The sequence below is a fragment of the Macaca nemestrina genome, chromosome 12, assembly GCF_043159975.1.
Source record: "Macaca nemestrina isolate mMacNem1 chromosome 12, mMacNem.hap1, whole genome shotgun sequence".
In the NCBI taxonomy this organism is placed as follows: Eukaryota; Metazoa; Chordata; class Mammalia; order Primates; family Cercopithecidae; genus Macaca; species Macaca nemestrina.
Window position 1 is genome coordinate 30,917,272 of NC_092136.1, and position 127,589 is coordinate 31,044,860.

General features: G+C 43.3%; 2 protein-coding genes across 5 annotated transcripts; one reads left to right on the plus strand and one right to left on the minus strand.

The window, feature by feature from the left end:
- Nucleotides 1-24,747: 24,747 nt before the first annotated feature.
- Nucleotides 24,748-72,146, plus strand: LOC105471547 (E74 like ETS transcription factor 5). 4 transcript variants are annotated; one of them, XM_071074888.1, is made up of 7 exons: nt 24,748-24,925; nt 44,909-45,033; nt 57,015-57,248; nt 60,687-60,737; nt 67,991-68,059; nt 69,521-69,716; nt 70,176-72,146. In XM_071074888.1, exons 1-7 carry the CDS (start codon nt 24,870-24,872, stop codon nt 70,270-70,272), a joined length of 828 nt encoding a protein of 275 aa, XP_070930989.1. In that variant the 5' UTR covers nt 24,748-24,869; the 3' UTR covers nt 70,273-72,146. The 4 variants fall into 4 exon arrangements, with proteins under 4 accessions (XP_070930989.1, XP_070930990.1, XP_011722364.1 ...); XM_011724062.2 differs by lacking the exon at nt 24,748-24,925 and adding an exon at nt 36,802-36,912; XM_011724061.3 differs by lacking the exon at nt 24,748-24,925 and adding an exon at nt 38,822-39,082.
- A 6,282-nt stretch (nt 72,147-78,428) lies between these two features.
- On the minus strand, nt 78,429-113,941 carry LOC105471546 (catalase). The gene is made up of 13 exons (XM_011724060.3): nt 113,785-113,941; nt 103,498-103,669; nt 101,748-101,858; nt 100,648-100,778; nt 99,634-99,738; nt 98,916-99,041; nt 95,857-96,048; nt 95,260-95,412; nt 90,722-90,860; nt 87,854-87,984; nt 82,127-82,234; nt 79,450-79,533; nt 78,429-79,122 (listed from the first exon to the last, which is right to left on the minus strand). The coding sequence occupies exons 1-13, from the start codon at nt 113,848-113,850 to the stop codon at nt 79,057-79,059; spliced, it is 1,584 nt and encodes a 527-aa protein (XP_011722362.2). The 5' UTR covers nt 113,851-113,941; the 3' UTR covers nt 78,429-79,056.
- Between the last annotated feature and the right edge of the window lie 13,648 nt (nt 113,942-127,589).

Genomic DNA, 127,589 nt, shown 5'->3' on the forward strand with positions numbered 1-127,589 from the left:
GCTCTTCCCAGAGAGCCTGGCTGTGTTTTTAGCTTCCCCCAGCATGCCTCCCCTCACCAGGACTCACTCTTCACACATGAGAACTCAGGTGGAAAAAGTCACCAGTTAAAATGAACTCATTGCAAGTGCCACATTATCTCACCCTCCAATCTTGCTTGGATGACTTCTTACCTTCAGATTGGGGTTGTTTTTGACGCAAAACGAGTCAAACTCAGGCACAGGATCAGCTATCTGTCAGGAGGGGCAAGTAACGGAGGGTGGACCACGCAGAAGTACACACACATTCACACATGACAGAGCTGTTCCTGTCATGCTCAGAGAGAAAGACAAGTGACTTATTTATACTCTGCCCCAGACAAACTGTGCAGGATCCCCCTGGTTCCAGATTTGAGAGTTCACAGGGCACACAGTTTGGGCAGGGAGCAAATGGAAAGTAGAGGAGCCGCTGCCCTCACCCAAATGACCCGAGTGCTCCCCCACTCATGTGACACTTTGGACTTCAGAATGAAGAGAGACAAGGGCAAAAAAAACATGGGAAGCCACAAGGGATAGTGGCTAGGAGCTTTGGTGTCAGACAGACCTGGGCTCAAATCCTAGCTTGGCTTACTTCTTTACTTGTGCCTTCTTACTGTGTGCTTTGGAGCAAGTTAATCTCCCACCTTAACTTTGTTCAAATGTAAAAATACGGTAGCCAAGGTCAGAGACACACAAGGGATCTCCCGCCATCCAAGACAGGATGCGGATCTGACTCCCAGATCCAAAGTTGGGGAAACAAAGGTGGCCTGAAGCTGAGAGTGTGGCATGAGAACAAGGCAAGAAAGCACAAGAGACCCACCTCTGGCAAGGGAGCCCCCCCTCCTTAAAGGAGGCAGGGAATTCTGTCTTGGGTTCTCAGCGGGCAGGGGTATGTGGCAGGCCTGAGAGCTCAGCTGAGGGAGCAGGTTGGAGCCAAGTTAAATGGAGACCAAAGTCCATGGGCATCTACGGGCAGGAAATAGTCAGACACCTTGCTCTCCAGCTCGCTCTGAAACTCACACACCAGGAACCTGTTCCCTCAAAATTAAGAGGAAGGAGAGCCATTCCCCAGGGAGCACTCCCTCATCAAACACCTGGCAGCTGCCAATAGCAAACCAGGTCAAGAGGCATGAGGGCCACAATATCTGCTTCCGGCAAGTTCCACCAAGTGATTTCTGGGTTTCACCACATGGCTAAAATCCTGGCTCAGCCAGACACAGTGACTTCTGCATATAATCCCAGCACTTTGGGAGGCCGAGGCAGGAGGATCGCTTGATTCCAAGAGTTCAAGACCAGCCTAGGCAACGTACCAAGACCTCCGTCTCTACAAAAGAATCCAAAAAATTATCTGACTGTGGTGGTGCATGTCTGTAGTCTCAGCTACTCAGAAGGCTTAGGTGGGAGGATCTCTCGAACTGGGAAGGTAAAGGTTACAGGGAGCCGAGATCACACCAGTGCACTCCTGGGAGACAGAGAGAGACACTGTCTCAAAAAAAAAAAAAAAAACCCAGCTGCTTTGTGACTAGCTGTGTAATATTAAACAAGTTGGTCAACTGATCTGTGCCACAGTTTCCCATCTACAAAAATGGGGAGAGTAACTATTCTAACGATATAGGAGCACTGTAAGAATTAAATGAGATAATATCTGTCAAGTTCTTGCAACAGTGTCCAGAACATATTGAGCACTTGGAACATAGTGTTCAAACAATGTTACTCATAATTATGGTTATTAGTATTAGTATTAGTGCCATTCTCCTCCCAATCTGACTACCAAGGAAATAGCCTAGGAAACCACCCTTTCTGATTATTGTGGGAACTTGGGAGTGGGGATGACATTCATAAGGAAGTTAAAAAGTCAACTGAAACATGTAGATGACTTTGTTCTTTGGGGTCAACAAGACATACAGAGCAAAGACCAGGCCAAAGGGGAGATGCCTCCAAGGCCAGAGAGATTTTGGTCCAAAGTCTGGTTTTGACCTTGCTCCGTGACACTGGGCATGTTGCTTACATTCTCTGAACTTCCAAATCCTCATTTCCAACATAGGGATAAAAATCCACAACACCTTCCTTGAAGGTTTATTCCTATGGATTAAATAATGTACACAAAACAGGCATGGAATGGTGCTTAAATTGCACCCAACAAAAATTAGTTTCTTTCTCCCTGTTCCCAGTATGAAACTCCTCAGCTTCTAGCTTAAACATCATGGTTCTGAGCACAGTCTCCAAAGTAATAAGAAAAATCTTACCTCTCATGCCATCTTTTCTTTCCTCCCATCTGAATTCCAAACAATGTCTCATAAAATGCAATAGCTAACATCATACTGACCTCTTGCTGTGGGGAAGCCCAAGACCAGCTCCTTCAATGACTGTGTAGCATTGAACATGTTACTTGGCTTCTCTGGGCTTCAGTGTCCTCATTTATAAACTGGGGATAACAATCTATAACGTTGAATTTGCTGATTTAATCCTATGGATTAAATTGCATATTGTGTATACAAGAGCCTTAGCTTAGCACTTGGCCCATAATGGGTGCCCCACCTTTTGTATATATCAAGTCATTTAATCCTCACAGTAATCCTATGTCCTCAATGTTTCGTTCTGAAACAAATGCTCAGAGAAGTTCCTCCACTGACCCAACATCACACAGGGACCTCCGGCACCCTTCTCAGCTTAAACAGGGGCTCCCTGTTTCTCCAGGTGTTGGCGCCCATGGTTCATTTTCAGAACTGAGAGCATGCCAGTTTCACAAGGAGATTGCTGGCAGGCCCCACAGTCTCTGTTACTAGAAACTGAATTGTCAGTGAAAGAGGCCCATTGTGCTGCCTCTGAAAGAAGAATACCCCATTTAGAGAAAGAATTCAACTAGCTTTTCACAGAGAAAGAAGACAGCCTCGGTGAAAAGAGAGAACAATGCAGATCATTCACCAGGTTTTTACTTAACATCCAAGCCCAGTGACCAACCAGGTTAAGGGCCACATAGCACCCAGCAAGCTGAGGCCACACTAGTGTGCAGGAAGATGGGAATGTGGGCTAAGAAGTCAGGGTACAGAGGTTCCAGGCCCAATACCTTCTCTGTCCACCTTGGCCGACTTAACTCCTGGACCCTCATGAATAAAATGAGGAGAGTGAACAGGTTCCAGGTTCTACCATTTGGGTTCAGTAGAAACACTTTAGCTCACCAGATTGTCTACACAGTACTCAGCTGGTTCTCAAATGTGACTGCACATTGAAGTCACCTGGAGAGTTTTTAAACTACTGATGCTTGAGGTGTCTGCCCAGTGACCCTGATTTCATGGTATGGGGCACAGCCTGGGCATTGGGAACTTTTTTAAGCTTCTAAGGTGATTTTAAGGTGCAGCCAAGGTTGAAAACCATTGAGCCCAGGGAAAAGAACTGCCTTTTTATCCACAGCTACAACCAGAGCTAAGTGCAGGGCTTGGTATACAAATACCTGTGGAATGATGGGGTCCTCGGGCTGCTCCAAGACATTTGGGAGAAGCTGTCCAGCTCCAGCCTCAATGATGGCAGCTCTGTGGGAGGTTTTTTGTTTGTTTGTTTCTGTTCTGATTTTTGTTGGTTTTTTTTGAGACAGAGTCTCACTCCATCACCCAGGCTGAAGTGCAATGGCGGGATCTCAACTCACTCCAACTTCTGCCTCCCAGGTTCAAGTGGTTCTCTTGCCTCAGCCTCCCAAGTGGCTGGGATTACAGGCACCTGCCACCACTCCTGGCTAATTTTTTGTATTTTTAGTAGAGATAGGGTTTCACTATGCTGGCTGGTGTGGTCTTGAACTCTTGACCTCAGGTAATCTACCGCCTTAGCCTCCCAAAGTGTTAGGATTACAGGTGTGAGCCACCATGCCTGGCGGTGGCAGCTCTATGTTTATCAATCATCTATTGGGATTTGTGGCAGTTCTATGTTTATCAATCATCTGTTGGGATTTAGCACAAAGTTTCAGGTTTTTTTAATAATAAAGAGCTGTCTCCTTTAAACCTTTTTTTTAAACTGGTGAACCACAAAATCTCTGAGATTCTTTCCATCTCCAAAACACACTGTTCCCAAGACCACAAATCCCTTCTTACTCTTTGAGAGCAATATTGTTTTTCAGATCAATTATCAGGGTGGGCAAGGCCTGGTGGAGTCCCGTTTGACCACTGCTCTGCATCCCCCTTACCCAAACCAAGAGCTTTGTCACATTGCCCCTCCCTCGTCTCTCCCACTGACCCCTTCCTGGGCCTGCCCCTCTGTGGTCTGTGTTCCCCCATGTTCCACTCTTCTCCCTCTTCTTCTGTCACTTGGTACTCGTTCCCTGAGTGAACTCAAGCATTCCTGAAGTTTCAACTCTCATCTATAAGCTCCTGACTTCCAAATCAGTATATCTAGCTCCCTTTCTTCTGAGGTCCAGACTCAGCCATCCAACTGTCTACCGGGTATGTCCCCCTCAATTTCCCTTTAGGCACCTCAAATCCAACCTGTCCCAGAGATGAACTCATTCCTTTGCCCCACCCAAACCTGCTCCTCCTCCTGCCTTCCCTGTCTTGATGAGCAGCATCTCATCTACCCAACTGCCCAAACCAGGAACCTCCAGAATCATTTTCAACCTCTCCCTCTCTTTGTCTCATACCCCACCCTATGAGTTTTATCTTTAAAACAGCCACTGACTCCATCCATCTCTCCCCTTTCTGATTTATTCTCCACAGCACTATCAGAGCACCTTTCAAGAATGCAGATTTAAAGATGTCACTGGGGCCGGACTCACACCTGTAATCCCAGCACTTTGTGCAGCCAAGACTGGTTGACCGCTTGAGGTTAGGAGTTCGAGACCAGCCTGCCTAACGTGGTGAAATCCCGTCTCTACTAAAAATACAAAAATTAGCTGGGCATGGTGGCACACATCTGTAATCCCTGCTACTCGGGAGGCTGAGGCAGGAGAATCACTTGAACCTGGGAGGTGGAGATTGCAGTGAGCCGAGATTGTGCCACTGCACTCCAGCCTAGGCAACAAAATAAATAAATAAATAATAAAGGTGTTACTGGGAAGAAAGTTCTGGTTCCTTAGCCAGGCAAACAAGAGAGATAGATCGTACCCAGCACGACACAGGCACTGCGCTATTTGTTCTTCATCACCTCCCTCCCACCCTTACATTCTGACCCCAGTGGCTGACCTGGGGACCATCTGCCATTTAGTACACATCTCCTGTGTGCTAGCTCCTGACAGTGCCTGGACATACAATCTTTCACTCTCCTTGCCTTGATCTTCCAACTAAAATGCACTGCCCCTCTCCATGTGGCAAATAACCTACCTATTTTCCTTTTTAAAAAATTTTGGGCAAAATAAGGTTTATTTTTATTTGTTATTTGTTCTCTCACTTTGATGATCTTTTAATTTTGAGGAATTGCAAAATGAAGTACAAAACAAATAATAACATAAAAAATTCGTATTTACCACCCAGGATTTTTTTTAGATTTTCATTTTAGTTTCAGGAGTACATGCGCAGGTTTGTTACATGGATAAATGGCGAGCTGCAGGGGTTTGACGTACAGATTGTTTCATCACTCAGGTAATAAGCACAGTAATCAATAGGTAGTTTTTTGACCTTCTCCCATCCCCCATCCTCAAGTAGATCTCTGTGTCTTTTGTTCTCTTCCTTGTGTCTATGTGTACTCAATGTTTAATGCCCACTTATAAGTGAGAACGTGCAGTATTTGGTTTTCCATTCCTGTGCTAGTTTGTTTAGGATAATGGTCTTCAGCTCCATCCATGTTGCTGCAAAGACCAGAATCTCGTTCTTTTTTATGGCTGTGTACCTGCCTATTTTTCAAAGCTCAGATAGCATCAGTTTTCAGAGCTTTGTCTTCCCCCTACAGGGCATGCTTGATCAAGGAGCTTCTTAAATAATAAACAGCAAACATTTAACATAGCATTTATTATATCTTAGGCACTTTTCTAAGCACCTGACGTATTTTATTTAACTAATTTAATTCTAACAACCCAGTGAGACAGGTACTATTATTATCCCCATTTTACAAATGAGGAAACTGAAGTACAGAGATGTGAAGCCCACGGGCTGGGACTCAAACTCCCTTGCATGATGCTCTTAACCACTGCCTACTAAGAACATCTATCCAATATGCATATTACCTGTCATAACAAAACTGTTACCATGTTTTTCAGATGAGGACTATTTCCTTCAAACAAAATCTTCCTCTGACACTCCACCAGTTGCACAGAAAACAGGGGGCTAATCATGGTAGACAGAGAGAACACGACTCCCCGCCACCCGCCACCCCCCAGCACCATCTACAAGAGAATGCTAAGGAAACCCCAGGGCTCCAAAGAGGAGAACGTGAGAAGCAATGTCCTAAGATATCTTCTATTTGCCATTCTGCTGCTTATTGGCAAGATGGCCTTCATACCCAAACGTAGTGATGAGACTGCAGAATCTCCCCCATCCAGCAACACAGTTTCTGTGTTAAAATGTCAAAGCATCTTAATGATTAAAGAGCCCTGTGTCATTTCCAAATGGCTGTGGCTTCTTCCATGAAAAACCCAATAGGTTTCAACGCTTTTGCTTTTTCTTAAGCAGAGTATGCAAAGTATAATTTAACCTTCTTGTAACTCGGGACATTCCATTGAATATCAATTGTTGGGCCATGCAGGAATGTCCTATGCCACCTAAATTTGCTCCCCATACGTGAAACAAGCCCATACTTGAGCACTCAATTGTGCGTTTTGTAATTTTGCTGTTCTTATCACTATCAGAGGGCCAGGTGTCATTTCTGCTTTCAGTATTCTTACCTCTAACAGCTTCTTCCCCACCTCTTCTAACCTGTTCTTTCTAATCAGCTATGAATTTAAAAAAAAAAAAAAAAAACTTGTTAAAATTGTGCCTAAGGTAAGAATAGGACAGAGAAGCTTTTATCTTAGTAAAATAAATGTCCCATTTAGAACAATGACTTGCGACTTCTCTATTGAGGCATTAGGAGGTCTTTTCCCATCTTCTTCATTTATTTAACATTTACTAAGCACTTGCTATGCCACAAAAAAAAAAAAAAAAAAAAAAAAAACTGGACTGGCTGCTGAGAACAAGAAGATAGATAAAATATAGTCCCTGCCTTCAAGGATTGCATTTAGAATGAGAGACAAGTAAGTAGAAATAATGATGCCACCATGGTATAAGCCCTGTGACAATATATCTACAGAGCACAAAAAAAAAAAAGCATTTAACTCTGCTGTGGAGAGAAGCAGCAGTCAGGGAAGGCTTCCTGAAGGAGGTGGTGTGTGGTCAGGAAAGGCTTCTCAGAGGAGGTGGCATGTGAGCCAATTCCTGAGACATCCATTGACAGGAAGTCTCTCTGTCCCACCACCACCAAAGACAAAGAAGACAGACTGCTGAAAGGACACGCCAGGCAAATGCGAAAACAAGGAGGCATAACATAGCTCAATGAGTCTGGGAACCCCAAAGAGTTCAGGGAAACTGAAGTATGTGTGTGCTTGTGGGAAAGGATGGGAATGGCAGCTGAATCTAAGAAGAAAACTAAGTTAGCAAATCGCTCATCTGTTTTTTAAATCCTTGAAGGAAAAATAATGCAAATTTCCCAGAGCAAATTAATAATTAACTTTATCACACCCATCTGTATTTCATGATCCAAATCAACTTGCTGTACGGGAGAAAAGAAATCACTAGCAGTGAGCAATTCCCATCTGCCGGGCATGCTGCTGTAAGTGCTTTACATGGATCATCTCGTTTAATTAACCCAACGACCTGGGAATTCATATTACATCTATAAATGAGGAAACTGAGGCAAGGAGAGGTTAAGTAACTTTCCTGAGGGCCCAGAGAAGGAAGGCAGCAATCTAACAACAGAGACAGGGACCTTAGCATTTTGGTTTCCTTGGAGTTGAAGTAGGTGAGCTGATAGGTTCCAGGTCTAAGGGTGTGAAGAAAGAAAGGAGGTGAGAGGAGGAGAGAGAGAATAGAGAGAGAAAGAGAAACAGCATGAGTGAGAGTCAGTGAAATAGAGAGAGAAGTGCAGGAGTGAATGTAAAGGAGGAAAGAAGAGACATTGCCATAGTTTCCCATGGGAGAGCCCCTAAGCTAAGGCCTAGGGCTGGAGACCCCACCGCCCAGTAGACCCTTTGGCAAACACCAAAGGAGAGGGGACCAAGCCCCAGATTCCCATATGTAGAGCCCAAAGGTGCCAACCATGTAAGTGAGGGAGGAGCTGACCAGCAGCCAGAGCGGTGGGCATAAGGCTGAAACAAGAATGAGCCTTCCACCTCCATGACCCAGAGACAGTCAAAGGAGATGGGACTCGAGAACTCCTGGCTGGATGAGCTCTAAAGAGCAGTCAGCGCAGATCCATCATTCTATAGAAGATGAAACTGAGAGAAGCTATGAGATTTGCCCACAGACACCCAACACTAACATGTGCTTTTTTCTCTGTCTGCCTGAAATTACTCAACTGGTAAGAGAAGAAGCAGAATGAAACTCTAGAGCTCCTGATCTCCTGCCATCTGAATGTTTGTCACTAGCCCTTCCTTCCCACAGGAGCAATTGCTCAGCCAAGTTCTGGAGACTGAAGTTTAGGATGCTCACAGGGAGAACTACTCTTCCAAAGATCACGGCTTCAAGGGCAGGAGCAGAGAGGGTAGAAGGCTTTGTGAGTGTGTCAAACCTCGGTTGAGCTCATGAGGAACAGGCATTTGTGGATTATTCCCATGAAGTACCGGATAAATCCCAATTCTTTCTCAAGCTTTTCTTGAATAATCTGGACTCCCATTGACTGAGCAAGGGGAAGGGAATTCTAGAAAAATAAGTGGTGAAAGCCTAGAAACCAGAAGAGAACCCTTTCTAAGGAAATTTCACCAGGGTGTCCTGAAAACATTACTGCACTCTGCAAAATGGTCTTCTAATATTCAGAAGCATGTTCTAGGATTGCCTTGCTAGCTGCTAAAATTTTGTTAACAAATACATGCCATCTCTCACTGTGCCCTGCTTCCCTGACTTCTATCCCTGGAACCCCCTGGACTCTCCCACAAGCCAGCAGGTAAAGGTTGCCTGTTCCGTCAGGGGGCTCCCAGAATCTCCAGGATACGTTCTGATTGGTCCATGCTTGTGTGAGTACTATTTGTCAAATATTTTGAATATCACCTCTGCTTACAAAAAACTCTGCAGTTCAGTTTGAGTAAGTTATGTGACATTAGTGCTATAATTACTATATGTATACTTTTTCCACCAACCCGGTACAAATTATCTATTGAGAATCTACAAGGCTCAAGCCCTGTCCTCAAGCACCAAAAACAACAGGGAATAAAATCTGACATGGATCTGTGCAGGGTTTGTGGAACTTCCCCTCTGGTGGGGTAAGTTCTAGGCTGGACCCCACACCATTGCCAAACAAGGAAACCTACTAGAGACATACAATATTAGCTAGTGATTCTCAACTGGGGCTGGTACAGTCCCTCTCCAGGGCTTCTAGAAAAGGGGGAGGCATTTTCAGCTGTTGTAATAACTAGAGGGTGCTACCGGCTTTCACTGGAAATGCAAAAGACAGTCTCACAAAAAGAAAAGTTGTCCTTCCCAAAATGCTAATAGCACTCAGGTTTACTAGAGAAAAAATTAGAATCAATCAACATTAAACTGCTATTCAACAAAATGTTCTGCATGTTGAACCACCACCTGCCAGAGTTTTTAGGATGCTCGCCATTCAAAAATTGGGCAGAATCTACAGGGCAAAAAGTTCTAAGAATCAAAGGGGCAAAAAGAACTTAATGAGGAAAAGTTCTATTTACAGAATCCTACTTTACAGTTAGACCAAGTGTTGCATATAACCAATGCTTCTCCACCTGGAGTCAGGCAAAAGGTGCTATATTCTGAACAAAATACCTACAAATCCAAAAATATATGTGTGTTTACTGAACACTCTGCTACTACCAACCAAAGACTGTGGATCATGAATACTGAATTTCAGCCCAGTACATAAAGTGTTAAGTTCCTGGCTTGTTCTTGGTGTGTGTGTGTGTGTGTGTGTGTGTGTGCACGTGCTAAGTGCAGTGTACCTCCTAATCCTTGTGGTTTCTTTTCTTACCAGCCAGAAAGTATTGTCTGAACCCATATACCTCTCTCTTAAGCTTCCTTTACAGTCGCTCTGTTTAAGAAATAGCAGAAACAGAAGTATTATTTTCACCTTTAGCATTCCCCTAAAGTGAACCAAAGGATCTCTTGTCCACAGGGCTGGGAGCTAGCAAAGTACATTCTAGTGAAGAAATAAACAGTCTAGAATGCTAATCCATCAGGCAGCCAAAACTATAGACTATTTTCCCAGCATTAATCCTGATTCCCACATCAGGACTATGAAAGCTGCAGTAGCCTCTATATAGTAGACAGGCAATGAATATGTGTTGAGTGAATGAATAAAATGATGAAACAACATACACTGGGTCAAGGTGAGGTCTGGATGCTGCCTCAAGCCACCTAGAAGTCAATTCCTAAAACTCTGCCCTATCTCCTACTAAATATTCAATAGATTTTTATTGATTTATAATAGCAACCACAGCTAACTGTTACTAAGTTTTTCTTACATGCCAAGCGCTGTACTAATTCTCTATCATTATTTTTAATCTTCACAGCAATATTAAGCAGTAGGGTTCATTGTTATCCCTGCTGTACAGATAAGAAAAATGAGGAGGTAATGAGGAGTTAACCTACATGCCCAAGATCCTATGGCTAGAAAGTGATGGAACAGGTTTTCAATCCTGATTGCTCGTCTCTAGAATTTAGCCACTCTGCCCTCTGGGAAGGGAGAAAGGGGAGTTACTGCCTTCCAATTAGCTGAAGCCCATAGGATTTCAACATGCCTCATTCCATGGTTTTTACAGGCTATCCCAGAGAAATGGGAGTTGAAGAAGTTAATTCTGAAGCCTGAAGCATCACTACCATATACTTGAGGAGCACGGTGGCAGGCAGTGTGCCCAAAACTCATTAAGAACCAAAAGATGGATAAAGAGCTCCAGAAACCCCACGGCTATAAGAACTAAACAGGCCTGAGAGGGAGTAGGATCAGGGATGGATTCCCTGAGATGGTAGCATCTGACAGCCCTGGAAGATAATGGGATTTGGGGAGTGAGGGGAGCCATGTGGAGGAGAACATTCCAGACAGAGGGAACAGCATGTTGAAATCCCCAGCCTCCAACATACTACTTCCTGGCTATTAGGTTGGTGCAAAAGTAATTGCAATTTTTGCCATTGTAAAACAAAGGAGCGGGAAGAACCATCTCGAAGGAAGAATTTCACTCTTCTGCCTTCTCATTCCTGCTGTTAAGAGCCAGGGGCCAGACCTCAACCTACTAAGAGTAATCGTCACAAGCCCAGCACCCAATCTCTGGAGGAACTTTTATGAAGGCATTTAAAGGGTGACAGGAGAGAGCCTGGGACCGGCCACCATGATGAGAAGTTTAGCTCAAGCCGGGAACCCTAGGGTCAAGAGTGGGTATGCACAGGCACTCAGGTCAGAAGAGGCTACACCTCTGCCCTTTTGAATTTAGGAAATTATACTGTAGAAGCTTATACATCTCCCCGGAGGTTCAGCTTTCACGGGATCCTTTAATTGCTTCAAACTAGCAGTGAGTTCCAGTTTATCTATTCATGCGTATTCTAGAATTTCTCACCCAACAACTCCCTGAGTCCCCAGGCAAACCTGGGGCTCTGTTTAAGATGAGTCACTCGAGATCTCCAAGGTGTTCCTCTGGGTTGAGCCAGTCCTGTCCCTAGCAGGGGATGCTGGGAACAGGTGTAAGGTGTTTATCCTCCAGACGGGGCAGCCAGAGAAACTGCAGAGGTCACAGAGGGAAGAGGGTGGAAATAATTGATGAGGGCTCCTGGATCATCAAAAGGCTGGCATTTTGGATGTGCTCATTAATAGTAATTGGCAGACGAGGCTCCTCAAGGATATTCTTAGGGAAGGAGGATTAACAAGATCCTTGTTTCTTTATAGCACAGAACAGTTTCAAAGACTAGGTTTGTAAACTCTGTGCTGCCAAGAATATTGTCCATTCTATTGGTCATGACTCTTCTAATACAGGTAAGAGACCCAACTCAAGCTAGCTTTAAGAAAATAAGAAGAAAGAAAGAAAGAAAGAAAGAAAGAAAGAAAGAAAGAAAGAAAGAAAGAAAGAAAGAAAGAAAGAAAGAAAGAAAGAAAGAAAGAAAGAGAAAGAGAGAGAGAAAGAAAGACAGAAAGAACGAAAGAAAGAAAGAAAGAAAGAAAGAAAGAAAGAAAGAAAGAAAGAAAGAAAGAAAGAAAGAAAGAAAGAAAGAAAAAGAGAAAGAGAAAGAGAAAGAAAGAAAGAAGGAAAGAAAGAAAGGAAGGAAGACTCATCCAAGTGAAAATTCTAAGGTGACTTCAGGCATGGCTGGGTCAAGGATCTCAAACAATCAACAAGATTTGGTCTTTCTGTGTGTCAGCTCTGCTTTCCTGTGTGGGTGTCACTCTTGAGCATCCTCCTACCACATTTTACATTCCCAGCAGCTCCAGGCTTTCACCTTCCCTGCTTCAAATCCAAGAGAAAGAGAAATTATTTTAAATAGCTCCAAGAAAGATCCCAAGATCAAGTCTCTGCACAGGCTGGTGGCTGAGTTCCAAAGCAAACATCTCTAAAAAGCTATAAAATGTCACTTCCACTGTAGTCATGGTCTCATTCAGACTCGGGGGAGGTGAGGGAGGTAAACCCCAGCTTTCAATGGTTGGCATGTCAAAGAAGAGTACATGGGGAAAGACATATTGCTGCAGCCATCTTTGAAAAATACAATCTGTCCCAGCACTTTGGGAGACCGAGGTGGGCGGATCATGAGCTCAAGAGATGGAGACCATCCTGGCCAACATGGTGAAACCCCATCTCTACTAAAAATACAAAAATTAGCTGGCGTGGTGGCATGTCTCTGTAGTCCCAGCTACTCAGGAGGCTGGGGTAGGAGAATTGCTTGAACCCGGGAGGCAGACACTGCAGTGAGCCGAGATCACACCACTGCACTCCAGCCTGGCTACAGAGCAAGACTCCATCTCCAAAAAAAGAAAAGAAAAGAAAAGAAAGAGAAAAATACAATCTGCCAGCGACTAGTGTGCACATTCCACTTTAAGAAGCCCTGCACTACAATAATGTTGGGCTCATTGTTTATTTGACACTCTGCTTTCCAAATTTCCTAATATGTACAACCAAAGAAACATAGTGGAGATTATTTATATTGCAAATTCCCCCTCTGTGTACACATAGTAAGTAGGGAAACAGGATATTTTTTAAAGTAATCTCCATTTTTCACTTATCTGTTCACTCAGTAAATATTTGTAGAGTGTCACTTACATGGACAAGGCACAGTCCCAGGTGCTAGGATAGAGTGATAAACAAGATGACATGGTCCCTGGTCTTGTGAAGCTCCAGTCCAGCAGGAAAGACAGTTTTTGTAGGGTAATTGCAGCTATAATGATTGTAATGACAAAGGAAATGAATATACCATGGAACCTGAAACAGGGAGGATTCACCTTGTCTTGGGGTTCAAGGAGGACCTGAAAGATGAATGGGAGTTACTGGTCAGCTATCACCTTCTTTTTTTTTTTTTTTTTTTTTTTTTTTTTGAGACGGAGTCTCGCTATCTCCCAGGCTGGAGTGCAGTGGCGCAATCTCGGCTCACTGCAAGCTCCACCTCCCGGGTTCACGCCATTCTCCCGCCTCAGCCTCCCAAGCAACTGGGACTACAGAATCCCGCCAACAAGCCTGGCTAATTTTTTGTATTTTTAGTAGAGACGGGGTTTCACCATGTTGGCTGGGATGGTCTGGATCTCCGGACCTCGTGATCCACCCGCCCCAGCCTCCCAAAGTGCTGGGATTACAGGGGTGAGCCACCGCGCCCGGCCAACTGTCACCTTCTTATTAAAATTCTCACAACTGGCCCCCACCTACCCACATACCCCATCCCCCTTCCTGGCTTTAGCTTTCTCTATATCTCTTTTTTTTTTTTTCATCTAACATAGCATATAGTTCATGCATTTATTTTTCTTTATTGTCTTTCTAACCCTACCAGGATATAAGCTCCATGAGGGTGGAAATTTGTCTCTGTCACTGTGGTATCCCCAGTACCTATGCAAGTGCCCAGCACATAAAAAGCACTCAATTAATATTTTTTAGGTGGACGCAGAGGGTTCCTGGAAGGGGGACTATCATGTGCACAGGATTTGAGAGACAAGAGTGTGGAACTAAAAGGAGAAGTCCAGCAAAGCCAGAATGTTGAAGGAGACAGAAAATAGAGTCCACTCCAAATAATCCAATCATGTATTCGCCAACTACTTATTGGATGTCTACTATGTGCCAGGCACTGTTCTGGGCATACATTTTGAGTGTTCAAAAAAAGGGCAGAATTCATCACTAGGTTTCAATCAATAAATAGATTTTATATGAACATGTAGTCAAAACCAATTTGCAAAGGCACTGTCACAGTGAATTCTGTAAGCTTAATACATCCCTGCTATGGACTGAATTGTGTTCCCCAAAACTCAAATATTGAAACCCTGACTTCCAGCGTGATGGTATTTGGAGATGGGACTTGAGGTAACTAGATTTAGATGAGGTCATGAAGGTGGGGCCCTCATGATGGGATTAGTGCCCTTATAAGTAGAGACCAGAAAACTCTCTCTCTCTCTCTCTCTCTCTCTCTCTCTCAATCTCCCTCTCAATCTCTCACCCTCTCTCCATTCATCCATCTCCACATCTCCATCACTCTCCTTCTCTCAGATTTACTTCTCTTTGCACATTAGCCTCCTTCCCTCATCTGATGATAGCTTCCTCCAGGTAGTCAGGGAAAATGTCCCTGAGAATCACCAAGTTTATTGTCCTCCCTGTTTCTTCTCCCAGAGGAAGAGAAACCCTCCTTTTCTCAGGACCTCTATCTGTCCCTAGTGAGAACTCGGGTTGGCCTGGGTGGGGCATATGCTCCCTTCTGGGCCCATCATGAGACCCAGGAAATTGGAGAACTCTCATTGGCCAGCCTGGGGAGGGCCAAGAAGTGATTGGAAGTGGCTTTGATAAGGGAAAAATGAGTGTCTGTTGCCAGAAGAAGAGAAAAGGAATACCGGCCAGGTAAAAATTACTGAGATCCCCTGCATCACCCAGTAGCTACTTGCCTCTGGGCCTATGTCCTCTCTGGGACCAAGATGGCATTGCAAATGACAGTGTGATGAAGCCCTCCTCTGCATCCGCCCAATCCTGACACCCTACCCAGCCTTCATGCCTCAATCCAAATGCAAACACTTCTGTGAGGCCTTGCCTGATTCCCTAAGATCAAAAGTAGTCATCCTGTCCCCACTGTCAAGGACATACAGGGGCCAATGATGGTGCTGGACTCTTACATCATCTCCCAGATCCTCACATCTCCAGGAAATAAGTATGGTTATTGCCCCCTGCATTTGATGGCTAAGGCTGCCATAACGAAGACCCATAAAAACTAGGTAGCTTAAACAGCAGTCATTTATTCTCTTGCTGTTCTGGAGGCAAGAAGTCCAAAGTCAAGGTGTCAGTCCGGCTGGTTCCTCCTGAAGGCTGTGAGGGAAAGTCTGTTCCAGGCCACTCCCCAAGCCCTAGGCCTTCCTTGGCTTGGAGATGACCACCTTCTCCCTGTGTCTTCACTTCGTCTTCTCTCTGTCTCTGTTTCCAAATTTCCCCTTTTTTAAGGACAACACTGATATTGGATTAGAACTCACCTTAAGGACTCCACCTTAACTTGATCATCTGCAAAGACCCTGTTTCACATTCACAGGTACTGACGGTTAGAACTTCAACATCTTTTGGGAGGCATGTGACTCAATCTACTAAGCCCCCCTTTTTTTCTCCACATGAGGAAACTGAGTAAGGGGATTTAGGTAATCTTCCAGGGCCACAAAGCCAGTAGGCACCCTAGATGCTAAGGCCTGGGGGTCTTAACAACTTCACTATGTCTCTGTTCGTGTTTTTCTCCAGAAATTTCACCTCTCTTCAGGACACTCAACAGACTCAACAGGACACTGTTTACAGGATTCGTGTATAATTTTGCTTCACCCGTCTAGACTGTAAATCTCTTTAAAAACAGGGGTTGAACCCATTGTTTATTTTCTTTCTTTTTTTTCTTTTTTTGAAATGGAGTCTCACTGACTCTGTCACCCAGGCTAGAGTGCAGTGGTGGGATCTCAACTCACTGCAACCTCCACCTCCCGGGTTCAAGGGATTCTCCTGCCTCCGCCACCTGTGTAGCTAGAGTTACAGGCGTGAACCTCCATGCCTGGCTAATTTTGTATTTGTATATAGAGACAGGGTTTCACCATGTTGGCCAGGCTGGTCTCAAACTCCTGACCTCAAACAATCCACCTGCCTCGGCCTCCCAAAGTGCTGGGATTACAGGCATGAGCCACTGCTCCTGGCCTGAACCTATTATTTCTGTTTCTCCAGCCCACCCAGCAGGGGCCCAATCAATAGCTCTCAGACGAATAGAGGTGAACACCAAGATCAGAGGAAAAGCTGACTGGTGTTCTTCCTGGATCATTTCATTTTTGACCCAGAGAAGGCTCATCTTGAAGCGTTAATAAAGAAGCTTTTATTTGTCCCTCTGGCTTATTCATTCTCTCGACAACTATTTAATGATTCCTTCCTATGAGTCGAGCATACTGCTAGGCATTGAGATAAATCAGGCAGAACCTACACCCTCTTAGAACTTACAACCTGGTAAACAAGACAGATGAGTCAATAGATCCTTGTAATGCAATGTCTCAGGGAGCACTTATTTCTCAAGTAAAGATTGTTTTGGAGTCAGGAGTCCTCAGAAAATCAATGAAGGCAGGACTTGCCTTCTAAGGCAAGGACTTGAATGACTTCTAAGAAGTTGAAGAAGAGACCCTATAAGCCAGAGACCATCTTAAAACATCAAACTATAGGTCAGGCATGATGGTTCACAACTGTAATCTCAGCACTTTGGGTATCCAAGTGGGGGACGCCATTTGAGCCCAAGAGTTTGAGACCTGCCTGGACATCATGGCAAGACTCCATCTCTACAAAATATAAAAATAAATTAGCTAGTCTTGGTGGTGCCTGTCTGTGGTTCCAGCTACTTGGGAGGCTGGGGTGGGAGGATTGCTTGAGCTCTGGAGGTTGAGGCTGCAGTGAGCGGTAATCACACAACTGCACTCCAGCCTAGGCAATAGAGTGAGACTCCACATCCCAAAAAAAACATCAAACTATAATACAAGAGAATTCCAGCAAATAATCTCCCTGCTCCTGGTATGGCAGAGAGCCAGACTGAAAAGAGTATGCTTGAGACACTATCTTGAAGCTTGGTCTTAGCCAGCAAATCATAGAAAAACCTCACATGGGTTTCAAATCCAGGCAAGCCTCGGTTCAGATACAGACTCTACTACTCATTAACTATGTGCAGTTAGGGAAATCTCCTAATCTTTATTTAAGTCTTAGTTTCTTCATCTGTAAAATGGGATAATAATAACAAATTGACCCAGTGGATTGGGTGAAACAAATACACAAAGCACATCCTGTAGTAGAAAAGGACATTTATAAATGTCATGAAAGCAGATTTTGGACATAGCAGACCTGGGTTTGAATTCCAGCTCTGCTCAATGCCACCTTGGGAAGCTACTAGACCTCACTAAAGCTCAGTTCCCCCCTCATAAAGTAGGGAAAATAATGATCTGCCTCATGGAGTTGTTATGAGATTCATTGAATAAATATATAAAACACTTAGCACATAAAGGTGAGTCATTGCTCTGTTTTTCCTGTCTACATGGCCATGTGGCTCTTGCTATTATCTCATGTTTTTTTCCCATCTTCTGGTCTGGGATTCCTAGATGAGCTCTGACCATTTCCTTTTTTCTTTTTTAATTGTGATAAAACATATATAATGCACAATTTTCCATGTTAACCCTTCTTAGGTATGCACTTCAGCAACATGGCGTATATTCACAATGCTGTGCAACCATCACCACCACCCCTCTCTAGAACATTTTAATCATCCCAAACTGACACTGTGTATCTATTAAACAACACCAACACCCCCTGCCATCACATTCCTCCTCCACTGTCCCACACCAGCAACGACCATTCTATTCTCTATTTCGACTCTTCTCAGCATCTCATATAGGTGTAATCATACAGTATTTGCTTTTTGTGGCTGCCTTTTTCACTTAGCGTAATGTCTTCAAGGTTCATGCATGTTGTAGCATGTGTCCAAATTTTGTTTGCCGACCATTTCTTTTCAAGTTCAAGTCCATTTGTTGTTCCCTCCTCCAACTCAGGCCACCCCTCTGCCAACTGGAAATATGGAGGCATAATAACACACAAGACAGTATCTGTGTGCAAACAAAACACAAACTGTCTTTTTCCTGACTACAAAAGTAATGCATATTCTTTCCTATGGAGCATTTGATGACAGTTCTAAATTCCTCTGAAGGCCACATCATCATCACCCATGGCCCCTTGGACGACAAATGTGTTTCTTGCAGGGAATGGCTTTGTTAGTTTTTCTTCCCATAGGGTGGGGCAGGGCTGAAGCAACAGGCAGCTTCTAACCAATGTTTATTCCAAGCAACACCATCGCATATCCACAAATCTACATTCACTGCATCACCTATCTTTCTCTGGATCCAAAGCTGAAAACACCCTATTGCTCTGCTCCTTTGGGACATAAATATTTCCTTGATCCTATTAATTTTTTAAAATAGATATTGTTGTGGGGTTTGAAACCCTTCTGTCATGCTAATGAGCTTGGCCTTGCCTGCCCACCACCTCCACCCCAACCCCAGAGACTCATCCATCACTGTTCACTGGCTGGGTTTGGGAGGCTCACCGGCTGGGCTTTGGGAGGTTCACCCTGTACTCCTACCCCACCCTGCCCCCAGGAGCTATCATGGAAAAGATGGTGCAGTGTTGCTTGTAATAGTGGAAAGTCGAAGCAACCTAAACATCTAACACTAAGAAATTTGTTAAATAAATGGAAGCACACTGATACAACAGAATAGCCTGGAAGCTGTTACAATTAGGGTGAAGAGCAAAAAGGCATGGAAAGGTATTCAGAATAATCCCATTGTGCGTGTGTGAATGTGAGTGTGCATGTGTGTGAACCTTCACTATATGAAGCAGAATTACTGTGACTTTTCTTGTCTTCTTTGGCCTTGTCTGCATTTTTTGTGTTAGATTCCCAGGGTTTCCATAACAAATTATCACAAATTTAGTGGCTTACAAAAACAGAAATTTATTTTCTCACAGTTCTGGAGGCCAGAAGTCCCAAAACAAGATATCAACATGGCCATGATCCCTCCAAAGTCTCTAGCTGGGAGCCCCTTCCTTGCCTCTTCCGTTTCTGGTGGCTGCCAGCATTCCTTGGCTTGTGTCCACATACTCCAATCTCTACCTCCACATCATATGGCTTCTCCTCACCTTCTCTTCTTCCAAGGGTCTGTCTCTAAACTCCCTCTGCCTCACTCTTATAAAGATACATGTGACTGCGTTTAGGACCCACCCATATCATCCAGGATAAATTCTTTTTCTCAAGATCCTGAATTTAAACACATCTTACTTACTCCTGACCACATAATGTAATATTCATAGGTTCCAGGGGATTAGGACATGGACAGATCTTTTGAGGATCCATCTTTCAGCCCAATTCACCTTATAATCAACAAAAAGAAACTTCATGTTTTCCTTTTAAGGACTCACTAGTTCCCACATGATTTTAGCTGGAATCCCCACTGCCTGGCTCATGATAGACACAAAGTAAATATTTGTTGAAAGAATGAATAAACTGCCCAGAGTAGGCACTGTGTTCAGGGTGAGAAATTATAAGTGGCTTCTTTCCTGTTTAATTGTTCTTTGTTATTTTTTATTACTACTGTTTTCAGATGCCAAAAAAGATACTTTCTTCTCCTTTTAAAGCTAGGAAGCTAACACTTTCCTAGAGTCCAATATTATAGCACAGGAGGGGGTTTCAGTTTTATTGGTCTGTCTCCATCCAAAGAGGGTAAATACATGAAGAATTCTCACTCTCGGTGCCCTCCTGCCCAGTTTCATTTCTGCAGCCACTTCACAGCAACGTGAAGCCAGATACTGATGTTTTAAGACAGGATCTCTTGTCATTTTGCTCTTCTCCCTTCTGGCACTGGGAACATTGCTGAGCACCAGAGCCAGGGGCTGAGCATCTGAGAGTGAGATTTATTACCTAGTCTCCCACCTGAGAACCCCTTCTACGCTACATACCCCTTAATCCCATTTAAGCAAATAGCACTGAATCTCTACAGGGTCTAGTTTAAGAATGATGAATTGACGCAACTGTGCTCCGCCTGCCACATACACACATGCACACGCACACGCACATTGCGAACTGGTTGTGACAATCTTTACACACAGCAACAAGAGCCTTCTAAACACAGCTCCTTGGGCATCCATGGCCATTGGTCCAATTTGACATGTGAGATAAAAGCCATTTGCCGTTCCTCATCTAGCCTTGGTGAAGAATATCTCTTCATTATTAACAAACAGAAATGGATTGGGCTCCTAATGCTTGTAGGGTTTTGCAACCCAGATGTGGATTCAGGGAATGGGATTCATGGAATGTACAAAAAAAAGAGACACAAGACAAGCCAGGTGGCCTGAGCTAAGAGCCAAAAATGTGATGCACTCAATGTTTTGGAGTAATTGAGATGTCGGTGGAGACCATGAGGGCTCCAGGAAAGCTGCTGGGAACGTTAGACTAAAGAAGACCATGGGGCTGTGTGGGAATAAGACTTAGATGAGTGGAGGGGAGTGACAGGTGCACCAAAGTCTCAGAAATCACCACTAAAGTACTTATCCATGTAACCAAACACCACCTGTTCCCCAAAACCCTATTGAAATACAAAAATAAAAATAAAATAAAATGGGCCAGGCATTGTGGCTCACACCTGTAATCCCAGCACTTTGGGAGGCTGAGGCGAGTGGATCACCTGAGGTCAGGAGTTCAAGACCAGCCTGGCCAACATACTGAAACCCCATGTCTACTAAAAATACAAAAAATTAGCTGAGCATGGTGGCAGGCACCTTTATCCCAGCTACTCGCGAGGCTAAGGCAGGAGAATCACTTGAACCCAGGAGGCAGAGGTTGCAGTGAGCCAAGATCGTGCCATTGCACTCCAGCCTGGGCAACAAGAGTGAAACCCCATCTCAAAATAAATAAATAATAGAATAAAATAAGATGAGTGGAGGAAAATGGAGAGAAGAATTCAGACCTCAAGGAGAGTGTGACCTAAAGCTCAGAAACAGACAGGAATGCATGGGGTGTCTTCTAGGAATAGACAGCAAATCAATTTAGCTAACACCAAGGTCATTCAGGCTCCTGCCCAAAGGTCACCTCTTCAGAGAAAGCTTCCCCAACAAGTCCAGCTAAAACAGAGACTTTGCTTTTCTTCCTGGTCATCTAGACTATGAGCTCCACCAAGACAGAGACCTTGTCTATTGCATTCCCCACAGTGCTCCCAGCACCTGGGCCATCTTCTGCTCAGAAGATACTCATTGAATGCGTGAAGGGACCAAGGACTCTTGCAGGGGCACTTGCAGGAGCTCAGGATGGAGAAATATGTGGGCTCAACTGCTACTGCCTTTGAATATCAAACTAAGGACTTTGGCCAACTGAAGAGTATTCCCATCCAGCTCCATGGGATGTACTAGGTCAAAAAGAGGAATGTCATCTTAAGGACATTTTGGGAACACTGGGCTAAACAAAGTTTAACAAATTTTTTTTCCATAGTTCTTTCATACACATTTACCATATCATTGTGGATATCCAAGTGTGCCCAAGTATTAATCCATAGCACCTTTTTTTTTTTTTTTTTTTTTTTTGAGACCAAGTCTCACTCTGTCATCCAGTGTGAAGGGCAGTGGCATGATCTCAGCTCACTGCAACCTCTGCTCCTGGATTTTCAAAGGATTTTAGTGCCTCAGCCTCCCAAGTAGCTGGGAATACAGGCACACACCACCACGCCAAGCTAATTTTTGTGTTTTTAGTAGAGACAGGGTTTCCTCACATTGCCAAGGCTGGTCTCGAACTCCTGGGTTCAGGCAATCCACTCCCCTCAGACTCCCAAAGTGCTGGGATTATAGGAGTAAGCCACCATACCCAGTCCCTTTTCCCTTTTTTTTTTTTTTTTTTTTTTTTAATATGTCAGTCTGGATTTAGTGCTTCCCTGATAACACTCTGGGAAAGAGAGTTGCAGAAAATGGGAAGTTTTAAAAATGCCGGAGTGGGAGGTTTATGCATACACAGTGATATGTTAGGATTAACCTGACAGTGTAGATTGGCAAAGGGGAGGGGCTTGAAACAGGGAGCTCAGTTTGGGGAATATAATGGGAGTCATTCCCTCAATTAGTAAGCTGCAAACATGATGTGCCAGGTACTGTTCTAGACAATGAGGATAGTGTAAAAACCAAAACAAAGTCCACTCCACCCGGACAGGGCAAAAACATGTTCTAGTTTGCCTAGGACAGTCCCAATTTCTGTTTGTTGGCCCTACATAACTATTAAATAGTGCCGTGTTTATTCTCAAAAGTGTTTTGGGGAAGTTAATAAACCGTCACCCAACTCGTAGAGCTTACCTTCTATAGAAGAGATCATGAAGCTAGCCCAGCTGGTGCCTCTGTGTAAATTAGACAGAGGGTCTTCCTCTGGGCAGACATAGCTCACAGCTGTGCAGTTGGACAAGTAGATATGCCCCTTGTGCAAAGTGAATCAAGCGAATTCCTTTTTATGGAATGCTCAGCCTGGAAGGCAGAGCTCAGTGTGCACTTCTGCCTCCGTTCCCTTATCAGGTGCATGGGATTTGCAATCCAGGTGTGGATTCAGGAATGAAACAGAAAGACACAAGGCAATAACTGACCTATCCCTATATGTAGTGAACAGCCTACATGGCAACTAGTTGATGTCCAGAAGACGATCAATAAGCAAATAAATATATAAGCAAATACAATGTCAAATAGTGGAATGTACCGTGAAGAAAACGAAAGTGAAATTGGGGCACTGAGAACGATGAAGGCAGTCATCCAATGTGCGCAATTCCAAAAAGCACCCATTGCATTGTGGTCTATGGAAATGGTACCCTTGGGGTTGAGCAACATGGCCACCCTGACAGGAGGTGCTATTTTAGAGAGGGTGGTGAGGAAAGGCCTCTCTGTGGAGGTGGTAGATAATTTGACACTGACTGTAAGAAAAGAGGGATAAATATGAAAGAAACATCACAGTCAATGTGACACGGTGGCTGGTTTCCTGCAAGGGCTTGGGGAATGAGTGTTCAAGAGGACCTCAAGCATCATGCCTGAGAAACTAGGGAAATGAAGGCGCTGCTCAGATCTGCCCAACATACCGAGCCTGCCACAAGTGGGTGGTGCAGGGAACACGCTGGCTGGTGAAACAGGCACAGTCCCTTCTCTTGGGGAGTGGACTATCTCAATGAGGATTTCCCAATGTGCGTCTGGTAGAACACTAGCTGGGTGGTATGCTAATGGGTGTTACAAGAAAGAGTTGCCTAAATAAGTTTGGAAAATGCTGGGCTAAGCAAAATTAAACAGGTTTCTTTACTGAAAGGCTTCTTAGAGCTTTTAATAAGCTGATACGCTTTGTGAACCCGAGGTTGAGAATATAGAGGTCAGCATCTCCTAACTTAGCTGTCCAAGGAAATTTTTCTTTTCAAGGCATTTCAGGATGCTCATGTTCCCAGGGAGGGATACTGGGCTCTAGACAAATGTCAGGTGGGCCAGAATAAAAAATAGAGTCAGGAGGCCAGGTGCAGTGGCTCACGCCTGTAATCCCAGCACTTTGGGAGGCTGAGGCGGGTGGATCACGAGGTCAGGAGATCAAGACCATCCTGGTTAACACGGTGAAACCCCATCTCTACTAAAAATACAAAAAATTAGCCAGGTATGGTGGTGGGCACCTGTAGTCCCAGCTGCTCGGGAGGCTGAGGCAGGAGAATGGCGTGAACCTGAGAGGCGGAGCTTGCAGTGAGTGGAGATCACACCACTGCACTCCAGCCTGGGTGACAGAGCGAGACTCTGTCTCAAAAAAATAAAAAATAAAATAGAGTCAGGGAAGGGATATGGGGGAGACGCAGCCAGCAGAGAGAAGGGAGCCACCTCAGTGCCTTCTGCACAGACCCAAGGAGGGCAGGGGTTGGATCCCACAGTTTCATGGGACAGAGGTGCCTGTGGCTGTCCCCGCAGGCCTGGCTTCACCCAAGCTCCAGTGGTAACTTCTGAGTCAGCCCCGCTCAGGGCCAAGTTTAGCCTCTGACTGACTGGCTAAAGTGGTTGTCTGACCTCCCTGGGCCTCCACTTGCCCTTCTATAAAATGGGGATACAAATATTGCCCTCCCTCTCCCGAGTGGCACGAGGCTCTGATAATTACTATTTGGCAGGGTGCTGAGGTGCTGACAAGCCCTGTCTGACACATTTCTTTCTGGCTCCTCCAGACGCTGCACACCTTCCCTGCGCTGGAGACCACGGACCCACCAGCGGCACGCGGAGACTTCAGCCACTCACCGCAGAGCAAGAGTCTCTTTCTGGCTGTCTCCCTCCGTGGTAGCTCATGACAAAACGAAGGACTTGCCTAATCTTCTGCTGACCCCTGGGCATTGTGGAGGTGGAAGAGCCACCTGTCAGCTGCCACTCCAGGACTCTGCTGCGCCTGGGAGGCTGCTCAGGGTCAGGACACTCAGGGGTGGCATCCCCTGCCTGGAGGCAGCCATGCGGTGTCCTTCTCACTGAGGAGGAGGGGCCGATCCAGCCGGGGCCCTCGCAGGGCTGGGTGATGACAACATTGGAGGACCCGAGTCCAGCCCAGCCTGGTGGGACGAATGAGCTGAGGTGGGTGCTGTGTGGATCTGAGTGTGCAGGGAGACGAAAGGGTACCTGGGGGGAGAGGAAATGCCGGGGTCCAGCGGGCAAAGCTGCCCTTGCCCCAGCCCATCTGCCAGGGAGGAAAAAGAGATGGCTGCCCTAGCAAATGCCAAGGAAACTAAGGCCCTTTTCCTTACACTTAGCCTGCAAGTCAGCCCCCAACGCCCTCCTAAGGGGTGAGACAACCCTCCCTAGGAAGCAGGACCATCCTTCATAGCTACTTTGTCCTATTTAGTCTGCCTGTGAGATGCATTTTTACTTTTACCCAATTTCATCCAGATAGAGAAAGTCGGGGCCGGGCGCGGTGGCTCAAGCCTGTAATCCCAGCACTTTGGGAGGCCGAGACGGGCGGATCAGGAGGTCAGGAGATCAAGACCATCCTGGATAACACGGTGAAACCCCGTCTCTACTAAAAAATACAAAAAACTAGCCGGGCGAGGTGGCGGGCGCCTGTAGTCCCAGCTACTCGGGAGGCTGAGGCAGGAGAATGGCGGGAACCCGGGAGGCGGAGCTTGCAGTGAGCTGAGATCCGGCCACTGCACTCCAGCCTGGGCGACAGAGCGAGACTCTGTCTCAAAAAAAAAAAAAAAAGAGAAAGTCGGGAGTCACAAAGCTGTGCACAGCACACTGGAGCTTGGGCTGGAGTCTCTTGGAGACAGCTCTGCATGTGGCTAACATACAACCTGGCCCCAGGTAGAAGAATGGAAACGGATGTCAGATCTCCTTGCATGATTTTGAGGTGCCAGTGTGCCCACCTGCAGAATGGGGACCAGAATGTGAGCTCTTCAGCTGGCTGGAATCAGAACTCATTCCTGTGTCTTGGGCATTTTACTGAGATCCAGTCATTCATATTGATGCATACCTTGCTTGTTTGTACAGACACGCCTTCTGCTCAGCCCAAAAACATCCCCTTAGATAGTGGGCTTTTGTTTGCATCCTTGGCTAAATTCAGCTGCTGTAAAAAGCGTAAGATAGAGCTGAGACCCACGAGGACGCCGATTCAAGTCTCCAGGCCCTTGGTATTGAATGCCAGTTTAAAACCAAGATTTCTTAATTCCCAAAAAATGGGAAGTAGGGTCGGGGCGGGGGACGGCAGATAGGGGAGGGGCTAGATTAGGGGCCTGTCTAGCTGAGTTTCCAGCCCCCCTGCCTTCTTTAAAAGCAGTCGCTGTCTTTAGCCCTAGCATGTTACCGAGTGACTTGTCAATGTCAGGGTAGCCATGCAAAGAATCTCCGGCATGTCATTAACCTCGTTCCAACATGTAATTAGCCTGAAAAGCCTCCTTGCTGCCTCCATTCAGCATTACATCATAAAGAATAAGATATTTTACTATTTGCAGCACACGGTGAAGACTTTAAAGAGTTAATTATGGCTCACTGGAGCTCGTCCCCAAGAGCCCAAGACCCAGAAATTAAACTGATTATTTTCAAGTGTCAATCTTCAAGACAGCATTCCGGGCAACCTCCTCTATGGAATCTGAGGTTGACACTGGTTTGCAAGGTGACCCACCAGGATACGCAAGGGTGGGTTGGAGGAGGTTATTTGATTTCAGCCTTCCTCCTGTATTTGGCCATGTATTTTCAGAGATCGCATCATCTGTACAGGCTTGGAGAGAAAACAAAAGCAAGGAGAGCTGGAATTCTACTTACCTTCTTGGTTCCGTGGGGTGAATCCACCTAAAGCCATTTGTAATCTCTGAGCTGGAGAGACCAGCAATGTGGCCAGAGTTCAAAGGGAGTTCAGCCGTAATCTGTATGTTACAATCTGAGCCGATCTAACCATGCAGGCTCTGAGGACATTATTATCAGTCAAGTGTAATTATAGATAAAATAGTTTTATTAATCAGCTTCCTAAGGGGACTGTGTTTATCTGATGGCTGTGTGTATAATGTTTGCATGGGAGAAGGGGGAGGGGTCTGTGCTGTGTGTGGTTGATCTGTACGATGGAGAGGACAAGTTGTCTGTGGGGAGAGTGTGGTGGACATAGGGGTATGTCTAGGTACTAGGTGAGCTCTATACATGAGGGATGGGAGTGTGTGTGGTAGCACTGACAGCATGCACACATGCATGTGTGTGTCTGTTTGCCCAGGTTTATTCAGCTGGACTTGAAATTGTGCCTGTTTTATCCACTATACCTCGGATTTGTCATCACCCTTTTCCCAAAAAAGAGGCTTTTCCATATCTGTACAATAATTAGCTAGAGTCTATAGAGTTCCTAGTTGCAAACTCCACCTGCAGGTGCCGTCCGTGGTGGCTGTCAGCCAGATTTTCAAATCTTATCTCCAGACCTATCGTGGTTTGTCTTAAACGTCCATCACCTTCAAAATGTGTGTCAGTTGCAAAGTATCTTGAACGGGTAGGGCTCCTCCTGAATATTGTTTTGTCTGGCCTGCAGTCAACTTCACTCAACACTGGGTAGGAGAAATGAACTTGCAAGGCCCAGAACTGCAGGTTTGATTTAAACTTGATCAGGCATCAGTGGGGACGTAGGTATCCAGTAACACTCCGAGGCTAGGTTCCCCCCCTACAGTGAAGCTGAAGGCCAAGAAACTGCCTAGAGACTGTAGAACAGGCACAGCCAGCCTGGTTGCCTCTGCCCTTCCTAGCAATCTACCTGAAGCATTAGTGCCTGGACCAGCCCTCTCCACATACAGCCTTTTTCTGCTGACTAACTATGCAACTTGCTGCTCACCCTGGCTGGAATACGTGACCCAGATTATTCCCCACTTCAAAGGGCCTTGTGCAAAATCTGCCCTCTGCCTTTAACTTGGCCCAAAATGACAGCTGAAGCCTGGAGTGGATACAGCCTGAAAACCAGAAACACCAAGTGTCTGCTTCCTTCCCGTAGAGGTAGATAGCATCCATTCTCCCTTGGGCACTGCAAAAAGGCCGACTCACCAAAGCCCCACTATTAGGACTTCTGATGTCACACCTGTTGGCCACTCTGCAGTGATTTGCTGGAATTCCTGGAGCTTCTTTGCTCCCAGAAGGGCACATTAGGGCCCAGGGGGGGAAAAACAGTTTAGGTAAGGAAATAAACATTTTATAAAACTACTGCTCCATTTAAGATAAAAGAGGACTGTTGGTCAAATATAGTGGCCTTCTCCTAACTCCCAGAGTTTGCAAACTTTTGATGGATTCCAGATAAACTGAAAATGAACAAATGGATGGATGAATATCTACCATGTGCCAGATACATATACCTTTATTATTTCAATTGATCTAGTGAGTAGTTAATATTATTTCCATTTTGCTAATTTAGAAATGGAGACATCACAGTAATAATCATTTATTGAGTATTTAATATATGCCAGACACTGGGCTAAGTGCTTCATATATTACGTATATTATGTTATCTCATTTAATTGTCACCAAAACTGTATGAAGTGACTATTTTCAGATGATGAAACCATGTCTCAAGGAGATAAGTAACTTGGCTACCACAGGATAGAAATGAGATTTGAACCCACATCAATTAGACTCAAATTCCAGTGTTCTTTCTGTTACTGGTTTTTCTTTAACTGCCTTCTTATATGGCTTATGTTCTTTGCAAAACCATGGATATCTTTTTAAATTATTGCATCACTCAAAAATATTCAGCCAAGTTCCACATCTCACTGGTTCTTTGGAACCAGAGAGCTATCACTGTTCACGCAACATGAAACAGAATCCTGCCCATCTCCCTTCACATGCTGAGAAAGAATTAAAACATAGTTTCATGAACAGGGATGTGGGTAAGAGTGATGTCCAGGACATTGAAGACACCTGTCTTCACTTTAATTCCAATTGCTTCACAATAATTTCCAAAATTTCCAATCCCAGACATTCACCTTAAGGATAGACAAGTTCTAAGGGGAGTCCACTTAGGCCTACAGGCTTGGGGTACAAGTGAGTCCACGTTGACAGGAACCTGTGGGTGAGTCTTGGCAGCTTCCCAATTTTGAGGCCTCTCCCTTCGGATTTGTCAGTACCAGAATCATTGGGTTTCTGTTGAGATATGATGTTAAACTCTGTAATAAAGTGACACATCAGAAAACTTCATAATAGTTTTGTAAAAGCATAATACCTAAATTCTTATACTGTTCTGTGTTTGCAACAGAGACTGTTTCTCTAAGCAAGTTCCCAAACAGAATCAAACTCGGGAAATTTCAGTGTGTAATTTGGACATGTAAAGTTTTTAATGGCAAATGAAACTGTGGAAGATGGCAAAAGATTGCAAAGACATGGTTAAAACAAAAAGCAAAACAACAACAACAACAAAAAAAAAAACAAGATTATTTCAGAGATGATGGAATTAAAAAATCAAGCAAATATCCATAAGACACAACAGTACTGGCCAGGCGCGGTGGCTCACACCTGTAATTCCAGCACTTTGGGAAGCTGAGAAGGGCAGACCACATGAGGCCAGGAATTAGAAGCCAGCCTGGGCAACATGGTGAAACCATGTCTCTACTAAAAATACAAAAATTAGCCAGGCGTGGTGGTGTGAGCCTATAATCCCAGCTATTCAGGAGGCTGAGGCATGATAATTGCTTGAACCCAGGAGGCAGAGGCTGCAGTGAGCCAAAATCACAACACTGTACTCCAGGCTGGGCGACTGAGTGAGACTCTGTCAAAAAGGCAAGGAAAGGCGAGGAAAGGCAAGGAAGGAAGGGAAGGGAAAGGAAGAGAAGGGAAGGGAAGGGAAGGGAAGGGAAGGGAAGGGGAAAGGAAGGAAAGTAAAGAAAAAGGAAAGAGAAAAAAAGAAAAGAGAGAGAGAAAGAAAGAAAGAAAGAAAGAAAGAAAGAAAGAAAGAAAGAAAGAAAGAAAGAAAGAAAGAAAGAAAGAAAGAAAGAAAGAGAGAAAGAAAGAAAAGAGAGAGGAAGGAAGGAATGAAGGAAGGAAGGAAAGAAGGATGGAAGGAAGGAAGGAAGGAAGGAAGGAAGGAAGGAAGGAAGGAAGGAAGGAAGGAAGGAAGGAAAGAAGGCAGGCAGGCAGGCAGGCAGGCAGACACAACAGTATGACTCCCAGAAAAATGGAGGAGTCATATTTCATTTTTATGGGCAAGAGTAAGAGCAGAATCAAAGCTGGTGACGAAGTCTCATTTTGCTGCCCCACACAAGTTTGTTCCCAAATAGCAGACAAAATCAGAGGCCTTTTCAATATTGGGGTCCCCATTAGCCATCAGAGGTCCCCTTGTTCATAGGTGCTGATATTCCAGACACATGATTCACAACTTACTCCGGACTGTCAATAGTGACACATGTAAGACTTCCTTCTCCCATGAGTAGGAATTAGCAGTCATGGGCTGTCCATGCCTATTTTCTCCTTCCATGCACGGCCAGGTTTCCTCTTGATTGAAAGAGCCCCCGAGACACTGCAGAACACAGTGGCCAATGGGCCTGAGCTTTGAGTTAGGTTATCCTAGGTTTGAATCCCAGCTCTGCTACTTAGGTGTGTGACCTTGGGCACATTACTAAAGCTCTTTGAGCCTGTTTTCTCTTCTGTAAAATGGGTATAATAACAGCTCCTATTCCTACAGCTATGGAGCTTGGCACATAATAAGCATCAATTTCTAGCAGGTCGTCCCAATCCTTCATCACCCAACTCAAATACCAAATCCTACAGAAAATTTTTTTCCGGCTGCTCCAGCACTATTAGCTCCTCTTCTCTGAAGTCCTACAGCCCCTAACTCAAAATTTAGCTTGAAGTTAATTAATGCTTCTAAATATTTCTTCTTGAATTCTCTGTTAGGTTATCTCTATTCCTTGAAGGCCACAGCTAGGTCTTACTCTTTTTCACATCCTTCTTATTGATATTAAATACTGCCCTATTGGGTTTTTTATTGTTATATTTATCAAATTCACATTTTAACATTTCTGAAATCAAGACAAGCTTGATTATCTATCTGCATATTTAACATAGCATTTCCTCTAAGACAATTGTTTAAATCAATGACGTATCTTATAACCAACAACATCTTAGCATTAAGACTTGGTTGACTGATGCGGCTGATCTGCCTGGATCCAGCATCCCTTCTCACCTCCAATGCTCCATCTTCACATCCTTCCACCCCCATCTTTTGGCCAAGGACATGCCTATGGGTGACAATCGGCAGGAGTGAGGTGTTTAGCCTAGAGCTATGGAAGCTAATGTGTGTGGTCACACACATTATCAAACTGCATGTGTGATCATTCACACTGGACAGGTGAGGAAACAGGTTCAGAAAGTTACGTTCTCTCAGCAAGTCCAGTGTTTGCTTGCCTGCAGAAAGAGTAAGTGTTTAATAATTGTATGATTGATAATCTATTGATAACCTTCATTAGCATGGTTCTCAGATTCATCAAGCTAATTAACCTGATGAGGAGGGACTGCCCCATTCACTACCCAAGATTCCAATGGCAGCACCATTAGCCCAGTCCACCCTCTAACAACAGTATAGGCTGGCCACAGGAGTCATCCATTCCTCAGACTACCATCCCAAACAACTCTCTCAGAGCTGCCACTTCCTATGTGTGGTAGGAAAACATCTAAAGAAAATCCTGTCTTCAGGAGTCCTTCCTATGAGAAGGATCCCCTTGGCTGTGCCTCTCAGATCTGTGCCTTTCTAGAGGCATTATGGCTTCAGATTCACTGGGCTCACCCAAAATATAGAAACCTCTAATAGGTTGACTTCCAGTGTCTTTACTGGAGGAAGAAAGACCAGCAATGCAGTCATGCAGTTGCATCAACTATTTCACAAACATATCATAATTAAACCTATAACTATAGAATCGTATTTTTATTACAGATTTTAATGAAATCAAATTCTGTCATTTTCTATTACAATATTCCCCATTGACTTTGCCATTGTTTAACCTCCAGGGTGCCTTCAGTACTGGAAATAACAGAGACTTTTACTGTCCTGAGGCTCATAGCCAAGGAAGGGTTATTGAGGGAGCCATCTAACTGTTGCTCTCAATTGAATCGTGGCTTCTGGTGAGGAGGATGGTAGCATGAACAGCTAAAGAGTGAGCTGGATGTAGGAGGATGAGGGGAAAACACCCAAAGAGGAAACAAAGCAAAGAAAGAAATCTGACCAATCAATCAACCAATTGACAATCAACCAATGAAAATTGCTTAAGCACCTACTTCTGCACGAGTCTATGCAAGGCATTTTGGGGGACAAATATTTACAACTCTTGTCCTTGCTTTCAAGGATCCGACCAGCAATTTGGGATGTCTAAGAAAATTGGTATCTCTTCAACCTAGATTGTGCCTCCTGGAGAGGTACCAAATGGTAGAGTAATGGTAAAGCTTGTGGAGTCTGGTGCATAGGTTCCATATATGGTGTATTGGTGTATCCTGCAGAGGCTCCAGTCCTGCTTTGTGTTCCACATGCTATGTGATATTGGGCAAGTTACTTCAACTCTCTATCCCTGTTTCCTCATCAGTAAATTTTAGGTGATAATAATGGTACCTACCTCCGAGGAATGATATAAAGATTAAATGACTTAATACCTGTAGCATGCCTAGACAGTTCTTGGCATCCAGTAAATGCTCAGCAAATGGTAGCTATTATGACTATTCATTGTGGAAGAGGAAGGGCAACATTATCCTACTTATTATGGTAATGCCCAAAGATTGGGACTCTCAACCAATATCTGTGTCTCTCTCTATAGCCCATTACAATAACTGCCGTTTATTGAAACTTACCATGCACCAAGAATCATAGTAGGTACTTCACTGGTGAGGAAATTGTGACCCTGAAAAGCTGATAGCTCATCTAATGTCTCCCAGATGGCAGGTGCTAGGAGTTTGTTGTCATATACACCCACTGACAGAAATCTTTTTGTTCTTAAATATTTGAGCCAATATAGCATAGAAAATTGCATTTTCTCCAACAGACTCTTTTCTAAAAATAGTAAGTGAGAATCATAGTGACAGGGGTCTAATCCAAAGCCAGTGCGTTTCACCATCACACTATAAATCTCTCCTTATAATGGCATTATCTATGAATTTACCTAAACTTGTTTTTCTAACTCATTTTTGTTTTCAGCCTGTGCTGCCTCTTGGGTCGGTAGTGAAGATGGCAGGTTGAGGGGAAAAATAAATGACAAAGAAATGTTGACCTTGATTAAAGAGCAGGTTCTAGGAAAAGCAGCTGAGATGTGAAGCCTGTTATATGTAGTGAAAAGAATAGGATGGGAGCCTCCAGCCTCTGTCAGATGGCATGCCCTTTAAGACACGTGATTTTACGATCCATGTAAGTATTGAGTGCATTCTTGATCCCAAGAACCATACTAGGCACCAGATTCAGTGAGGTACCAGAATTTCCACCGTATACTAACAGACAGATTGTGCCAGCAATAACCAGGAATCCTAGAAATCTTGAGCCAATAGAGAGGGATGGACCACCTTTTAGGCCGGTGTGAGTCCAGAGCTAAAGAAGAGAGGCCAACTTAAGCTGCTGTTTCCACAGCTTGCCTTTAACATTGGTCAGGCCTGAGTTCAACACAGATTTGGCCACTGACCAACTGGGTGAGCCCCAGCAATCATGGCACCTCTGTTTCTCTGTCTTAAAAAAGAAAGTAGTGATAGCTACCTTCCACGATAATTGTGAAAAATAACCAAGGAAATACAGGTGAGTCATCCTAGCACAATACTTGGTACATCATAGATGCTCTTTAGGTGTGATTCTCTCCTCCCTATTCCCAAAGAACTGCCCCAGGAGCACCCAGAAACTGGTTAGCACAGCAGTTAAGAGGATGGGCTCCAGAGGCAGGCAGCCTAGACTAAAATACTTGCTCTACCACTTAGCTGTGTAACCATGAACCTCTCTACTTAACCTCTCTGTGCCTCAGTTTCCTCATCTGTAAATTAGAGATGATCAGTAACTTCCTTGTCAAAAATGTATGAAAATTTAATGTAAAGAATGTAACAGGTTAAAATGTAGATAAGCCACACTTAGTTAGGGCTCCCTCTACTCCCCAAGTTTTCACTCATTTAATTCACACCCTAAAAGAAATGTAATCCTTTTTCCCCATTTTACAGATGAGGCAACTGGGATGCAGAGATGTTCAACAGGCTTCCCAGACCCACCCAGACAGCAAATGGCAGATCAGAGAGTCAAACTTAGGAAGTCTCCTTCCAGAATCTGTTTTCTTAGCCACTATGTTACAATTATAAGCCCAATTAGTGTTACTTAATATTGCTGTATGGCCAGGACACCAGAAGCAGGATAGGCTGGGAGTTCTAAAATGTCTCATTCCTTCTTCTGCCCCCCTCCCCACACCCTAGTCCTTTTTTACCTTCCTCTTCCATCCCCAATCCCCATTCTTGTTGTCATTCAACACTCATAATGCAGTTCTTAGATGCTTCGTGTTCAATATCATCCAAGATCTCCACTCCAATCAAATTTAAGTTTAAAGTGATAGTTAAACTTAATTAGAGTCAAATTCCTCTTTTATTTTGGGTTTATCTTAATCATCCCTTTTATCCACTGGTCCAGAAGCCTGTAATTTCACACACAGGCACCCAGAAATGCTATATTATACATTTGGGACCATGAGACAGAGTTCATGGTCTTATACATCCATTGTCAGAAGACTTTTACACTCAAATAATTGAGTCAGTTGGGCAGCCACAGCCCCTGGGGAAAAAAAATTGAGCCAAGAGAGTACAGAAAAAAAATACATAATTTCTCCAAAAGACTCTTTACTTTTTTTATTTTTATTTTTTTATTTTTTATTTTTTTGAGATGGAGTCTCATTCTGTTGCCCGGGTTGGAGTGCAATGGCACGATCTTGGCTCACTGCAACCTCCGCCTCCCGGGTTCAAGCGATTCTGCTGCCTCAGCCTCCTGAGTAGCTGGGATTACAGGCATGCACCACCACACCTGGCTAATTGTTGCATTTTTAGTAGAGATGGGGTTTCACCATGTTGGCCAGGCTGGTCTCAAACTCCTGACCTCATGATCTGCCCACCTTGGCCTCCCAAAGTGCTAGGATTACATGCATAAACCACTGCACCCAGCCCAAAAGACTCTTTTCTAAAAAAAGTATCAGAATAACATATTTTCCCTAAAAACCTCTCCACTGAGAAGAATGTATATGTTCAGAAAGAAACATTGGTAACATTTCAGAAACCAGTGACAAGATAGGCCAGTGCCCAACCATGGAAAACATAGTGTGTAGGACTATCACAGTCCACTGTCCCCTGGGAACCAAAGAGGAAGAGAAGTACAGAATTTTAAAGCGTAAAAGAAGCCCAAAGACCATGTAATCCAGTTACTTGCAAATCCTTTCTAAGGGCAGATTCTTTTGTTCAAATGAAATCTTACCCAGAAGATTTATATAAAAGCTGAGATGCTCGTATTGAGTCAGGAAGGAACAGGGTGGTCTACAGCCTAACCCACTCTACTCCACTCCCATCCTCTCACCCACAAAAGTCATTGTAAGGGCTCCGGGGAACCCCCAGGGTTCCTCAAGTCGCAGTTTGAAAAAATCACTATTTTAATCCCACTTCCTCCTTTTGCCACTGGGGGAAAATGAAGACCAGAGAAGTTCAGGTTATCCAGCCAAGATAGGGGCCTAGGCAGTCACCTATCTTTCTTCAACAATTTTTCCATGATGACACCCCGTAGCCTCTCATGAACTGCCTTTTGTTTCTGCAGACTCTATGTGTATTTGTATTTGTGTGTCTGTACCCATGCCCGGTGATCCCAGGAAAACCTAACAAACCAGTCCCTGCTTTCGCCTTAAAACTTGGAGTCTGCCATTTGAATACAACATCGCAGCTGCCCAAGATGGCTAGAAGCAGAATGCAAAAAGGCACAGCATTATAAATACCTGTCTCATAGATGACCTGGGACACTGCCTCACAGCCTAAATTAGGCAGTTTCTGTTGTCACCGAGAAGTACTAAAAAGCAGTCAGTTCTCAGCGAGACACCTGAGAGCTGGCATCCTCAACAGGCCCCCTGGCCTATTAGCTTTGGACACCTGACTGGGCCACTAAGCCTCTTCATTTCTCTGTCTGTGAAACAGAGGAGGGGAAAGGGAGGAAGCCGCTGCACGGCTCATTACATCCAAGTGTTAGAAGTTTAATAAGTTAATGTGTCTGATGCCCTGATGGGGCTTAGGGAGAAAAAGTAGAAGAAAAGGCCCTAAAGTAGTTCTCCAAGCTGCCTATTCCCTTCACCTGGTTGGAAGGTGTAGGTTGGAAGAAATAGCAAGGGGGAGTCCTGGTGAACGTGCCCTATCAAGGAAAATGCTGCAGTCATCATAGCTAACGGAGGGCTTGCCTGGCCTCCTCTGAATCTCATAGTAGCCATGAGGAGAGGCCCCATCACTTACATTAGACTCATGAAGCCCAGGGATGTTAGCTACATTTTTCTAGGTAGCACAGCTAGGAAATGATGGACACAGAATTTGAATCCAAAGGCAACTAGCTACAAAACCTAAGGTCTTAACACCGGCCCTATAATGCTCTTCCTTCTCACCACATGGGAAAAACGGAGAAAGACATGATCTTACAAAAGCACTGCGCTCAGGCAGCCTGGGAGAGAGGCAGTGTAGACCGGCACCAGGGTGGAAACTGCGTTTCCCCTCCAGCTTGCACAGAGGAAAATTCCTCAGCAAACGCACGATCCCGCACAGCTCCCAGGGACAAGAATTTTCTGCTTGTTTACTGAGTCCCCTAGGCTGGGAGTGGGGGGTTGCAGGGCAGGGGTGAGTTGGCACAAAAGCAGGATAAAGGTAAACTTTCTGCATATGAGAACCATTTCCCCCCCTTCCAAGGAGCCGTGTCACACTGTATGTCACCGTCATCAAAGGGGCTGTGCATAAACCTGAAAAACCAAACGGACCTGTCTGTAGGTGTCACTTATATCACAAGGCTACAGGTGCTTTATTTCCACTGTACGCTGGTGCTGGGAGCGCCTGCCTTCTCTTGCCTTGAAAACCTCTTCTTTGGACCTAGCCACCGCTGCCCTCACGTAAGCGCCTTTTCTTTGCTTTTTTGGATGAATCGTAAGGGGTGTCAGGTCTCAGAGGCTCGGCCTGGGGCCTGGGTCTGCTCGTCCATCTGCAGCTCCAGGGCCGGCACCTGCGCTGGGTGCAGTCCCAGGGCCTCCCGGGAGCTGTTTGACACAGATGTGATGGCTTGCCTGAGAGAGACCTGTTTGCCTCCGCAGGCCGTGCGGCCACCCACCCTCCTCACAGCCCCCACTCCCTCAGGATCTCTTAGCTGAACCAAGGGGAATTAAGAGAACGTGCCCAGGCACTCAGTTCTGTATCCACCCTAAAGCTTCTTTAGGAAGGGAAGCTGGATTTTACACAGAAAAATATTCAGCTTCAAGGAAAGCCCCCACCTACCCTTCTCCCCTGACTGAATTCCTTTCCCCACCGGCCTGCCCACGGTCCCCCACCCCTCGATACAGGGAACTGCCTTATTATAGTATGGGGCATTTTCAGGAATTTGTACAAAATAGTTTTAAAAGAAACCCATTTGCCCTCTGACATCTCCCCAGAAGAGAATGCTTCCAGAAAAGCAATGGTTAGGGTTTTTCCACTGTGTTCTCAGGCCTTGTCAGACTCTGCAGTGTGTGGGATTTCTGTGGGGGTGCCCCCTGCTGACAGCCGCAGGTAGCACAAGCTCTCGCCTCAGGCTGAAGCCGGGCCCGCGTGTGGATGGATGAGTCTTTTGTACGCCCGAAAGTGTGTCAGACATCATTAGGTGCAATCGCTTCATGTTACAGATGAGGAAACTGAGGCCAGAAAGGCTAGATGACTTAGGGAGGCAGCTCTGTGTTTCAGTCTAGTTCAGAGACCCAGGGAAAGGGGTGGTTTGCCCGTCCAAGTGAACGCTTGATTCTTTTGTCTTCGTGTTCTCTGTGACACTGTTTTTGATCATCTAAGGTATTCTCGGGCCAGAGTTTTCAGTTTGGTCGTTCTCCTTTTTCAGAAGTCACCAGAGTGGCAAATTTTTACATACATTGTTGATGGCTGATTTTTCCCTCTAAAACAGGATTGAATATATGTGTTATGCCCCCATCCTTTGCATATATTGGATTGCATGATTTAAAAAAAAAAAAAAAAAAAATCCCTATTTTAAAGATGAAGAAACCGGAGGTCAAAGAGGGGCATGAATATTTATATACTACATCTATATGAAAAAAAAAAAAAGCTTAAGAATTTCAGCAGGCTGGGTAGTAAATGTGCCCCACGTTCGCGGCAGCAGAGGTAGGATTTAACCCCTGATGTATTTAATCCAAAACTGATAAGCTTTGCATCGAAGCCCACAGCAAACTACATGGCATACCTTTTTGGATCTTCACTGCACCTTCAGAAAAACAGCTATAAACAGAAAAACAACTATAAACAAACAAACATGCAAACTCCCTATGCAAGCTAAAGAAAGATGAGAAATCACTTAACAACAAGAGGTCAGCAAATTGGTTCTCATAGCTGCTGGGGTTCCTCCCAGAAGAACAAACACTCAAGCACCCAACCCTCAAGCTTTCTTTAGCAGTAAGTGTTGAAATACTCCACTGGGTTCTCCTCAATGGGCCCCTTCTTAGGGAGGTCCAAGGGCTGGGAAATCGACCCTCTCTTGCTCACAAGGCTTAGGACAGAGTGGATATTTGGGTGTCACTGAGGCTTTGGGGAAGGAAAACCAATTTTCTTCCCGATGAGACCACTCAGAGGGTGGGATTGAGGAAGCCCTTTCTTGGCCTCTTTTTTTCTATATTTTGCACCCTATGGCCTTTTTCTGCCCAGTGACGATTTGGCCCGTAAACTGCCAATGTGTAGACGCTTAATTGGGTCAATTTTTCGTCACATGCCCAGAGTGAAGTTGATGATCACCACCAGAGTCAGGAAGGAATTTTCCTCCTCTGGCAAACTGGCCAAGGCTGAGTGGTTTGCTCCTTCCCCTCTCTCTGGGAGGCTGAGCAGGGGTGCCAGGTTGTTCAGGCCATGGCGCCACACCTGTTATTGCTGCCTCTGATTTGTGTAACACTGAGAAGCCCACAGGCCTGTGCCTCCGACTGGGTGGACGCTCTCTGTGTGCATTTGGTGTGTGAGCCGGCTCTGAGAAGGGTTCAGAAGCCACTGGAGGCATCCGGGGACCTCAGCTTCCATGCCATCGCTGCCTCACTCCCACAGGTACCTGCAGCCCACTTTCTCACGTGTGAAGTGAGCCCACCTGATTCCTCCACCTTGTGTTAATCATTCCTGAGCCTTTCCTACTTACTAGGCAGCTAGCACGATGACTACATTTGGGGAAAACTGATTCCAACTTCCAATGATCTATTGGTGGGCAGTGAGTGAGGATCCAGAGTGTGTAGGGTACCCAGCTAGCCTGGGCAAAGAATGTCCAGCTGTCCTGAGGTATCTACATCCTACTGGGGTAGAAGGCAGTGGGCACAGGAGAAAAGGGAGAAGAGGAAATCAGGGGGTTTTTTCAGCACTAAAAGTTCAGTCTGTGTGTGTAGCGGTTGGATTTTCCTCCAATTTGGTGGACTTGCTCGACCAAAAAAATCCCAATATAATCAATGTGTATGCATTTGTGTGTGCATGCCCAGGTTTGGATGTGTTGGCTCAATCAGATGGATGTCTGCAGAAAGTCACAGAGTTAGGGCAGACCTTGGGGGCCGTCTTATCTGTGTTCTTATTTAGTAGTTGAAGAACTGAGATTTGGAGAGGGGCAAGAGGCAAAATCATAACTCCAGGCCCAGGGCTTCTTCCATGAGGAGCCAGCTAGTCCCTCACAAAATGAAAAGTGTGTCCAGAACAGCAGGCCCAGAGACCTCCCAGGAGATCGCTGTCCGTCCTGACGCTGACACTAGGTTGATCTATCACAGCGCTTCTCCACCTTTTTTCTTTATCACTTCTCCTAAGGACCCTTTTTAGGTCATTTTTTTCTTAATCATCTCCCCACCAGAAATGTGAATATCAGAGATACACTATACATCTACTGTAGACCTTTGGAGTGTGAAAAAACACTGTAATTAATATCTCAGTTTTTTGACCCCCAAGAACCCATTTTTGTCCCCTAAAGAGAGGGCCAATATCACCCCCCTTGAGCAGGCCTGGCCTAACCTCAGACCTGTGTTCGCATATCCCTGGGCCTCAGTGTTACTGCTAAGAGGCTCCGACCACCTGCCTTTTCCCACCCATCCTGCTCTACCTCCATTAAGAGCTAAAATGTTCAATGATTGCAAAGACCTTAGAGGGCCTAGAGAAGAGAGGCTGCTGAATACAAAGCAGCCATTATTCCTGAACTCTCACACCTACTGCATGCTGGCTAAGTAACCAAGGTCTTTTGTGGAGAGCCCAGAGTTAATAACACCTGCTCCTACTGTAATAGGAAAAAAAACAAACAAACAAACAAAAAGACACCTTTTTCTACTTTTATGAGAGATATTTTTCCAAAAGCAAGAAATAATTACAGAAGAAAAATAGCATGTTTTACATCTGAGAAGGCCCTTAACAAAAACTTAATGGATATAATTTGCCTTAGAAGGAATTACCAAAGGGAATCAGATACAGCATTGTGTAACACAGAGCACTAGACAGATTACAGATCAAGTGAGTGGGCCGGTGTAAAGAGGAGAAAGAATAACAATATTAAAGGAGGTAAAAATCCTATTGATCAAAGAATATTTCTAGTTTTTATATAATTCCATTCAATTTACCAAATGACCTTTTTTTTTTTTTTAACACCAAATGACTTTTGAGAGCAATTAGTCAGGCATAGATGAGGAAGACCGCATTTCCATTGTCACATTTTGTATTTGGTGGATTCTTTATTCGACATTGAAGACCTAGGGACTATTTTCTATTTTCTTCCATACGGAATTCAGCTCTCCTTTCTCCCAGCCCAGTGAAGGTCATATCACAGGCCTGCCATCCTCTTCTTTAGTTTTCTGAGCCTTCTGGCCCAGAAGAAAAGGGATATATTTGTCTTCAGCCCCTCACTTAAAGGAAATTTTCTGAAGTCCAGTCCAGAAAGCAGAAGTGGCTTTCAGCTCCTGGGGCCCTTCCCTTCCTCATAACCTCTCACCCCATCCTTCAGCATCCTACCCCCTCCCTGCCCCCCACATTCAGCATATAAAACCAGCCAATCCGTGGGAAAATCACAGCCCAAACCCATGCAGGCTTGACATCTGTTTGATTGGGCTCCCAGGAGGAGATCCATGCCCACGATAATCTGCAGAGCACATTAACCCTCTCCAGGCATCAGAGAAGAGACTTCCCAGCAGGGTCTGGAAACTCCCAGGTGATGGCCCAGAAAAGGTGCCTAACTGTCAGAATTCAAACTCGGTTATATATTTACATCTGGAGAGGAGTTCTCATGCACATGTTGTTGTTGTTGTTGTTGTTGTTGTTGTTGTTATTTTGAGACAGAGTCTTGCTCTGTCACCCAGGCTGGAGTGCAGTGGCACGATCTCAGCTCACTGCAACCTCTGCCTCCCAGGTGCGAGTAATTCACATGCCTCAGCCTCCTGAGAAACTGGGATTACAGGTGTGCACCACCATGCCCAGCTAATTGTTGTATTTTTAGTGGAGATAGGGTTTCGCCATGTTGGCCAGGCTGGTCTCGAACCCCTGACCTCAAGTGAACCACCCACCTTGGCCTTCCAAAGTGCTGGGATTACAGGCATGAACCATTGCACCTGGCCTCTCATGCACATTTGATGATGATGATGATGATGATGATGATGTTGATTGGAGATTTTCAAGCATCTGTAAAGAATTGACGTTTGGTTTCAGAATCACACAGTCCTGCCCCTCTTAGTATTGAGGTTTGATTTGCTATATAAGTGTGCCTTGGGCTCAACTGTGTTTTCAGAAAGAGAAGCAGATGGGCTGAGAGTCAGAAAACTAAGGACCTCCCTGCCACTTAACTCTGGCATCCATTAGCTATGTGACCTTGAGCTAGTTACACAAATTCCCTGAGTCTCAGCTTCCTCAACTGTAAAATGGTGGAGGTGAGGAGGGAAATTGGACTCAGTATTTTCCAACATGTGGTACTCGTGGTACTCGCATAAACTGGCAATATGCCAGATGAATCTGGTTAGGGGTTGCAAACTTTTTCTTGAAGGGCCAGGTATTTTAGGATTAGCAAGCCAAAAGGCAAAATAAAGGATATGATGTAAATATTTATATAACCACTTAAAATGTAACCACTTAAAAATGTGAATTTTTTTTATTTTTTATTTTTTTTGTGAGACGTAGTCTTGCTCTGTCGCTCAGGCTGGAGTGTAGTGGCACAATCTCAGCTCACTACAACCTCTGCCTCCTGGGTTCAAGCGATTCTCCTGTCTCACTCTCCTGAGTAGCTGGGATTGCAGGCATGTGCCACCACGCCCAGCTAATGTTTGTATTTTTAGTAGAGACGGGGTTTCACCATGTTGGCAAGACTGGTCTTGAACTCCTGACCTCAGGTGATCCACCCGCCTCAGCCTCCCAAAGTGCCAGGATTACAGTCGTAAACCACTGTGCCCAGCAGTAAAATTATTTTTAACTGCAGACTTTACAAAAATAGGTGAGGGACTGCATTTTGCCTGTAGGATGTAGTTTGCTAACCCCTGATTTAGGTGGCGCATGCACCATTTTTATTCAAATGCTTAAATATTTATTTTTATGTATGTTTTAAAAATCCGGACTTCCAATTTATAGTGCTGATATAAAGTTTTCTTTTTAATTACCATATTTATGTTAAAACAAAAAGGGAGTTGATGATTTTTTTAAGTATTTTAAGTAAATAATAGTGCTTATAGTATATGGATTGAGTGAAATTTATGACAGTCGTAGGCAAATGACTGAAGTTTAGGAAACACTGGACTAGATAAAGAATTCGTTCCTGCCAATCTTAAAATTCCATGTGTTTAATATCGCAAGACACTTACCAGTGGTGTGATTTTGAGCTGCTATGTTCCCTTCGCGAAATGAGGAAAGAACTACTCTATCTCAACATTATTTCGAGAATCAGAAAAAAGAATTCGGGTGAGCAGATTCTTTTCATCTGTCAAACACAGATTATTATATTTTCGGAATTGTGGGGAGATGGGATTCAGCAGAGAGTGGCATGTGGGAATATGGGAAGCAGTGAAGTTGAGACTGGCACAGGCAAGAATGTGTTAAAGCGGGGGCCCCAGGCCTGTTCTTTTCTGCCTTCCTTCCAGCCTCAACCACACACCCTTCCCCAGAGCTCCCTGCCGCGGCCAATGTGGGTGGGGACTGGAGCACGGCAATTAGAATCATGGGCTTTTTAAACAGACACACCTGAGCCGCCACCCAGTCTCGCTGGCTTTGTATGTGTTATCCGGAATCGCAGAGCCTCCATCCCTCTTCTATGAAATGGAACTGCTTGCCAGTACCTATCTCAGAGTGGTTGTTCTGAGCAGACCAGGAATAATGAAGTTAAAGTGCTAAAGTACTTAGTATGAAGCCCAAAGTGCTTGTTGCAGTGAGCGCAGGTCCACACTCGTCTCCAAAACCTTGGGCCACACACGCTACAGAATTCTGAATTCTTCACAGATTAGGAAGGCGAGATAGTATATATATATAGTGGAGTACAGATTACCCCTCAGGTTTAGGGTTGCTCAAAACATTAATATTTCCGCACTGCATCATAAGAATATTCACTCAGTGCAATAAATAAAACTGATACCATAGTTATAAAACTGTATAACATATATATGTTGTATGTATGAGTATGTATATATAAAACAGTATATAAAACTATATAACATCAATTCAGGACTATTTTGTGCTGGAAAATAAGATTGCAGCAAACACACACACACACACACACACACACACACACTTCCTTTCAGTTTTCAGAGCTTTCAGATTTCAGAATTATGGATTAATCATACACAGTAATTCTTACCTTGTTTTTATTATTTTTTTTTTGGGGGGGGGCCAGTTTCTGTGGCTCACACCTGTAATCCCAGCACTTTGGGAGGCCAAGAAGGGGAGATCACTTGAGGTCAGGAGTTCGAGACCAGCCTGGCCAACATGGTGAAACTCCATCTCTACTAAAAATACAAAAATTAGCTGGGCGTGGTGGCAGGCACCTGTGATCCCAGCTACTTGGGAGGCTGAGGTGGGAGGATCGCTTGAACCTGGGAGGCAGAGGTTGCAGTGAGCTGAGATCACACCACTGCACTCAGCCTGGGCGACAGAGTGGGGTTCCATCCTAAAAAAAAAGTCAATTTTATTTTATTTTTATCATTTCAACTTTTAGTTTAGATTCAGGGGGTATGTGTGCAGGTTTGTTACCTATGCGTATTGCATAATGCTGAGGTTTCAGGCGCTATTGATCTCATCACCCAGGTACCAAGGGTAGTAGCCAGTAGTTAATTTTTCAGCCTTGGCCCCCTTCCCTGCCTCCTCCCTCTGGTAGTCCCCAGTGTCTGTTGTTCCCATCTTTATGTCCAGGACTACTCAACATTTAGTGCCCCCTTCTAAGTGAGAATATGAGGTATACGGTTTTCTGTTCCTGACTTAATTTGCTTAGGATAATGGCCTCCAGCTGCATCCGTATTGCTGCACAGGGCATGATCTTGTTCTTTTTTATGGCTGCATCTTACCCTGTTTCTAGAAGCATATTATTGAACATCATAAGTCAGAGTTCAGGGGTCAGATGTGAGCAAACAGGAAACATAAATAAAGAGGCAGTATTGCATATTCAGAGCCTCCATGCTCAAGTCCCCTCTTTGCCACTTCCCAGTTATATCACTTGGGCAATTGTCTCAACCCTTTTGCCTCAGTTTTCTCATCTAAAATGGGAATAGACAGGATGTGGCAAGGATGGAACAATGTCACTTGTAGGTGACATTAGGGGGTGCCTGCTCCTAGTGAGTGACATGTTTGTTATCATTTTTAAAAACCAAGTATCGCCCTGCTAGGGGCTCCTGCACAGTGTAGCTTTAGGAGTCCCTCACCCCAGCCTCCTCACGACCTCTCCCGCTGTTGCAGGGTGATGTTGGACTCGGTGACACACAGCACCTTCCTGCCGAATGCATCCTTCTGCGATCCCTTGATGTCGTGGACTGATCTGTTCAGCAATGAAGAGTACTACCCTGCCTTTGAGCATCAGACAGGTACGTACGTTTGAAGGAGCCCATCTGAGCGCAGCCAGGATGGGCTAGGGCAGGAGGTGGTGCTGGCCTCAGGTGGAAGACAAGGCTGTGCTGGGGCCTAGGAACACCAGAGTTCAGGGCAGAGGGCTGGAGGGCTCCTGGATGGAAGGAAGGGCAACCTCTTGCAGATAAAAGGTGCTGGAACCCTCACCCCCAAACTCCCTAGTCCTGTGGCCTTGCGGCCGTGCACGACTCAGCTAACCTCTCTGAGCCTCATTTTGCTACCAAGTAAAACATACGTCTCTTAGAGTTATTATGATATTTAAACAATGTAGTAGAAAGAAAGCCCTTAGCCCAGGACCTGGTATACTGTGGTTGCTTGATCATGGTGATTTTAGCCAACATTTACCAAACACAAGCTGTGTACCAAACCTTGTGCCAAGCGCCATCTCATCCTTGCCAAAACCCGATGAGATGAACAATTATTATCCCCGTCTTATAAATGAAGAAACTGAGATATAGAGAGGCTAAGTGACTTGCCCTGGGCCTCACAGTTAAGCTCCATGCAAGTTGACCCATCTTATAGTTGATATCACACTGTGGTTATTGATATTAATATATCATTATTCTCTGAGCTTCTATTTCTTTTTCCCTAAACCAGGGGTGATGAGAGCTACTGTAAGGACTAAGGGAGCCAAAGGGTGTAAATATGTAGCCTGGCACAAAACAAGTGCTCAGTAAATATGAGCCCCTCGCTGTTCCCCAGGCCCCCCTCCCCACCCTTCCTCCTCTCTGTCAGCTGGGATTTCTCTACCTGAGAAGGCAGCATGGGACCTTGAGAAAATCCCATGCCGGAGGGAGGCCAGCCGAGCTTTGCCCCACGAAACCCTCTGAGGGCCTCTGTCACTGAGGTGCTTGGGTGACCACACATCACAGCACACCTGGCTGACTGCTGGCACACAGGAGCACGCACTGCTTGGCGGTCCTGCAAGTGCCAAAGAAGCTGTCAGTCCTCACTGAGTGTTAACCCCATGTAGGAGTCCAGACTCAGTATCCGGAGGCAGGCAGTGTGCAAGAGAGGCTATGTCTCCAGGGGCTCCAAAAAGTCCACTACCAGAAGCCCCTGCCTCTGGGGCCAGGGGCCAGGCCACACTCACAGACTTGAGGCACTTACCTACATAATGGAATCCCACACCTGCCCCCACCCTACAAGGACACACACACACACGTGCGTGCGCGCGCACACACGCATATGTGAAATCTCTTACCCTCATCTGTAAGGTCTAGATCATTGCATTTGGACTTGAATCGAACAGATACATTGTACAATTCTCCTTTAGGCGTAAGAAGCACCTCATTTCCCAGAAAGATATGAGAAATGTACTCCATCTCCTTCCCTTGAAATTTGGTTAACAGGTTAAATCCGAAGGAGGAAAATGAAAACTTTCAAGTCGCCCTGCCCTCCCTATGTGTCCCACAGTGGTGGGGCCCAGCTCCAGGCTCTCTCTCTACCTATGCATAATGCCAGGCCTCACTTAAGCCAGACCTGCCATTGTGGGAGCCCCTTCTTTCTGCCTATTCTGCTGGGAAGCAGTTGGGGTGGCAGTGGGAGGGGTGGGCCACAACCACCTGCCCCAGGCAACGGCCTGGACAGTGAAGCAGCAGCTCTGTGTTGTGAAGACCTGGTGTGTCCCAAACGGGAAGTCTGGCTTTGACACTGGCTGTGTCATCTTAACCTCTCATGTCCCAGTTAGTTTTCTCATCTGTAAAATGGGAATGACCACAGTGCTACACAATGACTCATATGCGAATGAAATGAGTTATTACAAGGGAAGTGTTTAGGACACAGTCTGGTACCTGGTAAGCACACATAAGTGTTTAAAAAATTGAAGGATTAGCTGGACTTGGTGGCTCACACCTGTAATCCTAGCACTTTGGAAGGCCAAGGCAGGATTATCACTTGAGCGTAGGAATTGGAGACCAGCCTGGGCAACATAGTGAGACCTCGTATCTATAAAAAATTGTTTAAAAATTAGCTGGGCATGGTGGCACATGCCTGTAGTCCTAGCTACTTGGGAGGCTGAGGCAGGAGGATCCCTTGAGCCCGGAAGACCGAGGCTGCAGTGAGCTGCAATCATGCCACTGCACGCCAGCCTGAGTCACAGAGAAGGAAAAAAAAGGGTCAGGGAGCAGGCACAGTGGCTCCTGCCTGCAATCCCAGCACTTTGGGAGGCCAAGGCAGGCAGATCACCTGAGGTCAGGAATTTGAGACCAGCCTGGGCAACATGGAGAAACCCCGTCTCTATGAAAAAATACAAAAATTAGCTGGGCATGGTGGCACACACCTGTAGTCCCAGCTACTCGGGAGGCTGAGGCAGGAGGATCCCTTGAGCTCAGAAGGTTGAAGCTGCAGTGAGCTGTGAGTGTGCCACTGCACTCCAGCCTGAGCAACGGGGGAGACTCCATGTCAAAAAAAAAAAAAAAAAAAAAAAAACAAGGATTAGTTTCAGTTTGGGATAATGAATAAGTTCTGGAAGTGAATAGCACCGATGACTGCACAACAATGTGAATGTACTTAATGCCACTGAACTGGACCCCTAAGAAGAGTTAAAATGGTTAAGTGTTACATTGTGTATATTTTACCACAATTTTAAAGAATGAAGTTAACAGAAGTGATCGCCAGTGGCGTTGCCAGAGTTCCTTAAATCCATCCAAGTCTTAGATACTCAGACACGGCTCTCCGGCCAGAGGCTTCTGTATTTCCATCAGCATCATGAAAGGTTAGACCAGGTCATTGCTAGGATTCCTTCCAGAAGCTTCTGTGATTCCTGCATCAGGCAATATCGAAGACACAGCCTTCTCTTCCCACGACCCATTGAGAGAACAGAAATTCCCATTAAGGCATGCGGCCAGTGAAAATAAAATATCCTTCAAGACTGGCCCAGGTTCCTAAGGCTCCCTGAGGGATGGAGCCCCCAGGCTTTCAAGTAGCCACCAGCCCTCGGGATTTCAGGGGAAGCTGAGTATCTCTGACCTCCAAAAGGTCAAAGTTAAGTGCGAAATGTTCACCTGGAGTGAACACCTCTCTTGGAGCTGCCTGGGCACCAGGTGAGCCTCATAGCCCCTGCTCTCCTCCGCATCCCACAGGTGGGAGGAATAGCAGGAGGAGCCTTCTGTCTGTTTTCAACAAGGATGTTGCCACCAGAGAGGTTGCATCTGTCTGGAGTTTCTGCAAAAGCCCCCTCTGCCAGGGCTGGGTCAGGAGACAGCCAGCTTTGCCTCTGGGCACTGCTCAGCCAACTTTCCCTGCTCCGTGGCCAGCAGGCTCTGAGACACCTCCCCTGAGGTCCTTACCCACCTCCTGGGAAATACTATCTGGAATTCTGGGCCCCCCTAAAGATTGTCCCAATGGCAGCTTCCTGTTCACCCAGGTTCATGGGCAGGCACTGCCGCTTACCAGCCATGTGACCTGCAGCCAGTTTTTTGAGATATGCTTTCCTCTGCCTCCTAGAGCTGGGGAGATTGAATGAGATTTTGTGTACAAAGTGTTTAGTCACATGCCTGGCACTTGGGAAGTGCTCTCCCTAGCCAAGTACTCCTCACCACTCCCTGTTGGGTAGAAAAACAGCCTTCCCTCTCCTCTCTTCATTGTCCATATTGAACAAAAATAACAACAGATCTCCATCTCAAGCTTCCCAGTTCAGAATTTTTAGCAGCTTAGATATTTGAGACCTGAGGGTAGGGAAGTAAAAGGAGAAAAAAAAAAATGATGTGCCTTCTAGACAAATGATGTCTGGGAGAAGGAAGGGTGGAACACTCAGTCTATTTAGGAAAACCAGCTGTTCTCAAAAACCCTTCAAATGGCTTGAGCAGAGTGCCGCGGAATCCGTGCCGTGGTGTGGTAACCACAAAGGATTCTGACCTGTTCTTTGAAGCAGTACTTCTGCTTGGCTGCACTGCAGGCTAGAGGGTGGACAGTCACAGATTGCAAAATACTCTAGAACTTCATGAACTCACCCTGCCTTGCCTGTGGCTTTTTCAAAGTAAAGAATGATGACTACTGGAAAATGTATCCAAGTGGGCGGGAGGGTTGGTTGGGGGGGGGAGGCTGCATGTAGTTCACATGCATATGATATTTTTAAAAGATGGTTTCTCCAGTCGAGTTCCAATAGCCAACCCTCCGGTAGTCATTGAGTACCCTGGTCTTGCCGCTACTTTCTTTCTGGAGTTCTTTCCTTAACCTCCACGGACCCACATCCCTCCCCTGACAGCCAATGTGCCACGCACACATGCAGCGCCTTGTTTGCTTTGGAATCTTGCTTATACTTTGTCAGCTGCAGACGTTTCTAACCTGAGGTTCCCAAGAGGCTTTGGGGGTTTCCCAGATGTTCCTCAGGGACCACCAGAGAAGGCAGTGGAAGGGACATTTGAGAAGATGGGGCTTCGGTCCTTCTGTCTCCACCTCCATCCCTAAGCGTGCTCCTCCACTTGAATTCTGAAGACAGTAGAGCACAGTGAGGCTGGGCTGCAGGAGCCCAAATACACCCAGATAACCCATTCCTAGCTCTGCCACTTACGGGTTATGTGAGCTTGGAAAGGGTCACACCTGTGAACCTTACTTTCTCCCTTTGTAAAATGGGTGACATGATATAGGACTTCACCGCATTGTGTTGAGGACGACATGAGAAAGCACAAAGCATTTAGCGTGATGACAGGCACATCCTAAGTGCTCGATAAATATGTTAGCTATAATATTATTGCACAATGTGAGATTTTATTTGAAGAAAGCACTTTTTGTAAGGGAAGAAAGGTGCAAAACCCACTGGTCAGAGAAAGAGGCATTTGGATCCCCACATGGGCTTTCCTAAGCAAGCTTCATGTTTTACGTACAGAAGTTTGAAAGCAGATACAAAGGAAAGAATCTAAGAACTTCTAAATCAAAACCAGATCAACAAATACAAAATCATCTGAAAGTCTGAGGTGAGCCCTGTGGCAGCGCCCACACCTCAGGAGGACTCACCTCTAGCCCAGTCGACATGCACCTGAGCCTTCTGGGTGACTATGGCCCCAGGACTGCTCAGGGCTTGGCTCTCTTGGCCCCTTCCTAACTCCATGGCTCCCAAGGCCATGGCTACTTTGCAGCCAGCCCTTCTCCTCTTTTCTCTATCCAGTTTCCTATGCTGCACTGGACTTTACTTTTCCATCTCGTGGTCTAAATCTTTCCACAGGCTATGCTGGAAAGCCAGGAAGAGGTATGGGATGGAGCTGGACTGGCTCTGGGAGGAAACTTAAAAGCCATTTATCACTTCAGGTTTTCCCTCGTAAAGTCCTTCCTTTCAGTGACAAAGCAGCAATTGATGGTGCCCCGGGCAAAACACTTTCCCCACTCCCTGTGCTAGTAAATCATGCTAATTACAGTCCAAGGTTGTCTAACTCGGGCCTCCTCTGACCCAGACTGTCTGTCTTGTCCCAGCCAAGCCCTGAACTTGCTTTACTCTAGTTGTTCCTCAGCTAGATTGAGGAAGGCCCCGTTCCCCTGAGAACAAATGTAGTCCTCAAATAATAACCAATAACAGGTGACTTATACTGAAAACTTACTGTCGTTCAGATACTGGGCTAAGTTCTTTACATGCATTATTTCCTTTTCACAACAAACCTCCTAAGATATAGGTACTATTGTTATTTTTATTTTTACCAATGAAGGAAGTTGAGGTCCAGAGAGGTTAGGACAGTTTGTTAGAGTTGCACAGCTAATCCATCGAAGAGCCAAGATTTCAAATCGGGAAGGTCCATCTCCACAGCCCAGGCTCAGCTGCCACACCCAATCCTGTGACTTCTATGGGAAGCTCCCTTCCACTCCAAGAGGCTCACTGGCAGAATCCTAGAATGGAGGCTGGGAACAAGAATTGGATTCTTGTACAGAATTCCTGTAGCTGGCAGGTTCATCTAACTTCATAAACTTTCTTATCACTGCTCCCCAGTCAGCAGAGGAGAAAGATCAAGATCTGCTCCAGAGGGACATAACTGAAAGCTCTAAGCTCAAACTTCTTTTACAACCTGCAGAGTTTGCATTCTGCTTCATATCTATTTTGTTGTAATATAAAAATCACACCAGGCACAGTGGCTCATGCCTGAAATCCCAACAATTTGGGAGGCTAAAGCAGGAGGATTGCCTGAGCCCAGGAGTTCAAGACCAACCAGCCTGGGCAACATGGTGAGACCCCGTTTCTACAAAATTAAAAAATTAGCCGTGCATAATGCTGCACACCTGTGGTCCCAGCTACTCAAGAGACTGAGGCAGGAGGATTGCTTGAACCCAGGAGGGTGAGCCTGCAGTGAGCCATGTTCAAGCAACTGCACTCCAACCCGGATGACAGAGTGAGACCCTGACTCAAAAAAAACAAACAAAAAATTAAAATTTTCCCTCAAAATTTTTGCTTTGAGTGAGGCTCCAAGAAAATGACAGTGTGGGTTCCAGGATCTTTATATAGGAAGGGCTTAGGGACAACAATCCATTTGGAAGAGATGGCCAAAGGACTTGTCTGGATTTTTTTTTTTTTTTTTTTTTTTTTTTTGGAGATGGAGTTTCTTCTCTCCTGTCACCCAGGCTGGAGTGCAATGGCGCCATCTTGGCTCGCTGCAACCCCCACCTCCCAGGTTCAAGCAATTCTCCTGCCTCAGCCTCTCAAGTAGCTGGGATTACAGGCGTGCACCACCACGCCCGGATAATTTTTGTATTATTAGTAGAGACGGGGTTTCACCTTGTTGGCCAGGCTGGTCTCAAACCCCTGATCTCAGGTGATACACCTGCCTCAGCCTCCCAAAGTTCTGGGATTACAGGCGTGAGCCCCTGCACCCAACCTGGAAATGATTTTTCAAGAACACTGCTTAATACGGTTGAGAAGACATCAATTATCTATAACAAAGAATGGAGGCGGGGGATTATCGGACCCACCCTCTGGCCTATCTATTGAAGATGCACAATGAATATTACGTGACTTTCAATTAACTGCTCTGCGCACCCTGGGGATACAGCACCACCATCACCACGCTCTCCTCTGCTCAGTTTCAGAAGTCTGAGTCTTGTGTGTGTCCTGATGATTAAGCATTTTACAAAGTCAAACGCAGACTCGCCTGTGTCCCCAGCTTTTAAACCAAAGATGGCAGCATTAAGGCACCTAACTCAGGCTGGCAATGCAGAGACAAATTAGCTAAGTTTGGTTTCTAATATAATTCCTATTTTTTTAATGAAGAAAATAAACCGAAGGTCTAGAAAGGGACAAAGCTGCTGGCTTACACATTTTAAAAAAAATTAGAAGTGTTTGAAGGAATGTAATTAAAGTGGTGGCATGGGAAGCCCAGGAGGTAACCCTAATATTGACAAGTGTAAGTGGATGATATTTAATGAGCACTTGCCATAAGCCTGGCCCTGTTCTAAATACATTCCATGTATTAATTTACATAATCCTTTTAATAGACCAAATAAGTAGGTCCTATTATTTTTATTTTGCAGATGAGTCCAAGGAGGCAGGACTACTAAGTATGAGAGACCATGTGCCCTTTCAACTTTGAAGGGGAATTCAAAATATAGGAATCCTGGTTTCAAGTTTGAGAACAGTGATTTTCAAGGAGCCTCCTGGAGCTAGTACCTTCACCTCCACTCCCAGCAAAACAGGGTTGCTTTTTTCCAGATACGTTTTAACTTGAAGAAAGTATTATTCAACTATAAAAGAATCCTTCAAAGTCTTAGCATGCCCGCTCTAAACAATAATCTTGAAGGAGACAAGTGTCCAAAAGCCTGTGAGATTCTTCATCACAAAGTGATGGCCAGGAGTGATCCAGCGCATGAAAACATTTTGACTGGGCTTCCCGTGGTGTTTTGTAAAAATCAAGTCAGTTGCCACACTTGAAAATAGAAATCAGGAGATTTCAGTTAGTAATCTGGTCCTGGCAACACAAGGCCCACCTTTCCACAAGGCAAGAGATCAGATAACCATTGTCCACTTTGGTGTGAACTTTCCAATCCCCACTGTCTCCACATGGGGCCACTTCAGGCATAGACATTATCTGCTGAGCCTGTGGGCATCTGGTGCACCTACCCAGCGCTGAAAGCTAAAGTCCTCCTTCTGAATTTAAATGCATCTCAGGTTATAGCATCATTTGTGAAAATACCCCCAGAATTTCTGAAAACTCCCTCTAGCTCAATTCTTCCATCCAATGCAGCTGGCCCTGAAACACGTGTCCTGACCCACTTCAGACTTCAAAGGAGCTGGCAGAGCCTGCTGCTTAATAATAGTGACCTATGGGCATTCAGAGTAAGCCTACCAGGCCCAGGATGGGTCTCTACCAGTCGACAGAGAGAGAAGGGCCTCATGGCTCAACTTCCCCAAAATGTTGAGATTATTTTATAAATGATAGAAGCATTGAGAAAATCACTTTACATTTCCAGACAACACAACCCATTAAAAATAATATAGTCTGCCAGTACATTACCCCTTATTTTATTCCCCTGAGTTCATGTCTTCCAAGTAGCAAAAGGGTCTTCATCATGTCTTCATTAAGGTTCTAAACACTATCACCTTCAGTCTCTCCATCCTCTTTCTGATTCTTCAAACCTAGATTGTATTTTTTATTTTTTCTAGTCAGGCTCTGCTTATCCATTATTTATAATTACAATTATACATATGTGCCTTCATCCAAATCTAACTTTAGTCAGTCTTGAGATGTGTGCCCAATTTGGTCCTCCTCAACCAAGAAGAGTGGGGCATGGTAGGAGGGAAAATGCCCACAATCAAGAAGAGTTGGCGGGGCCTAACTCCTTTACTGACCGACCATGTGACCTTACAGGGGTCCCGTCAGTCCCTGGAACGGCAGTCTCCTCGTGTGTAAAGTGGAGAGAGTGTCAGTCACCCGGTCAGTTACACTCACTGAGGTAGGCCTGTGGTGGGCTAGGCCAGGCTCCAAGCACTCCTGGTTCAGGGTGAGTAAAAGCTCTAGGTCCGGAGGGGAGGGATGAGGAGGACGCCTGAGGGGCACTGACTGGAGAGGGGGAGACCCTCTGCGAGGGGGAGTGAGGATGAGCAGACATTCCTCGGGAGAAGGCAGATGGGGACCACGTTCCATCCAAAGAGAAGCCCCTGTGAGAAGACTCTGGGCCATGGAGCCTGCTGAGAGAGGAGAGCAGGAGAGGGGCGGGTGAGGAGGGGCTGACGGCGGCCTCCCTCGTCTGGGCAGCCTCTGCTCTGCCGCCCTCCTCCGGTCCTGAGGATGGGACCCCCGGAAAAGCACCCCCTGGAGGCCTGCCATAGCACCCAGAGCAGCCATTTTTCTCCCAACTCTGGGGCTGTGGAAGGAGTTTGTGGATGAGGAGAGGGAGCCTCCGCAAGGCTCTGGCTCCCCTCCAGGGGCCAGGGCCGCACACAAAGCCGCTCTGTGGGTGAGCTTCAAAGCGGAGCGCCGAGGAGCAGGGAGCCAGCGCCAGCAACACCTTCCCGGCGTGGGGCCGACTCCCTGCCCGGGCGTTTCTCCGAATCCTTGAGGCCCCCTTGGCTTCCGCAAACAATATGGCCCTCTTCAAGTGCCAAAGAAAATAACAAGGGGGTGGAAGCAGAGAGGGGAGGGGAGGGAAACAGGGGAACAGAGCCTTGGCGAAACCTTTCCATGAAAAGAAATCGACTGTGCCTTCCACGGCCGCACACTGATAGTCATCTAGGGCAGGGCCCGGGCAGAACCCGCAGCTGAAAAATGTCAAGGCTCATAAACATCTCTCACGGGACGCCAGGGAAGTCCAAAGGCCCCTCAGGTTTACTAAAGCCAGAAATCAGTAGATGAAAGCTCAGGCCGAACTCAGGAGTGGCCCCTTGTTCTACCAGGAGCCCCTGCCTGCCCTGAAGAGCCCCCACAGGCCTGGTAGGCCGGCTTCAGCCAGTGGCCAGTGAGCAAGACCTGAGTCATCGGTCTCACCGGCTCCCTGGCTCTTCCTATCTGCCAGGTAGAGGCTACGACATCAGCCTCAAGCACCCTGGCACAATATTGACGCTTTGATGTGAATGCGTATAAAATTCTGAAAATTTTTAAATAAATTAAAATAAATCAACTGCCCCTCCACCCCCCTTCGGTGGTAAAAGAGATCTCTGGAAGACCTTTGAGTTTTAAGGGGAGCCTCTATCTCCTCTTTTGTGGCATAGCACAGTTACACCTACTGGATAGGATTGTTGAGAGGACCTGAGAAACTTGAGATGACAAAAACACGTAACGCCTCGGCTGGCATGCAGAGGGTGCTGAGTGAGTAGTAGCACCTGACTGGCACAGGACCCACCTCCTGCCTGGAATCATCAGCAACTGACAATGGTGCGAGTTCTACTCACCTTTAAATGCTGCAAATGGCACCACTGCCATTTGCTGTGGAGTCTAACATGTGAGGGACCCTTTCTGTCATCGTCACCTTAGCCTCTCTCTGCTCTCTGCCTTTCTTCTCAGGCCCTCGTGTTGTGTTCTCTCCAGCTCTCTCCGTGCCTCAGCCACTCTTCATGTTCCATCTCTGCTCTGTGCTGACCCTCTGAGGACCGGTAGGGCGGCGTAGGGAGAGCAATGGCTTTCCAGTTCAGGCGAGGGTTCAAATCCAGCTCTGCCACACACTGGCGCGGGTTCTTGGGAAAGTCCTCCATGACTTTCAAGTTCCTCTTCTGTGATCTCCTGGGGGACAGGGACCAAACCTGTCCGCCATAAATCTTTAACACACAATGTGTGGCTGCACACATAGTAGATATTCAATAATAATGTTCGTAATAGCATTTAAATCCTCCAGGCTCTGTTCCAAGTACTTTTATGTATATTAAGTCATTTAATCTGCAGAACAACACTATGATATAGGTGCTATAATTATTCCAAATTTACCAGTAAGGACACTAAAGCTTTTATTTATTGAAGGAAATGAATAAATGAATGAATGTATTCCATGGCAGATACAATAATTGTTTATGTCAAAGAGCCTGACCAAGTACCTAATACCTCACCTGTTCCATACCTTATGTCCACCCCACTTTCCATTTCTCCTAAGAACAGTAGGACAGAACTGTCGAACACCAGATCTCTGCCCCTGGGCCAGGCAGAGCCACATCCCAGCCTCCCAGACAGATGGCACTCACAACTGTCTAGGCATGTACACAACTCCTCTAAAGGAGGGAGGGGCTCTGATCTCAGGATAGAAATTACTCCGAACACCACCAAAAACACAAAAGCAACAATACAACCAACTGTCCTGTGACCACCTTCCTCTGGAGGTGCCTACCATGGTGACCCAAGGACGGTCAGACTCTGGGCAATGTCTAATAACCCAAAGTTCTTGGCACAAGATGGCCAGTAACTGTGCAGAAACAAATAGCCAGCATTGGGTAGCTGCCCTTTAAAGCACAGGGGATCAAACGAGCTTCAAATGGTGTCTGACACACAGTAGGCATTTAGTAACTATCGAATTGGTTGGTAAGTTTCTGTGCACCATTCTACATACATTAACCCCAAACTCCATAACAGTCCTGGGCGTTGAGTATATTGTCCCCATTTTACAGATGAGGAAACTGAGACTTCAATGCCCACAGACCTTGCCCAAGTGGAAAGTAGTAGAATCAGAATTTCAACCCAGCTTGTCAAACTGCTGAGTTTGTTTTTTTGATATCATGTTATCTGGAATCAAATAACTGAAGGGCTGTTTTCTTTCTTTCTCCACTAAATGCCTTGTTTTAAGCATCAGCACTAAGTCTGGTTATTTCTTGTCCCTGTCATTCCCTCTCTGATGCCAAAGTTCATCTTTGTAGGATCCAGTCCCTCTGGTTTTCTCTGCAGAATAGAAGGTGACGTGGGCACTGCAGAACACCCAGGACTGGAGGCCCTTTCAACTCATTGGCTGAGGGATGAGGTTGTCACTTAACTGATGGATCCTTCAGGGGCCCTCTCGAAGGCTGTCTTGGGACTGTTGTCCCTCACTTCTTTCTCCTTTGGTGCAGCCTGTGACTCATACTGGACATCAGTCCACCCTGAATACTGGACTAAGCGTCACGTGTGGGAGTGGCTCCAGTTCTGCTGTGATCAGTACAAGTTGGACATCAATTGCATCTCCTTCTGCCACTTCAACATCAGCGGCCTGCAGCTGTGCAGCATGACGCAGGAGGAGTTCGTCGAGGCAGCTGGCCTCTGCGGCGAGTACCTGTACTTCATCCTCCAGAACATCCGCACACAAGGTCAGTGTTCAGAGGTCCGGGCCTCCAGGGGAGGGACCAGGATTAGGACCAAACCACTTTGAGAAGTCCTTTCCCATCGTGTGACTTGCACAGCAAAATTTTACTAACTGGAGTTCTCATTAACCCAAACCTTCAATAACTGGAAGCTAGTATGCCAGAATTGGGGATTTTAGGGAAAAGGGAGCAAGTTACAAAAATTCAAGTTGAGTGCATTTAAAAAAAAAAAAAAAAAAAACTAACACCACGTTCAGGGACTGCCCAGGCACCAGGCTGATAATAATACAGTATCTTCATAATGATTTGAAACCACACAGGATGGACAAAAAAGAGGTTTGTGCTTCATCTCTCATTAAGTGGAAGAGGAATATAAATAGACTCCCCATTTCCACGGGAGTCCAGCTAATTATTATCACATTCCTAATGGTCAAGGATCAAGTGGCCAGAAGGTGGCGCCAATAGCATTATTTAACCTTCAACTGGCCTTTCACATGCAGAATGTCGATGGACATTTTTTCAATCCAGAAAGGTTCTTTGAGAACATTGAGCTCTAATGTTTCCAAATCACACATAGATAAAGGAACTGATATCCTGAGACATTGAGTAACTTCCTCAAGGTCACACAGCAAACAGGGCTGATTCACAGAAAGTCAGTACAAAGCGAGGACTTGGAGATCTGAAAGACCTGTGTTCCAACCCTGGCTCCAATACTCCCGAGCTATGGAACCTCTGGTGAGTGGCTTAACCTGCCGGAATCCCCACTGCCTCACCTGTCCAATGGAATAATGACACCTCCATGGGCTTTTTGAGAGGATTCAGGGAAATATTACCTAGCACAGCATATGAAGATAGAAATGCATGCAGTAAATGGCAGCTGTTTCCATCATCATTAATATAACCAAGAGGTGTATTATAGGATGTTAAAGGAAACATATCTCAGCTCAATTTTAAGAAGGACCTCTTTTAAAGTTAGCACTTTCTTTTGAAAAGGTAATTCAGAAGATACAGGAGATAGGACGATCCCACCACTGTGGATAATCAAGTAGTCTAATAGCCCCCTGCTTGAAGAGGAGGCTATGACAGCGACTCTTGTTTGGACAGAAAACCCACAGAGGACCCTCCTGCTCTGTGATTCTTTGCCCTCCTCTTGATCCTCATCCATCATGAGCGCTTGAGGGCACAAAAGCTAAGAATGGTGGCCCTTGGACACTACATGGCTTGGGCTCTGGGAGCCAAAACTCCAGTGACAATGACCTGCCAAGAGCAGCGATCTGTGTCCTGTGCTCAGAGAGGGCACTCCCTGAAAGAGGACAAGTTTGACCAAGTCACAACAGCTCCAGAAGAAGGAGCTTGGGACTCCATTTAGGATCCTCCCAAGGGAACAGGCTTACACAAAAATCCTAGGGCCTCGGAGAGGGGTGTATTTTATTCTGGAAAAATATGCAGCTTGGCAATGCCAGCTTGGTCAAATGTCAAGTCAACCTCATTCATCTCCACGCCATTGTGCAGCCCCTGTGCTGGCATCTCCCACCTCAAGTACCTCTCTTCCCTGGCAATGGTCGCATCAAAAAAAAAACAAAAAACAAAACAAAAAAAACATGTTGGCTGGGCACAGTGGCTCAGGCCTGTAATCCCAATACTTTGGGAGGCTGAGGCAGGCAGATCACCTAAGGTCAGGAATTCCAGACAAGCCTGGCCAACATGGTGAAACCCATCTCTACTAAAAATACAAAATTAGCCAGGCATAGTGGTGCGTGCCTATCATCCCAGTTACTCAGGAGGCTGAGGCATGAGAATCACTTGAACCCAGGAGGTGGAGGTTGCAGTGAGCCGAGATTGCACCATTGCACCCCAACCTGGGCAAAAAGAGCAAAATTCCGTCAGAAAAAAAAACAAAAAAAACAAACAAAACAAACAAACAAACAAACAAAAAACCTGTCCGTGGTTTTATTACCCCAGGGGTCTGTGCAAAACTAATAGGCTAAACCAACTGCTTTTTAATAGGCCATACATTATCTCTTCTTATTCTAAGGAATTCCTGCAGTCACAATGCCACCTTTAATGGTAGGATTTCAAGCACTCTCTAGGCCAGGAGGGTTCCATGTTGAGCAGTAAAACTGTCTACTCCACCAATCTACTCCATTCTGAAATTCCTCTTTTAATATTTCTCAAGCAGATACGTGGATTGTAGATTGTGGAGATATGTATATTGTGATCAAAGTTCACGCTGTCCCCATTTGCCCAGGAAACATCATTTCTACCTGTGATCCTGGAGTAATTATTGTTACCATAGCACTACCTTTCATTCTCAGAAGTGTCTCCATTTGGATCATAAATTCTGCAGTGAACTGGGGGTTATTACCTCATGTATGCCTTATACCTCCCCATAGGTTTGGACTCTGGCAGAACAGGACACAGAACAAAGCAGTTTTGTCGAGGAGAGTAGCTGGAAGGGGGCTGTAAGGCCTGGGCATCATCTAGCACTGTAGGTATTACAGTAGGATTTAAGGGCCCAGACACCTGGGGACACTGGTTGCTGAGAGGCAAGGACAGAGGGTGGCTTCTGCAGCCTAGGAGAGGAATGAGCCCCTCTTCCGTCTCCCATCCTGTTCTCAGTCGGCCCTTTGGACAGAGTCAACTGAGGCGCCTGGCTGACCAAAACCAATGAGAACATGACACTAGGAATAAACAATCACAACTGTGCCCTGCTTCACCCTGCTTAGCAAATAGAAATTAGTCCTCATGTTAGACCAAGCTAGGACATTGGTATCCTTCAGCCCACACTGGTACGTGAAAACACAATCTGACACTCCTTTCAACCCCAGCCCACCCCATTCCACAGAGGAGGGAACCAAGGCCCTGACGTCATCTTCCACATCCTCATTAAACTCGGCATTCACATAGACCTTTGCACTTCTTGCAACCTCTTATGTCCGTCCTCCCCACTGACCAGCACATAACAGGCATTCCAATCCCAAGGGATTAGAGGTCTTGTCAGAGACTATAGACTCTTAGCCAAAGGGGGGCTTAGTGGGTATTTTATCGCGTGGTGTCAGTGAGAAAAACCAACAAGCCCAGAGACTGAGTGACTTGGCAAGCCTGCACAGGAGTCAGTAGCCCAGCCCAGCTCAGAGCCCAGTCCTGGACCCCAGACTAGAGCTTACTCCCAAGTGCCTGCTCAGAAAATCTGCAGAGGCTGCTGGGAAGCCTGGTTCTGGGTGCTTCCTCCAAATGACCTTTAAAAATGAGGAAATTATCAACTCTCGGGGATGGCTTCAGGGTGGCACTCTAAGGCCAGATGGTCTCCAAGGTTCCCTCTAAAATGTAACCAACCTCAAGAGGGACAGTCACTCCACTTCCCTCCAATACCCCCTCTCCTGGCCTGGTCAGTGGAAACCAGGATTGCATGGTATGCTTTGTGGATTTTTTTTTCTTTCTCAGGTTACTCCTTTTTTAATGACGCTGAAGAAAGCAAGGCCACCATCAAAGACTGTAAGTAGCCAAGCGCAAACCACCCAAGGCTCTGTCAAGACTGTCATTGGCACATGGGCTTGACCATTCTTTTAGGATCGTACTGAAAAGTTGATGAACTGAAACAATCCCAGACCTGGAGAAGGCAGTGGGGAAAAGCGTGGTGGAAAGAGTATGACAGAAAGAGCGTGGGCATGTGTCTGTAGGACCATAGCTTGGGTCTGTGTATTGCTGATCCTCTGAAACTCCATTCCCCTATCTGTAAAATAGTGTGACCCTTGTGGGTCGTGGTGAGTTTGAGAAACGATGCACACAAAGAGCCCAGGATGCACCACCAGTGTAGATGCTCCCAAAACCAGTATCCGTTTGTCTATGTATTACTTCTAATACTATTAGAAGCCTTGTGGTTCATCATGCTTAAGAAGACTCTGAGCTCACTAAGTAGGTAGAGTTTATAATTATAAGACGATGGAGGATCTCAAATAACCTTGTTGATGCTAATGATTGACCTTCCCTGTTTCACTTTGGCCCATGAAGAAGGCTTGGGAAAGGGATCTTTGGTGCTTTCAGTTTTTAAAGATGACAGTGATGATTTTTATTAGTTACTGAGTCCCTGATCCAGAAGCCAGGAAGAGATGTGGTCCTGGGCAAACCCCATTCCCCCATGGGCTTCAGCTCAGTCATCTGCAGAGGGAGCAGAGCACATGGTGATTTCCAAGGCTTCTGAAGGGTGCAAACTGGAGGGGCAGACACAGAGGGAGTATTCTTATGGTTTATGATTTTTTCCTCCTTAAAGTCCCAAACAATCAGCTGAGGACTCACGTTACTTGGATCCTAGTTAACAAAAGTTTTTGGAATTTTGTGTTTTGTTTTGTGTTTGGTGCTTTAGCACAGGAATAGCCAGTTTGTGGATCACATGCTACAGGCTTAAGCAGGTGCGCCCTGCTCCACAGACCGCAGCTGCCCTCGCACGAGCAGCTCTGCATTCTGCCAGGTTTTATCACTCGGGGCCCTCAGGTGTAGCATCTCACCCACCTGTGAACAAAGCGCACCCTGTTTCCTGGTGCTGGTAGAATCCCTTGTGATCCATCTGCAGCGGCCTGGGGGATATAAATCCCAGCTTTTACCACCCCACCTAACGCAGGCAAAGCCCCTGGAAGAAATGAGCCTGTGAAGCCTGGGAGACATTACTATGGCCAAAGGCTTGAGCCACAGGCAGGCATTTGCTTTACTCTCTAAGTAGTAGTGACCCAGACCTGACCAACCCTTTCTCCAGGGGTCAGTGTCTTCACCTACAAATGGGAATCACTTACCAGCCTGCCTTCCGCACAACAAAAGGAAGCTAATGCAATAGAAAGAGAAGGTGTGCCCAGTAAGTGCTTTTGAAGTAGGTGTTACCTGAATATATAACTAGCCACAGTTAGATTCAGTGTGGTGATGATTATGATGACAAGGATGAGGATGAAGATGATAGCTAGCGTTTATTGAGTGCTTCCTGTGAAGCAGGCCCGTGCTAAAATCTTTATAGACATTGTGTCAGGTAATCTTCCCAATATGAGACAAGTCCTAGTACTATAACCTTTTTATAGGGGTAGAAACTGAAGCTTAGAGGTTAAAGGTGACATGCTTAGAAGGCAACAGATGACCCAGGTGTGTCTAAATCTGAAGCCCTTCGTGCCTTTGCTCCCCTTACCCATTTATTTCTCTCCTGTTTCCTTTATTCTTTGAACAAACATTTATTGAACACTTACTATATGCCAGACCCAGAGCTAGGCACTGTAGCTGCGGCGATGAGCACTATTTGAGTCTTGCTGTCATTGAGGCAAGGTCGGGGTAGAGATATTAAACAAATAACCCAAATTATAAATACATTACTGCTCATCATGATGATATAAAGCAAAAGATCAGGGTGCTTTGTGTGTAATGGGGAAAGATTGCATTTAAACTGGGTCCAAGGACAGCTCTTTAGAGGGAGAGATATTTGAATTAAAGCATGAGCAGAAGTTAGCTAGGAAAAGAGAGAGAAGAAGAGGTTCCAAGCAGTGAATGGCCAATGCGGAGGCCCAGAGGCAGGAACAATCTTGGTGTCTTAGAGAAAGAACCAAAGAAGGCCAGTGAGTCTAGCATTAGCTTGGCCAGTACAGTAGCCACTAGCCACATGGGGCCAGTTTAATTATGTAAGTTATATTAAAATTCAGCTCCTCAGCTGCATAGCCAAATTTCAAGTGCTCAGTAGCCACATATGGCTGCCATCTTGAACTGCTCAGATCCTATTGAGCCGTTCAATTCTGTGATGGTGGAGGCATAATAACTTGCATAACACTCAGGGCATCAGTAGTCTCAGCAGCATTAGCAGAAGGAGGGATGGGAGCTGAGGCTGAGAGCAGGGTAGGGCCAGATCACACACCACTTTGTGGGCAACAGAGTTAGGATTTCATTCTGAGCAAGCTGGGAAGCCGCTGAAAGGTCATAAGCATGAAAGTGGTCAGATCACATTACGTTTTAAGATCTCTTAGGCTGCTATTGTCTGGGTCGGAAAGCAGTCTAGCCAGGAGGCTCCTGCCCAGAGGAGTGAGGATGATGGTAGCCCAGACCCAGCGATGGGAAAGAGGTGGGGAGAAGTTTCTCCATTCGCATCTGAGGAAACTGGAGGTGTAATAACTTGCAAGTAAGTGCAGGGCTGAGATTTCAACACATTTCCTCAAAGTCTGTGCTTTTTACATTGTGCTATGCACACTCACACATGCACGCACACACACACACACGCACATATGCACACATGTTCCCAGACCCTTCTGTTCACTCTGCTGCCCACTCAGTTGAGGTCCAAGGCCCAGGAACTCCTCAAGGTCTGGGCCCAGCTTGACAATAGTTCAAACAACAGGACTATTTTTAACTTAGTGCCCACTGAAGGTGCCCGGACACACAAGCTACAAAACTGTCAGAGCTGGCCAAAGCAAAACAACCCCTTCCCTCTCTGCTTGGTCTCTTCTCTCCACCTGCCCCACTCCCCACCCACCTCCACTACAGAAATGCCAGTAGAGGGTATGCTGGGCCCAGGAACCAAGCCTACAGTCCTGGGTTCGCTGCCAGGCACCTCCCTGCTCCTGAGCCTCAGAGCTTCTCTGCACCAGCCTGGCATGGGGTGTGGGCTCCATGGCTGGACTGCAAATGTCATGGGGATATGATAAACTTGTTTTGGAAACCCTGCAACTCAGGCCCCCACCCCAGCTTCTGGAGTGCTTGCAATCAACAATGGAGGATATATCCTTTGGCCACATTTTAAAACTGTCCAGGCTCAAGGCCAACCAAGCCTCTCCAAATCCCACAGACTGCAGAGAGCCTGGGCCATGTCTCCCCTCAATCCCCACCAGCTGCAGGGACATAGTCAAGGTGACGAAAGTTGTGAGCCAGGGAGAGGTGCACCCTGAAACACAACTGGCATTTACAGAGAAATATAATGGGTCCATGGTGGTGCTACAGATCCACCGCCCAGTGCTGGTGGAGATTGATTTGGGAACCTGCCTCAATATTAACATGGCAGTCATGACTTCAGCCCCCTGCCCCTGCCCCTGCCACCACCAGCCAAGCGAGGCCTTGACTAGTCAACCAACGAGTACCTTCAAAGCCATCACTGCAGAACTAGGAACAGAGAGAACAGGGCTATCTCGGCAAGACCCACAGAAGAAACTCCCGCCAGCCTCATAAACTCCTCTCATGCTGACCTGTACTGTGTTCCCCCTACCAAGCCAGATCCCCTTCCTCCAAAACACGGGAGAAATCATCAAAACCAAAAGGGCAATGTTTTTCCTCCCACCTCTTGCCATTTTGGCATTTCAACGAAAGCTCGTTGTCTATTCACACTTAATAATTCACCTTTGTTTATGACTCCATTTGTTTTCTCTTTTCCTAAAAGATTAAATCAAAACAACAGATCGATCTGGGGATAGTAATAGACACATCTCAAAAGGGTGGGGAAGGTTAGGTGAGCATCTGACAATAGCAAATGCTTAACAAATCTTAGCTAATCATGGTTCATTAAATGTCTATTGAACACCTGCTGTGAAAGACATGATAAAGTAGTAGTTATGAACATTAGCTTTGGAATGAGAACTCTCTGGTTCCACCATCTGGATAAAATTCTTAAGCTCTCTGGGCTTCCAATTCCTCCTCAATAAAATGAAAATCATGGTAGTATCACACAGGGTTGTTATAAGGATGAAATGAGATACTCTATGTGAAGCCTTTAACAAGCACTTGGCATTTAATAAGTGCTCCATAAGTATCAGCTAATAGTGGAGGAGAAAAAGAGATGAATCTTTCCAGTAAGGTGGGCCCAGTATTGTGACACCAAGGAACACACAGGTGCTCTCTATAAGGCTCCTAAGGGGCCTAACCCAGAGGGTCAGTTCAGAGAAGCCTTCCTGAAGAGGTCTTGTGAGAAGTCCGCTGTGTGGAAGTGGAGAGTGGGGAGTCTGTGCAAAGGTCCTGAAGCAGGAGGAAGCCACGCCCCCAATGGAACCATCTGACCCAAGGGAAGGGAAAAAGTTGGGAAGCAGAAAGAGATAAGGCCGGAGATCTAGGTGGGGGTCAGTCTGTGAAAGGCCTACTTACTGTGCAGCCTTCATCCTGGAAGAAATGGGGAGCCACTGCAGGAAGTTCAGCTGCCGAGCAGGCATGACCCAGTGGCACTGAGAGAAGTCACCCTAAGCAGCAGTGTGGGGCACAGGATGTCATTCCTGCCCTTCCTTCATTCAGCAGTGGCAATGTACATACTAGATGATGCAGCAGGGATAGTTGTACAGTATAATGTAGTATAGCATAGCATAGCATAGCATAGCATAGCATAGCATAGTATAGTATAGTATAGTGTAACACAGTACAGTATAGTTGGTATAGTGTAGCACAGTACAGTATAGTTAGTATACTACACTACAGTGCAGTATAGTTAGTATAGTACAGTATAGCATAGTACAGTCTAGTTTGTATAGTACAGTATGTAGAGTAGAATGTAATATATGGTACAGCATAGTATAGTATAGTATGTACAGTATAGTATAGTTAGTACAGTACAGTAGGGTATGATTGGTATAGTATGCTGCAGTATAATACAATATATTATAGTTGGTACAGTACAATATAGTTAGTATAATACAGTAGAGTATAGTATAGCACAGTACAGTATAGTTAGTATAGTATAGTGCAGTATAGTTAGTACAGTAGAGTATAGCATAGTTAGTACAGTCTAGTTTGTATAGTGCAGTATGTATAGTAGAATGTAATATATGGTACAGTATAGTTAGCATAGTACAGTATAATGTAGTCAGTACAGTACAGTGTAGTACAGTATGTACAGTCGAATGTAATATATGGTGCAGTATAGTTAGTATAGTACAGCATAGTATCGTTAGTACAGTACAGTATGGTATGATTAGTATAGTATGCTGCAGTATAATACAATATAGTACACTTGGTACAGTACAGTATAGTTAATATAATACAGAACAGTATAGTATAGCATAGTACAGTATAGTTAGTATATTATACTACAGTATAATATAATATAGTATAGTTAGTACAGTACAGTTAGTATAGTATAGTACAGTATAGTACAGTATACTGTGGTGTAGTAAATATAATATAGTGTCATGCAATATAGTATAGTTGGTACAGTACAGTACAGTTGGTATAGTACAGTATAGGATAGTGTAGTTAGTACAGTACAGTAATAGTATAGTTCGTATAGTGCAGTACAGTACAGTACAGTATGATATAGTAAGTTGGCATGGTATACCACAGTATAGTCAGTATAGCTGGTCTGGTATAGTACAGTATAATGTAGTTAGTGTAGTATAGCATAGTACAGTATAGCATAGTTAATATAGTGTGGTACAGTACAGTATAGTTGCTATAGTATGGTACAGTATAGTTAGCACAGTATGGTGTGGCATAGAACAGTATAGTTAGTATAGTACAGTATGGTGTGGCATAGAACAGTATAGTTAGTATAGTACAGTATGGTGTGGCATAGAACAGTATAGTTAGTATAGTACAGTATGGTGTGGTATATAGTACAGTATAGTTAGTATAGTACAGTATGGTGTGGTATAGAACAGTATAGTTAGTATAGTACAGTATGATGTGGTATATAGTACAGTATAGTTAGTATAGTACAGTATAGTGTGGTATAGAACAGTATAGTTAGTATAGTACAGTATAGTGTGATATAGAACAGTATAGTTAGTATAATACAGTATGATGTGGTATAGAACAGTATACTCAGTATAATATGGTGCAGTACAGTTACTATAGACTAGCACAGTGGCTGCTCAGTGATACTGAGCACCTACTATATGCCCAGCAGTGTGCTAGATACTGCACGGTTACGTCTGGAAACACAAATCCCTGCCCCCTCATGTACACAGACCGTGAGCTTCATGAATAAATACACCATAGAATATGCTTGAATATTCCATGTAAAATGCGGAGCAGTGGGGAGAATGTGCAGACCCAACTTGATGGTCAGAGGAGGCCTCACTGGAAGGTGATTTTGAACCAGGATTGAGATGAGGGCGTGCACAAGCATCCAAGGGAAGAGCGTGCTGGACAAGTGGAAGAGCGACTGCGAAGCCACTGATATGGAATGTGCCTGCACATTTCCGGAGAGCCTGAAGCCAGGGTGGCTGGGGCAAAGCAAGCAGGGGACTAAGAGAAGCGGTGGAGACTGAGTGTGAGCTGGAGGGGCAGATCTGGTGCCACCATTTTAAAAACTCATATACTACTCTGGGACAATGCTTGTCCAGGTGTCTCAGGTTGTGACTGACAACCTGAGTTATCATTTAAGTCAGCACGGAGTTAACGTTTTGCTTTCTACCCTTCATGAGCTCTAGTCTCTTTGCTTCTACTTGTGTCTCTTCCAGTCTGTTCTCCACACGGGAGCAAGAGAGATCTTCTTAAATTGAGGATCTTTGCTCTACACTTTGATATAAATTCCCAAGTCCTTACCATGGTCTCCTAGGAAGGGCCTGCATGGGCCTCGATCAAAATCAGATTTATTTATTCTCATCAGGGTGGGTGAGATTGAATACAAGTGCTCCTCAAAGCCACATCTTAAAGCATCTTGACATCTGCCACCTACTAATCCCCCCAAAGTGCCTAATGTAGTGTCTTCTACTACAAAGGCATTCAATTAGTGTTTGCTCATTTGGGTATGACTTGAGGTCTGAATATGGCCTCTGTATCCCTTTCCACTGCTATAAATTATTCTATTTCAGATGCTGATTCCAACTGCTTGAAAACAAGTGGCATCAAAAGTCAAGACGGTCACAGTCATAGTAGAACAAGTAAGTGAAGGATGCCGGTTTTCATTTCTAATTTCTTAAAACCATTCCTAAGACAAAGTCATCTACTTTAATAAGCTTTGAAACTAAACATTTGAGTTGGACCAGTTACTCCCCAAGGAAGGTAGTAAAGAAATCAATGATTGCTTTTATATGTATTATCGAAGTCAGACTGATTTCTTCTCATAAGAGTGGGTGAGATTGAGCATCTGACAATAGCAAATGGCAAACAAATCATAGCTAATAATTATCCAGTAAATGTCTATTGAACACCTACTATGAAAGACATGATCATAGTTGTAAACATTAGCTTTGGAATGCAAACTCTCTGGGTTCAAGTTCTGGCTCCACCATCTGGAGCCAGGTCCAATCCTGGGTCCACTGTGGCTTCTTCTCAGAGGAGGATAACAAAGAAAACACTGGGAATTGGCAATCCTATTAGCTTCCCCAGCACTAAGGGATCTGCCCAGAGCAGTGTCAAGATTGTACTTTCACAAACGTGTGTGAAGAAAACAATTGCTATATGCTGGATGTGATTCTAACCACTTGGTATGTATTAAATCATTAAATCCTCTAACCTATCCTAGGAGACAGGTACTCTTATTATCCCATTTTATAGATAAAGTAACTCTAAGAGTTTATGGTTATAAAGGTACGAAAAGGTGAATTCAGGACCCAGACCCAGGCAGTGGGACTCCAGAGCTGGTCTTAACCACCAATCATAGAATAAGAGAAAAACCAGCCTCTCATGAAAAATGAAATTTCAGGATCTGTCCACCCAGACAGTTGTGGCTATGGAATCAGTACAACCATGCTGCCTGTCAGAAAAACGAATGAAAAGATCATCTGATGGTCATTTCATTCATTCCACAAAAATTAAACTGTAGTTCCATAGAACATCTGAGTCATAGTGTTGCCAGTCAATGTAAATTGGGTGTCTCTGAATGTGTGTTTCACAGTTGCTTCGATGGGAGACACAGACATGTCACAGCTCAGTAAGTTTCCAGGTAAAGCAATCAGTCATAACAATGGGAAATATTCCCACAAAGCAGCAATTCTCATGAGCTAGTGAGAAATTGTACATCTCTTCTCTTAAAATTAAAAAAACAAGCTGGGCACGGTGGCTCACGCCTGTAATCCCAGCACTTTGGGAGGCTGAGGCGGGTACATCCCCTGAGGTCAGGAGTTCGAGGCCAGCCTGGTCAACATAGCGAAACCCCATCTCTACTAAAAATACAAAAAATTAGCCAGACGTGATGGTAGGTGCCTGTAATTCCAGCTACTTGGGAGGCTGAAGCAGGAGAATCACTTGAACCCAGGAGGCCAGGAGGTAGAGGTTGCAGTGAGCCGAGATCACGCCATTGCTTTCCAGCTTGGGTGACAGAGTGAGACTCTGTCTCAAAAAAATAATAATAATAAATTTTTAAAAAATTGTAAATAGCTAATGTTTTCCCCTTTTCAAAGGCCTCCAAAGTTCTCATCTATGGGAATTTGTACGAGACCTGCTTCTATCTCCTGAAGAAAACTGTGGCATTCTGGAATGGGAAGATAGGGAACAAGGAATTTTTCGGGTGGTTAAATCAGAAGCCCTGGCAAAGATGTGGGGACAAAGGAAGAAAAATGACAGAATGACATACGAAAAGTTGAGCAGAGCCCTGAGGTAAGTTAATAGCATAAAATACCATGAGCCTTCAAGAAGAGTTATATAAAATCGCTGGCTGTAGAAAATTACACTGTTTCACAGGTTTTTTACTTGATAATGGAAAGGTCATGAGACAAAACTTTGGTTGTTAGTTACAGGTAGGATTATGGTTTGTAACTTGACACGCCGTCCTTAGCATTCTTGGCAGTATTCCCCAGGGATCACTCTGAATCCAGGCCATCTCGCACACCCACACACACACAAAAAAAACACACGTTTTGAACTGAGAATGGTGAGTTTCAGTCTTCAAGATGTCTGTTAAAGGTTTAAGTGTAAGTTGATAACAGGGCGTGAAAATACCAGGGTAACCAAAGACCAGCCTTGTCACCTGAGAGGAATGAGGAGGCAGTGTTTGTGTTCTGTTGTTTTCCTAGGGTGCAAGCTCTCCCAGAACTTCTCTTCTGCTTGCTTTTTCAGATACTACTACAAAACAGGAATTCTGGAGCGGGTCGACCGAAGGTTAGTGTACAAATTTGGAAAAAATGCACACGGGTGGCAAGAAGATAAGCTATGATCTGCTCCAGGCATCAAGCTCATTTTATGGATTTCTGTCTTTTAAAACAATCAGATTGCAATAGACATTGGAAAGGCTTCATTTTCTTCTCTCTCTCTTCTTTTTAACCTGCAAACATGCTGATAAAATTTCTCCACATCTCAGCTTACATTTGGATTCACAGTTGTTGTCTATGGGGGGTGACAGCAGCGACTCTTAAGAAATCCTTTCTTCTCCGTAAGGGGATGAGGGGATGATCTTTTGTGGTGCCTTGATCAAACGTTGTTTTCCTAGAGTTGTGGAATGACAACAGCCCATGCCATTGGTGCTGATCAGAGAAAAACTATTCAATTCTGCCATTAGAGACACATCCGATACTCCCATCCCAAAGGTTCAAAAGTGTTCAAATAACTGTGGCAGCTCACCAAAGGTGGGGGAAAGCATGATTAGTTTGCAGGTTATGGTAGGAGACGGTGAGATATAAGACATACATACTTCAGATTTTAAATTATTAAAGTCAAAAATCCATAGAAAAGTATCCTTTTTTTTTTTTTTTTTTTTTTGAGACGGGTTCTCGCTATGTTGCCCAGGGCTGGTCTTGAACTCCTAGGCTCAAGCGATCCTCCCACCTCGGCCTCCCAAAGTACTGTGATTACACGTGTGAGCCACGGCACCTGGGCAGAAAAGTATCTTAATTAGTGAAAGAGCTGAGCCATCGAACTGGGACATAATTGGATTTAGCATAAGTTCATAGTAAGTTTCTTAACCAGAGCATCTTTTTGACCACTCAGCAAAACTTCCACAGACATCTTTCTGGACTTAAACACTTAACATTAACCACATTATTAATTGTTGCTGAGTTTATTACCCCTTCTAACTGATGGCTGACATCTGATATGCAGAGTTAGTCAACAGACACTGGCATCAATTACCAAATCACTGCTGTTTCTATGATTCAAGCTGTCAACACAATAAAATCATAATTCATTGATTCTATCTCTGGTCCAGATGTTAAACATTTATAAAACCGGAAATGTCCTAACAACTCTGTAACGGTCAATTAAATTGCGAGTCTTTGTTTTGTCTTCCTACCTGATGTGTATTCAAATGCTGAAACACATACTCCCTTGACAAAAATAGTGACAGTGAATTTACACCAATAAATGTTCATGGGTTAAAGTCTGCACTGACATTTTCTCATCAATCACTGGAATGTAAGTTATTAGTGCCTTACAGCTAGGTGGACTGCCCCTAGGACTTCTATTTCACCAGAGCAGGAATCAATTGGTGAGGCACTGAACCGCTGTACAGGCTGAAGACCTCCGTACTTAAAGTTGAACTTCAAAGTAACCTGTTTTAAAAAATGTGAATTACTGTAAAATAATCTGTTTTTGGATTCATGTGTTTTCCAGGTGGATATAGTTTGTAAACAATGTGAATAAAGTATTTAACGTGTTCAACTGTCTATGTATCGTTCAATTCAGCATGGTAGGCTCAGCAAAACACTGACAACCTGTACAACCTTTGGTGACTCTTCCATTTCCTAGCAGTTGTGGTTGGAGATTTATCTTTTATTTTTGGAGATGGGTTTTTGCTTGTTGCCCAAGCTGGCCTTGAACTCCTGGGCTCAGGTGATCCTCCCATCTCAACCTCCCAAGTACCTGGATTACTATGAACCTTTGCTACATCCACACCACACCCAGCAGGCTGGAGATTTTTTAAAAGCCCAAAAAGATGCAAGAAATATATGGGGTAATCTTACCCTCCACCTTTAATATCGTAAGACAGAGGTTCCCATCACAAAATGGAGTTCATTGGCGCACATAGCCTACAGATGCGTTTTTGTTTGGTGCACATAGCATTGTCTGTTTTTTTGAGCTTTTCTTTTATTTCTTACTGTGACTTCATTGCCTTATTTAGAAATCGAAAGATTCACCTAAAAATCCAGATTTCTAGCTTCTCTTTTAAAATCATATCTGGCAACACTAGTTTCTCAGTCTCTTGCGGTGTTAATTTCCTGGAGCTAAATTGAAGTTGCACCTTCGCACAGAGGATTTGGTCACTTTCTACTGCCTTCTGGACATACAGGTTGTCAACTGTCATTCAACTTTGTTCTTGCACTACTGATGGTTGTTGTTAAAGCATCCAGAATGCCTTTACATTTTGAATGTGGGACCCATGTCCTGGCCATCTGAAGAGGTAAGTACCATGTTAATGGACCAGTCAGGATGAAAGGAAAGACTGTCCAGGAGAAGAGAAATCAGCTAACGGGGGGGGAATGGGGAGTTTTCAGGCAAGAGCTTGGCAGTGACAATAAAGCAGAGCCAAGCAGCTCAGAGGCATGGCGGGGACTGGGGTGGGGCAAACAGGCAGAAGTGGGCAGGACTGCAGAGAAACACACTGGCTAGGAGATGTGGATGCTTTCCCTCCCACCCCCGGACACCAAGCAGTTCAGAGAACAAAAACATTCATCCTTGCTCCTCAAGAAATTTTCATTTTAGGAAACCATTAAACTAGCATCCTCTTTGGATTAGCTTTCTAGAGCTGCCTGTGAAAAATGACCAAAATCGGTGGCTTAAAACAACAGAAATGTCTTCTCTCTCCGTTCTGGAGACTACAAGTCTGAAATCAAGGAAGCCATAGGCTCTAAGAAAGAATCCTTCCAAAAAGAAAAAGAAAAGAAAAAAAGAAGAAAAAAGAATCCTTCCCCTTCTTCTTCCTGCTTCTGGTGACTCCACGCCATTTTGTGACTTGTGGCTGCAAAACTCCAATCTCTGCCTCGGTCTTCACATAACCTGCTCCTTCTACCCTTTGGTCTCTTAGAAGGACACTTATTATTTGATTTAGGCCTCACCTAAGTAATCAGGATAACTTCCTCTTGATTTTTTTTTTGAGACAAAGTTTCGCTCTTGTCACCCAGGCTGGAGTGCAGTGGTGCAATCTTGGCTCACTGCATCCTCTGCCTCCCGGGTTCAAGCGATTCTCCTGCCTCAGCCTCCCAACTACCTGGAGCTCCAGGCACACACCACCATGCCCAGCTAATTTTTTGTATTTTTTAGTAGAGATGGGGTTTCACCATGTTGGCCAGGCAGATCTCGAACTCCTGACCTCAAGTGATTCACCTGCCCAGGCCTTCCAAAGTGCTGGGATTACAAGCATGAGCCACCACACCCAGCCTCCTCTTGATCTGTAACTTATGACATTGCAAAAATCCTTTTTCCAAATGAGTCACACTCACAGGTTCCAGGGATTAGAACATGGATATATCTTTTGGGGGATCACTGTCCACTTCACCACACTCTTTAAAGTAAGAGTTTTACTTAAACATATAGCTCCATAATACAATTCATTGAAGGACAGAAAATACAAGGGACTGTCTAAAATGCTACACTTAGCCTAGCACTGTGGCACACACCTGTAATCCCAGAACTTTGGGAGGCAAAGACAGGCGGATCACTTGAGCTTAAGAGTTCGAGACCAGCCTGGCCAACATGACGAAACCCCATATCTACTAAAATTACAAAAATTGGCTGGGCATGGGGTGTGCACGTATAGTCCCAGCTAGTAGGGAGGCTGAGGCGGGAGGATAGCTTGAGCCCAGGAGGTTGAGGCTGCAGTAAGCTGTGATTGCGCCACTGCACTCAAGTCTGGGTGACAGAGTGAGATGCTGTCTCAAATAAATTAATAAACACACTGCTACACTTTGAGCACACAATACCAAAGCAAAACAAAAAAAAAATTAAAGCAATAAATAATGCAAAATTCGCTTATCAAATAGTCAAATGAGGGAATAAGTACTTCCTTTGTTAAAAGGATCTGCAATAGAGCTTTCCATAGCAAACTTTCCATATATTAATATGTGATTGTTTACCTTTTTCAGAGGTTCAAAATTATACAGAGCTGGCCAGGTGCAGTGGCTCACACCTGTAATCCCAGTACTTTGAAAGGCCAAGGCGGGCAGATCACTTGAGGTCAGGAATTCGAGGTCAGCCTGGCCAACATGGTGAAAGTCTGTCACTACTAAAAATACAAAAATTAGCTGGACATGGTGGGGTGTATCTGTAATCCCAGCTACTCGGGGCCTGAGAAACAAGAATCACTTGAACTCGATTCAAGCGATTACAGAGGCGGAGGTTGCAGTGAGCCAAGATCGTGCCACTGCACTCCAACCTGGGCAGGAAAGTGAGAATCCACCTCAAAAAAAAAAAAAAAAAAAAAATTGTACAGAACTTTTTTAGTTGACTTCCACTAACTAACCCTTCACATCTTTAAAAGAGCTGATTTAAAAAAAAAAAAAAAAAAAAAAAAAAAAAAGTTAAGGCCTTCAGCTTGACTTACCAGAGAGTTTAAAGTAGAATCTGGCCCTTTGCGCTTTGGTAATGCCATCAACTAACAGGCAAAGAAGTGGCCCAAGTAGCTTGCTTGTGGCTTTCTCCCAGAAAAGTGAGCGCTAAGAAGTTCTTAAAACACTTCTTTAGCACAGATCACAAATCAGAGTGATGCCCTTTATCCAGGAAAGAAAAAATTAATGTGATTGGTTTTGTTTTTGTTTTTCGTGATTGAGTCTCACTCTGTTGCCCAGGCTGGCGTGCAGTGGCACACTCTTGGCTCGCTGCAACCTCCGCCTCCCAAGTTCAAGCAATTCTCCTACCTCAGTCTCCCGAGTAGCTGGGACTACAGGTGTGCACCACCACGTCTAGCTAATTTTTTGCATTTTTACTAAAGATGGGGTTTCAACATGTTTGTCATGCTGGTCTCAAACCCCTGACTTCAAATGATCTCCCCACCTCAGCCTCCCAAAGTGCTGGGCATACAGGCATGAACCACCATGCCTGGTCGAATTAATGTGTTTTTAAACCAAAATTCTGACAATTTAATATGAAACAAACTAGGCGATCCTTCACAGTGTTTCTAAAAGCCCAGACCGAGTCCTCCCTTTAGAAGAACAAGTCTCACAAGCAACATGAGGTCAGAGATGACCAGGTCCATGCACATTTGTGTCTTTCCACAATGTCTGACTTTCATTAAAATAATCTCAATCACAAAAGCCAGGAGCGTCATGGAGTTCTCAAGGAGGCAGTTTGCCTCAGTGCTTCCCATTCACTCAGTAGTCAGAGCTGCAGGCACACAGGCTCAAGCCACTCCACAAGTCAGTCAATACGGCAGACCATACATAATAGTATACTTAAAATGTAAATGTTATAAACATTCCACAACAAAGTAACATTTAACATAGAAAGAAGAAGGATAGGGAAAAAGGGTTAATGAATCAGTTCAGGGAGAGCGACTAAGGCAAAAAGAATCTCCTGGACTGGGCCAGGCAGTCCAAGAGCCTTCAGTGGCAGATGCCAGGTGATTATCACGATTAACAGCAAGATGGTGTTAGTTAAGATGGCCACTTAGAGCTGCACAAGTCCTGTTTCTTTTTATAGCCACAGTCCTCTGGTGAGGACTGATAGTGGAAAAGTGTGCTTGTTGATGTCCTCATCTGGTTGGATGCAGTCTTTATTTATTAAGCAAACATCTTGTCCCTGTTGGCAAAGTGCCCTGTGAAATATAAGATGGAGTATCTTTCTAAGATGGAGTTACTTATGTCAAGGGTGCTTGACACAACAAAAGAACAGATTTTTAAATATCAGGAGTCTAATATTTACATTTTTAGATAGTGGTGTGGCAGAGTATAGGTGAAAAACACCCTTTTTTTTTGAGACGGAGTCTCGCTGTGTCACCCAGGCTGGAGTGCAGTGGCGCAATCTCAGCTCACTGCAACCTCCGCCTCCTGGGTTCAAGCAATTTTCCTGCCTCAGCCTCCAAGTGGCTGGGATTACAGGCACCCGCCACCATGCCCAGCTAATTTTTTTTGTATTTTTATTACAGATGGGGTTTCACCATAGTGGCCAGGCTGCTCTCGAACTCCTGACCTCATGATCCACCTGCCTCAGCCTCCCAAAGTGCTGGGATTACAGGTAGAAGCCACCACAGCCGGCCCGAAAAACACCTTTTAAGATGAGGATGCAAGAAATGAAAATGTTATGTCCACACAAAAATATGTACATAAATGTTCATACCAGCACTATTCATAATAGCCAAAAAGTAGAAACAGCCCAAATGTCCATCAAATGATAAATGGATAAATAAAACATAGTAAATTCATACAGTGGAATATTATTTGGCAATTTAAAAAATGAAGCACTCATAGATGCTACAATGTGTAAGAATCTTGAAAATATTATGCTAAGTGAAAGAAGCCAGTCACAAAAGACCACATACTGTATGATTCCATTTAAGTGAAACGTGCAGAGCAGGCAAATCTTAGATTCATGATGGCCGAGGGCTGGGGGCAAGGTTAAGAAAGAAATGTAGAGTGGCTGCTAATTGGGGTGATGAAAATGCTCTAAAATTGATTGTGGTGCTAGCTGCACAATTCTGTGAATATACAAAAAAATTTACTCGTACACTTTAAATGGGTGGTTTTTATGGTATGTGAATTATATCTCAATAAAGCTCTTATTTTAAAAAAGAGAAGAAAAAAGGAAGAAGAAAGAAAAGAAAAAAAGGAGGAGGATGAGGGCAAGAAGGACAAGAAGAAGAGAGAGGATGAGGAGGAAGAAGAATGAGGAGGAGGAGGAGAAAGGGAGGAGGAGAAGGAGCATGGGCATGGTGACGTGTGCCTGTAGTCCGAGTTACTCGGGAGGCTGAGGCCAGCCTGGGCAACATAATGATACGCCATCTCTAAAATAAATAAATAATGAAGAAGGCAGTGTGAATGACCAACTGTGTCAAACACTGCTGAGAGGCCATGTAAGACAAGGACTAAGAATGGACCACTAGATATTTTTTGTGTGGTAAAATATACACAAAACTTACCATTTAGCCATTTGTAGGTGTACAGTTCAGTAGCATTAAATACATTCACACTGTTGTGCAACCATCACCACCAACCATCTCCAGAAGTTCTCACCTTTCCAAATAAAAAGCGCAGTGGCGCAATCTCGGCTCACTGCAACCACCGCCTCCCGGGTCCAAGCGATTCTCCCGCCTCAGCCTCACGAGTAGCTGGGATTACAGGTGCACGCCACCACACGCAGCTAATTTTTGTATTTTTAGTAGAAATGGGGTTTCACCACGTCGGCCAGGCTGATCTCAAACTCCTGACCTCAGGTGATCCACCTGCCTTGGCCTCCCAAAGTGCTGGGTTTACAGGCATGAGCTGCTGCACCCAACCCAATAAATTTATTTTTCTATGTCTACAAATATAACAGTCTCAAAGCATACTCAAATATAGGGGGAATTCAGGCAGGAGGGTTTGACAGAGGAGTAAAGAAATTTGAGCTAAAAGACCAAGAATGAGTTTGTATCTGTCTGTTAGTGGTCTAATGGTTTCCTAAAGCCCGTAACTTAGGAACTCCTGAAAGTACAAACTGGTTTGGTTTTTTGTTTTGTTTTTAGTTGTTGTTCTTGTTGTTGTTTTGAGACAAGGTCTCACTCTGTTGCCCAGGCTGGAGTGCAGTGGTGCAATCATGGCTCACTGCAGGCTCAACCTCCTGGGCTCAAGAGATCCTCCTGCCTCAGCCTCCCTAGTAGCTGGGACTACAGGCATGAGCTACCACACTCGGCTAATTTTTCTATTTTTTGTACAGACAGGGCTTTGCCATGTTGCCCAGGCTGGTCTCAAACTCCTGAGTTCAAGTGATCCTTCTGTCTTGGCTTCCCAAAGTGCTGGGATTACAGGCATGAGCCACCACACCCGGCACAAACTGGTTTTGAATATGAATGGAATAAAGATTTTCAAGGAAAACAAATTTTCACTTAGTATTCAGAACTCATCTTTAAAGTCTTCCATGTGATTTTCAACCATGATAGGCAAATATGGGTTTTAAAAAGAAGGAAGAGGAAAGTAACTAGTGGTTCTGAGCCCATATTTTAAAAACTCAATCATAGGTAAGTGAGCGAATGGACAAGAGATTTAAGTAATTTTCAAAGTTAGGGCATTTGCTATTTTATCAGTGGCTCAGAAGGCTGTCCAAAGGCTATAGATTTAAACAAATAACATGGTGTCCTCGAGATACTGGCATTTCCATTTTTAAGGGTAAATATCTGAAAATGATGATGTTCAAATTAAGAGTCTGGTGGCAGTTTACAGTTATACATGGAGTCGAAAGAAATCAAATACCATCTCTATTCTTATATACGGATTATTTATTGTAAAAATGTAAGCAATTACAAATTGATCTGTTGTGAAATCAGTGCAAATTAACATTAATGTAATTTCAAGTGAAAAAAATGAATTTGATCAATTATAATCAGGAATAAACATTAAACCATGATGGTGCTCAAGTTATTTTCTGACAACACTGGTGTATTAAATGTGCTTTTCCTATGAGAACCTTAGAAAAATAAAAACTTCTGAGTGGATCATCTTTATCTTTCCTTTTTATATAATTATAGCCATATTTTAATATAATAGGCCATGAGGTGATATGTAAACATACATAATTTCAAAAAATTTTATCAAATAAAATCATATTTCTAGCTAGAAACTTTCCTTCTAATCATTTTAAATGAATAATCCAACCAACTATCAAAACAAAAATTTTTTTAAATGACTGTTAAATCCTAACCTTCATTTTCCCCTGGGGAAAGAGCATTAAAATTGTTACACGATCTGCTATGGAAAGCGGGATTCTCTATTTTGAAGCCACTAGCTTGCATTTGCGCATCTAGCACCGGAGAATCTTCATCCAGTGATGAGCGGGTTACACAGGTGAACGCTAAGCTTCGCTGCACAGGCGCAGGGCCCCGGCCTCACAGATTTGCCTTCTCCCTTGCAGCCAAGTGAGACTCAGACTGCACAAAGGTGTGAATCGCATTCTGTTTTAAGAGAACAAGATGGGCAGGTTAATCACGTCATATGAAGCAACGTGATATTTACTTAGTTTTAATATGTATGCAAATGAAAATAATAATTCAGAATTCATTCACTTTAACTGTCTTAAATTGCCCAGGGCTAAAATGAAGAGTATGTGTTTTGCTGGTGACTTCTTTCATCTCTCAAATGAATTTCTGCACAGCTGCTTAAGAAATCTAACAGTGGCAGGTAATGGCCCCTGCAGACTGTAATGCTGAGTGGTAACTAAGCCGCGCCTACTCCAACCTAGCACACACGGCCTCTGCGTGGCCAGGCTGCTCCCAGCTTACCTTAGGCTTCTCAGCATTGTACTTGTCCAGAAGAGTCTGGATGCGGGACCCGTATTCAGGGTGGACCTCAGTGAAGTTCTTGACCTAAGGCCAAAAGAAAATAAATGCAAGCATTACTCTAACTCCCTACTATATCACTCCCCAGTGACTGTGGTTTCCCAGTGTTTACTCTACAGGGGAGGAAAGATGTTTCAGCAGGAGGCAGTACTACAGGTGTTTAACAATGCCAGCCTCAGAGTTAAGACGCAGGTCCGGTGAACGCTCTGACATATACTGGCTGAGCAACCTCGGACAGGTCACTTAACTTATCTGAGCTTATGTCCCTCTGCCGAAATGCGCAAGAAAATGACACCTAACCAGTATGATTTAAAAAATACTATTTGGTCTTTGTCCCCCATTCCCGACACAGATCTAAAACCCTTTGAATTTACTGTCTTTTATATACTACTAAGATGATCCATGGGGGCCTAGATAGCTTCCTGATGGAGGCTGGCACCAGGAAGAACAAGCATGCGATCTGAAGGTTAGAACTTCCAGCCCCACCCCCAAACCTCCAGGGAGGCGAGAGGGGCTGGAGATTGTGTTCAATCACCCAAAGCCAATAATTTCATCAATCATGCCTATGTCATAAAACCTCCAGAAAAACCTGCAACTGGCAAGGTCAGCGAGCGTCTGGATTGGTGCACACTCCAGGAGCTGGAAGGGCGGTCCACCCAGGGAGGCAGAGAAGCTCTGAGGCCTTCCCCCGTGCCCCCTTCCATTTGGCTATATTCTTTATAATAAATCGGTAATCATAAGTAAATCATTTTCCCGAGTTTTATGAGTCTTTCCAGCAAATTATCAAACCTGAGGAAAGTGCGTGCGAACCCCTAATTTGCAGTCAGAATCTGCAGAAGTATGTATAGCCAGGGTACCTCATTTGTCATCTAAAGTGGCAACTGACCCCTAAATCTCTGGGTTCTGACTCTAGCTCCAGGAGTTACTGTTAGAATTGAATTGAGTTATAGGACACACAGTTGCTATCAAAGAATTAGAGAATTGCTTATTGTTGGGGAAAAATGCGCATACAACCTAGGCCAGGCGCAGTGGCTCACACCTGTAATCCCAGCACTTTGGGAGGCCGAGGTGGGCGGATCACCTGAGGTCAGGAGTTCAAGACCAGTCTGGCTAACATGGCAAAACCCCATCTCTACTAAAAACACAAAAATTAGTCGGGCACGGTGGGGCATGCCTGTAGTCGAAGCTACTGGGGAGGCTGAGGCAGGAAAATCTCTTGAACCCAGGAGGCAGAGGTTGCAGTGAGCCGAGATCATGCCACTGCACTCCAGCCTGGGTGACAGAACAAGACTTCATCTTTAAAAAAACAAAAAACAAAAAACCCACACAACCTACCTCACAGGATGCTGTGAGAAAAATGCCGAGAGGTGAGCTGCATTTACTGCATGGAAACAGCTGACCTCAGAGTAAGCGCTTAACAAGTTACAGCGATTTATATTGAGAAACGGGCCCAGACACAGCCTAAAGTTAATGTGAAGGATACAAGAACACTGGTACATGGCAGCGCCACTCCACATACTTCAGGCAGGAATTCCCCAGCAGACAGCAAGAGGAGGCATGGCACTGGGAACCCATAAAAGCCTTACAGTTTCAGCATATGTGAAAGCAGAATGCCAAGGGTTCCAGCTCAGTTCTGCTACTTGCAAGCTGTCTTATCCATTCTCTCCAGTAAAAGAAGATAAATCCCACCCTGCCTACTGCACAGAGAGCCCGTCAGGCTCTCTGCTGATACTTGAACCCAGGCCCTTGGACACAGCCCAGACAGCTGCTAGCCCAGCTGCCCCTAGGAACAGAGAAGAAGCAACTAGGGGCCAAGGAAAAAGGGGGATTTCTAGATTTGCAAAAAGCTTAGCTCTGGGACAGGCCAGGAAACCAGAAGTGAGAGGGCTTCATGCAGCTCGATGAGCGACCATCAGAAATACCCCAGCACCTTAGCACGAAAGTCCAGCCTGCCTTTTGGAAGCACTGCAGTTCTTATTCCAGAAATCATGCAAATTTCTAGTTTGCATCTGAAGGAGGATCGAGGTATCATGACATTAAGCCTTTAGGCAGGTTTCAAACCATAAAAATGCAAAAAAGAAAGACAGACAGACAGATTGACTGATTGACTGATTGACTGATTTTAGAGACAGGGTCTCCCCGTGTTGTCCAGGCTGGCCCTGTACTCCTGGGCTCAAGCGATCCTCCCACCTCAAGCTCTCAAGTAGTTAGGACTACAGGTACACGCCATCACACCAGCTGATATATTTATTATCATCCAAAGTTTAAGTAGAATTGCAGCAGGACTCAAATTTTGATATTGGACATTTACTATCTTGCACAGAACTTGGCTGCAGCCGAATTAAACAGCACAGGATAAAATTCACTCTGAACACAACTAAATTAGTACACATTGGACAAACAGCAAAGGACCAATGGATATGCCAGACCAGATAAAACACGGAAAGAAAATAATCAGAAGTTGGTTGGGTATTACTAGTATTTTTTTTTTTTTTTTTTTTTTTTAAGTCCTCCTAGGTCAAGTACAATAGAAATGGCACTTTCTTTTTAGGGTTCTCCCACACAGCTGCACTGTCTTCCCATGCCAGCAGAGGGCACCCTTCAGCTTACAAAGACTCACCGCTTTCTTTTGGATGAAAATTTGTGCATCTTTCAGGTGGCCTGCAATGTTCTCACACAGATGTTTCCTCTGTTCCTCATTCAGCACGTTCACATAGAATGCCCGCACCTGCTCAGGGAAAAGAGCAAGTGCAGAGACTCGAATCACCAGTTTATCACCAACAAAGTTCACCTACTACAACACTTATGAAATCAATGATAAAAAAAGTTAGAATTTAAGAATAATTTTAAATTACTAACTAAAACTGTCATTTGGGTTGTGTTCATTTTTTGTTTTAAGCAAAATAAGTAAAATTCATTTATTAATAGCTCCTAACTGCTTTCTAATAATATCCTTTATAGTAACTGCTATAAATCTCTTATAAATAGATCTACAATTTAAAACCTCACCACATGCTTAATACTGACAAGTCTAAAATGTGCAAGCTGCCTTTGAATGTAAACTTAGCACAATACAACCTTTGTTCAATTCACCCAGAACCATGGAGGAAAATAAAAACTAATTTAGCTAGAGATATAATTTGATATATAGATCTGTAATTATATATAGAGAGAGATAATATATCTAAAAACTACTTCATTTATACATGTGCATCTATAGTTATTCAGAAGCCAATATTTCTTAGGCAAAACATATGAATAGTGATATTTTGCTAGATTATTGGGTTTGCCTCTAAAATAAATATCCATAAATTAAAATGAAAAATAGGAGCTTAGTATCAGGTATGTGAATCCAAGCAGCCTCTGCCCAATTCTGAAACACGTTGTAGCTATGATTTTATTCTTACATTTCATTCATTCATTCCACTCATTCAACAAATATTGAGTATCTATAATGTGCCAGACTCTGTTCTATGTGCTGTTCTATTAATGTTTATAAAGTCCAATAATATCCAATTATCCAAAGTATCACCTTCATAACATATTAAGAGATGCATCATTTCCCTAAGTCATCAAATATCAGGCTATAATTATGTTTTTAAATTTTTGAGTAAAGTTTAAACCTGCTACCGAAGTTAATCAGACATAACACAATCTAATCAAAGTACTATATCCTGGGGATTTTCTCAGGCCTATCTCCAATTCACTAATTCTCTCTTCAGCTGTATTTGACATATTTTGTGAAAACGTCAACTGGGTCACATTTGAGTTTCTATTTCAAACGTGAAATATCTGTTGAGTTTTTATTTCATGGATAGTAATTTTTGTTTCTAGAAAATATTATTTGGTTCTTTTTCAAATTTACCTGTTTTTCTCCTCATATCCTATTGTCTTAATAATATTCCCTTTTTGCATCTCTTTAAATATGTATGTTTATTTTAAAGCCTCTTTCCAATGATCATGTCTATGATTCTTCCATCTATTATTGCATGTGTAATTTCTCATTAGATTTCCTTGTATGTATTATAATTTTTCACTATAACTCATCTTCAACAGGAGTTATCTTCTGCAGAAGTACCAAATGTATCCTAGTTGTAAAAGTGTCTTCCTGTGGTGATTTTCTCATCTCTGCAAAGACCTAACAGGGTTCACCGATTCACTTGTTTCTCAGTTAAGGTCTTTCATGGTTCCAACTGGAGTAAGAATGCAGGGACCTCATTTGAGCACAGCATAGGGGAAGGACTCCCAATTTCTTGGAGTTGACTGCTTCCATTCAGAGCCCACATGCTTCCAAGCCGCATCCTCAGTCTGATGGGTAGCTGAGGTGCCCTTTCCTGGTTCTCACCATTATGCCAAGAGCTGAGCTCTAGTTCTGTGAAAAATGTGAAGCCCGTGGCCTCAACTCCTAACCCCTTAGAGGCATAAAATCTTCATAAGGTACAAATCAGGTCTGGTTACTATTACACAATATATACTTTCAATGTTCATGCACTACTCTGATTCCTTTTTCATTTGTGGGACTTGTAAATTAAAACTTCCTTGTTTTTTTAGCCCAGCTACATTATTTTAAAAAAAAATTAATCTTTCTATGGGAAAACTGGGACAGTAAAAAATAAAACAAATAAAAAAACTTAATTTAGCATGTCTATATGTGAGAAGTAGAAGAAAGGCCTCCCGTGTCAGCTCAATTTGCCATCTTGAACCCCAATCTACACCTCAGTCTGTCACCTCAATCTACAATCTTGAACATCTTGAAGTGGAAGAATTTGTTCCTGCAATTCCAGTGGAATGCTACAGCCAGCTTGCTTATGACAGTAGAAACACAGCCATTATAAAGATTAAATTACATAAACTTATAATTAAGTATAGTACAAACAAAAGTAATACTCAAAACATCATTTCCTAATTAATAAATATTACCTATGTTTTTGAAGTCATTTGTGTCTACTGTATCACTATGGGGGAAATACTACATAACAGTGATATAGTACATCATTTTGCAATGCCACAGGTTTAGTGACATCACGTTAGTAGCCTGAAATCAGCCCTATGAAATATTTCCACCATGAAAATGGATAAACACTACAAACCAGGGCTTTCTCCCCAGGTAGCCCGCTGTTAAATATTTATCAACACACCACTGAATAAAATCCATTTAAAAAAAAAACCTTGCTGTCTCAGAGATTTAGTTAATCACTTTTACAACTAGGATACATTTGGTACTTTTGCAGAAAATAACTCCTGTTGAAGATGAGTCATAGTGAAAAATTATAATACATACAAGGAAACCCAATGAGAAATTACACATGCAATAATAGATGGAAGAATCATAGACATGATCATTGGAAAGAGGCTTTTAAATAAACATACATATTTAAAGAGATGCAAAAAAGGAGTATTATTAAAACAATAGGATATGAGGAGAAAAACAGGTAGATTTGAAAAAGAACCAAATAACATTTTTTGTTGTTGTTGTTTTAGTTTTGGTTTTTTTTGTTGTTGTTGTTTTGAGACACAGTTTTGTTCTTGTTGCCCAGGTTGGAGTGCAATGGCGCAGTCTCAGCTTGCTGCAACCTCTACCTCCCGAGTTCAAGTGATTCTCCTGCCTCAGCCTCCCAAGTAGCTGGGATTACAGGCACCCGCCACCATGCCCAGCTAATTTTTTTGTATTTTTTGTAGAGATGGGGTTTCACCACGTTGGCCAGGCTGGTTTCAAACTCCTGACCTCAGGCGATCCACTTGCCTTGGCCTGCCAAAGTGCTGGGGTTACAGGTGTGAGCCACCATACCCAGCCTACAGGTTTAAGGATTAAACAAAAAAAAAAAAGTATGTGTACATATTCCGTCACCCGGGGTGGAATGCAGTAGAGCAATCATAGCTCACTACGGCCTCGAACTCCTCGGATGAAGTAGCCTTGATAATATCTATTGTTCTATCTTCCAATTCACTAATCTTCTCTTCAGCCATGTTAACCTCCTTTAAAAGCCATCTACTAAATTCTAATTTCAGTTGTTACATTTTCTAGTTATGTCCATTCAACTCTTTTTCTATAGCTTAAAGTTCTCTTACTAAATTCTTCATGCTGTCATCTATTTTCTTAAACCTATTAATTAGTCATTTTAAAACCTGTATCTGACAGTTCCATTATTTAAGCCTCCAGTAGGTTTGTTTGTACTGTCAGTTTGTAGGGGGTTTTCTCTCCCTCTTGATTTTCGGTCATAAGGTCTTAATGTGTTAGGTGCCTGGTCATTTATTGTTGAATGTTGAACATTTGCATATAAAAAGGTCTAGAATCATTTGAGGTTCTATTTTCCACCAAAGAAAATTTTGTTTGCTTCTGACAGATGGCGTACAGAGAGATCACCTTAATCCAATCTGAGACTGAGCAGAGGCAAAGTTGTGTTTCATGTTTTGTGAGAGCAAGTTTATTTCAAGTTTGCCCTTATTCCTAGGCATGGCCCTTCAGGGATTTCAACTGAAAGCCCTGAGTGTAACTAGAGGCTCTGCTTCTTTGCAGACCTTGAATTCCAATTTTTGTCCCTTCAGACTCATAAGACTGCTGTAAACACCACTCAGCTTCTGGACCAGTGCTTACAAATTAACAAATACCTCAAGAGGAAAGGAAACCAAATGTCAAATTTACTTCTCTGCACTTTTTTTTCTGCACTTCTTTTCTATCTTTGATCTTGATCCTTTAAATCTTTGTTGCTTTGTTAGCTCTCCAAAGCCTTCAAACAAATGCTTTATGTATTTTACCCACCTTTTCAATGTTCTCCATGAAATGGTAAGTATGATACAAGCTAGTCTGCCATAGACAGAGGCAAGCCCAAGTGAATCATTTTTAAGAGAAAAAATCTGGACCTTCTTATGTATTTCCCATGTGATACATCGTCACAGAATTATGCTATGAATCTATAACAATAGTACTGTGATTACTTAAAAACCATACTATATCCTATATAGTGATAAGAAACTCTCTCAATAAAATAAGGATGAGCACATAATAAATTTTCATGTGTAAGCAATAGCCTCATTAATTAAGTTTTGCAAGGGTTGTATCAGCTGGTTTAATACCTGTATTGACCTTACATAGGCAAAATTCTTTGAGAGGCAGGGAATGTACTGTAACATACTTGGTGTCATCTGCATCACCAAAAATAATGCAGTTACATAAAAGGTTTGCAGGAAATGTTTTAAGCTCATCTAAAAATGGTTTATATCCTACAATAATGTAATTTCTTTTTTATATATGTATATACGTAAATGCTTTTCAAGCAAAGATATCCTCACAGTGAATTAATTCATGTATTTAAGTATCTTTTACTTGGAACCCACACTCACAAACTGAGAAACTAGAAATAGGTTCTAATCTAATTTAAATACTAAGTTTAACACTAACTGCTCAAACAGAGCTCTAGAACAACTATACTTTTAACTTTATTATTTTATTGTGTGTGATATAAGTTGCACTGGACACATTAAGGAGGCAGCTGCCCACCCACAGGCCCTTTCAAGTCTGAGGGCCTCCTTCATAGCATGTGCTGAAACAGCCCTTAGGGCAGCTATAAGCGACCGGAAAGAGGATGAGCACTTGACCTGGGGCAGTTAACTAGAGGCTGACCAAGGCCAATGGTGCAACCTGGGGTGAAAAGATTAGCCAAGTCAATAGGATTCCATCTCTCTAGAATCTGAGATATGTTGAGAGAAGGAGTAAAAGGTGGTCCAAAAAAAAAGAGTAATACGTGGAGAAAGATGTCTTAAAGGAAAAACCATTGTTGTGAAAAAGCCACAACAATGATAAAACAGAAGCTCTGACGCAGACAGGAGAAAACAGGAAGCTGTGGTAAAAATAATCAATTAGCACCGGCAAGCAGAAGCAGACAGATGGAGAATAAGCCACGTGAAGGGCGAGCTCTGCAGTGGAAACGCCCACACTCTTGTGGTCGAGGCTCCTGGAGCTATTTTGGATCTCTAGTTCTAGTCCTTGAACCCCTGGGCTGTCCTGCCCAGATTCTTAGATTTGTCTCCACATACGCTGTATATGCTCATTTCTTAAATTCCCACGAAATCACTGTTTCCCCGATGTCCCCCTCCCCATATCCCTTCAATAAAGTTTGAAGAAACTGAGACGGAGTCTCCATACCTTGAGGCAAAAGACCAGAGGAATAAAACCCTTCAACTCCAGCCAGTTAGGGGCCCAATTTACTATCACAGATGAGTCTTCCCTGAATTCAATTTAAGATACATCAGACAGTTTGGTCGTTGCGGGGGTGGGGGGTGCGGATTATGCAGGCATTGACAAGGAGAATTAGCAGGTGACTTCCATAGCAGACAAAGAAGTCATTACCTGAGTAACATTATCATCATTGGCAGTGTTGAATCTCCGCACTTCTCCAGAATATTGGGTGCTATGCTCCAGGACAGAAGGCTGTTGTTCTGGAGCACCAAAGCTGTTAGGGTAGTAATTTGGAGCACCACCTTCAAAAGAAAACCACCCAGATGCACTTAGGAACAAGAAAAGTCAAGTAAGTCTGCAAATAATCACTGTGATGAGAAATAAATTTAAGTGGTAATCAAATACACATGTACACATACATGGATATAAACACAACACACACATGTTATTTTTAATTTCCTGCATTTAGCTACAGGTAGTATGAAGATTCTAAGGGAACGTTGCCATCTGCTAAATGCTTGCACAGGCTGCCGCACTTTATGAATGAATCTCAAAGTCCCTTTTGACACTTCAAAGGGTCTCATCTATCAAGTCCTCTGAGGCTTACAGCACATGTAGAAGTTTATACACGTGTGCTTGATTTGGCCACCATACAGGGATGAGGTTCAAAGACACATTTCAAAATTGACTTGAAAAATTGTGTCATTTGGACTCGGGTTCAATTCAAACACTGCATCACAAAATTCTTGACGGAAATCTGAAAGTTCTGGTTCTGCTCCTTGAATCTACAGACACAAGCATGGGGCTCTGTGATGTGACCTGACTGCTGCAAGGTCACACAGAAGCCAGTGGTAGATGTGGGGTTGGAACTCTGGGTTCTTTGTCTCCTCCAGCCCAGCATATACAGTATTTCCATTACAGAACTCTACTTTGCTATTCCTTGAAGTGTTTTTAGGATTCTCAGGGTATCTCTCCTTTACTGACGATGATGACTTTGTTCCATTGTAGCTTCACTTTCACACCCTCCACAGATCAATAAAAAAGGAATTTTTTTAAAAATGTGGTAATTGTATATCAGCACTTACTTATCTGGACTTATAAGAAACAGTGACAAATACAATCAAAATATTTTCTTTGACTTTTGAAACAAATTATGAGGCTTTTTTTTCATTTTGGCATATTTATTTTCTCAACTATACTTTGCTTTGGCTGACATTAGCAGAAGCTTTCACTACCCGAGCACACACTGCCTAAACAGGAGTGGCCCAGAAACATATTAAGTGGTTTGAGCAAACCAATCTGGGATCGGAATTTTAGCCAGCTCACTGCCATAACAGATCATCCACAGTAGATAATCAAGAGATGCCTATGTATGACATTCATCAAGACGCCAAGTGTGTGTGTAGGGGAAGGAAGAACACCATATTATTATGGAGCCCAATTATTAGCTCAAGAAATTCAACAGATCAGCCACATCTACATGAAAAGCAAAATGATCCAACAACCAGCCATCACAGTGCTTTCTTCATTAAGAATTAGCTCTTTGAATGTGCCTAGTTAATTTTTAAAATCCTGCTTCCAAATGAGCTCTGACCTTTACTCAAAGTGGGAGTTGTCTTTAAGGCACTGACCACAAGAACAAATAAGCTCTTTCACGGAGCTTCAAGGTCATAGCCCAAATGCTCTACTTTTAAAATCAGGCCAGGTGCAGCGGCTCATGCCTGTAATCCCAGCACTTTGGGGGGCCGAAGTGGGTGGATCACCTGAGGTCAAGAGTTCAGGATCAGCCTGGCCAATGAAACCCTGTCTCTACTAAAAATACAAAAACTAGCTGGCGTGGTGGCACACTCCTATAGTTCCAGCTACTCAGGAGGCTAAGGCATGAGAATCGCTTGAACCCAGAGGGGGAGGCTGCAGTGAGCCAAGATCATGCCACTGCACTCCAGCCTGGGCAACAGAGTGAGACTCTGTCTCAAAAATAAATAAATAGATAAATAAACATAGCAAAATGTAACAGCTGTGGCCTTTGGGTGTTGGGACTATATGGGTATTTTTCTTTTTTCTTCTTTTTCCTGTTTCCCAAATTTTCTTTAGGACACATGTATTATTTTTATTACAGAAAAATAAACTTTCTTCAAATATAGACATCTGTGGCTATAAACATAAATCATCAGTAAAATTTCTAAAGAGATCAATCAAGGCATGCAGTCCATATTACTAAAACACGTGTCCTAAATGGGAAAAGAAAATAACTAAGATCTATATTAAACTGTGGAATAGCAAAAGGAAAAAACTTCAATCAAGCATTCTGCTTGACTTATTAGAATAAGTAATTAGAACTAGAGGCTGTTTGTATACGACACCAAAAAAAAAGTAGTTAAAAGAAAAAGATTATAAGTTTGATAAATGAGTTCCAAAAAAAACAAAAAGTGGTACAGTTGATTCACATGACTTTATTCACTTAGCGAAAAATGAAGGGAGGGGAATCCTTTGACTTGCTCTGCCTCCCCTACTCTCTTCTCCCCAGCCTTCCCCGCTAATTCTAGCTCCCTTCCAAATTCTAGCTAGGGCTAGACCTGCTCCTCTGGGGCCACAACAGAACTGCAGAGAGAAACAAAAGACTCCAACTCTTGGCTTTCGCACTTCTAAGGGTCTAAGTCTTGGTGATTTCACAGTGATTTCTGGAACTGTCCATTTTGGTGAAGTGTCTTCAAAACCTAACTCCCAAGCTGGATGCTACCATACTCTAGCCAGTGTGAAAGATCTTACTCCCTGCTTTTAACCACTGGATACAAGTAACATCTGAAGTGGAAACTCCCAATAAAATATATAAAATAGATTAAAAGCATGGAGAGTCCTCAGGCAGCCTAAATCTTCACTGCTGGGCAAAAAAACGCCCAGTTAGCAGCACCTGGAGAGCACCTTCGCCAAGCAGGAGGTCCTGCGGGGCCACCTTGAGAGCCACTGGCCTGGCCTCCCGCCCATCTGCTCCACATGCCCTCTGCCCGCGCAGGGGGAGCCCAATGTCTTAAGGCCTACCCTGATTGTCCTGCATGCACATGGGGCCGTCACGCTGGTAGTTGGCCACTCGAGCACGGTAGGGACAGTTCACAGGTATCTGAAGATAATTGGGTCCCAGGCGGTGGCGGTGAGTGTCAGGATAGGCAAAAAGGCGGCCCTGCAGTAATAAATGCAATAGATACTGACTAGGGGCAGTAACATATAACATAGGAATGGGCTGTAAACTTCATTCTGAAATTCGAAGTACAAAGCACTCTGTACATGGTTACCATAAAATTCTGCCTTTCCCCCTACTTAAGAGTGAAGCCTCTACTCTTACGAGTTCTCCCTAACTGAACAGTTCTTAATTCCCCAGGCCCTATGACCAACCATAAATCTTCCCGTCTGTTTTAGGCAATAATACCTTTTTTTTTCCCTTCTGCATAACAAGTTAGTGTCTTGTCTTATACTGTATTACTTGCTATTCCCAAGGAAGTATCACATTATAAAACAAATGTGCTAGAACATTAACTAACTGAAATATTGAATTAATTCTATTCCTCCTCATTCCCTCACTCCAGGGGAGGCACCAATCATTTGCTCTTAACAAAAAGCAACAAATTTCTACAAAACCAATAGTATGGGAAATTCTTCAAATAAGCACTTTCAACTGGGCACAGTGGCTCATGCCTATTATAATCTCAGCACTCTGGGAGGCCAAGGTGGGAGGATCACTTGGGCCCAGTTGTTTGAGACCAGCCTGGGCAACACAGCGAGACCTGTTTCTACAAAAAAAAAAAAAAACAAATTAAAACATTAGCCAAGCATGGTGGCATGTGCCTAGAGTCCCAGCTACTCCAAGAGGCTGAAGTGGTAGGACTGCTTGGCCCAGGGGGTTGAGGCAGCAGTGAGCTGCAATCGTGTCACTGTACTCCAGCCTGGACAACAGAGCAAGATCAGGAAAAAAAAAGTACCTCCCATGCTGCCTTCTGAATTATCTCAGATACACTTTGAGCTCTGAGACTTTCTAGATATAAACAACAACAACAAAAAATCTATGGTTCAAAATGAAAGCTCTACAATGCCAAAAGTCATGAATCTAAGATTAAATTATGTTCCATATTAGCCAAGGCAAGGATGGCAAGCATTCTGAAATTTCTTCCAGTTAATGCTCAAACAAAAGCTTTAAGATAAATTCCACATTAATCTTAACATCTAATGATTGAACTATTCTCATTATTCATACTTCTTTTCTATAAGCAATTTTTCTTCCACTGAATTTATCACTGGCCTTGAATCTTAAAAGTATTTTTAGATCCCTAATTCTATGAGGCAAAATAAAAACCAAATTGAATAGGGCAACTTAAGCAATAACCTTGTACCAAATCACTGATACCAACAGACTTAATCCAGTCCCAGGGTTCTGTCAATATTTTGCTTTTGGCTGAATGACTCCCTCTTATCATCATTTCAAATAGCCTAAGGTCATATTTAGATGACCAGCCATGCAGTCATAACCAAAACTCAGCTATAGGTTGGAAGCTGGTTGTCTCCTCTGGCTCAAAAAGTTGTGCTCTTGACTCCATCAACAGGATAGGAGATACAATCCTGCCGTGGGCAGCTCCTGAATGTAGCCTCTATCACATAATCCTGATTTTGTGTCACCCTGTGTTTATCAGGCAACCTTACCCCACCTATAGGTGGAGACCAGCAAAGGTTGGGAAATGGGCACAGTGAGGTCATACCCTGACACCAGCTTGAATCTAGGCCTTCCCCAAGGCCCTGTGCCTGAACTCCCTTGCTGGACCTGCATGAGTGGGAAAGCCTTTCCCACTCAAGCAACCGGCTCAACTTCTCCAACTCTTGGCAAAATACAGAGAATGAGAGCAAGAAAAGCTGCACCTGTGTCCTCAGGTATTCCGGGGACAATCACTCCATGACTTGTATTATATTATTTGTCCATTTCATCATGGTGTGGCTCACCACTTTGGATAAAGTTATAAAACTTATTAACATGACCTTGTTAAAAGACACCTGTAAACACTGCCCATTAATAACACCAACTGCCACTGCCTAGGCTACAATACTCATGAGCTCTCAGCAAGAATAATCCCAAAGCCCTCCTAACTGGCTTTCCACTTCCGGTCCAACAAGACAATCTACATGTTCCCTACTCACCCCTCAAAAAATCTCAAATCATTCCTTAATGGTCACCAAATGGCTAAATGAGTACAACAGTCCTTCCCCAACTGTATGGCTCCTCACAGGCTCCATGGTATTGGAACTCATAGCTAAATGACCTAAGAAGGGTGGGGAAAAGCTAGGCTAGAAACAGTAACTCAACAAACTTACGAAAGCTCTTTCAAACACTTTCTAAAACTCATCTTAAAAAAAAAAAACCTATAAAGAGTACACTGAATTTAAAATAGATATATTTGCCCGAACTGAAATTAATACTAATAGAAATTATATTAATTTCTACTTGTCATCCTTTTTCAGGACTCCCTTCCCCACTGTTTCAATAGCTGCCTTAGACATTTGCTTTCTTAGGATGTAGAGAATATGTATTTGCTTTGCAGTCCTTTTCTAGGGGGCCTAGTTCTCCATTCAAATCTTCACTGTTCTTCAAATTATATAACTCAGTGCTGCTGACTGCCTCACGGTCCCACTGTGGTTCCAAAGACCCATGGTGACTTGGATTCCTGTGAAAAGAGTTTAGGTAACCTTGTATTCCTCAACCCATTCCCTCCCTGTCTAACCAGAGTTATGCAGCCTTAGCTCTGCCCATGACAATTTCATGCCTTGGCAAATCCCATTAGCTTCACCCTCACACAGTTCAGCCACCAGGCAGGGAGTTTCAGGGCCCAGGGTCACATTGTTTTAGCTTCCTCTACTCCCTGGTTTCAATGCAACTTCTGCTTTTCCTCTGAGAATTGCCTGACTTTCCTTTTTCTATTCCCAACCCCTAGTTCCCGCTTTTTCTATTTATCACCAAGAGGAGTGATTCTACTCAATACATCCCAGACCACATTTCTCAAAACTGAAGAAGTTCTTCACTCCTACTCAAGCATTTAAGGTCCCCTCTGACATATACTCAATGAACCTATCCAAATTCTATTCTTCTCATTCAGGAAAGAGTGACTGTTTATAGTTTCAACACACCTAACATGCTCCACCTTTGTGCCTATACTCAAGTCCTTCTCCTGCCCCATTTTACCTACTAAAAATCAAAATCCTATCTATTCTTCAAAACAATCTCAAATGCTACCTCATTCATGAAACTCTGTGGCCGACCTCCTATCAGACAAAATTTTGCCTCCTGGATCACCACAGCACTCTAACTTATGTTATGGCACCCAAGACAGTCCACCATACACAGCAGACAGGTACTCAATTTATAATAGTTGAACTAAACTAAAAACTAATGAAAAACTTACTTTCTATAAAAGTCTCAGATGCTTCCCAATATCATAAGCAAAAAAATTACTTTTAAAAAAACTTAAGCTTGTCCTCCATGCAGACTGAGACCTGAACTGGAATCAGATACTTTACATAAGAAGTAACCTTCAGTCGCTGTGGTCTGATTTGGGGTACAATCTTTAACCTTTGTTTCAAGGTCACAGTCCAAAACCACAAGAGATCGATTTACACAGTAATTATTAAGCCAATTATTTTCCTACTGATTCTGATCCAAAGTAGAATTTTTCACTCTTGGTACTCTTGAAAGAGCATATTAAAAAGTAAAACATACTGATAGCTTAACAACATTAGCAAGGTGAATGGTTAATCCACTGCCTTTATCACTGGCAGCATACATGTAGTTCATAAAAATCATCCCTAGATCTCTTTTTACAAATGGAAAAATTCAAGCATCACCGTGAAAAAGAAAATGAGGCCAGCAGCAGTGGCTCACGCCTGTAATCCCAGCACTTTGGGAGGCCGAAGCAGGCAGATCACTTGAGGTCAAGAGTTTGAGACCAGCCTGGCCAACATGGCAAAACCCCATCTCTACTAAAAATACAAAAATTAGCTGGGCATGGTGGCGGGTGCCTGTAATGGCAGCTAATCAAGAGGCTGAGGCAGGAGGATTGCTTGAACCTGCGAGGCAGAGGTTGCAGTGAGCCGAGATCACACCACTGCACTTCAGCCTGGGCAATGGAGCAAGATCCCATCTCAAAAAAAAAAAAAAAAAAAAAATGAATAAAGTTAGGCTTACCAAGGTATTATAATTAATTAACCATACTTCAGTTACAGGCCGAAAAAATGATGTTTCACTCTATCAATACTTAAGGTATTTCTATTATGTCTTTTTCTTTTTTTTTAATTAAGAGACTAAGTATTCTTGTCTTCACATATGTAGGGACTTTACCATGGAATTTTGTTTATACTTCGTTTTTTCAAGGAATGCTCACTGAAGGATAGTTTACCTCAGTGAGTCTCACAAGGTAACCAAGCACCTAAAGTTTAAGTAATGTTCTCGTTAATTCCTCATATAAAGGATCACGCCAAGCTGCACATTTTGTGTGTGCACACTCACACGGACACCGGCCTCAAACATCTCAATCCACCAGGCTCACCTGAAGCATTTTGTCAGGGCTGCTCTCAATGCCAGGGGGCATGTTGCTTGGGTCGAAGGCTATCTGTTCAACCTCAGCAAAGTAATTAACTGGATTCCGGTTTAAGACCAGTTTACCAACTGGGATGAGAGGGTAGTCCTTGTGAGGCCAAACCTGAAAATGATGTCATATTCATAATTAACAGGCAATCAACCAAAGGAAATTAAACCTACCCACAAAAACACCAGATTTCAAATACAATCAAGCCAATGAAAATAATTTTTAAATCCAATAAAACATAAGAATTTAAGATGAGTGCCTTAGTTAAATCTTTCACAGTAGGAAGTGGTGAGTACTGACAGTTTCCCTAGGAAAAAGTACATCAGCTTTTCATAATCTGTTCCCTGTTAATAACAATATATGAAGCCACATACACATACTCAATGAAATGACGAACAGGAATGTGGAAGCAAGATGCTGGTAAAGGACACTCTGAAGTGGTACCCTCTGTATTTTGTATATGACTTCCCCATCATTATAATTGTTTGACTAGATTTTTTTTCTAATTAGGTAAGAAGAGACTTAAAAAAGAAAACAATATAGCTGTTACTGACTCACCTTGGTGAGATCAAATGGATTAAATGGAAAAGTTTCTGCCTGATTAAATGTCATGACCTGGATGTAAAAAGTCCAGGAGGGGTAGTTTCCTGTGGCAATGGCATTAAAAAGATCCCGGATGCCATAGTCAGGATCTTCCTGGGAAAGTCTCGCCGCATCTTCAACAGAAAGGTTTTTGATGCCCTGGTCAGTCTACAAAATGAGAGAAAGAAGCTCCAATGGAAACTTATTGGCAAAGTTATCAAAATGTAATCAGTAATTCATTGAAGGATTATGAGTAACACCACCCAAAGAATGAACTTTCTTTACAACAATACTTCCATTGTTCAAATCTGATACTAATGAATTTATCAACAAGAAATTCTATTTGATTATCCCAATACTTTTAAATGTCAAGGAAATCCCAGCTACACATTTCATATTTAAAATCAGTCCTATCTTTCTGTTTATGTATTCTATTATTTGAATTTTTACACTCATGTTACTTTCCAAATCAGAAAAATCAAAATATATCTTAAAAGTAGGCAAAGGATTAATAAAATTAAAGGACTACTTCCCTTTTATCATGAAGTAATGTTTTAATTCCACTTCATGATAGCTCAAATCAATTACTGAGACTGTGCTCGGCTAGTATACCTTCACCCCTGTCCTATTCCTTTTTTTTTTTAAATAAATTATAGAATCATAGCTCATAGAGCTGAAAAGAACTTCAGTACAACTACCTGGAACTAGTTCTCTGACTATGAGCAGGCAAAATTAATATTCTGACTTTCCAAGCAAGCCATTAAAACCCAGAGAAGCTATGTCACTTCATAAGTGCTCCTGTCATCCTATCATACTGTTCTTTAATGGACTGACCATGTGATCTTATTCTGAAAGACCTCCCAACAAGCCAAGTGCTGCAGAAAGATTTCCTTAGCAAAAATCAACTCTGAACGCTGGTCTATTTCTACCACAGAAATCCCAACTCTCTCGTCAGTGAAAAGGTCTGAACTCTTACTACTGAACCAGAAGTAAAGCCACCTTCAGTATTAAAAAAAAATGAAGGTCACGATGTACAGATCACCCAAAGAGCTAATATATTAACTTGTGCAATAATATTGCAATACTTTTCTGATTTTAACTGAATCCTTTAGGTTTAGAAAATAATCATCTTAGGTCAGAATAATCCAGACTGATGAATCCACGTAGATCTCAGGCTACCTTAGGGCCCTAGGATAAAAGACTCACAAGCAATCCAATCTTTCCAGGACTTGTATAGCTGGTAATATTATGCCAACTTTACAGTGAAAAGAATTGGAGCTCAAAGAACTTTTAATACTATGCCCAAGGCCACAATTATCTAGAAGAGTAAAAATCTGAGTTCAGGCTGGCATAACTCCAAAGCTACCAACTAGACTGGCTGTCCCAGAGACAACCATTTAGTCTTACTCTAAGTAACACTACATTGATCCTTTTGGCAATTACAAGCCAATTTTATGTTCCATAAAATGTTTCCTTGTCAAATATTATAGATTCAAGTTATGATGATAAAAAGAGGTGATAGTTCTCCTGTTTGATATGCCTACATTAAGTTGTTCAGATAAAGAAGGAAACAGGACAGAAGAAAACAGGATAGAAGAAAACAGGGCTTTTGCATGTCATTAAGAGAGAGACTGTCCAGTACTGGTCATGAGCCCACTTCTTTCTGCTTATCTTAGCAGCAGTATTTGGAAACAGAGGTTCTCAGGCTTGTTTTTACCTAGCCCTCGGGAGTTCTCTGGGAATATCACTAACACACCAGGGTTCACTGGTAATATTGCTCATTGTAACGAATGCCATGCTTAAACCAAAAGAGAACCCTTTAAAATATTTCAGTTGATTAAAACATTCTCAAAACCCTCCCCAGATGTAACGCATTTGATCTGGCTATATGAACGCAAATTTTTAAAAACAGTACAATTTTGTTTTCTGACATTTGTAATTGATTTTACTTATATGCGTTGTTCATAATACAACCTCAATAAATGCTAAGTGAATAGATGGATGACTTAAAAAGTTAGAAGAAATGATATTGGAAAGATGCCATTGGATGTTGGAAGTGATAGTGAGACCTGGATATGCTCCAAGCGGTGTTAGCCCTCTTCTGGGCCCTAAAAGGTATCTATGCTCAGGATAATGACTCAGGGCTAGGCACTTTATTATTTTCTAGAGCTGAACTCCAAACTCCAACAAGAACTCTAGAAAAGCCAGGCTAGGGCCAGGCACAGTGGCTCACACTATGGAAGGCCAACACTATGGAAGGCCAAAGTTGGGGATGCACTTGAGGCCAGGAGTTTGAGACCAGCCTGGGCAACACAGCAAGACCCCATCTCTATAAAAGAAATTTTAAAATCAGCCAGGCATGGTGGTGTGTGCCTATAGCCTCAGCTACTCTGAGACAGGGGGATTCCTTGAGCCCAGGAGTTCACTGCAACCCAGGAGTTACTGTGAGATACGATCATACCACTGCACTCCAGCCTCAGTAACAGAGCGAGAGCCTATCTTTTAAAAAAAAAAAAAAAAAAAAAAAAAACTAGGCTAAACTAGGTGGAAATTATTTCCTTCTGCCTAGCCTAGAGGTCTATACTATCTTCTTTGAGCCCAAACCAAAAGCTTAGATATTCCCACTTCAGGGAGAAAGCTGTACACAACATGAAGCTGCCAGCCCAGAAACATTAAACCAGAAGCAGCACAAAAGCAGCACATTTTCTAAATATTTATGACAAGGGACACAGGATCCAGAAAAAGGAAGCTTAAACTGTTGATCGCAGCCATGTGCCTTACCTCTGGCCACATGTAAAAGAGAGACTAAAGAGGAACCACACACAGTTCTAATAGGACAGTGTGAAGTTATGTCCTCAGGTGGAAGCCAACAAAATACTCACAGTACTGATCAGCGAGATCAATACTTCCCATGTTTGGGGAGGGAGGTGAGGGAAAAGTGGGAGAAGCCTTAATCTTTGCTCAATTCTTCAGGAAAAGTAAGGAGGTGTGTGGTAGGAGCCTTGTACATTCTGCCCCAAAGGTATAACACGTACCTTATAATGGAATTTGCAATAAACCGCCTTTCCTTCTGCGTTAACCAGCTTGAAAGTATGTGATCCATATCCATTCATGTGGCGATGGCCATCTGGAATCCCCCGATCACTGAACAAGAAAGAAACCTAAGGAACAAAAATATAAAGCCTAAAATGTTTTCATTTAAATCAAAACATCCTAGATTTTTAAGATATTCCTTAGGTTCCAGAAAGTCCCTTAATGACATAAAACATACGAGCCTATTTCCCATGGGAACGGTTACCATTATTTCACCTGTAGAAAATAACAAACAGAAAAATTTTAAACCAAAATGATATGCAAATCACTAATACTATGACTCAAAATTCTATGAAGGAAAAAGCTGAAACAACCTGAAAACTGGCCTAATTTGTTATTCAAAATTTATTTTCATAGCAAATTTGGTACTACTTTCCCCTCACTTCCCTAATACAGAGCTTTATCTTGTACTAAAGACTTTCATCCTTACTATTGCTAAATATCAACTGACAATGTTGCTATCTATCTATCATCACCATTTAAGGTTGATGAATGGGGGATGATTATTAGAGCCAGTTATTACAAAACTCTTCACGATCAAGAAATCTGAGGAAGCTTATTCCAATAAAACAGCCAAAACTGGAGAGACACTTTATGAGGAGGCATAATTAAACACTGCATCCCAGGTGATAGAAGACAATGGAAAAAAAGGGTTCCTACCTGATGCAGAGACTCAGGACGTAGGCTCCAGAAGTCCCAGACCATATCCGGATCCTTCAGATGCGTCTGAGGATTTCTCTTTTGGCTGTGGATAAAAGATGGAAACTAAATAGAAAAAAGAGAGAAAAAAATTCAAAAACTAAGTTTACAGGAATTATGGTGTCTTGCATTATACATGCCTATTACTAGGTTTATGGATTATAACTCTAAATACAATCCTGGAATTTTAAACTGCCAAACCATAAAATGAAATATACTCAACATAGAAAACTGGCATCTAAGATACCCTAAAGTATTTCAAATATACTCAAAACTAGTCTTTTTTTTTTTTTTTTTTTTTGAGACAGGGTCTCACTCTTTCACCCAGACTGGACTGCAGTGGCATGATCACAGCTCACTGCAGCGTTGACCTCCTAGGCTCAAGCAGACCTCCCAACTCAGCCTCCCAAGTGGCTGGGACTATAGGCATGAGCCACCACACCTGGCTAATTTTTGTATTTTTTTGTAGAGACATGGTTTTGCCATGTTGCCCAGGCTGGTCTTGAACTCATGGACTCAAGTGATCTGCCTGCCTTGGCCTCTCAAAGTGCTGGGATTTATAGTATTTCTTCCTGGAAAAAATATACCCACCCTCCCGCATGCATACACACACACACACACACACACGGACACACACACACACACACCCTCCTGCTGACTCAGAGCATGTAGAGACACCCTCTGCTTGTTTCCAAAGTCAAGTCCCTCTTTTTACTAATCTTCAATGTTCTGCAAGGAAAACTAAACTCACTTCCCATTAAGTCAATGTGTCTTAAAATGACAAATCTAAGGCCAGTGGTAACTGTTGCTACTTGATCTTATCAAATACAGAAAAATGTGTTGAAAAAAAGTAATCCAGACAACTCATATTCTTTTCTTTCTGCCTTTCCCATGGTTTCTCCTCAAATGCCAACCTATTTGAAATCAATTTAAATCAACAAACATTTGTTGAGTGCAAAATACTCTATTACCTACCAATATGGGATCCCTGATGAAGAAAATGGGGGTGTTATTTCCAACGAGATCCCAGTTACCATCTTCTGTGTAAAATTTCACTGCAAACCCACGAGGGTCCCGAACTGTGTCAGCTGAACCTGATTCTCCAGCTACAATATTCAAATGGAAACAGGAAGCATAAGCCACAGCACTTTACATCCAAGAAGCCTGGAGACATAAAGAAGCACCTAGATCCATCCTTTCTAATCTACCTCCAAGAACTAAATTAGGCATTTAAGTGCCCGGGTTATTATTTCTACCCACCAGCTAATTCAGTCCACAAATCAAACAAAAGAATTAATTGAGAGCAATAAGAGAACATATGTAATAACAGCTGACAAGGTTATTCATTTAACATAATAAGATAACTTTGTTCAAACAGGTAATTAAGCTTTTAATTAAAATAAGGGAAGAGAATAATTATGAGGCTTAAAGTAGTGACAAAGAGAGTAAGTGAGTTGCCAAAATGATGAGGTCAACATTAAGAAAATGAGTTAAAATACTGGTTCTTAATTCTTAATTTATTTTTACATTCCACAGTATTTTTAAAATGCAGAGACTGACACAGAAACGGAACTAGTCAAGCAGTAGGCATGATGAAATATAGTATGATGATCTAATACTATCTCTGTAATGTGAGAAACATCACTTAGCCTCTCAAAAACGAAAAGAATCCCATTCTGCAAAGTAGATCTACAATTAGAGACTGTATCTGTAAAGCACCTAACCATGGTTGGCATAGTTAATTCTCAATAAAGGTCACTGTAGGCATGGTTATTAAATAAGATTTCCACTCTATTCTTCTGTTAGAGGCAACCACTTTGAGGAAAGCTCTTTCCAAATGTCACAGAATTGCAGAGGTAGCCTCTGTGTAAGTGTGATTTCCTAAGACCTCAACAAACAGAAATATAAGTAACTTCCTGTGTGTCTCCAAATATGTCTTCTACTGTAAAGCCTTGCCATAATTTGGAGAAGTGCTTGTTTCCTATTTTCTAATAACTTTTTCTTTAAGTTATAAACGTCCCCAAAAAGGTGAAGTTGAGTTAAGCCACACCAATCACGCCAATAAACCAACTTACCAACAGTGGAGAACCGAACTGCGATGGGAGTCCTCTTTCCAATATGCTCAAATACCTTTGCCTTGGAATATTTGGTAATGTCATGTGTGACCTCAAAGTAGCCAAAGGCCCCTAACGAGAAAGACACAGAAATCCTTACCATGAGACCATTACTCAGACATTCAGGTCCTTAACAGGCATGTGAGTAACAAGAGAAAATGATGGTTAGCACCAGCCTTCTGGGGGCTTCCAGTGTAATGGGGGAAGGGGAAATGTCCAAACACAAAATAAAGAGGGTGAAAAGCAAAGCCCTATTCTATCACTCAGTGCTAAGTTGAATGCCACATAGCTGGAGCCGAGAGAAGGAGGTGAGTGGGGCTAGAAGTAGTCAAGGTTGGCTCAAGGACACAGGACCTCAGAGGGGCCTGAAGTACAGGTAGGACCTATGAGAGAAAGAGAAGAACAGAGAGAAGAGGAGATGAAACCACAGAGAAAGAGAGAATCTCTTCAACACCTAGCAAGGAAGATACAAAGCAAGCAACACACTAAACAAGTCAAGATGGAAAAACACACAAAAACCACTGGGGAAGATGGGAAGAAACCTTATCCAGGAAGAAGAGATGAAGAAATGCAGAAGTCCTAACTGGAAGTCCCAGTCAGCAAGCTAAGAGAAACACTCCCTTTCTGTGGAGCTCTTTTTCCAACTGAGTATTTCACTTTCTTTCAAACACCACCCCCATCTTTTGTGTCTGACATAAGAGCAATAAAGTAAGTTTTACAGAAATTGTTGGAAAAAAGGAAAGGAAAAATCATCACAGACCCACCACCCTAACACAACTATCCCAAATTTTGCAGTTCATTCCGGTAACTACCCAATAAGTACACCATTTAAACTTAGTCGCAACTTGCAGTCGTGTCTGTGTCTGTATTTCTGTACAGCGGGTCCTCATGTAACATTGTTTGGTTCAACATTGTTTCATTATAACATTGATGAGAAAAAAATCTATTCCTAGCTGAGGTCACTATCTGTGTGGAGTCTGCATGTTCTCCCCATGTCTAGATAGGTTTTCTCCTGGTACTCCAGCTTCCCCCCACATCCTACAGATGTGCACATTAGGTGAACTGGCATGTCTAAATGGTCCCAGTGTGAGTCCACTCTGCAATGGACAGCATCCTGTCCACGGTTGGCTCTTGCCTTGTACCCCAACCTGTCAGGACAGGCTCTGGCCTCCCACCACCTTGAACTGGAATAAACTGGTAAATAACGATCTTATTTTACTAATGTTTCTTAAAGGTATGTATGGCTCACATTTATTTCAATGTTTAATATTAGATGTATTTTGAGTCTCTATTTAGAAGTTTGGTGATATTTTATCAGTCCGAAATATGCCATAGGAACTTAACTCTTGCTTATGTCAATTAGCCTATCGTAAAATTCGTTTCATTACATGTCGTTTAGCTTAAAGTCAAAGTTTCCAAGAACCTATTGACATTAAGTGAGGACTTACTGTATTTTTATTCCTTCAATGAACTGCATGATAGGAAAAATGGAAGACTGCTATTTTTAAAAGAAACTATTTTATACATAATGTTTAATCTGAGGAAATAACCATCATTTATTTACTAATTTCCCTACTGCAGGACATTTCTCCTTTTTCCCACAAATGGAGATTTGGCACTTGTGTTAAAGGTCCTCCAATCCTTTGGGAAATAACACTTGACCCAGGTGCTGGGAAACAATCTTTTTACAGCAAATAAACACAGCACTTACCTGCTCCTTTAGCATGCACGACTCGCTCGGGAATTCTCTCTCGGTCAAAGTGAGCCATTTCATCAGTGAAAACAACATCCTGAACAAGAAGGGGCCCACGGGGCCCCACAGTAATCACATTAAGTTTGTCTCCTACTGGGTTACCAGCTCCAGTGGTCAGGACATCAGCTTTCTACATGAACACAGAAAGAAAGTGCAGGAGAGTTAGCACAAGCAAACCTTTCATTTACACTGTCACGGATACATAGCTTTGCAATGTTTATACCATCTGCCCTCTTTTTACATTTCCTGTGTCCAAAGTACTAAAATCCGACAAGATGGGCCATTGCCTGAAACTTTCAGTCATGCCTCAGAAACCTTTGACAAATCTCAACACCAATCTTCTAAGAAACTTGCTCTGAAGAGCAGAAAGATGATTTTGGAGCCTGAAAATGTGCCCAGCACCTGCTCCAGAGAAAGCCACTGGGTTCTGCAAAGCTCCCAGAGAGGTGCCTAAAAGCATCCTACAAATTTAACAGTGAAATGTCCCACCCAACAATGAGAAGATGGTCTCCAGGGAAGCTGTGCTGGTCAATACTTTACTCAGAACTTACAGATGCTTTATTACTGCCACGATGTTCAAGTACGCTACCCTGTTTAGTGCATCTCAAACAATGTACACCAGCTATTTGCAACATCTCTTTTCAATTAAAAAAAAAAAGTCAATGGCTTTTACTGTCACTAAAAGTAAACTGTTACTGGTAAGGTGGATTACAGTATTAATGTTTTAAAGATAGCAAATGTCTCTGAAATGGGATAGGTTACTTTACTGTAATAAAGAATTAATTTTAATCCACCTGATTCTCCAATTTCAGTTACATTAGAAGACACTCAGCTGTCCCTCCTCTAGAGTGAGAGCGGCCTTCTTCTAGCCCCACGTGATCCTGGAAGCTCTCAGCTTCATCTAGTTCCATGGTCAGAGAATACTTTTGACCACAGATAAGTGCCTCTGCAGTGTCTTCCCCCGGTCACTGGAAATCAGGAAAGACATGGAGGTGATGCAAAGCTACGCCACCCCCACCTGGGAGAGGAACTCAACGGTGTCTATGACAAACCTCAAAGACCAACTTCACACACAGAGAAAAGCACTATTTTTAGTATTTCCACACACCTGGAGTGGAGTATGTAGTTTTACTCCCCATGCATGTCTGTCCTGCATATTAAAACAAATTCCTGCCTCTTCTCTAGAAGGCAATAGGGTGGGGAGTAGGCACTTAAAAAACCACAAAAGATCTGTGAGCTGTCTGAAAAAAGACACTGAATAAAGGAGACCATGCAATTTGCAAAACTAATAAACAAGACTGTCTCACACACTAGGAAATGCCCTTGCCACTAGAGTTCTATCTTCATCCAAGTGGGAAGAGGCCAACATGGCACCAGGGAGAAACCAAGAGTGCCAGCATTAGAGCCTGGGTCCAACTTCCAGTTCTGCCAATTACCACCTATGGAGCTGCTGGCAAGTTACTTATTTATGAGTCTCCATTTTCATCTGCAAAACAGAATAATAACCACCTCCTAGGGTTAACACATGAATTAAAAGAGTTAAATGTAAAATGCAAGCCATACATTCAGCACATACATGCTGTCACTTCACTGACTGTGAGAACATGACCTCACAGCAGAAGGAGCAAAGCATCTGAAGTTTTATTTTTCTAGTAATCATGACAGATGCCTACTCCTCCATCCACACTCTCTCACTCTACCATCTCTGTCCCTAAACCCATCTAGCAAAGCCCCTTCTAAACTGTCACAGTTTAAGGGTCCAATCAACACTTACCACCCAATCACACCACTCTTTTGAAGATACGTATGTTGCTAATACGTGTGACCCTCTGCAGGTTTATTTTTAAAGTAGAAAATGAACCAGGAAAAAAAAAAAAATTCTACTTTCTAAAGTAGAAAATGAACCAGAAAAAGAGCAACTTCACCTTTAGTTTAAACCTAAAGCCTTGGTTTTCAACCTTGGCAATGCACTGAAATCACCTGGGGAGCTTTTTAAAGCCTCCTGATGCGCGGGTCATTCCCACTAGAGATGTCTGATAGAAGTACCCTGGCTGAGGCCTGGGCTATTTTTAAATGATTCCTGTTGAAGCTAGGATTGAAAATCACTGACCTAGAACTACTGAGTGATAACAAAATTAAAATAATTAGAGAGCCAGAGCAAACCAAATCTGTCCTTTAAATGCTCTTTTCAACATATAAACAAGGTATTTAAGGAAGCCTTTAAAAAATAAAGGGACATCCAGGCTGGGCGCGGTGGCTCACACCTGTAATCCCAACACTTTGGGAGGCTGAGGTGAGTGGATCACCTGAGATCGGGAGTTTGAGACCAGCCTGACCAACATGGAGCAACCCTGTCTCTACTAAAAATACAAAATTAGCCAGGTACAGTGGGGGGTGCCTGTAGTCCCAGCTACTCGGGAGGCTGAGGCAGGAGAATTGCTTGAACCCAGGAGGTGGAGGTTGCAGTGAGCCGAGATCATGCCATTGCACTGCAGCCTGGGCAACAGGAGAGAAACTCCGTCTCAAAAAAAAAAAAAAAAAAAAAAAAAAAAAGGACATCCCATAATAAAAGATAAAAGTATGAGAAAAGATACCAAGAAGCTCAGTAAAAGGAATGCTAAACAGGCAAGAGTGTTATTTACATGCCAGCATCCTTAAAGTGGAGAGGGAGCTGCCCCTAAGGGAGAGATGAGAGCACATCACATGTTCCCTTCTGGTTACTGAATTAGGGTGATATAGTCAAGAATAAATACCACACCCAAAGGCAGCAGGTGCAGAGTTGGATAAACGAATAAAGTACTAAAGCTTGAGGTGGTCTTTCCTGATGACACTGACTAATAAGAGTCAGAATGCTGGAATTATGGCAGTCCTCCCTCCTGCCCAACAAAGGAATCCCCTCCTTAACATCAATCCTGTTAAGAAATGAAACCTGAGTTTTTAAGTTACAAATGGAGGCTTCAGAATCTCTTCCATTTCCCCACTCTAATAGTTAGATCAATTGTCCTCATTTATATAACAGCTTTCCTTGCACAAGCTCTTGTATATACAATTTACCTTCAAAGCCAGTGGGGCAGGAAAGCTTCAACAGTCAGCAACAGAAAAGGGAAGCCAGGGAGCAAAAACTAGAAAGGAAAAGATCCCCCAACTTCAGGGGATGTTTAGAGCAACATTGGGTAAGAGGAACTGATCTAAACTGAAAGATAGAGCATTTATTAGTATTAGAAGGTGAGGAGTAGGATGCAGTGTATTTAAGATGAAAATAATTCATGCAATGAAGATTTACTAGATGAAATGAGAGGGTGGGGCTAGAAAATGGACCACACAAGTTATCTCACTTAAGCTTCCCAATAATCCAGAGATGGATGTTATTAATCCCAACTATAAACTCAGAAAACTTAAGTAACTTTGCAGAAATGTCAGTGTTGTGGCACAGGTTTACTTGTTACATGTAACAAGTAAGGACAGGCAAAGAGATTTCCTCCAACTTGCAATTCTTGTTTTTAACTCAATGAATGACTTTAGAGCCAGAATATTTTTAAAGACAGAAAAGCTTTTCTATGGCTGGACAATTTCAAGACCTCTCTCTGGGAAAGCAGCATTGGTTCTTGTTAACATGTTTCCATCTTCCTGGCTGCTAGCTCCCATGACATCCACATGTCTCTCTCCTGAAGTGCTCTCTCTATCCTGCCCCACACCACCCATGAAGCAGGGCCAAGGGAAGCACCTTCTTGTGCCCCTTATAACAAAATACTGTAATTGCCTGTTCACATCACTGTTTTTCTTTCTGAGATGGAGTCTCGCTCTGTTGCCCAGGCTGGAGTACAGTGGCGCGGTTTCATCTCACTGTACCCTCTGCCTCCTGGGTTCAAGTGATTCTCCCAACTCAGTAGTTGGGATTACAGGCACCCGCCACCATGCCCGGCTAATTTTTGTATTTTTAGTAGAGACGGAGTCCCATCATCTTGGCCAGGCTGGTCTCGAACTCCTGACCTCAAGCAATCCGCCCGCCTTGGCCTCCCAAAGTGCTGGGATTACAGGCATGAGCCACCGCGCCCTGTCACTGTTTTTCCTCTCTAGACTGTGTACTCCTTTTACATCTATATCCCTGATCCTAACACACTGCTCAATATACTAACAAACACAAAACAAATGTGTGTGGATTCAGCATGCAAATAAACTAAACCATGGACCAATATGATATGGCCAAGAGCCTTTCTAAGGAGAAGGAGGAAGCAGCAACAGCCTATCCCTTTCCCTGCATCTCCCCTCCAAAAAATGAGAGAAATATTTTAATTTATAAATTCTGATCAAATACCTTTAGACAAACTTGTTATGAAAACTGCCGCAGAAATTAGCTTGGCTAAAAACTGGCACAATTATTAGAGGTAGGGACTTAAAGTAAAATTCCATTTTGACTTTGCTGCTTTTATAGACTTCTTTTGGCCAGAGCTAATACATAAATGAGGAAATTTTCCTGGGAAGAGTAAGGTTGGCTTCACCTGGTGAAATATTTTATCAGTATATTACACTTTCCACTTAGTTCCCTTCACTCACAAAAGTCTCAAGAACCTAAACATGTTCTTCCACTTTTAATTAAAAGATTGGTAATGCAAATTGCCCCTGTCAGTCCCAGAGGAGTCATAATGATGTCTTCTCATTCTATGATAAAGAATGTGCCTAGCATTTTCTAGCGAGTAACTGCCTAACATTCTCCATTTATTCAACAAAGATTCAAGTGCCTACAACGTGTATACCCAAATACAGGAAACCAAAGACTGTCCTGACCCTCAAATTTCTTACTCTGTGGGAAAATAATAAGGGTGGTCTAGATATTGGCGGCTGTGGAAGCTAAAGCAACTCCATCTTAGACACTAATCCACCATGCTGACTTCTGATTAACTCCAGTTTTAAGATTTCCAGTTTATCCATTATTCCTTGTGAAAGAGCCCCTATTTACTATAAATCCTGCCCTGAGGTCAAACAACCTTGACATTATCATACTTCAGTCATCCCATACCTCCCTTCTGAATCACCCTTCCCTATGGTATTTATTAAGCCCTGGGTCTGAGGGGTAATGGTGTGGGATCCACCATCTTGTCTCAGCAACATGCAAGACACTGACATAGTTTCTGGTCATAAGTGTGTATTAAACATTTCTTTCTGAGAAACTTGATTTGTCAGGCTCTTTGTTTGGCCTCTCAGCTTCCTCAGACTTTGGGAGTAAGTTTGCATAGACCTACCCTCCATGGAAAAGCTAAGAAAAAGAAACGAAACCTTAAAAACTTTTATCCCATCTCCCATAGTCTCTCCCATTGCACATTAAGACTTAGCGATCCCATGCCTAGGTATATTTCAGGAGAAATGAAAGCACATGTGAACCAAGGGTTAAGTCACTCAGTCACCCCTTCTCCATCCCAAATGTTGGCAGTATAACAGCAATGCAGTTATTACCAGGGTTACCCTAAAAAACATAGACCCTCACAGCCTATAATGCATAGGCAACTCACTGACATAAATGGACAGTCTAAGACCTAACCCTCTGCCAGGTAATAAGAGAACTGTATAAAAAGGTAAGGTTTGAAATGTTCAAATTCTCCCATTTTAAAGGGATCAGAGGTTACTTATTAATACTTCCCATTTACCTCCAAGAGCACTGGCAGCAAGCTGCACTTAAAAAAGAAAAAAAAAGAAAGAAAAACAATAACAACAACAACAACAAAAAACAGGAAATGGGTTAAGGTAAGTATCCCAAAAGAAGAGCCCATGGCTTTCTGAGCAGCCAGCAATAAAGTTCCCATTTAAGTTCCCTTCAAAGTCACTGGGAATACCTGCAGAACCACCTCCCTCCTGCCAAGACAGAAAAAGAAATAAGAATTTTTAAGTGGATCAAGGTCATACTCATGAACACATCTGACTCAGTGCTCACTTATTAAAGTTTACAAAACTCCCAATTCAGCTGTCAGCAAACCAAATCTGACCACAGAAGATACGCCCAATAAATTGCTTTCACATTGGTTGACTGTGTTTCCAAAAAAGGATACTCTGATTCTTGAGAGAGGAGGCAACAGAGTGCTCTCCTATAGTAGTCCCAAACCGTAAAGCTCTCCCAGATGAATAAAGCGTCAAAACTAATTGGGAAGTGGAAGAGAGCATATTAGCACAAAGCTGCCCACTTAGATAAAGGCATTTACCAAGCAAAGGGAGACTTTTTTTTTTAATGCCATCTGTTACTGTCTTAATTTTCTAACAGAATATCTTAATGTCAGAAAGTAAAAATGACATATTCTTTAAAAAGAGATTATGTTGTGTGTCCATTGCCACATCACAAGAAAATGGATGGACAGATTTTCACCAAATACGAAACGTAAGCTTTGGATAATGTAGTAGAGTCAGCTTCCTGGACACGGGTACACTACCCCAGGTGTGGCCTGTAACAGAGTTCTAGCCAACAGAATGTAAGTGGCAGTAACCCTGGACCCCAAACCTTACCACACTCATATACCCTTCTCCATGCTCTTGAGCCTTCTGTGCTGGACAGTGATGCCCAGGGCAACCTTAAAAGCCATGTGTTGACCAAGGGGGAGCTTCCTTCAGCCTGGTACCCTCAATAACTGTGGGAAGCAGAGCACCCACCCGCCTTCTTCAACTTCAAACCACTTTGGGCCATTCATGTAGGAAAGGAATACATTTCTTTTTTTTCTTTTTGAGATGGAGTTTCACTCTTGTTGCCCAGGCTGTAGTGCAATGGCATGATCTCAGCTCACTGCCACCTCCGCCTCCCGGGTTCAAGCGATTCTCCTGCCTCAGCCTCCTCAGTAGTTGGGATTACAGGCATGCACCACCACGCCCAGCTAATTTTGTATTTTTAGTAGAGACAGGGTTTCTCCATACTGGTCAGGCTGGTCTCGAACTCCTGACCTCAGGTAATCAATCCACCCGCCTCAGCCTCCCAAAGTGCTGGATTATAGGCGTGAGTCACTGCACCCGGCCATAAATTTCTAATATGTTTATACCATGATACATGTTGAGATTTATTTTTATAACTCTTAGCCTATACATGATTTCACATGATTTAACTTAAAATATGGGCTATGAATCAATAATTTAAAAGCAATTCAATTTTTAAAAGGACAGAAAATTTGAACATATACTTCAAAGGAATATATACCAATGGCCAATAAGCATGTAAAAAGATGCTTTTCATCATTAGTCATCAGAGTAATGCAAATTAAAACCATAGTGAGATACCACTGCATGTCCAACAGCTAAAAGCAAAAGACTGACAGCACCAAAAGTTGATAGGATGTGGAGCAACTGGAACTCCCATACACTGCTGATGAAGTATAAAATGGTACAACCATTTTGGAAAAAGGTTCAGCAGTTTCTCATAACACATTCACTTACCTTATGACCCAATAAACCTACTCCTAGACCTACTCTTAGGTATTTCCTAAGAGAAATAAAAGCATCTGTGCACAAAAAGACTTATATAAGAATTTTTATAGCAGCTTTATTTATTTTTCATTTTTAAGACAGAGTCTCCCTCTGTCGCCCAGGCTAGAGTGCAGTGGTGTTAATCATGGCTCACTGCAGCCTCCATACCCCAAGCTCAAGCAATCCTCCCACCTCAACTTCCCCAATAGCTGGGACTACAGGCATGTGTCACCATGTCTGGCTACTTCTTTTGTTGTAGAGATGGGGTTTCACCATGTTGCCCAGGCTGGTCTCAAACTCCTGAGCTCAAACAATCCTCCCACCTTAGCCTCCAGAAGTGGTAGGATTACAGGCATGAGCCTTTATGCCCAGCCACAGCAGCTTTACTTACAATAGAAAAAAAAATTAAATAGCCCAGGTGTCCAGCAACAGGATATTCAAACGGTGCTACATTCATATAATGGAATCTTACTCAGCAATGAAAAGAATAAACTGCTAATACATGAAACAACTTGAATGAATGAAAGGATGGACAGACAGAGTAACGTAATAAAAGACACAAGGCAAAATGTTCCTTGTAGAATCTAGATGGCAGATATATAGGTATACACTGCAAATTTTTTTCAACTTTTCTGAATGTTTGAAATTTTTCATTTAAAGAAGTGTTTGAAAATTATATAGGCTATAAGACATATGCATAATTCCTTTTGGAGGGCCCTGGGGGGAGGGAGAAGTGCCTCAAAGAAGTAAGCGGTTTTTACTCAGAGCAGCTAAAATCGACGAACAATAAGACATCAATGTGACTGCTAATCAGGACGATGTACACAGTGCACTAAGATGCCATGGACAAAGGGGACTGCCGTATTTCAATTAAGAGCCTCCCAACTATGGATGAGCTTTTTGAGTCAGCCATTTCTCACATGGGCAACTACGTTAAGGTAAATCAACAGCAGGGACTTCAACAGTTCATGATTCTCCCAAACAAGGAAGAAGGCAGCTAATCTCAGAATAAAGGGGAGTCCTTTAAAAATGAAAATATTGGCCATGCCCGGGAGCTCACACCTGTATCTCAGTACTTTCAGCGGCCAAGGCGGGTGGGTCACCTGAGGTCAGGAGTTCCAGACCAGCCTGGCCAACATGGAGAAACCCCATCTCTACTAAAAATACAAAAAATTAGCTGGGTGTAGTGGCGGGGACCTGTAATCCCAGCTACTTGGGAGGCTGAGGCAGGAGAATTGCTCGAACCCGGGAGGCAGAGTTCACAGTCAGTGGAGATCTTACCACTGCACTCCAGCCTGGGCAACAGAGCGAGACTTCATCTCAAAAAAAAAAAAAGAAAGAAAAGAAAAGAAAATATTTTGTTTTGTAAAAATCTCACTACTTTGTCCACACTTTTCTCAATTCACCAAGTATTCATGAAAACTTCAGTGTGAACCAGGATTTGCACCCACTGGGTAAGGAAAGAGTCTTGGGTCCAAGAAGCTGGATTCTAACCTTGTCTCTGCCACTAAGTAGTAGCACATCCTTTACTAAGACTCCACGTGTCTCTGGTTCACTTTAAGAGCTCATGAACCGTCCTAATGGTATATAACAAAGAACAGGGCCAAGAGGGGAGATTTTCCAGGCCCTTGGAGGAAAATGGCAGCCTTGTCCCAAACAGGGAACCATTAAAGCAATCCATGAGCACTTAGCATTAATACCCCAGTTCATGAACCTGAGTTTTGAGCAACAGCACTAGGCAGAATGGGGAAAACAGGGCTGCAGTCCTCTCTCTACCATTAACCAGCAGCCAGGGAACAGGGCAAGACCTTTAGACTCCCTGGGCCAATCTGCCAACAGAAGACTCAGACCAGATGCGGTCTCATCTAATCCAACCTCCTCATAGATGCCCTCTGCACCCGTGGGCACAGGCCAGGAATGCCTCCCCCACCACCAAGTTAAAATCCTACTCATTTAAAAAAATTCCTGTTCAAATGTCACCTGCTTTGTCCAGCCCACCTGGTCACTCCCTCTGCATTCTACAGAATACCTATATTAGAGCCCTCACCACGCTGGAGTGTAATCATCTGTTTAAGTGTCTTGTCTCCCAGACTAGACTCTTAGCTTCTCAAGGGTGTTGTTCTTGCCTCATTGGAATTTATACACCTTGCCCCGAACAGTGTCTAGCACCTGCAGGCGCTCAAAGAATAGAATAAATGCATTAACCAATCCCTAATGTCCCCCCACCCCAGCTCTAAAACGCTAGGCCTGATATTTTGAAGTGCAAATGAGACAATGGATGTAAAAATTCTTTTATTTAGTCGTTTAATAAGGTGCATAGTACGTACCAGTCACTGTGATTGGTGCTGGAGACATCAAGATGATAAAACACAATCCCTGCCCCGCTGGGACCCCACAACTATGAAAGCGTGTAAACACTATTTCAAGAAGGGCAGCGTTAGAGCCTGGTTCCACTTCCCTCTCTGACTTCCTTGCAGCTGCAGCTCTCTGCCTCTTTCCCCATGAGCCCTCATTCTGTCCTCAAGCTGCGACCTCTGTCCCAGTTGGCAAAAGTGCAAAATTCTGAAGCAACCACCCGAGCCTGTCGCGGACAACAAAGCCTGCAGGCCCGCGCCCCACTACCCAGACCCCCCCTCCTCTGCTCCGGCGAATGTAAGAGTCCGTTTGCACCGAAGGGGATCCCCCACCCCGCCCAGTGAGCCGCCGTACAGTCCCTCCGAGCGCCGTCCCAGGGGAAGCCGGGCCGTTACTCGCCGACGCCCCTACTTTCTAAACGGACCCTCGGGCCCGTTCGGGGAGCACAGGGTGTACCTGCGCGGCCCGCTGCTCCTTCCAGTGCTTCATCTGGTCGCTGGCGGGATCCCGGCTGTCAGCCATGGCGTTCGGTTGGCGGTGCGCAACACTGCAGGAAGCCTCCGCTTGTGGGTTTCCACCCTCAGTAGGCAAAAGTGCCTGTTGCCCCGCGGCCGCGGCGACTTCAGGCTCAGCCAATCAGCACCGCCCCCTCGTCCCGCCCCCCTCGTCCCGCCCCCTCGGGAGGACTGCCTTCTGATTGGCTGCTCGGCGCTAGGCAGGCCGAGATTGGAAGCCAATGGGCGTGGAGCAGGGCTCCCCGAGGGAGGCGGTGCCCCAGAACCCGGAGATACCCGGGAGGGTGCGGAAAGGAGGGGTCCCGCGCTAGTCCTGCGATTGGAGAGCCTCGCCCCGCCGGCCCCGGGTGCCCGCAATAGCCGAACCCAGGTATCAGCATCCCTCAGGGCGGTATCAGCATCCCTCAGGCCGCCCCAGGACGCGGCCGTTGGTGGCCTGCCAGTTTTGCAGAGGGAATACTAGACCCTGCTGAGTGGGGCCTTGCACTCTAACTGTGCTTTTTCTGCTCTTAAAAAGTCAGCAATCTTGGGTCAAATTACTCTGTACGAAATTAAATTTTGCCATCCGCTAATGTAAGTATTATTTGCAACCAAAGGATGGATGGATGCTTTTCTTTTTCTCTCTTAGCTTTTCTTAACTTATTCGTGGATTATCACTTACTAGACTAGTATACTAATTATTTAATATAAAAACACTCTGAAACGTTTATCTCCGCACAGATGGGTGTTGATTTCTTCCTTTACCAGAGAATAACAACTTAACTTAGATGGGAAAAATGTACTCCCTTGTGATGGGAAAAATGTATTCCACTCCGGTACATTGCCAAATTGGCTTCTTTAAACACTGGAGAAATCTGCTTCCCCAAATTTTACTCCCAGGTAGGCAGAAATTTAGAAAAGCTCTGTGTCTTTCAAAAGCTATGTTGAACAGTAAAATAGTCCCATTTAGTACAATATTTAGTAAGTTACTGACTAGTTTGTCATTGTAATCAAAGAGTTTGAATGATTTCTACACCTCAGGTGCTAGGATTTATCTTTAAGCACCTTAATATATATAAATAGTATATACCATCCTCTTCAAATTAAAAGTTATCAGCTTTTGATTTTTTCCAGTACAACTAGATGTAATGGGTGGATATATAATAGTGGAAACTTCACGTTGTTCTTGATCTTACAAAAGTATGATAAGAATCTTGGGCATAAAAGTGGAACTTTAGCAGTTCATTGGAAAAGAAAGCCACAAATTGATCTTTAGCACCCTATACTTTTCCTGTATTAAAAACAATTGTAAAGATGCTGTTGGCTGTGTAATTTGATGTCTTTTTCTACAGATTAGGAAACAGAAGTATAGGGAGGTTAAATAACTTGCCCAAAGTTACACAGCTATTAAGGGATAGAGTCAGGATTCTAGCTTCAGCTCCAAAGTCTCCAAAGTCCACAGTTTGTTGAATAAATAAATGTTGAGATAATCAGACAAGTCATCTTCTTAACTAACCAACACAAATATCAACAAAATAAATAAGAAGAGACCTGGAGTCATATGTTAACCTTTGTTCATTATATAAACACTATCCAGCATATGTGGCTTTTTTCCCTTTGTTTTTGTTACTCTGGGTTTGGATTGCTAAAGAAGTATTTCTAGAGAAAGAATTGGAGAAACAAGACTGGTTTCTGATCTTGTCATATCTTGTTTTTTAAAATAAAGGGCAGGCTTACAAGTAATGACAATAAATTTATAATGTTACATAGGAGGCTGGGTCCGGTGGCTCATGCCTGTAATCCCATCTCTTTGGGAGGCCAAGGCAGGCAGATCACTTGTGGCCAGGAGTTTGAGACCAGCCTGGCAAAACCCCACCTGTACTAAAAATACAAAAATTAGCTGGGCGTAGTGGCACGCACCTGTAATCCCAGATACTCTATCCCTTAATAACTGTGTAACTTTGGGCAAGTTATTTAACCTCCCTATACTTCTGTTTCCTAATCTGTAAAATGAAGATAATATTAGTATCTAACTCATAGGGTTGTTGAAAGGGTTAACTAAGCAAATACACAAACAGCTTAGAATAGTCCCTGGTATATAGTAAGTGCTCAATAAATTATGGATGGGAGGATTCCGACCCACATGGAGTTTAGTCTTGGCAGTACGGATCGGGCAGGTAGAAAATCTTGAATCTCAGCTACTCAGGAGGCTGAGGCGAGAGAATCACTTGAACGCGAGAGGCGGAGGTTGCAGTGAGCCAAGTGTTGCAGTGAGCCAAGATCGTGTCACTGCACTCGAGCCTGGGTGACAGAGTGAGACCCCATCTCAAAAAAATTAAAAATTAAAAAAAGTCACATATTAGGTGGAAGTTCTATCGACTATATTTTAATTACAGTTTAAATAAAAACACTTCTAAAAATCAGCCCTAGTTTAAAAATACTTGAAACCAAACCTGTTTGACTCCTAAAGATAATTGCAAGTGATTGGTTAGGTGAACAAATTGGGTTCTAGGTTTTAATATTTCAGTCATTTGAATTCATGGGTATTTTTATTGGTATGAATAAAAATGCTGTTTAAAAAATGCTGTTCTCTGATTTTCAGAACTCAATGAAAATAAAATGTACTGGCACAAGACATACTGTTATTAATCCTGATATCACCAAATTTGAAACAAGCTTACAAAGTAGACCATATAACAAATGTTCAAGAAAAATGTTTGAGTACTCAGCTAGGAATCTTTATAGACAAATTTTATTTCATCAGTATTGCAAGAAAAGAATGGAGAGAATGAACATTATGTTTTGTTGGGTGACAGGCGTACAAAACAGCACAAGGGGTAATTATTCTGTTCTGATTCCACCCATCCTCAGAGAGGCCGAGAATGTTCTACATATTTCAGTTTCATTCTCTTCACAGTGGCCTCATGAGGTAAATTCAGAGTTAGGCAAAAAGGAAGGAAAAAACACAACAAGAAAAAAACAGTTACAATTCAGTATTGGCTATTGGCTTTAAGAGAAGAGAGTAACCATCACCACAGATCCATGACTCCTATTCACTGTGGAACAGGCTTGAGCAAGCAAGAGAAGAAGGTGGGATTTGCTTTGAAAAGTAGCAGTGGTGTATATGCAGTAGCAGCACATACCTTTTGCTCTGCCTATTTGGCTGCACGTATCTTTCCCGCTTTAATATGAATAATTACCTACTTGGGAGGAGGCAACCCAGATGTCCCCTGGTGTCTGGTGATGTCCATAGCATGAGCTATCCTGAGGGGAAGAACATGGATGTGACTTTTTCCGCCTTGGCCTTACGTGCCATGCTACTGATCTGGTGTTTACAAAAAGAGGAAACATAGGCCAGGCCTGGTGGCTCACGCCTGTAATCCCAGCATTTTGGGAGGCCAAAGTGGGTGGATCACTTGAGGTCAGGAGTTCAAGACCAGCCTAGTCAACATGGCGAAACCCTGTCTCTACTAAAAATACAAAAATTAGCTGGGTGTGGTGACGCTTGCCTATAGTCCCAGCTACTCATGAGGCTGAGGCAGGAGAATCGCTTGACCCAGGAGGCAGAGGTTGCAGTGAGCTGGGGTCATGCCACTACACTCCAGCTCGGGTGACAGAGCAAGACTCTATCTCAAAAACAAAACAAAACAAAACAAAACAAAAAACAGGAAACATAGAAATAAGAATTGGGAATTTGTTTTTACCTTATTTTTTTATACTTACTAATGGAGGCTTGGAAAATGCAGGATAAAATATCAGAAAAACAATCATTCAAAGATGATGATAAATAGGTAACATTTTTACCAATATTTTATCTCTTATATGTATGTAAAGGAGTGTGTGTGTGTGTGTGTGCGCGTGTGAGAGAGAGAGAAGAGAGTTTTACAATGGATCCTACAGAATACATAATCTTACATCCTGCTTTTTCCACCTAACATTATCAGACAAAACTTTTTGCAAGTCATTATATCTTCCAAAATATGATATTTTTCTCCTATGGCTACACAATTTACAATCAAAGGACTATTCATTTATTTACATACTCCTTTACTGAGAACATTTAAATTGTTTTCTTCTATAACAGTACAGTGACATCCTTCCTCTACATTTGTATTTATTTCCTTAGGACCTATTTTCAGAGGTCATTTTTGGTTCAAGTCATTTGAACATTTTAAGGTTCTTGTGACATGTTGTTGATTGTTTTCTGCAATGCTCGAGCTAGTTTATACCCTCACTGGCACTGAGAGTGTGGATTGGAAGTGCAATTTTCAAGTAGGTGAATATCTGGATTCTGGATGTTCATCAATTGCGTATTTCATCACATTCTTCTGAGGCAGAAGGCCTCTCGTGTTATGTTCAGCCATAACCACTACCCCATGGGAGTCATCCAATACACTGAATGTCTGCTGCGTCCTGGGCTCCCTGCCTATTGGGCTCTGGGAGTACAGCAGCAAAGGAGGTGGACATAGACAAATAGGCAATAAACACTGCATCCTCAAAAGAAGCCAGAAGCCACATGGCTCAGCTTGGGGGCCTGTAGTTTATCATGTTGTCTTCTCAGGAAGACCTTCCTTGACCACCTCTTTTAACCTGATAGCTTCCTCTGGCACTTCCTGTCATGCCTTCCCTGCTTTATGTTTTCTCCATGAGCCTTCCCCCTTTTAACATACTATATAACTGATTTAATTTGTTTATTATGTATTTCTCCTACTAGAATAGAAGCCCATGAGGATTGGTGGGTTTTGTTTCTGGTTTTGTATTTTCTGCTTATTCTTAGCACCTGCAACAGTTTTCTGGCATCCAGGAGGTGTTAAACCAATATTTGACTAAATGAGTGAACAAGCAAGTGAATTAATAGATGAGGTAACACCAAGATAAACCATATTACAAATAAACAGATTAAGTGATGATTTGCCTTGAGGGATTTGAGAGAGAATTTGATCAGATCCCTGGCTCCAATACAGATACCCTCCCATTTCATTTTTAAATATATTTTCCTTTAGGACTTGAGTACTTTCCCATATTCTCAAAAAGAGTTCTCTTTTAAAAAATAGATACATTGCCAGATGCCGTGGTTCACACCTGTAACCCCAGCACTTTGGGAGGCCGAGGCGGGTGGATTGCCTGAGCTCAGGAGTTCGAGACCAGCCTGGGCAACATGGTGAAACCTCGTCTCTACTAAAAGTACGAAATTAGCCAGGCATGGTGACATGCACCTGTAATCCCTGCTACTCAGGAGACTGAGGCAGGAGAATCGCTTGAACCAGGGAGGTAGTGGTTGCAGTGAGCCAAGATCGCACCATTGCATTCCAGCCTGGGCAACAAAAGTGAAACTCTGTCTCAAAAAAAAAAAAAAAAAAAAAAAAAAAAAAAAAAAAACAGATATATTAACCCCATTATGAACCTTCTGACATGGTACACCAGGAAGGACTCAACGTCGCTTCTGTGGTATTCCCACCTTGAATCTAATCTTGAGGAAACATGAGACAAACTCCAACTGAGGAACAGTCTGTAACTGGCCTTTTCAAAATACCAAGATCATGAAAGTTAAGGACAAAAGAACTGTTCCAGTTTAAAGAAGAGTAAGGAGACATGCCAAGGCCGGGCGCGGTGGCTCACGCCTGTAATCCTAGCACTTTGGGAGGCCGAGGCGGGCGGATCACAAGGTCAGGAGATTGAGACCACGGTGAAACACCGTCTCTACTAAAACTACAAAAAATTAGCCGGGCGCGGTAGTGGGCGCCTGTAGTCCCAGCTACTCAGGAGGCTGAGGCAGGAGAATGGCGTGAATCCGGGAGGCGGAGCTTGCAGTGAGCCGCGATCGCGCCACTGCACTCCAGCCTGGGGGACACAGCGAGACTCTGTCTCAAAAAAAAAAAAAAAAAAAAAAGAGTGTTCCTGGATTGGGTCTTGGAACAGACAGAAAAGGCTTGAGAAATATTGTGGAGACAATTTACGAAATTTCATATGGGCCATAAACTTAATATGAATAAGAATATTGTATCAATGTTAAACTTCCTTGTTTTAATCATTAGACTACAGTTATGTAATCTCTTACATCAGAGATTTCTTTTGTGTCTTAGAAAATACATATTGAAGTATTTAGTGGTAAAGAGGAATGATGTCTGCAACTTACTCTCAAATGGGCCAGAAAAAATATACATCATATATATTCATATACACATGTAAATAAAGATAGCAAGCACATGACAAAATAAATAGAGCAGAATCTGTGTAAACAGTAAACTGGAGTTAATTATACTATTTTTGTAACTTTCTGCAAATTAGTATTATATCAAAATAAAAATTTACAAATAAATATACATAGATTCCTAGGAGGAGTCATACATAAGCATCTCAGGTAATACCTTCATTACAAGTTATTCAGTAGCTGAGAGCAAGAATTGGGCACTCTTGCTTTTGTTACTTCTTCACCCCAACCTGAGGACCCCCATATGAAGATAAGGAAGAGGTGGAAGACATTAAATTCAAACTTCACCTACATCACCGTTTTGCCTTGGACCCAGTGACTTTTACAGAAACAAATTGAGACACAGAGAAGTTAAACAGATTAAAAGATAGAAATGTGGCTTAAGGCCAGGCACGGTGGCTCACACGTGTAATCCTAGCATTTTGGGAGGCCAAGGCAGGTGGATTGCCTGAGCTCAGGAGTTCGAGACCAGCCTGGGCAACATGGTGAAACCCGTCTCTACTAAAAGTACAAAATATTAGCCATGCATGGTGGTGCATACCTGTAACCCCAGCTACTCAGGAGGCTGAGGCAGGAGAATCTCTTGAACCTGAGAGGCGGAGGTTGCAGTGAGCCAAGATCATGCCACTGCACTCCAGCTTGGGTGACAGAGCAAGACTCTGTCAAAAAAAAGAAAGAAAGAGAGAAAGAGAGAAAGAAAAAGAAAGAAAGAAAAAAAAAGAAAGAAAGAAAGAAGGAAGGAAGGAAAGAAAGAGAAAGAAAGTAAGAAAGAAAGAAAGAGAAAGAAAGAAAGAAAGAAAGAAAGAAAGAAAGAAAGAAAGAAAGAAGAAAACAAATAGAAAGAAAAAAGAAAAGAACAGAGAAGAAAAGAAAAGAAAGACAGCTTGGAGTGGTGACTCATGCCTGTAAGTCCAGACTTCTGGAAGATTGAAGCAGGAGCATCTCTTGAGCCCAGGAGTTCAAGACCAGCCTGGGCAACATAGTGAGACCTCATCGTTACCAAAAAAAATAAAAATTAGCTGCCCTGGTGGTGCACACCTGCAGGGGCCTTTGAAAACAGTATGCTGAGAATAGATAGGGCTCAAGGACAGTATCTCCAATTGAACTTTTAATGAACTCCCATAGGCGCCAAGAAGGCGGGCAGATAGGGAAGAGCATAGAAACAAGGAACTGAGTAGAAGGTTACATGTGGGAAAAGAAAGTGTGTTTTGCATTGCATTCTTTCTGCTGACGTGGGGTTTATGGAGTATAAATAAAGTGAGGCGGAGGCTCTGAGTGCGGCCGCCATGTTCTCTGTGTGTCTTTGTCTTTTGTGTGTTCTTTCATTCTCCACCACCCCCGGCACGGACCCCAACACACACCTACAGTGCCAGCTACTCGGGAGGCTGAGATGGGAGGATCAGTTGAGCCCAGGAGGTGGAGGTTGATCAGTCCACTAATGATAGCTCACTGCACTCCAACCTGAGCAAGACAGCAAGATCCTGTCTCAATAAATAAATAAGTTAAAAAGTAGGAATATATAAACAGTTAACCAGACAGGCTACACAGAGAAATGACCAAATTATTTTCTTAACCCTTATACATTATGAGATTTAATGTGTTAATACTTATAAAACCCTGAGATCATCTGACAAGAAGTACTCTAAGCTTGTCTTTTATTATCCTGAGATAAGGAATTACTTGACAATGAACATCGTTTCTGACTTTTTTGTGACAGTATAATTTGTTGATATTAGTTTAATAAATATCGGTCACAATTTTCAAAATAGGCCCTGATTTATGACTGCCTTTGGTGATGTCTGGAACACGCCGTCTCTTGTGCTGTTAAGTTTACAGATTATTCTGTGTATTGTTCTGTTAGCAAGAACCCTAACAACACAAGTTTTGATGTCTGAAGTTAATTAAGTGCAAGGAAGCACCCTATCTTATAACAACTTGCATTCCTCAAACATCTGAGCTTCTGTTATTTGAGTGTCCTCAGTAATCATCAACCCTAAAGTAACTTTTGAGCAAGGGAAAGTAGGGTGTTGGAAAGGAGCTGGGGCAGCTGAAGCCCACGACAAAAGAAAAAGACGCCAAAAGTGCCAGTCATCAAAACTCTTCAGTGCTGTAATGAACCCTCCAAGGAGCATTATAGTTGGGAGAATGATTTAGCAGTGGCTGACCCTAGGCTACATGGACAGATTCAATGTAAATTTGTGGTCAAAAGCATTGCATTGGCTGGGGGCAGAGGAGGTGTGTGGTTTGTAACAGAAAAGGCACTTGTCCTCCATACATCATATTCCCCTGTGTTATTACTCTCTGCCTGTCTCAAACATATCAACACGAAAGCTCTGTGACCTAAAGATGAAAAGAAATCATTTGTAAAGGTCAAAAATTTATGTATTATGAAACACAAAAGTCTATGAAATCCACCACATACGTTGTGAATGTTCTGTGCCAGTTCAGTGTAGGAAGAAAAAGAAGTGAGGAGGCATATTTTTAAAGATAAAAACAAAAAAAAGTGGACAAAATTATGACTGCAGACATGTGGAGAGTCCTATCTACACCCTGTCAGATGGTCCAAACACTCCACTCCCAACCATTTAGCCACACTTTACATCTGTTTACGGCTACATCCAGGAAATTGAAAGCAGATGACAACATCATCACTGCAGCCAATGTTTGTAGCAAATATTCCTTCTCTCCAAAGGCTTAGAAATTTGTGAACATGGAGCCAGGAAGACGGAATCATAATTAAATGCAGATGTGCTATCATTTTATACTATTATGCACCTAAAAGAAACAATGACCTGGAGCACAAAACCAGTGTCCCCCTGAGAGAGCCCCAAATGGCACAGTCAGGCTAAGGACAGATCTCACTGTGGGGACCCGGCTGCGAAGGAAGGCCTAGAAGGAAACTAAAGAGATAAGGGTGCATTGAGATAGAGAGTCCGCCTTCATCAGTTTAAAAAAGAAGAAACAAAGGTATTAGAGGAAACTCATATTAATCAAGACTAGATCTCAGCTCTGAAATTCTGAGGAAAGTACTATTTGTCTAGAATGAAAGGAGAGAATTTGCAAAATCCAAAGAACAGTGGATAAGGCATGGATTAAAATAGCTTCAGGCCAGGCACAGTGGCTTGCTCCTATAGTCCCAACGCTTTGGGAGGCTGAAGCCAGAGGATCGCTTGAGCCCAGGAGTTTGAGACCAGCCTGGGCAACATAGTGAAACCCCTTCTCCACAAAAAAATTAAAAATTAGCTAGGCATCATTGCACAGGCCTGTAGTCCTAGTTACTCCAGAGGCTAAGGTGGGAGGATTGCTTGAACCTGGGAGGCTGAGCCTGCTGTGAGCTGTGATTGTGCCACTATACTCCAGCCTGGGTGACAGAGTGAGACTGTGTCTCAAAAACAACAAATAAACAAAAAATAGCAGCTTCAGTAGAAGCACATTTATCCAGAGGTGGAGGGAGGAAGTCCTGGCTACAAGAAACCTTCATGCTCAACTGGCAAATTCAGCTTTTGATTGTAAAGTATAAAAGGAAGTATTTTTAGAGCAACACTTACTCAGGAAACAGTAAAACTGAACATTGTGTTTCATCATAACTGGCTCTAACCTGCTGTGGCTGTTTAGGACCATACATTTTGAGTGATTCAGGTATGCCAGACCCTCAAAGAATCTAACTGAAAACTGTTTATTGACCAATGAACCACAGGACTTGTTTTAACCAACATACAGGCCTGTGGACTCTTTCCTCCCTATCCACAGTGCTAATTTTCCATCCTTAATTTGTAGCCTTTAACAACCCCTGATTTGTATTCCCTCAGCAAAACTACTCAATCGACTTTTTTCTCTAAAATATGTTCCATTGTCTAGCAACTTTAAAAAAAACACTTAATTTTTTTAAGCACTGAAGATCTTTATATATATATATTTATATTTATATATATTTATGTATATATTTTAATATATTTTTTTTCAATAACTTTAGGGGTACAAATGGTTTGTGGTTTCATGGATGAATTGTACAGTGGTGAAGTCTGAATTTTTAGTGCACCAATCACCCAAGTAGTGTTCTTTGTACCCAATAAGCAGTTTTTCATCCCTCACTTCACTTCCACCCTCCCCTTTCTAAGTCTCAAGTGTTCATTATACCACTCTGTATGTCCTTGCATACACATAGCTTAGCTTCTACTTATGAATGAGAACATGTGCTGTTTAGTTTTCCATTCCTGAGTTACTTCACTTAGAATAATGGCCTCCAGTTTCATCCAGTTTGCTGCAGAAGACTTTCTTTTCTTCTTTTTTATGACTGAGTAGCATTCCAACGGTGTATATAGACCACATTTTCTTTATCCATTCATCAATTGACGAGCATTTAGGTTGATTCCGTATCTTTGCAATTGTGAATTGTGCTGTGGTAAACATATACATGCACGTATCTTTTTGATATAATGACTTTTTTTTTTCCTTTGAGTAAATAGCCAGTAGTGGGATTGCCAGATTGAATGGTAGATCTACTTTTAGTTCTTCAAGAAACTTCCATACTGTTTTCCATAGAGGTTGTACTAATTTACATTCCCACCAGTAGCATCTAAGCATTCCCTTTTCACCACATCCATACCAACATCTACTGTTTTTTGACTTTTTAATAATAGCCATTTTGGCTGGGGTAGGTGATATCTCATTGTGGTTTTAATTTGCATTCCCCTGATGATTACTAATGTTGAGCTTTTTTAAAATACGTTTGTTGACCATTTGTATATCTTCTTTTGAGAAATGTCTATTCATGTCCTTTGTCCACTTTTTGATGGGATTATTTGCTTTTATCTTGCTGATTTGTTTGAATTCCTTGTCAATTCTGGATATAAATCCTTTGTTGGATGCATAGTTTGCAACTATTTTCTCCCATTCTGTGGATTGTATGTTTACTCTATTATTGTTATTATTATTATTGCTGTACAGAAACATTTTCATTTTTGTTGCATTTGCTTTTGGGGTCATAGTCATAAATGTTTTATGTAGACCAATGTTTATGTAGACCAATGTTTTTTCAAGGTTTTCTTCTAGAATTTTTATGGTTTCAGGTCTTAGATTTAAAGATCTTAATCAAAGATCTTTTTTAAAAAAAGAGGAAAGTGAACAAGAAAGATAAAGGATATCGTGTGTAAAAAGCTAAAGGTGACTCTAGCCCCTAAAAGCTGTATAAAGAAGGGTAGAGTTTGGAAAGTGCCAGCTAATGCTTCCCCATCCCAGGCATGAGGCAAGGACAATGGAAGGGATGTGAGTAGAAAGAGATCACGAAGAGATATGGAGCCTCTTTGCATGTAATTCCTGGAGTCCCAGCCACCACTATTGGCCCCCACCTCCGTCCCAGTGCTTTGGATTTCCTGGTTACAATAGCAGTGGGAAAACTGAAAATTCATTCTTTTTTTTTTTTTTTTTGAAATGGAGTCTTGCTCTGTCGCCCAGGCTGGAATACAGTGACACCATCTTGGCTCACTGCAACCTCCACCTCCAGATTCAAGCGATTTTCATGCCTCAGCGTCCCATGTAGCTGGGATTACAGGCATCCTCCACCACGCCCAGCTAATTTTTGTATTTTTAGTGGAGACAGGGCTTCACCATGTTAGCCAGGCTGGTCTCCAACTCCTGACCTCAGGTAATCTGCCCACTTTGGCCTCCCAAAGTGCTAGGATTACAGGCATGGTTGGCCTGAAAAGTCACTCTTGCAAGAGCTGTTGGCTCGACTCTTCACTTGGAGTCCAGGTTTCTACTACCAGGGGCACCACCACATCCTGGCATCTCTCCTAGTGCCACACCATCGTCGCCATGGCAACTGTTGCCTCCTCTTGTTTACTTGCCATCACCTCCACAAGCTTTCGCTGCCCCAGTGAGGTACCTTTCCCAATCACTGTTGATGTGCCCACAGTACAGGGAGACCAACCATCCTGGTTTATCTGGGACAGAGGGGTTTCCTAGGATGTGGGACTTTCAGTGTTAAAACGGGAAAAGTCCCCAGCAAATCAGGATAGTTGGTCACCTTACCACCATAGTTGCCACAACTGCCACTGCCACTGACTGTGTCTTTGAAGTCGAGGTGGGAACAGTGGAGCATACTTCTGTCCTATGAAAAAGTGCTAGGGCAACTTTTACTTCCAGCTTGAGTGCCCTGCCAGGCCCTCAGGGGAAATTCACACATCTCCATTTCCTTGGATGGAATCATGCAACCCTAGGAGGCTGCACTGCCTTCCCTCAGGCCATTTCTCGGTGACAGCTCTGTGTCCACCCCACTGTCACCCCAGTGATGTTGGCTACAGGCTGAATCTGCCCATCTCTCCCGCCCCCTTATCTCTGAGGAGGGCCTTCACCACACAATCTGAGGAAGGCAAACTGGACTTAGAACTTACTGCAATTGTTTATATGTGTGCACCAATACAATCCATAGAATACTCGCTATTTTTAACCGTAAAATCTGCCCAAGTGTTATGCTAAATGCTAAAGGATGGAGAAATAATACTTTCAGATAGTTTTTTTCAAAAGAAAGAAATGAAATCTTTAAAAGAGAAATTTCTTAATCTCACCAAAACCCTCTTTTTAAAAAAATTGAAATGATATTAATATGCTGTTTTTTATAAAGCCATATATATTCACTTCAGGTGCTTTAGAAAATAGAGAAAACCGTATAAATTTAACCTCCCAAAATCGCTCACAAATTTTACCATCCCAAGATAACCATTGTTAATATTTTTTCACAATTTGATGTATACTCTTCTAGTTTTATCTATGAATGTTTATGCACTTAAATATAGAAGGCTTTAAATAAAATGAGATCATATATATTATTTACAAATATTACATATATACATACTATATAACTTGTGCTTCTCACTTAATATGTCATAAACATCTTTCCATGTTGATAAAAATCTCTGTGATCATTTTTAATGGCTACATGATATCCCATGTATTCCACAGTATTCCATGGATGTTTATTCTAGGCCTTCTTAGTTGGGGTAGATAGCAGCAGAAATTCCCCAAGGAGAAGCTTTTAAGAAAGCATTTTTCTTAAGGGCTGCCTCCACTTCACTGCAGTGTTGACATCTCTTGAAAGCCTGCCATAACTCCAATTCCCACAGTTGTTTACAGAGTAGCCCATAAAATAAGATATCTGAAATAGCATCTTTATCAAACATCACCAAAAAGAGGAAATAGAAAACCCAGAAGCACTCTGGTCTAATAGCCATGATTCTTGTAAGTAGACTATTCCAGAAAACAAAATCAAAGACGGGAAAGTAACTGAACTGCCAAACACTGGCAGTGCAATCCAAAGAGGTGAAAAGCAAATGCACAAGAGCTGAATAAATAAATTAGCAATCAGGAAGGAAGCACAGGGGAAACCACAAGAGAAAGCAGAAGAGCAGCCCTTGAGATAAGAAAAGCGAGGCAAACATGAGAAGGGTTCTTCAGAACTTGGAAATCACTGTAGATAATAGCAGAAGCACAGCCCAGCACAGTGACTAATGCCTGTAATCCCAGCACTTTGGGAGGCCAAGGTGGGCAGATTACCTGAG

Coding starts and splice junctions, on each gene's coding strand:
- LOC105471547 (XM_071074888.1), top strand. CDS start 24,870: ATGACAACATTGGAGGACCCGAGTCCAGCCCAGCCTGGTGGGACGAAT. Junction 68,060..69,520: donor TCACAGTCATAGTAGAACAA/GTAAGTGAAGGA, acceptor CCCTTTTCAAAG/GCCTCCAAAGTTCTCATCTA. Junction 69,717..70,175: donor AAGTTGAGCAGAGCCCTGAG/GTAAGTTAATAG, acceptor TTGCTTTTTCAG/ATACTACTACAAAACAGGAA.
- LOC105471546 (XM_011724060.3), bottom strand. CDS start 113,850: ATGGCTGACAGCCGGGATCCCGCCAGCGACCAGATGAAGCACTGGAAG. Junction 99,739..100,647: donor TCATCAGGGATCCCATATTG/GTAGGTAATAGA, acceptor TTTTCTATTTAG/TTTCCATCTTTTATCCACAG. Junction 82,235..87,853: donor ATGATGATAATGTTACTCAG/GTAATGACTTCT, acceptor TTCCCTGAGCAG/GTGCGGGCATTCTATGTGAA.